General features: G+C 42.7%; 1 protein-coding gene, 3 long non-coding RNA genes and 3 pseudogenes across 7 annotated transcripts; 5 read left to right on the top strand and 2 right to left on the bottom strand.

Annotated features, from left to right (window-relative positions):
* The first annotated feature begins 10,833 nt into the window (after positions 1–10,833).
* On the top strand, positions 10,834–19,177 carry LOC309400243 (homeobox protein Hox-B8-like; annotated as a pseudogene). The gene is made up of 3 exons (XR_014176872.1): positions 10,834–11,264; positions 12,074–12,378; positions 19,065–19,177. The product of XR_014176872.1 is annotated as a homeobox protein Hox-B8-like (transcript).
* Positions 14,994–20,034, top strand: LOC309400244 (homeobox protein Hox-B7-A-like). Its single transcript, XM_081968657.1, has 2 exons — positions 14,994–15,449; positions 19,065–20,034. Exons 1-2 carry the CDS (start codon positions 15,050–15,052, stop codon positions 19,316–19,318), a joined length of 654 nt encoding a protein of 217 aa, XP_081824783.1. The 5' UTR covers positions 14,994–15,049; the 3' UTR covers positions 19,319–20,034.
* A 3,778-nt stretch (positions 20,035–23,812) lies between these two features.
* LOC309400370 lies at positions 23,813–98,460 on the top strand. Its single transcript, XR_014176647.1, has 3 exons — positions 23,813–24,009; positions 97,556–97,617; positions 98,131–98,460. It is a non-coding gene; the product is annotated as an uncharacterized lncRNA (long non-coding RNA).
* LOC309400290 (homeobox protein Hox-B6-like) lies at positions 30,277–35,181 on the top strand (annotated as a pseudogene). The gene is made up of 2 exons: positions 30,277–30,629; positions 34,926–35,181. The product of its transcript is annotated as a homeobox protein Hox-B6-like (transcript).
* Positions 44,486–68,445, top strand: LOC309400289 (homeobox protein Hox-B5-like; annotated as a pseudogene). The gene is made up of 3 exons: positions 44,486–45,036; positions 45,903–46,095; positions 68,270–68,445. The product of its transcript is annotated as a homeobox protein Hox-B5-like (transcript).
* LOC309400369 lies at positions 83,251–87,812 on the bottom strand. Its single transcript, XR_014176646.1, has 4 exons — positions 87,791–87,812; positions 85,859–86,028; positions 84,173–84,329; positions 83,251–83,321 (listed from the first exon to the last, which is right to left on the bottom strand). It is a non-coding gene; the product is annotated as an uncharacterized lncRNA (long non-coding RNA).
* On the bottom strand, positions 92,021–94,573 carry LOC309400347. Its single transcript, XR_014176642.1, has 3 exons — positions 94,478–94,573; positions 93,571–93,681; positions 92,021–92,113 (listed from the first exon to the last, which is right to left on the bottom strand). It is a non-coding gene; the product is annotated as an uncharacterized lncRNA (long non-coding RNA).
* Positions 98,461–132,374: the final 33,914 nt, after the last annotated feature.

Here is a 132,374-nt window from a genome sequence, read left to right as displayed (position 1 = left end):
GCCACTGCCCAGCTTTCTGTCATGGTGCAGTCTGCTGAGGGAGGGCAGGTGCCCACTGGCATCCCTCCCATCCATGACCTGGGGTTAAGACCCTTCCCGGGGTTGCCTGCTTCACAGGTTGCAGCTCAACCAATGATGGCTGGCTAGGGGGTTTTATGTGCCAAGGACCCTCCTGCTGGCTAGGAGGAGTTATGGGCCACGTAGGTGCCCTCTGCTGGCTTGGAGGAGTTATGGGCCAAGTAGGTGCCCTCTGCTGGCTTGGAGCATTTCCCCATGCTGATGGCAAAGGAGGTGGCCAGTAGCATCTCTTCCATCCAAATCCTGGGAAGAAAGCCCAATCTGGTTTTGCTTCATTTACTGGTTGCAGCCCCATTTGTGGTGGCTTGCAAGTGAAAGATGCTGGCAAAATCCCTTCTTCCTGCCTCCTTTGAAATTCCCATTTTGAAAGGGAATCTTTCTCCCAGCTAGTTGCAGGGTAATAAGCCATTTCATTTATCGCCGTCTGGAAGGAGCCCAAACCTTCGTTCTAGGGTTTTTGTGTTTTTTTTTCTCCAAGCTGGGGGAAGGAGGGGGAGCATGCACTCACGTTTTGCTGAAGAAGTACGTCTGAGACTTTCCTTCGTCTTGTTGTGTCTCCTCCTGCATTCCTCCAGATGCAATTAAACTGGAAGCAGCATTCCATTGCCTTTGAAGTTCCGGCACTCAGCATCTTATCACCAAAACCTTTCTCATTATTTCTTCGCTGATATTTTACGCTGCCCCGGTCAGCGTTGGGAATGTAACAACCCCCCCATCACTTCCGCCATCACCAGCCCCTCGCCCCTTGAGAGGGGGAGGGTGCTAGTGAATTATTTTAAAGAAAGAGAGTTGGAATAATGTTAGGGTTCTAATTACCATGCAGAATTAAATCATTGTCCAAGGCAAAACCATCTTTAAAAGTCCAATTTATTCTACAGGCATGTTAGCACCTCTATGGAAAATTCCAACTCTGAATTACATCCTGAAATTCCACCCAGTTAAAAGTTCATGATCTATCCCCACACCCACAAATCCATCACATGTTCCAATCATCATCTTCCACGCTGGCATGTACACCCATCTTCTTCCGGCCAGGTGTCGAGGTGCGGAGACAAAAGACGACCTTGAGCTTCTAAGAAAATCCATAACAATACATTCCACAATCCTACTCCTTTCTATTCCCCCCTCCCAACTGCTACACTATTGAAACAGCATAGAAAATTATAAGAAAGTGTAGCAGGCCAAAGATCCTAAAAAGAATATAACTACAGGCCTGACATCTTGTTTATGTTGATGATATTGTTTACATTGGTCCAAATAAGAAAATGAGTGAGATTTTTGCTAAAAGTTTGCAGAGATATTTCACACTGAAATCTTTAGGACACATTAGCACTTATTTAGGTGTTCAGGTTGAAAAAACACAGAAGGGGTTTAGCCTTTCACAAGAGGAGAAAATTGACCACATTTTGCATCATTGCAACATGAAAGATGCTAACACAACAAAGACACCCATGCAAACAGATTTTCACAACTTAACACATGAACCAAGTCCTGAGTTCGAGGACCAAACACTTTATTGTTCAGTCATTGGGTCACTGTTATATATTAGTAGTTGGACCAGACCCGACATTGCACTTAGTATTAATCTTTTATCACGACACGTAGGTAAGGCAACACAATTTCATTGGACATGCATTAAGAAGTTATTGAAATACCTGAATCACACTAAACACATGAAATTATTGCTAGAACCAACACATACTGATCATGCAAAGTTATGTTGTTATGCAGATTCTGATTGGGCAAGTGATAAGAAATCACGCAAAAGTACTTCTGGTTACATGATGTTCATGAATGGATGTCCTGTTTACTGGCAAGTGAGAAAACAGAATTTTGTTTCTTGTTCATCTACTGAAGCTGAATATGCTTGTGTTTCAGATGCTTGTAATTCTCTAACGTGGTTTGATGCTTTGATCACAGATATATGGACACGTCCGATTCGACCAATCACCGTGATGGAAGATAATGAATTGGTGGTTTATATTTCTGAGTCACATTTTACAGGTTCTAGGTCCAGACACATTGACATTTGTTATCAAAACACAAAGCAATTAGTTAAGCAAGGTTTTGTTAAATTGCAATATGTTTCTACACATGATCAGATTGCTGACATGCTCAACAAACCACTTTCAGCAGCACAACACGAGTATCTGCGAAAGAAGATGTGCCTTATTTGATGATTTGATGACATCAGCCCAACTAGCAAAACAAGGGGTGTCACTGCGTTAATTGTTTGCTAGCTGAACTGAACAGTTACTGCGCAAGTCATAGGCAGGTCATAGGCCTTATCAGCAAGTGATGTACTGCGCCTGCTCACACACATTCCAGAGACTTCTTTACTTTATCTCCTGTTCGTCTGCCAAGAAGGTGGACGATAATTGCTCTTGCCAAAATGTAACAATTAGATAGATTTGTTTATTTTCTTATTTTCATATTAAAAGTTTTGTTTTCATTAGAACATGTTCTCGGGTTTTTATTTTTGCTTTTTCTGAAGATATGCTGTTTGGAAAGCCGTCGATTCTAGACCTCGTTAGCTCAGGGTGAAATTTCCCCTGACATGGAGGTCCTGGGGAAAAAGGTGATCACATGCTTCCAGGTGTTGGGTGAAGAAGAAGAACAGGGAAGAAGTATCAAAGAAGGGCTTGCAGGCCTTTTTATAAACTGTTTGGCCCCACCTATCTGTTTCCTGTTCCTGTGTAAGAAATGTATTCTGATTGGTTTCAGACTCCCATGGGCCCATGCAAGGGCAACCCTCTAGGCTGAGTTTTGAATCCAGGTTTGGTTGAGTTCAGATGCCATGTGGTCAGTTGAGTAAAGGCTTATATTATCATGCCTTCATTCCCATCCCCCTGGAGCTGAAGGGGAGAACTCTTTTATTATGTAAAGGGACTGGCTCAGGCTTTAATGGCTCACGGGGGCAGGAAGCTGCAGGGAGAGTTACCTTGTCTTTTTGAAACATGTTTCTATTCACATCCAGAGAAATATTCTGCCTTTTCAATATTTCCTAGACCTAGGATATTTCATTTTTCTGGGAGAGGGCTGGGTGATAACTTCCTACAGATGTTTTATTTTTAAAATGTACAAAAAATGTCACAGAGTCAATATTGTACAAATTGATTAAACAACACCAGAGGTTTCCTATGTTACAAAATTGAACTTCAAGGAAAAAGAGGGAGATTGAATGTGTGTAGTCAGAAAACAAAAAAATAGAGTCCCATCATTCCCTTTTTACTGCAATTCCAGGCAATGTTCAGCAAGTCTAAAATAGATAAAAGCTGCAATCTTCTAACCTGATGTACTTTGTGCTAATTAATAGAAACCCTCTCTTTTTTTAAAAAAAATCCACTCACAGAACTATAAAACAATAAGAACTTATAATTTACCAAGTGATGTCTTTGGGGAAAAGATTTTCTAATGAAATCTTCCCTCTGCTGGGTATTTGGAAATTATATTCTCACTTTCTCTCCTGTTTTTTCCCCTCTCCCCACTCCCCTATAAAAGAAACATTTGCCTTTCATCAGAGGACCCAAGTACAGTATACCAATGATTTAATGCTGATGACTGATTCTTCATAAGATATGAAACACTAAATTGCCCTGCACTTTGGTTAAAATGTTAACTTCCAAGACAACTCAGCTATGTGTTCTGAGATGCCAGTCAGGTAGAACTTTTTTAACAAATGCCAGCAAATCCTATGTATTTGAGGCCTGGTTGTGAATACATACTAGTAGTGGTAAATCATTTTTGAGAAAGCTTATGGAGCAATTCAGAGATAAAACCTATTAAGTTCAGTGCAGTTACACTGCAGTTCACAGGTAAACCTTGGAAAGTTTGCAGCTTAGTTATTAAGGAAACAGTGAGGCTGAGTTCTCAGTAAAGATCACAAAGATTGCCCGCTATAAATCTGGGAGAAGAAAAAACATTTCTTCAGCTCAGCAGACATGAAAACATAGAAATAAAACCTCAACTTTATTTTTAAGCACTCTTTTCAAGCATTTCCAGGAAATAGTATTCCGTTAATGAGGGGAGAAGGGTTGGAGAAAAAAAATAGTCTTTAAACGAATGAAACAGACTTGTTGACAGATGACCTGAATGTGTTTTACTGCAGGTGTGAAAGGAAACTACAGCCACCTATCTCCACAACCACCATCCCAGATACAGAAACAACAGCCAAACCTCCTACAACTGACCCCATCCCATTGGGTTCACAACCCCTGGTGATCACAGAAAAGGAAGTGCAAGATCTATTTCACAGACAGAAGCCAGGAAAAGCACCAGGCCCAGACAAGATAGCTCCTTCTTGCTTAAAAGTCTGCGCCCCCATCTTCACCCAAATCTTCAACAAACCACTAGAGATGTGCCATGTTCCTTCTTGCTTCAAACACTCTACTATCATCCCAGTGCTGTAGAAGCCCTCCATCAAGGAACTGAATGACTACAGACCAGTTGCTCTAACATCTGTAGTTATGAAAACGTTTGAAAGGCTAGTGATGTCCCACTTGAATACCATCACAGATCTGCTGTTAGACCCCCTGCAATTTGCATACGGAGCAAATAGATCGGCAGATGATGCTGTTAATATGGCTCTGCACTACATCCTACAACATCTTGAATCTCCAAAGACCTACGCAAGGGTCTTCTTTGTAGACTTTAGTTCAGCATTCAATACCATCATACCGGACATTCTTCTAACTATAAATCAGCTAGCGGTACCTGAACACACTTGTGAGTGGATCACAAGCTTCCTAACAGACAGGAAGCAGCAGGTGAAGCTAGGCAAAATCACATCAGATACCTGTACTGTTGGGAATCATTACTACAATGGTCAAGTAACTTTGCTTTGTATTAGCCATATAATCTTTTGCATAAGCAACATAAGCTTGTAGATGTAGATTCTTGTCAGACAAGAAAACTAGGATGTGGGAATGAGGTCACCATGGTATATGTGCAGATCAGTTTTCCTGATTGGAACACATATACGGAATTTGGGACTGAAATAAATTGAGTAGTGAACACGGGTTGAGCTGGATGCCCACTGGGAGGGCCCCATTTAGAAAGCTGTGTTTGCAAAGTAACAGCTTGCAAAGCAATGCGGAAAATAGCAAGCGGAAAATGTAGCTGCACTGTGTGCATTTCTGTATATCCTGTTCCAACCACATAACCATGAACTGTGATGTTTCCATGCCTTGCTGCACCTGCACAGGAAAATATTATGTACGTCATATAGCATGATTCGCTGAACCCTGCCTTTTTGCTACCCTAATAAAAACAGCTCCCCGAGACTGCTCGGGGCGGCGATCTCATCACGAACGACTTTGTGTTCAGAGCCTTCTTTTCATGGGTCTCGCCCCCGGTGCGAGAGGCAGCCTCGAACCAGGCCAAAATCCCTCAGGTTGCCACGGCTAGTGGGGCCCCCTGGGATCACCGCACTGTACCATTAGCACAGGAGCCCCCCAGGGCTGTGTGCTTTCTCCACTTCTCTTCTCTCTCTATACCAATGACTGCATCTCATATGATACAACTGTTAAACTACTGAAGTTTGCAGATGATACAACAGTGATTGGTCTCATTTGAGACAACGATGAAACCACATACAGACGGGAGGTTGAACAACTAGACTCGTGGTGCGACTGGAACAATCTGGAACTGAACACACTCAAAACCATAGAAATGGTGGTAGACTTTAGGAAAAACCCTACCATACTACCACCTCTTACAGTACTAGACAACAGAATATCAACAGTAGAGACCTTCAAATTTCTAGGTTCTATCATATCTCAAGACCTAAAATGGACACCTAACATCAAAAATGTCATCAAAAAAGCACAACAAAGAATGTTCTTTCTGCGCCAACTCAGGAAGCTCAAACTGCCCAAGGAGCTGCTGATTCAGTTCTACAGAGGAATGATTGAGTCTGTCATCTGCACCTCTATAACTGTCTGGTTTGTCTCTGCAACCCAACAAGAGAGACACAGACTTCAGAGGATAATCAGAACTGCAGAAAAAACAATTACTGCCAACCTGCCTTCCATTGAGGACCTGTACACTGGACAAGTCAAAAAGAGGGCCATGAAAATATTTACAGACCCCTTGCATCCTGGACATAAATTGTTTTAACTCCTACCCTCAAAATGATGCTATAGAGCACTGTACACCAAGACAACTAGGCACAATAACAGTCCCACCCACCACCCACCACGAACGCCATCACTCTGCTAAACAAATAATTCCCTCACGACTGTCAAACCATTCACCAAGGCTGCATTACTATTACTATTAGTCTTCTCATCGTTCCTATCACCCCTCTCCTCCCACTTATGACTGCAGGACTGTAACTTTGTTGCTTGTATCCTTACGATTTATATTGATATTGTTTCCTGATTGCTTATTTGTACCCTATGGCTATCATTAAGTGCTGTACCTTATGATTCTTGATGAATGTATCAGAGGTGCGTTGCTCCCGGTTCGGTCCAGTTCAGTTGAACGGTTGGAAAATTGTGGCCTGCATCGCAGAACCAGCAGCGACCCAGGCTAGCCATACCCCCGAACCGATTCCCAGATCTCTTATGCTGTTGCCAGCATGTTTCTGCATATGCACAGAACAATTTTTAGTCAACTGCACATGCTCCAGCAAAGCACGTGCAGCAAACCGGTACCGACCGGTATAGGAACCCACCCCTGGATGTAACTTGTCTTTTTATGTACACTGAGAGCATCTGCACCAAAGACAAATTCCTTGTGTGTCCAATCACACTTGGCCAATAAAGAATTCTATTCTATTCTATTCTATTCTATTCTTGTTCTTACATTTAAAACATAATGTTAAGGCTTCTTATCCTTTTTTGTTTCTTTTGCCCTTGCTCCCAGTTAAACAGGTTCCATAGTGTGAATTATTCTTTCAAGGGATCTATCTCAGGATTTTAGTTGAAAGAAAAGATGTACAATATTTGAAAAAGGTTTTTTTTATATTTACATTTAATTTATATATTTATATTTATATATATATTGAGGATTAGGACTGGCATCCTTTGGAGCAGGGAGGATACAGAAATCTCCAACTTCCTGAAATTGGTGCTGATGGAGCTAAAGGACTCCTAGAATTTACTTTCACGTGGTCATGGGGCGGTGGGGTGTCTGAGGATGGGTGCACGTGAAAACCCACAATTGTGGTGATAGGGAGCTAAGGGGAGATAGCTTCCTCTCCACTGTGAGATAAGAGAGGGGGGAGGGGGGAGGCATAACAGGAGTGTGGGGTAGGAGGGATGATACTAGGGAGCTGAAACGTCAATGTTATATATGAAAAACTATAATCATTTTAATTCAGCATTGACACCCCAACATCTTGCAATTATGGCATTTAGGTGCCAATCAAAACCTGGGTTTTTATGGCTGTAGAGGAAAGAACTCATAAAAACCCTGTAACAATTTTTTAAATGTACCTTGATGAACATACCAGAGTGTGTGGCTTTGTTTTGCCTTCCTTTGCTTTTTAAAATGTTTGTTTGTCTCTATTTCTGTGACTATGTCTCTGTGTGTGTGTGCCTCTGTCTCTTTTTATTTTGCTTTAATTTTTTCTGCTGTACAGTTTGTTAAACAGTATACAGCCCTTTTTTAAGGGCTGTGTGTGTGTGTTACAAATGGAGCAATTCTTTCTTTTGGTGCTGATGCTTAAGCTTTTATCAATAACAAGGAAATTAATCATTAAAATGTTAAATCTGACTATCTTGTTTGTTTTAAAATATATTGAGGCTGCAGGCTACAATAGGATTTGATAACTTGGTATTTTCAGGTCTCTTTTTACAGTTTTCCAAAGCAACTCTAACATTTTCCAAAGGGCTAAAACTGCCTCTTGAATCTCCAAAGACCTACACAAGGGTCCTCTTTGTAGACTTTAGTTCAGCATTCAATGCCATCATAATGGACATTACAGCACTGGGATGATAGTAAAAATTTTAAAAAATAATTAAAAATGAAAATTAACAATGGGAGCAAAGCCTGTTCTTTAATTTTTCAAGCCTCCCCAAATATCAGCCTTTTGGGTTGGCTTAGGTAGATGATTTGTTGCTAGGCGAAAGAGAGGGAGAGCTCATTATCGTAGATGGTTTAGCACATTTAATTTCTATATTTACCCCACCCACCGCCTCCCTCTCTCACTCGCGCTCTCTCCTGCCCCGCCCCTTTTTCTTCTGTCTCCAACTGACTCTCCTCCCTGCTTGCAGGCTGTACAGAATCCGCGTGAAGCATGTGGAAAACCAATAGGATGAGGGTTCCATAATAGATGCAAAATGATCCAGAAAAGACACTGCTAAATATGAAAAACTCATTTGCTCCAAAGTAAATCACAGAAAACTATTTATGAACTGGCACCTCTCCTTAGAAATGTAAAGCGAGAACTTTTTTTTAATTTTATTTTATTTTTTATTTTCAAAACAAACACAACACATCCTTCTTTACATACTGTAGAAAGTGTATCAGTTGGTTACAAAAAGGCTTTCGTGCATCTCTTCCACAGTCAACAAACATAATTCATATTAACTCAAGTATTTTAACTCAGATATTTATACATGTTACCATCATCATACCTCCATTTTCTTTTGACTATAATTGTTTAAATGTCCTTCATCATACCAAGATTTAATACATAACCACATACTGGCATTTCATTTACTATTTCTAAAATCCTCCAATAACACTGAATCCTTACGTCCTATTCTAGCTAAACATCCATAATATTTAATAACAAAGTTTTCTAATCCTTCTTTCCAAATCACTGTGTACAATTTACATCCAATTTCCTTATGTTGTACCCATACCTGTATATACATTGTTATCATTATCAATTATTTATTTAACTATATCTATTGTCACTAAATTTCACTAAGTTTAACTAGTTTTAAATTATACTCTTCCATCTATCAACCTGTATCTTTCCAGTAGCAAAACAGTCTCATATCTTCTGATATTTGTGGTGTCAGTCCTCTAATCATCTCCTTAATCAACTTTGTATGGACTCCTCTTAGCAACTCCTTGCTTATAAAATCTCTCATGTAATTTTGATGCCCTTCTTCTGTTTCCTTAATCAGCTTATCTTTGATTGTCGGTAGTGTTATCAATGATATTGCTAATAAAATTTCTCTCTTTAAATCCATAAATTCTTTTCTTTTTTCTTCTTCTGTATCTTGCCATCTGGGGTAGAGTTCCCCTCCATTTACTTCCTCTTTCAGTATTCCACTCTTTCCATTTTCAGAGACAAACCAATCACCATAAATATCAGCAATTTTAATTTCTTTATATTCATTTTCCTCTTCAATTTTTAGGATTTTAACCGCCACCTTTTCCACTTGATAAACATCTTCAACTTCTTCATCATATTTTGCTGTTAGATGCACTAAGTCTTCCAACTTCTTCTCTATCCTCTCATGTGTGTTTGATAATTTCTGTATTTCTGAGAAAAAATTTTGCAGACTTAAAACTTCTTTCTGCTGTTGAAAATGTGCCATTATCTCCAGCTAACAAACACTGCTGCTCTAGCTTAGAAGGTTTTAACAAGATTAAGCATAGATTCACAATAACGTTTTATTTTCACCTTTCTCTGGTTGAAGATATACTTCAAAGGGACATCTGTATGCTTTTCTTCTTATCACTCTCTATAAACAAGCAGTGAGACCTTGAAGTGCCAAGCCAGGATAATCAGTGAGAAAAGTGAAAGTGTTTCGTTTCCAATACACAAAACTCCAGCCTCCGAGTAGCAGTGTTATTGTTGCAATGTTGCAATTTTCTTTGTTTCTTTTTGTATCTTTTTTGTATTTCAAGTTAAAAAAAGTCCGATTCTTGAATGAGTTAGAAGAACACCTACGGTAATGAAAGAGGAGAATTTTAGTTCATAGGTTACAAAGAATAGTAAAAGAAAAAAATAGAAGAAAACTTAATCCATTCGTTTTAAAGGGCTTGCATAAATTCCATCCATGAAGATAGCATTTAAAAAGTAAGATAACCCACTGTCCAAAACCATTCCAAATTTAATTCCGCTGCTTATTTCTTCTGTTCTCCAATTTAAATTAATTTTAAGTTTTTTATAGGCAGTCTCTTTTAAAACCGTAAAAATTCCTCACCAGCTGGAAACACTTTCTCTTTCCGTATCCTTCCGTTTTGAAGCCACCCTGACTTCATCAGCCAAATGGCTGGATTTTTTGTCACCAGCTTGAAGAACTTCTCTTGGATCAATCAGGGACTTTGCGATGTCCCTGAGATCAGCAAGATGTATTCTTCCTGTTCACTGTCTCTGCGGGAAGGTTTATGTCCATTTGGACCACCCAGCGGCAAAAGTATTGACTGCGATCTTTTGCGACAGAGCATTGAGATCGCATGTCGTCTGTCGTCTGCTCGCGACATTGCCTCCTCCTCTCCACACGAAAACTTTTTTTAAAGTGCCATATATTTGGGGAGGGGTGGTATTAAAGGAGGAGGAAAAAGAGAAAAAGTAGAGAAAAAGAGACACACATACAGAGAGGAACAGCAGCTGCAGCAATTTTAAAAAGAGGAATCTGATACCATAGTCACGGGAAAAGAGTTTTGACTCCATCCTTGAGGCTTTTTTAAAAAAGAAATATATGTATAGTTGTATAAATTTCTGGAAATCACAAAGGCTCGTGGGTTGGCGTCTCTTCGCTATCTTCTGACATCCAGTGGCTTTTGATCTCCCCTAACCCTGGTACCAAGACCTAGTTCTATTTAGAATAAGCTATTTATATAACAATGAGCTCCTATTTTGTCAACTCCCTCTTCTCCAAATACAAAACTGGGGACTCCCTGCGCCCCAACCTCTACGATTGTGGGTTCTCCCAGGAACTCGGAGGGAGACCAACGGTGCTGTACGAGCCGAGCACCGGGGGGGGGGCACTTTCCAGCACCCTACCCAGATCCAGGAGTTCTACCACGGGGCGTCCTCTCTCTCCAGCTCCCTTTACCAACAGAATCCCTGCGCGTAGTGTGCCACGGGGATCCCAGCAACTTCTACGGCTATGACCCGTTGCAAAGGCAAAGCCTCTTTAGCACTCAGGAATCCGAAGTAGCTTGCAATCCGAATCCGGGTTGCAAACTAGCCCCTACCGACCTGGGAGAGGACGCGAACAATTTGGAGCACAGCCCATCTCCCACACAACTCTTTTCCTGGATGAGACCGCGAGGTGAGGCGGCATCTTAGGAAGGGCTAGGCATCCAGCCACCGAGGAGGGATTTCCTGAACCCACAAAGCAACTTCACCTTCTTCACCTTTTCCCACCTCTTCCACTACCTTTCATCCTCTTCATCCTTCCCCCGCACCTCAACCCTCAGTTACTTTGTGCGGTTTTATTAGCGTTAACTTTTGCACCTCTGAATTGCTTTATCGCTTAATTACCCCGAAAGAAACCTTTTCTCCTGGAGAGAACTGGACTTCTCTTCCACCCCCCACCCCCCTTCTTTCAATCGGAGAAGCTTCCTCTAAAGTTTATGGTACTTTTACAACATCCGAGGCCCCCTTTTTGTGTCTCTCCTTGGCGTCCTCCACCTCCTTCCTTTCGCCACTTTGGTTATTATATTTTATATCTCTGGAGATGCGAGAGTGGCAGGCGACGGGGATTGTTTTAAGGGCCGGCGAGGGCTTTCTTGCCAGAAACCCAAGATGCCGGGGAGTGAATAATTTCCCCAATAAAATGACAAAGATGGAAGGAAAGAAGAGAGCGAGGCGAACTACCCAGGAACCTGGGTGAGATTGAAGTTCGGACGGACAGAACGCATCTGTGGACCTCTTCGTCTGCGCCTCTCTCCATCCATTGCTGTGTAATTAACCTCCCCTTTTATTTACTTCCCGTACAAGAAGGGCAGTTCCGTCGATCCCTCTGTGTGTGCGCGCGCGGGCGTATGTGCGCGCGCACGTCTTTCGAGCTTTTCGTCGGTCCCCTAACCTGGTGGCTGTCTTTTCTCAATCTCCTTTTCTCTCTCTCCTCCACCCCAGTAGGCTCTGGACGGAGAAGAGGCCGGCAGACCTACAGCCGCTACCAGACCTTGGAGCTGGAAAAGGAGTTCCTTTTTAATCCTTACCTGACCCGCAAGCAGAGAATCGAAGTCTCGCACGCCCTTGAGAGTGACCGAACGGCAAGTGAAAATCTGGTTTCAGAACAGGAAGATGAAGTGGAAAAAAGAGAACAACAAAGATAAGTTCCCCAGCAGCAAATGTGAGCAAGAAGAATTGGAGAAACAGAAAATGGAAAGCGCGCAGGAGGTGGAAGAGGACGGAGAAGCACAGACGGGGGACAAAAAGTAGGCGCTGGAAGTCTGGGACAGGCAAGCTTCAGAAAGCCGCCACCCACCCAACCCCTGTCCTTCCATTCATTCCAGTTAACGCTAGAGTTGGTTCCGACTTGGGGGGGGGGGGGGGCTAAAATACTGCTTGGGGAGGGGGACCTCGCCTTTTATTGCTGTAAAATAATGTAGCTGTGAGCGTCTTCTCCTGGTTGTCCTTTGATACGTACGATTAAGTATATATTTTAAAAGAGAAAGACACCGGGGGTCTTTTTAGCCTTGTTGTTTGTTATTTTTCATCTTTTGGCCCGTTAAAAATTAGTAATAGTGTAATGCAATAGCTTCTGTTAACCTTGGCTGTGAAAAATCTCCCCCCCCCCCTTTACTCTTTTTTCTCCAACTTCCCTCCTTTGCTTCCCCTTTTCTTATTTGAGATCAATGTTGTGCTAATGATGTACAACATGTACACAATATTGCACTTTTGAAAACTTTCCTTCATACTTTTTTTCTTCTCCATCCTCTGAAATATACATACATATATACGGTAATATGCACACATATACCTTTTTCATTCCCTGTCTCTGCGGTTTTCTCATGTTGTGGTGCCTCTTCTGCAGGTAGCTCTGAAAATATAGCCAACAACAGTAAACTGCCTATTTATGCTGTAGTTGTTTTCATTTTTGTTTGTCACAGATCCTCCTTCCTTTTGGGTTCCCATTTTGCTTTTCTTATCTATCCTTTTAAGTGTTTTACCTTTTAAAAAAAGAAAAGGGGGAAACAAAAAAAAGGTTTGCTTCTCGTTTTTTCTTGCTTTCTCTCTTGCCTTTCCCACTTAGTTGCCATGCACAGAGTGGAAGAAGTTGTAAAAAGTGTTTTTCCCTTTTCTTTTTTTGTCCCCTCTCCCCAGGTTTACTGTGAAAAAAAGAATATACTGTATACGTGAATTACTATTCACGTATGGGGAATAGTAATTTTTGTGGGGAAACTAATGCTATATTTTGTTGTTCACTCTTAACTTTGTTCTATTGTTGAAGCTGGAAGCAGCAGAAGCAAGGACTTAAAATAAAGTTTGCAAGCCACAATTTCCCCGTGACCTTATTTCTTCATTCTGCTTAACACTTCCTCCTGGATATCCAGAAGAGAAGGGTTGGGGGGGGGGGGAGGCGGACAGGTTAGGAGATTGGATAAACATTCTTAGGTTCAGACAAGTTATGCTAATGATGCCTTTGTCATTGCTTAATTCCAGCCTTGCTGCTCCTAACAGGAAACCTAACTCACACCCCCTTCGGGCTCTGGATACCTCCCGTGGTGAGCTTCGTGATATACTGTATACAGTACACGCCCTTCCATATGCCTACCCGTGTTTTTTTTTTGTTTTTTGCAACTTAACATTGAAAAGAGGACCTCAGCCAACCTCTTAACTGCAAGGCCAGCTTTATTCTTATTTGTCATACAGGACTTTGATAAGTTTCAGTGAAACTTGCTCCTTTCCATCTCTCTTTCCTCCGTCTTCCTACCCCCTCCCCTTCCTTTTCTAGAAGCTTTCCTTGCTTCCCCAGCAAAAAGAGTAACCAGCTGGTCATATTTTCCTTCTCCTTGTAATTGACTCCAGCAAAAGAACTGACGCGCTTTAATAGATGTTGTAATCTTTCCTCCCCACTTCTCTCCCCTTTCGGCCACCAGAAAAAGCAAAGCGAGTTCCGAGGCTGAACGCCTGTGGCAGTGGAATAAATTACATAGAATTGAATGGCGTTCAGAAGGGAAGCTACTGGAGCGGGCAGGGGTGGGCAGGCAGCAACTAAAATAGTATCCCAGTGCTCGGGTGGGCAATGTTGGGGTGGGTCAGAGGCTGTATCGTCGTGGGGGTGGGGGAGCAACGGCAGATGGCTGTAGAATGTCGGCTTATAAAACCCACCTCAAGGTTGCCCGCCAAAGGATAGGGCGTGCATCTCTGTCGCTGGCTCTCTCCCGCGTTTTGCTCTTCGATACTCTTAATTAGGGAGAAAGGAGACCACACACACACACGCCGTCAAGATCGACTTCATATCTCGAGAGGAGTGGAACAAAATAAAATCAATGGAAAGACAATTTCCTGTGTAATCCTAAAGTTGCTCTTTTTGCTTGGATCGACCAAGTAAGGTCCTTTTCTCTACCTCGACCCACTTCTCACTGCTGATTTCGCGTCTGTCTCTCTCTTCTTTTTCTCTTCTTGCGGTAGCTTGGTACAACCACCCACTGTAAATATGTTGTTTTCCTCGCCGCTCCCCTCCCGCATCTTTTTCCTGCCAGCTTCACTTGAGAACCGGCGGCTTACTGACTCCGCGTTCATGATTTCGCTCCTTCCCGCTTCTAGCTTGGGAGGTTCATTATCTATCCTATCAATAATGCGTCGTGTTGTATGTATAAATCGCAGCCACTACTCCATACATAGCGTTTCCCCACCCCCCTTTTCCTTATTACAAGAGGGGGGGGTGGCACCGTTTCTGTTGGGGGGAGGGAGAGTTGGAAGGTAGGGAGGAAGGTCGCAGCGGATTGGTGCTGTTCGGATCACGTGGACCAAGGTCACGTGGCGAAGGGAGAAAAGGGGGTACTTTTTGGTGTAAACCTGGAGTCTAATTCCGTAATATATCACGGCACCTCGTAAAACCGACACAAAAACGTCCCGCCCTACAAATCACCCGGCCAGATTATGAGTTCATTGTACTATGCGAATGCTTTATTTTCTAAATATCAGGCTACAAATTCGGTTTTCCATTCCGGAGTGTTTCCCGAGCAAACTTCTTGCTCATTCGCTTCCAATGCCCAGCGCACCGGCTATGGCTCCAGTTCCACGGCCTCTTTCGCTGCTTCCATGCCTGGTCTCTACCCTAGCGGGGGAGGTATGCACCCCCAGCCCCCTGGCATGTATTCCAGCGGCTACGGTCTGGATACCAGCTCCTTCAACATGCATTGTTCCCCCTTTGAGCAAAACCTCTCCATGATGTGTCCAGGAGACGTGTCCAAGCCCAATTGTAACAAAAGCGACCAGAGGGACACGGATTTGCGACACGAAAACAACTTGCGGATATATCCTTGGATGCGAAGCACAGGTGAGATCGTTAGGGACAATGGCGGTGGTGGCGGAAGAAACCAGGATTAGAGGTCTGGGTGTGTGTGTGTGTTGATATTGGGGATGGGGGAGGAAAAGATGGTGCTGATCTCTTTTTATGAAATTTGCCTCCAAAGGAATCTCTCCTTCCCCTCCCCCTTCTCTCGCTGAGATCCCCTAAGAAGGTAACCTTTAAACAAACAGTTAAATATCTATTGCTTAATAGTACAGCTATTCTGTAACAGCTGTACTATTAAGAGGAGGTGGAAGAGAAGAGTGAGAGATAGACAGTGAGAACACAGTCTTGTTTCATTACCCTTCCTTCATTTCTCAAGGATTGCTAACACATACAACTTAGAAGTTTCGCTCAGATCCTGCTCCGGAGGTTGATTCGTGGCGATTGCTTAGTCGTTCTCTTTTACAGTACAAATGTTTTTTAAATGACACGGGGGGGGGGGGGGGAGAAACAGAAAGACTCAGCGGTAGAGAACCAAACGAGTAGAGGTTGATTTGTGCACAGAAGACACGAGTCCACCGCTGGGGCTTGTTTTGTTTTTTAAAAGGCCATTGCATCGGAACAAGAATCACCCCCCCCCCTCCCTCAGGATTTGCAATTGCAGAAGCAGTTCACACCCACCAGACTCTTGAAATCGGAAAGGGAATCAGAGAATGTGGTTCTTTCCACCATCCACTCTAAAATGTGTGCGTGTATCAAGTTTTGGAGCAGGAATGTACCTGATGACTTCTTGCCGTACCAAAGAACTCTGTAAGAGTAGAAGAGATGTATTGGTTGCACTTGTTACACCTAATCTCCCGGCTTCCTAATTGTGTGTAGTCTGTATTAAGTACCAACAGCCTATTTTCTCTGTCCTCTATCTGGTGTTAGGAAAGGCAATGTAAGTTACACCCTAAGGCACAGGGAAAGAAAGGAAGCTTCCATCACTGGGCTCTCTAGACTCAACTGTCCATAACCCATTATAGCACCATTATCACATTCAGTAATAGCTCTGTGCGTCTCCTCAGAACCAGATTTCTCTTCCATGTTTGGTGATTCCCTTATTACCACAAATCAATTCCTCATACCAATTAATGTTACAGGATTCCAGTAGAACAAGCAGGCTGCATTAAAACCACAACTAACCCTACAAATGTAGACTTCTGGGGAACACAGAACACATCAGGCTTGAAGTGCAAGAAAAATATGTTTAGGCTGCAACCCTATGCACACATATCTGAAGGAAACTCACTAGTATTTACCTCTGAGTAATCATATATATGACTCCACTGTAAAATATGTTGCGTCTCTTAATATTGCCTTTTCAAGTTTATGTTAAGTTTCTTAGGAGCCAACAGGCGGAGAAAGGCAAGAGTCAAACATTGGGAGATTCCTCTTTCCCTCAGTAATTGAATGTAAGAAAATTGCTTAGACTTCTGTTGGACCAGCAAGTACTGAGGCTAGAGGTGATGAGAACATTGCAAGGGGACAAATTCCCCACATTCTTCCACAGCAAGAATGTTAGTCAAAATAGTTATTTCAGTGTGAGAGGGAACAGGGTTCTGTCTGAGGTAACTAAATAGACGTCTATAGGAATAGGAAGGGCTCCTTTGAATGGAAAGAGGTGGACAAAATTCAGGCCAGGTCTCTATCCAAATGGTGTGGAAGGAGATGGAAGCCAGGGGTGAGGGTGAAACAAAGGCTGTGTGTGTGCGCGCACATGTGTGTTTGTGTGTGCATGCAAAAAATGAAGGCTCAGTAGCTGCAGTAGCTTCAAGAGCTAACATAACATAAAGGTTAACTTTTCTTTCTTATTAGGTAATCCATAAACTGTGATTTACAGATTGCATATCAAAGCCCAGATTTGGTGGTGTTTGGAGTAGGGTGGAGGAGAGGCAATTAAGGACATCCTTTTTTTCCCTTCACTTTTTTCAAATAGCAATAGCAGCAGCCCCTGGTAGTAGAGCAAAGTGATTCTTTTTGCTTTGCTGCTGGAAGAGAAGGCAAAATGCCTTCTTTTCCAGCAGCAAAGCAAAAAGAAACAATTTGTTTCTAAACATTTACAGTTTAGCAAAAGGGGGCATAGGTCTTTGGGTCTTGAAAAAAAGAGCAGCAAAGTCAGCTGGATATAAAGAGGGTGAAAATAAGATGAATGTGGGTTGTAAACTCTGCTGAACAGAAGGCTGTCTAGTCAGTCTTGCTTCAGCAGTGGAATCTCTCATTTCCAGGCAAGTTGCAAGAAAATGCAGGGGGTGGGGGCATAGGGGGTGAGGGGGAGAAATAGATAGAGACAGAGAGGAAATAAGCCCAGTTTTCATTGCTGAGTAATTGCATTGCATTACTCAGATGTAAGGGGGTCTGCCTGGAGACCTGCTTGAAGGAAAGAATACAAGCAGGTCTCCAGGCAAGACCCCCTTACTGAAGGTCTGGCAGCTTCTTTCCCCATTCTGAGTAATGCAATGAAAACTGGGCTTATTTCCTCTCTGTCTCTTATCTATTTCTCCCCCTCATCTCCCCCCCCATGCCCCCCCTGCATTTCCTTGCAACTTGCCTGAAATTGGGAGATTCCACTGCTGAAGCAACACTGGCCTTCTGTTCAACAGTTTACAACCCACATTCCACAGACATCTTATTTTCACCCTCTTTATATCCAGCTGACTTTGTTGCTCTTTTTTTCCAAGACCCAAAGACCTATGCCCCCTCTCCCCCTTTTGCTAAACAGTAAATGTACTAAGTCAATCAACACATTTCAGAGAAGTAAAGTAGGGCTGTTTTAGCTCTTGCAAGAACCCATTTTACTCAAAAGTAGGAGTCTTGAACCTGTTAGGGAATCAGGCCAGCAAGAAATGACTGCAGAATTAATCCCTGGTTTGAATCCAGATTCTTTGGATGCCCAAGTAAATATTTGTGGTCAAAGACAGGATGCTTGGTTTTGGAGGAATACACATATCTACTAACTGAGCCCAGCAGCTTCAGAATTACCTAATGAAAATATCCAAATATTTTTTCCCTCAGGGAAAGGGGTGGAATAAAATAAAATAAAACATAAACTGAAAAAGGAAGGAAGTAACGTTACCCACACATTAACCTTCTCTGGTTTACCAGATGTGGAAATTTCTGCAGGGAAGAGGCTTCCTTGTAATTTCATCCGCCTCGAGTCTTGTTGCATGATTTAACACTTATCACATGCCTTTTGAGAAAATAAATAGCAAGCTTTTAAGAAAATTTCATTCATGCTTGCATTCTTCAACAGGAATTTTTACTGATCTTTATTGGTAGGGACAGGAAACTGGACTTTTTTTTTAAAAAATGCATTGAATCTCCTTGAACAAAATTTGCATCACCAGTAAATTGTGCTAAATTCATTCAATCAGCAATCTTTGCCTTAAATTCAGCAAATAAGTATCAGTAAGCTTAAGTTGTGCACCTTATATACTACAACATATATTTGAAACTAGAACTGAACATTAAATTCCTGCCTAAAGAAGCTGAAAAAATTCATTGATGAAATTTGGAGTATGCAATATCATATTTTCCTTTGCATGTTAAAACACACAAAGGCACACATAAGGAAGTAAAAACCAAAATAAACTTATAACATTCTACTTTATTGTTTTGCAGGGACTGACAGAAAGAGAGGCCGCCAGACCTACACCAGGTACCAGACCCTGGAATTGGAGAAGGAATTCCATTACAACCGTTACTTGACCAGACGGCGACGCATTGAGATAGCCCATGCTTTATGTCTTACAGAAAGACAGATCAAAATCTGGTTCCAGAACAGACGGATGAAGTGGAAAAAAGAAAACAAACCTGCAGGGCTAGGCTCAAATAGCCAGGAAAATCCAGAGGTTGAAGAAGATGAAGAAGAGTGAAAGAAAAAGAAGGGATGGAAGTGGAAATGGAAGAGAGAATGAGAAAGAAAGAAATTTGACCACACTGTTCCAGATATTTAGAGGGAAATGTAAAAATTATTATAATAAGACTGTACATTGAAACAAGAAACAAACTTATAAGCAAACTGAAAGGATTATTTCATCTGCTTCTTGATACTTAGAAAACTACCTATATTAACACCTCTCTTATTTTGTTTTTGTACAACAAAATGTCTCTTTAGAATCAAATCTAGATAACTGCTTTGTTTTCATGTGGGTATATAGTCCAAGTATTTGTAAATCTTCCTGTTTAAAATTTATCTCTTTTATCCTCTTGTAATTTAAAATAAATGGTTTATGAAGTAAACATGTAGAAAAACCATGAACTCCAAATGTATGAAAGGAACACAAAACTTAGCAAAAGGCAATTGTTGTACATAATTCTATAAGATTCCTGTCTTCCACTTGTTAGGTTTGTGCCTCTATGTCTGCTTACTGGTGCTGTATTTTTGTAAAAAAATTATGCTATTTTTATTGGTGTATGCTTTTACATGTTTGGCAATGGACTACTTGCTTTTTACTGTCACTAGAGAATCTGAAATTAATATTGTGCTGAGTAAAACCAATGTATAGGATAGGCAACAAATACTTTAATCGTTTATCAACCTTTTTGATTTGTATTATGTGATTATTATGAATAGAAAGGGGGAAAGGAATTAAAATAACGTTATGAATAAATGTCCAGTAATGACTTTATATGGGCGAGGAATGTCATTTATTTGGTGTGAACAGAGAAGATTTCCTGTGTCATTCCCCCCACTGGTGCCAGCCATCTTCCTTATTGTTTGAGCAGATTTCAAATATTCCTTTCCAGGTCCTACTCCTATTTTCTTCAATGTATTGTTATACATGTTTAAAAGTTCATTTCAATACTATTGCAAAAATACAGCATCACAAGCTATTTTATTCTTGCCTGCATATACTCTTAGGAACTTACGAAATCGCTTGGGAACAGAATGCTGGGTTACATTCTGTGACACTCTGCTTAAGGGTTGACTAGAAGAGCCTTGGTTAAGAAAAAAGGAGAAACCGTGTTATGTGATCCATGATAATCATTCTTTTTCTCAGTCAGCTTCTTCAAAAGACAAACGAACAGCAAATGCGGTATGCTGCTGCTGTTGCTGCTGCTGCTACTACTAAGACCAACAAAATGAAATTCCAAGCAAAAAAAAGCACATGCATGTTCAATTCCTTGAATTTTCTCTTCATTAGTGTCTTTATCCTATTTTCCACTTTTTATAGGGAAACAAGTATCCATGGCAAGTAAAAGTTAACAATGAAAGAAAGTAACACAAATGAGATTGATTTAACTCAGAACAAAGACAAGACAATGTTTTTAACTAACTTCAGACACATTCAACACATCATTTTAGTTTAGGATTTGCACTTTCACACACTAGAACGTTATTGCAGTACAAGGAGGGGAGCGGTATCTTAAATACTTAGCATTTTATTTTTTATGGTTGAAAAGTACAGCTTTGCTTTTGTTTTCATTGTACACACACGGTGGCTAAAGGTAAGAATTTAAAGACAATTAGAATGAGAAATAAATACCGTAGGAAAATCAAGGCGAAGTTTCATCAATCACATAAGTAAACTTAAAGTAAAAATAAAATGATAAAATTGAAACAAATATTTTCACTCTCTCACACTCTCTGAAACATTATTTTGATTTCTAAAAATTCTTCTTTCCAGTATTTTTCAGAGTTATACCTTTGGCTTCAAATGTACATTAACTTTATTTTTGAGAAGGAAAATATTTTCAAAAAATTACTTAGATTATGAAAAGAAATAGAATATCCATAGATAAGGTCTTGTAATATTGCATACAGTTACACTTATCCACACAAACACAACACAGAAGAGATATATATTATGGGGTGTGAGTATGGACGTGCAATAGAAAGATAGGTGCAATAGATGCTCACATATAAAATTATCAAAATAAAATATTAGAAAATAATTGCTTTGCTGTTAATTGACAGCTGCCCCAGAAAGACATATCAGTGGTACATGCCTGCATTTTCTGGGTATCTATCCAGCAACAAAAAAATTAAGGAGAGGGTCTAAATTCTTCTTTGAAATGGGTCAGATCTGAAAGACCAAATAAGCAGAAATGTATGTTTCCTTCTCAAACAAAGTAATTTCAGTGGATAGGTTCTGAGGGTGAAAACAGAATCCCTGAACTGTCTTATCACTCACCTTGTGCGATTTTGCTGCATTGGACCACTACTATTGCACTTGTGGCATGTACCACTACAGTAGTGTGTACAACTTCAAAGACCTTAGTGCGCCTGTTCGCAGACTGCCTTCCTGCCTGCCTTCCCATATGTAAATGCCCAACGAAGCCGTCGAGGTGATGTCCCGGTGTCTGGAAGCCGTGCGGGTCTGGATGGGTGACAACAGACTCAAGCTCAACCCTTCCAAGGCAGAGTGGCTGTGGCTACCGGCGCCCCGCTTTAGCCAATGTGTTCCATCTCTGGCCATGGGGGGGGTGGGAACAACTGCCCCCGGTGGAGAGGGCACGCAATTTGGGCGTCCTCCTAGATTCCCGGTTGTCGCTAGATGATCATGTGACAGCCGTGGCTAGGGGGGCGTTCCACCAGGTTCGCCTGGTGCGCCAATTGCGCCCCCTACTAGAGCGGGACGCCCTTCGCACAGTCACTCATGCCCTGGTGACTTCCCGTCTTGATTACTGCAATGCTCTCTACATGGGGCTCCCCTTGAGATGCACCCGAAGGCTCCAGCTGGTTCAGAATGCAGCCGCGCGGGTTATTATGGGGAGTACTAGGTACTCCCATGTAACACCTTTCCTGCGTGAGCTGCACTGGCTGCCTGTGGCTTTTCGGGTGCGTTTCAAGGTGTTGATTGTCATCTTTAAAGCGCTCCATGGCTCGGGACCTAGTTACTTGCGGGATCGCATTCTACCCCACACATCCCTGCGACCAATCCGCTCTCACAGAGAGGGACTCCTCCAGGTACCCTCCGCTAAGCAGTGCGGGCGGGCAGTGCCTAGGAATAGGGCCTTCTCTGTGATGGGCCCAACCCTCTGGAACGACCCCCCCCCCCCCCATATTAGAACCACCTTGGACCTCCGCTCCTTCCGCAAGAAACTCAAGACCCACCTGTTTCGATCAGCCGGCCTGGCCTAATTGTAACTGTAATTGTACTTACAGGGAACACCCACTACTGACCTTCCTGGATGGCTTTTTAAATTTTAAATTTTGGGGTTTTAAATTGGTTTTAGAATTGTTTTTAATTATTTAATTAGTTTGGGTTGTATATACAGACGGTATGTTTGAGTTGTTTTGTCTGATGTTTTATGTTATGTTTTGTTGTTTTATACACGAACGGTCTGTACACCGCCCCGAGTCCCTACGGGGAGAGGGGGCGGTCTATAAATTTAATAAAACCTAAACCTAAACAAGCCCCATATGCATAAATATACAAATGTATGAATACAATAACAGCTATATGTCTGCCTCCGTTAAATGTGCTTCTTACGACCGCCCCACCCCCACCCCCGATGCCTTGAAACGGCGGCATTTAACGTTTTAATTTCGTGGCGAATTTCCGGAAGGAAAATGTCCGCGGGAGAGGAGATTTCTCCCTCCGAACAGTCTGATTAAGCTAAGGACTACTACTTTTGCCTTAAAGGAAACAAAACACAATTTCAGAACAAGTGCCTTTATGCCTCTCTCCCTCCTCCCTGCAATTCCAGTCTACAGGTATGGAGACAGAGGTTGATCTCAATAGCGAAAGAAGTGTCGAAAGCTGGCGAGGGCTTATTGCAGAGAGGCGGCTTTGCAGAGGAGGTTCTTTTAACCATTAGTAAAAGAGAGGTCGTTTAAACCCCCCCACCCTCACCCCGCGCGCGCGAGATGTGACGAGGCCCCCAGTCTTATCTCTCCCACTCTCCCTCTTTTTTTAAAAAAAAAGAAAAGATGGCGACTGAGAAAAAGACTGCTGTTAAAGCAGCCATGAAGAAATGCAATAAATTCCTTGTTGTTTTATGAAAATTTACCACTTTGTGATAGAACTTTATGAGTGGCTGGGTTCTGCGATTGGCCAGAGCTGGTCATGTGGACTACTAACCGTGAACATGAACTTTTTATTATTTCCCATGTGGTTATTCTGCCATTCTTTTGGCTGCTGTACCTTCGGTCGGATCACTGTCCTCTGTAGGACTGTCCACTCTTTTAACATTTTTAAAAACTTTCTTATATAAGCTCAATAGGGCTAAAAATAGAGGAGCAAGGGAAGCACAGGCGGGCACAAGCACACACACACACGCACACATGGACGCACATATTTGGGACTAAGCTTAGATTACTAATATTATTGGTCCCTTCCTTTTCCAATTCTCTCTGTGCTGACTCGGGTTCTCTCTCTCTAATGATGGAGGGGGAAATGGAGAATCGGTACCTGATGGAGGCTTGGGTCATTTTTTGAAGAAGGAAGTTACCCCAGTTTCTGTACAAGAGGATGCGGCAAAGGGAAAAGCTCTCAGAAGTCGCAATGGATGGCTATCAGTTTGTGACAATATTTGTCATTTTACATATAAAAGCAAACACAACTCTATCTGCCCACTTCCTCCTCCTCCCAATCCAGAGAAGGATGGGCATCAAAAGGTAAGTTCGTAATTTTCTAAAATTCAAGCTCATATTTGAAGGGGGAAAATAACTGGACATAGATTTGCTTTCCTTTTTTATCTGAAAAAAATATAAAAATATGACCTCGTGAAAAGACACAGCAGAAAAGCTTCTGTAAACTGTATTGCTGTACAAGAAATGGGAGAAGGAAAGGAAGGAAGGAAGGAAGGAAGGAAGGAAGGAAGGAAGGAAGGAAGGCACTGCCAAGTGAGACTTAAGATCTGGATAATTCGAGCTACCTCAATAAACAAACAAACAAACAAACAAACTCATTCATTCATTCAACATACAGGGAAGTTTTCTATAGCAGCCAGTTCGATTAAGATGTGTTCTAAAGGAGTTCCCTGTCGACATAGGTGGTTTTTCTTCCAACCATCTGTACCAAACTATAGAGCTGTACCTTCTGTGCAAGGCTGGGGTGGGGGGTGTTTGATGAGAGACAGAACAGAGAGATGGTCGCAGCCCCACCGAGTTTTTAAAATAAAGACGAAAAAGACCCAAAATTATAATTAAAGGGAGGTAACAGACTATAATCCACTGCCTATATTTGACCGTTTTAATAGAAAATCCATGGGCATGTATGCATGTATGTATGTGTGCAAAAGGTACAACGGTATTGTATAGAGATAATGTTTGTACATGTAGTTCCATCAATATTTAGAAATCCTGTTTATCCTTTTGTTGCTCTATAAATACTATTATTTTTGAATGGATTCTGCAGAATATAAGAGAAAAAAATGAAAAAAATGTAAATCTGTCTTCTGCATTTTTATATATAATTATGACTGTTGGGTGTAGATTTAACGTGGTATTTTTGATTCTTTGTACCCTTCTTTTCTATCCACTAAGGACATTTCAGAGTTGAATCATGGTTGTTGTATTATTCCAATAGATTTTATTCCATTTTCAGAACAGTGCCACTTCTAAACCACTTATCTATATTCATATGTTCGTTATGACCATTTTTGGTCTCCTGCTGCTGAGCATCACTCACCAGTTCAAAGATGGCCTGTCAATAGATTATACCCATTTAAAGGCCACTCATGAAGGAATTCCTATTGCTTAAACAACACTAAGTTGTTTATATGTGTGCGTTTTCCCGCCCCACCGAAGCACCTATTCTCTTTTAGTTTAAGAGTTCGTCTTTACTTTTCCTCTGCCTTCTCATTCGGTGCTGTTTGCTGCTATCTACTGTCTGATTAAAGAACTCTTTCCGTTGCTTTCCGTGCTATATACAATGTTTAATTTCCTATTAAAACTAATTTAATTAGACCAAGTTTTTCATTTTCTACAGTTAAATTATTTTTGTCATGTAATTGATTAGGCATGCCTTACACAGAATCTGTAAACAGGGCTGAAGAGAATTTCTACCTATTTAGTTAAGGTTGTGTTACTGTGTTAAAAGTGCACTCAACTCAAGGTTACAGAGTATTCGTTTTAAATTGTGTGAAATATGTTTACGGCTTTCAGAATGTATATGAAGATTTCAGATGGGATTTGGGTGTTTTTTGTATCAATTAAAAAGAATTGAGTCCCTTTTTGGGAGAGGGGGCGGTCTAAAAATCTAAGAAATAAATAAATAAATAAATAATACCTTTTCTTAATTATGTCAAATAGTTTGCTTGATTGTTTCTGTTAAACTGATAAAAATAAGGTATTTTTGCCAATGTATCTGGAATTAAGAGATCATATTAAAGATGAACACGTTCCATTTTCCAGCTGAAATAAGCAGTCTGCTATTACTTGTGTGTTCAAAATGTTACTAGGGTTAAGGAGGGCCCTAAGGTCTTTAAGTATAAACCAAACCTGATTAATCATAGGTCATTGTGTAGTAGAAAACTCTCACACATAGACAGTTGACCTAATATTATCAGAACCAGACTATATATAAACAGTTTATTTTCATGTCTCAGTTATATGCATTCTTCCAGTTAATATTTTAATAATTATTTTAATTTTAATAATTCTTCCATTTTCCAGGGTGATGGGTCTTAATATGATAAATAAAATATAGAGTATGATTTTTGTGTGGATATTATTATAACAAGATTAGTTTTCGTGATATAGGATTTCTGAGATACTTTTGTTTTAGAATGCCTCTCACTACCCAAGATAGCCAAGTGATAAATACATTAGTTCTCCTCTCATCCTTTGTTGTTTTCAGAGAAAAATCTTTGTTAAAATATTCTTTTTCAATATTTGGCATTTCCTTTTTTTGTAATGAAACATTTCCAAAAATGTGGTGGCAGCTTGCTTATTTTGTTTTTGTTGCTTACCTTTACTCTAAACACTCCTTTCCTTTTCTAGTTAATTATTAGCCAAACCCTTTTGATAAAATAATGAAAGGTAGTTTTCCCGTACTTATTTTAAAATTCTCTGTGATCCAATTTAGAAGATTATTTTACATTACAGGGGAATTCAGGAAAATTAAACAAATAACTGAGAACTAAATTTGGTGATATGCTTGAAAAGAGGAAATTGAGAGGATAAGACAAAGTTTTTGTGTGGGTGTTTGTGTGCAACCATGTGTGTGTGTTATGTGTTGTATGCCTTTCAGTATGTTTTATAAATGCCCACAATATAACATCAGTTAGAATTGTGGTAAGACAAAAGAAGCTCATTTCCTATGAACAGCATTATGATCCTAAATAAATTTATGAGTCTATTCAATTCTCTCTGTGTGTGTGCGCGCGCATGTGTGTGTGTGTAGGGTGTGCTTAAAAGTCAATATTTAGTTTATCGTACTAATTTGATTCTCCTGTCAAAGATCATACTGTTTGCTGAATTCCAACACTCTCATTCACAAAGTTAAAAATTTCCTTCCTTGCTTGCCATTTTATCTCTTACTGAAATTTTTCTGATTACTTGGATTTGCTTCAACAGTTTTTTTTTTCTTTGCTCTTGCCACTAAACAATTCCCTGGCATAGCATCTGCCGCATAAAGACATATTTGGGTGTAGCTTTTAATCCCCTCATTTATCCCCCCCCCCTTTTCCCCCCCTAGTGCTTTCTAAAGTTGGATTTTGCTAAAGCAAAAAGACAGGAAAGAACGGAGAGGAAACTGGGGGTGGCAGAAACCTGGAGCACTTTTTCAGTAACAGAGCACCAGCTACATATTTTTGTAAATAAACCCTGTTAATCTTTATTAATTCTTCATATACGCATGCCTTAAACTGGTCAAGCTGCCCAGAGTTATATGATTACAAGATGGGTGGCAAATTATAATCAATACAATACAATACAATACAATACAATACAATACAAATTTTCTGAACTAAAAGAAAGCCTGTTAGTATCTTCCAACAATAACAGGGCATAGAAAAGAGTTTCTTTGTCCTACAGCTGGCTCATATATAGTTTTCAACTAAGAAAAACATTTATAAGTATAGACCCAATATAAACGTTTGTCAAGGGGCCTGAAAATAAGGTCCCTAATATTTTCACAGTAATCAGCGGCAGAAGGAGAAGGAAAATTAATTAGAATTAGAAGAGATGGAGAAGGTGGTAGCTGGCTAGGCATTAAAATGTTCTCAACTGCCTACAGTATTAGATAATATCCAAGGTAATATTAAATAAAATATAGCAATAACATCGGGGATTATTTTGGCCCCAAATATTGATTATTGAAAACTAACACCTCACCATTACCACCACACACAAATAACTTGAAACATAGTACAGTATACAGCACATTTTCAAGTCATCTTCAGGTAACGATTTATTATTTTTAAAGCTCTAAAATGAAAATACGCCTATTACATTGAAAAGCAGTTATTACTTCCAGGATGTGGGAAGAATTTTCCCCATATTTGGGCAATAAATAACTACTAGAGCAGCACAAGTCAATCAGTGGCTTAATTTTTGACTTTACCTACTTCCAAATTTAAACTTTCCAAACATTTTCATCTGAATTGTCAAGTTTGAGTGAACTTTTCTCCAATACACTCATGCACACCCACCCATCCACACTTTGTGCCCCAGTTCTTAAGATTTAAAAGTTCAGAAAGTAGCACATTTGCTCACTTGAGTAGCCAAATAGTCCATTCAGAGATTCTTGCTTATCTGTGAGATTTCCCTGTTTCTAAGCAAGGGTCTGAAGTGTTGTGCTGAATTTCAAATTAGTTATAGTAAGGGGAGTTGGTCAGATCTGCTTTTCTTACTCTTCTTCCTCCCAATTTTGTCCGTTTTTACAAATCAGCAAAACACATCAAGTTAAAGTTAGGATCTACTCGATACACAAAGGAAAGGGGGCGGGGGAGAATCCTCAGGTACACATATCAAAGACCAGGGCAGTGTGTGTGTGTAAGAGAGACAAAGAGAAAAGGAAAGAGGAGCCTTGAACAAGCAAACAAAATTACTCCCTTTGCCTGCAATTTCCTTCCATTCTAAAAGTTATATTATAGTAGTGTTGGGACCCTGTGTGTTTTCGTGTCTTTAAAACCAAGGCTGGTAACAAATTAGATAGCAGTCCGGCATGCTTTGTGGTTCCTTAATCCTAGACAGAGAAAATTTGCATTGGTCATTCTGCATTGGCATTGCCATGTAAAACTGTTCTGGGAGCAATTGAGCGGGTGTGGTGGTGAATTCTTATGAGCAGATTGCACATCTGTAATGGAGGGATGATAGAGAGGTAGCTTGGATTACAGTTTATTTTGTCCAAAAGTGCAGGGAAATCATGTGTGTAAAGAGAATCAGAAGTAGGGGTGAATGTGGAGTGTGTGTTTGCAGACTGGTGATGAAGATGCTTCGAAGTTTTGGAGAATAGCATACTGTAATGGCTATTCTTGAGGAAAGATGAGATGGATGGATGGATGGATGGATACGTAAGGAGGGAGGGAGGAGGGAGGGAGAGCGAGAATGATGGCAAAATGATAGTCAGGGCAACTAGCATTTTACAATGTGGTACTATTTCATTATTGTAGAAGAAACATCTTTATAAGATTCCTTGACTTCACATTTGCATACGAAAGAAATAGAAGGGGGAGGGAGAAGGGCACATATCAGTCTTAAACTATCTGCCACAACCGCACCAAAGGCAGGGCAATTTTGTAGCTGGCGGTCGAGGCTCGCCTGCCAAGTGTGAGAATTGGCGAGGTGAGGAGGAAGTCGAACGCCAAACTTCAGCCTTTGGGTCAACTTTTTCAGCCCCTTCATAGTTATATTTTAAAAAGAGTTTTAAAGCAGGCCAACGAGCGAGTTTAATTTTATTCCCGAATTTGCTGCAAACTCAAACGTGCGATAAAAATCCGGAATTTCCCGGTCGCCCCCTAAAGCGCATATCAACCACCGACACCTCTCACCCCGTGACTATCCCCTGCTTGCTTTAATAATTTCCACGTTCTGAAAAATTGTAACCCGCTCCCCCGGATCCTCGGTCGTAGCTCCCGAGCCGTTTAAAGTTCTTGTTAGGGAGCTCTGTCCGGGCGCGCCAAGGGTTGCTCGCTAGAACTTTTTCCCTTCTCCAGGTCCAGCGACTGAGTGCTTGAACTGAATGTACACTACAGGCTCCCCACTTGAGACCAAAGGTGTGTGGGGAGGAGGGAGATAACATACTTTCCCATCCTCCTCCTCCTCCAAATACTTATATGAAAGCCACCAAACTTTTCAAGTTGAAAATATTTCCCATGCTTTTCTCCTCTCTCTCCATGGTAGCAGTAAGGATAAGGTGTCGTTCTTCATATCTTTCACCTTTCTCATGTTTGTTTGTTTATTACTCCCAAGAAAAGTCCCAAATATCTCTTGGATTTATTTTTTCCTAGGTAATGAGTGTGTGATAAAGGAATGGGGGGGGGGGGGGGCGTGGGAAAGGGAAAAAAGAGTGGTGTATGTGTGTGTGTGTGTGTGTTGGGGGGGGGAGGCATTTCTTTGTTTGAAGGTGATAGTGTTGCTGGCAAAGGTGCTTTCACTGGTTTGTTCTGGGGGGGGGGGTTCCCCTGTGCAGAGCTAACCCCTCTAGGGTGCTATTTCGCAGCCTCCGACTCCTGCTATTGGTCAGCGCGTGATCAGATGGTTCTCTTATGTCCCTAGTTGGCACGCGACCACCCCCCTTCAGCTAAAACCCAATCTCTCATATACTGCTAATAGCTAAATCGCTTGGGCTACAAAACGCAACAAATCATAAAGAACAGACGCTGTTCTTCTGGTTGTTTTATATCATCATCATCATCATCATCATCATCATCATCATCATCATCATCATCATCATCATCATCACCTTTTATTTCCAATGAATTATTTTGTTAACCCTTCCTGGGACAGCTCCCCTTATATTCCACGGGCTATGCGGATCCTTTAAGGCACGTATGGAACTGGGGTCGGTGGGGTCCAGGAGAAAGGTTACCCGGGCGCGCCTTACTACCAGAAAACCAACGGAGCTTACAACCGGAGTCCAACCTGCGATTACGGGACATCTGGTTTTTACACGGAGAAAGAGACAGGCTGCTCTCTTTCCAGCCTAGAGGAGTCTGTTCAGTTCGACCAGGAACAAGCCCGGAAGTCAGACTGCTCACAGAGCAAGCACGTTTTCGGGGACAACGAGGATCAAAAGTGCTCCACGCCGCCAGTGTACCCTTGGATGTAGAGAATAAATTCCTGCAATAGTAAATTCCTTTCCCCTCCCCATTCTTCCTAATCACATTAAGTGACAGGTGGCTACCCAGATAGAACAGGAAATGTTTTCCTTCTAATCTGAGGCTGCAGGTAGTAGAAACAGAAATTTCCTTCAAACGTTTTTTGCACTGCTTGCACTGTGCTTCAAACCAAGAGTGCTGCCTAACTTTGTATGTTTGTCATATTATCTGCCGGAACTTCTCTTCCGTTAGTTCTTCTCTTTAGTCAACTTTCTGGGAACTGAAACCGCGAGATTTATGGACTGAGCGGTTCTGTCTTGTTAGCGGTCACTCACTAGGGACTATTTAGAAAGGTACACTATATTGCCAAAAGTATTCGCTCACCCATCCAAATAATCAGAATCAGTTGTGAGCGAATACTTTTGGCAATATAGTGTATTTTTGGCACTCACACTCATCCCTGCGCGTGCGCGCGCGCGCACACACACACACACACACACACACATACACACTGCAATTGGTCTCAAACTGACCCCACTCACCAATTTCAACTTCTCTCGCACACCTCTCTCCCTCCCACACAATGACACACACCTAATACCCCGTGCCAATACAACTAAAATTCTGCAAACTCAGCCAGATGAATGTCCGGAGGGCTTAAATATTTGAAGGGAGAGAACTACATTTTTAATGAAACTCAAGCATAATTGAATGCCTGCCTGAAGAGGAGTTGTAGATAGATTTTCTTTCACTCACTCTCCCACCCTCTTTGTGATCAAGTACTGCCACCAGGAGCCATAATTTCCATGAAAATTAATTTAAAAAATGATAAAGAGGTAGCCACAGCTCCTCCACTCATCTCTAGGTACAGGGGTGCTGATTCAAAAGGGAGGAGAAATTAAGAGAAATCAATAGAGATTTAGCTTAAGTTCTGGTAGGAGGAGCCAATGTCGCTATGAGACGGACATGCGATCTCAATGCTCTGAGATTGCTGCCGAAACTTTTATCGCTGGGTGGTCCAATCGGACCTAAACCGTCCCGTAGAGATGGCAAACGGGAAGAATACGTCCTGCTGATCTCAGGGACACCGCAAAGTCCCTGGTCGACCCAGGAGAAGTTCTTTTAGCTGGCGATAAAAGCACAGCCCCTAGGCTGATGAAGTTGGGACGGCTCCGAACGGAAGGAAACGGAAAGAAAGTGTTTACAGCTGGTGAATTTTTACCGTTTTAAAAGAGACTGCCTACAAAAAACTTAACATTAATTTAAATCTGAGAACAGAAGAAATAAGCAGCAGAATTAAACTTTGAATGGTTTTGGTCAGTGTGTTATCTTGCTCTTAAATGCTATTTTTATGGATGGAATGTATGCAAACCTTTTAAAACGAATGGATTAAGTTTTCTTCTTCTATCTTTTTTTTAATTATTTTTGCAACCTATGGACTAAAATTCTCCTTCCTCATTACTACGTGTGTTTTCCTCTTCTTCTCCTCTATTTTACTCAAGAATTTGATATTTATTTTTTTTAACTTGGAATATAAAAAGAAAAAAGAAAAGAAGGAAACAAAGAGAATTCTAACAACAGAGGGAAAGTCAGTGCTGCTGCTCGGAGGCTGAAGGCTTGTGGAAACAAAGCACTTTCACTTCCCTCACTTAACAGTCTGGCTTGGCAATTCAAAGTCTCACAGTTTGTTTATAGAGAGTGATAAGACCCAAAGGACGAATTGTTTACACAGGTGGCCTTTTGAACTATATCTCTAACCAGAGAAAGTGAAAAGAAGATTTTACTGTGAATTTTTGTTTAACCTTGTAAAAATCCTTCAAGCCAGAACAGCAGTATTTGTCAGCTGGAACTTATGGCACAACTTCAACAGCAGAAAGAAGCTTTAAGTTTGCAAAAGATAATGTTTGAAATTCAGAAATTATCAAACACATTTGAGAGGACGGAGAAGAAGTTGGAAAATCTAGAGCATCTAACAGTAAACTATGATGAAGAAGTTGGAGATGTTTATCAAGTGGAAAAAGTGGAGGTTAGAGTCCTAAAAACCGAAGAGAAAAAATGACCACAAAGAAATCAAATCCGCTGATATCTATGGTGATTGGTTTGTGTCTGGAAATGGAAAGAGTGGAATAAGGAAAGAGGAATTAAATGGAGGGGAACTCTACCCCAGATGGCAAGATACAGAAGAAGAAAAAATAAAAGAATTTATGGATTTAAAGAGAGAAATTTTATTAGCAACATCATTGATAACACCACTGACAATTAAAGATAAGCTGATCAAGGAAACAGAAGAAGGGCATCGAAATTACATGAGAGACTCAATAAGCAATGAGTTGCAAAGTGGAGTCCATACAAATTTGATTAAGGAGATGATTAGCGGACTGATACCACAAATGGCAGAAGACATGAGATTGTTTTGCTACTGGAAAGATACAGGTCGATAGATGAAAGTGTATAATCTAAAACTAGTTAAATTTAGTGACAATAGATATGGTTAAATAAACAACTGATAATGATAATGATGTATACATATGTATTGGTATGACAAGTAGTAATTGGATATGAATATTGAATGGTACCTATGAAAGGAAGATTAGAAATTATTTGGTTATATATAAAGGTTAATTAAAAAAGAACTAAGTTGAATTTAGCTAAGTTTTTATTATTGGGGGGGGAATGCTATGATAATGGATAGAGTTAAATGAAGGAGGGATAATGATAACAATGTATATATATGTATGGGTACAACATAAGGAAATTGGATGTAAATTGTAAACAGTGATTTGGAAAGGAGGATTAGAAATTTTTGTTACTAAATATTATTGATGTTTAGTCAGAATAGGCCATAAGGATGTACATAGTGTTATTGGAGGATATTAGAAATAACAAATGAAATGCCAGTATGTGGTCAGGTTTTAAACCTTGGTACATTTTATGATGAAGGACGCTTAAACAATTATAGTCAAATGAAAATGGAGGTATGATGATGGTAATATGTATGAAAATATCTGATTTAAAATACTTGAGTTAATACGAATTTTGTGACGACAGTGGAAGAGATGCACGAAAGCTTTTTGTAACCAACTGATACACTTTCTACAGTATGTAAAGAAGGAGGATTCTTTGTGTTGTGTTTGTTTTGAAATTTAAAATAAAAAAACCTTTTAATAAAAAAATAGAGATTTAGCTTAAGTGCTGGAATCTAAAGTAGTTAGGGATGAAGGTGGGGAAGAGAATATAGAAATAAAAGTGAGGAGACAGGAGACTAAAGCCACATAATGGAAAGAAACTTGGTCAGAGATGGCTACCCAGTAAAAGAATGAAGAGAGAATAGGGTAGAATAAATTATTGACTTTGGACCTTAATTCTTTCCTAATGGAAATGTGGGAAGGAAGTGAATGGATAACTCTCTCAAAACAAAGCTTGTCAGCCTGCCATTGTACTCATACCTAAAAAAAAATTACCCTCTGTGCCATTACATCGCAGTGGCTCTTAGATTCTCAACTGTGTGAAGAAAGTATTCCTTTGTTTAAGTACACACACACACACACACACACACACACAATATTAAGTCACTTCCCATTCAGGAGCTTTTGAGAGACCAACACTCCTTTGAACTGCAGCAGGTGAGGAATGCCTGGGATTTACTCCCAAACAAGTGTCACATGGCAGCAATTTTAGTACCTGTGAACACTGCCCAGGAGGGCACTTTTGAGTTTGCAGGGAGAGAAAGCTGGAGCAGGTATTTGGGTGAGGAAGCAGTTCACTTAACACCCCCCACCCCCCACCAAACCAGAAAAGTAAGCTTCTGAGTTACAAACAACTGTTTTTCAAAACTTTTCCCCTCCCCTTGTTGAAAAATATAAACATGCAAACAAACAAAAGAGATTGTATGGTGCAGTGGCAAGTTTTCAAGCTGAGCTATCTGTGTGCCCAGTGAGACAGCCAGAGAGCATGTGAACAATATCTAGGAAGTGTATCCCCAACTTTTCAATTCAAATCAGGGTGCAGGATTATTCTGGAAAAAGTGGTATTCCCAAATGCAAAGGGTAAAGCTACCCAGACAGGGGTGGATTTGATTTTTCTTTGTATTATGTACAACAGGGTTAGGGTTTTGATCACTGAGAGCTGGGGACAAGAGAGAGGGCCACAGGCAAAGGGACACTACTTCAGGGAATGGGGGTCGTCCTGTCCGCCCCCCCCCCCCACAAATGCACACAACGCAGCACACTCTGCACTCTGGCAAGTAGCATAGCCATTGACATGCATATGTGAAATTCTAGTAAATGTTCAGTAGCACATGCTTGTCATCTTCTCCATCCCCACCAGATTCCCCCTTTCCTCCAGTAGCCAGAGAGGGTGATGGACTTATACCCGCTACCACACTCTGGAGCTGGAGAAAGAATTCCACTTTAACCTTTACCTGACCAGGTGCCCACACATCGAGATCGCTCGTGCCCTGTGTTTGACAGAGCACCAGATAAAAATCTGGTTCCAGAACCGAAGGATGAAATGGAAAAAGGAAAACAAGCTCCTCAACTCCACTCAGCTAAGCATGGAAGAAGAGGAGAAACCAACTGAATGAAAGAAAAGTGTGGGGGGGGGGAAGGGGGGAGGGAGAGAGAATGAGAGCCCAAATGAATAAATGAATGGGGAAGAAAACAAAATGCCAACAGTTGGAGAGCTCCAGAAATGGCAAGCCCTCCTCTCCCCCCCCCCCCCCCCCGCCCAAAGGCACAACAGAGACACACATTTTTTTGTAAAATACGTATCTGAGACTGTATGGCAGTTTTGTCCTTTTTGCAACCTCACTTGCATTGGATTATTGAATTTGTCCTATCATAACCAAGTTTCTAATCCAATTTGTTTTCCCACCTCCCTTTGCCACAGATACCTTTGTGGTTGTCTTTTTTTCCATTTACCTTTGGGTGTGCTCCTCAGGATTCTTGCTAATGCTTTAAGCAGAGGTGCTGCAATATGTGTCATGTTTGGCATTATCTGATTGTCTTTATTTTGTAAAACAGAAGTGTCATGCACAATTTTACTTAAGCGTTTGCTTTTTTATATAAAATTAAGTTAATTGAGTCCTGGGTTCTTTTTAATTTAAGGGTTTTTGTTTTAAGCAAAATTATATTAAAAAGGAACAATTGCAACCTGAAAAGTATGGTGGATTTTTTGAAGTTTTTGTTTTAAAAAATCTGATTTATTACAATTTGTACAGTGTTGTGTTTGTAGTTTGTGTTAGCTATGGAGATTTTAAAAGTCCCATAAAAACAAGAAAAATACATTGAGAAAAAACCTTGCTATGTTCATAGTTTAAGACACGTCTAACCTCTCCCCACATCCTTTCTGAGGAATAGATCTATTTACATGAGGTGTGTGGTTGGTTAAAAAAAAATTAAAAGCCCTGCTTTTTAAAAAAAACCCACATTATTTTCTTTATCTGAACAGGCAAGCAATTCCTTAAACATTACAGAAGTTAGATGGTGAAATATATATTCAGACACCCACTTCCTCAGCCTAAACTTAAAGACCTTTTCACCAAGAATATATTGGAGCTCACATTTAACTTTAATATGGATTTTAAAAAAATTGTTTACAGCACAAGAGAGTTATGTGGGGAGCACATATATAATAAATCAAAGAAACAGGCACAATTCTCTTTTCCATTCTACATCTGCTAAAACATTTCATTGAGCATTATGTGTTCAGATTACCATTAACATTCTTTCATTTGTGACAGCCCTTATTTCCTTGAATCCATAATTATCTATTAAGTAACAATAAGTCTTTATAGAATTATAATATCACCTATCTCTAGAGAGTAAAAACAAAGATTAAAACAAAAGATTCCCATTAATTCATATTGCACATTTATACTTTCAATTAACCATAATGTCATCAATCCTCCACAACTCCAAATATAATTTTCCATTATTAATTATTAATCCATATAGTCTTTAGGTATTTCAATTCATATATGTATCCATTGTTCATTGCATCATCATTAGTCCATTTAGTATAGCAAAAATCTTTATAGTATAGAATGATCACTGCCTACAGTAATACCTAGAGGTTCAAATCATCCCACTCTTATACATTAAGTTCATTATTGTTCTTCATATATTGTGTAGATAAGTACTCTATTGCATAATAAAAAATAAAAAGTAAAAAAAACCTTTCATAACAGTAAATATAACTTTCTATTATTGCATAAGAAAACAATTTCATTTCCAGGTTTTTTTATCTAACCCTTGGTAAAACAAATCCCATACTCTATAAAATTGCTCATCCTCTAATTCTCTAATTTCAAATGTAAGCTTACTCATTTCAGCACATTCCATTATTTTCTGAATAATTTCCTCCTGTGTTGGTAATTTCTCATTTTTCCAATTTTTGGCAAATACAATTCTAGCAGCTGTTAAAACATTTATTTTAACTTATATGAGACTTTAATGGGATTACAAACCAGAACATGGATTATAAAACTCACAAAACAATAAAATCAAATAGAAAAACACTCCCGAAATCCTTGTTTAGGATGATGGATGAAATAAACTTAAAAGATGTCTGGAGAGAAAGAAATCCTACCAGAAAACAATATACCTTCTATTCAAACAGACACTTATCATTCTCTAGAATTGATATGATTTGGGCTTCAACGGATTGAATTGGCACTGCACAAGAGGTGGAAATTGAACCAAGCATTTGGGCGGACCACAATCCAATGACAATAAAATGGAGAGCGCAAAGAACAAGATCTAGATGGACTCTAGATGGAAGAGAATACTGGAAAAAGAACTACAGAAATTTCCACAAAAGAAAGACATTAAAATAAAAATGGATACAATTAAACACAAAATGGATTTATTGGAAAAGGAGGAACTGGCACAAAAAATTAGAGGAGCTAAACAGAATTATTTTGAAAATGCAAATAAACCAGGTAGATGGTTGGCATAGAAATTGAGAAAGGAGAGAGAGGCCAAGAAAATACAACTAAGAGATGAACATTGCCCCATTTGTGCTGGGATGAAATGCTGAGCTGAGTCCCTGCGTGGACCCGATCGATTTTAGGAATTCTCTCCAGAACTTGGCGGTGAATTGAACTCCGCGATCTGAAATGATCCTTTTTGGAACTCCATGTAGGCGATAAATGTGTTTCACAAACATTTTCGCTAATTTCTTTGCGGATGGTAGGCTTGAACAAGCGATAAAGTGTGCTTGCTTGGAAAACAAATCAATAACTGTCCAGATTACTTTATTACCACTGCTATCTGAAAGTTCGACAATGAAGTCCATTGCTATCTCTTCCCATGGTCGGCTAGGGTTGGCCACTTGTTGTAGTAGTCCAGGGGGCTTTCCCGGACGGGTTTTCATTGTTGCACAAGTAGCACAGCTTCTTACATAATCTTCCACCTCCGACCTCATCTTTGGCCACCAAAATTGACCTCTAGCGAGGTGGAGAGTTTTCAGGAATCTGAAATGACCTCCTAGTTTCGCATCATGACTCCGCTGTAGCACTTGCAATCTCATTTCTGCAGGGACGTACAGTTTGGATCCCTTCCAGGCTACGCCATCATTAATCGTTAGGATGTCTTTGTTGTTGTTGAACCATGGGTCTGTCTGGAGGGCTGCTTTCAGTTCGGTTCTCAGTTTATCTTGGCTTCGACTGGTGACTTGAGCTGCCTTTTGGTGAGAAGGAGATATGATGGGGTGGAAAATTTCTTCCTTCTTACTGTCAAACTGGGGTTTTCTCGACAGTGCATCTGCTAACAAGTTCTTCCCTGCGGGGATGTGTTTAATTTCAAATTTGAACCTTTGGAAATATTGGGCCCAACGGACCTGTTTGGGGGATAACTTTCGATGGGCAAGGAGAGTTTCGAGGTTTTTATGATCAGTCCATACCTCGAACAGTATATCCCCCCCTTCCAGGAGATGCCTCCAGGTGAGCATGCTCCACCTGATCGCGAACGCCTCCTTCTCCCAAATGGGCCACCTTCTTTCCGTAGTGGTGAGTTTCTTGGAGATGTAAGCGCATGGTAAGAGGTGGCCTTCCTTATTCTTTTGTAGTAGCACCGCGGCTATCGCGACATCACTGGCATCCGTTTGGATTATGAAAGGTCGCTCTGGATCGGGGTGTTGCAATATGGGTTCTTGGGCAAAGAGACGTTTTAATTTCTCAAAAGCCTTTTGACAGTCGATTGTCCATTTTAATGGTTGGTTTGCTTTTGGTTTAGTAGGAGAAGGCCCCGTTCTTAATAGGTCAGTCAATGGTAGGGCAATTTCAGCAAAGGTTGGAATAAACTGCCTATAAAAGTTTGCAAATCCAAGGAAGCTTTGTAATTGTTTGCGAGTGCTTGGAGGTTTCCAATCTAACACCGCTTTCACAAATCCAGCTTGGTGAAGATCTTGCCCTTAGCCAAGTGGTTCAACATATCTTTCATGAGAGGGAGGGGATAGGTATTCTTCACGCATACCGCATTCAAAGCTCGTAAGTCCACACAGAGGCGAACCCCCCCATCTTTCTTTTCCCTGAAGAGCACTGGGGCCGCTACTTTTGATTTTGCTGGTTCAATAAACCCTCTTTTCAAATTGGTGTCGATGTACTTCCTCAATTCTATCATCTCTTTAGGCGTCATAGAGTACATTTTGGGCTTTGGTAAGGTTACCCCAGGTTTGAACTCTATGGCACAATCTGTGGCGCGGTGAGGTGGAAGGTAGTTTCCGTCTTCCTCACTGAACACCTCCGCCAGATCCCAATAGATCTTTGGGACTCGTTGGATTCCCGGAAGTTTAGTGTCTGCTGCGGTTGCTGCAGGTTCTGGATGGGTTGGGCTGTTAGGTTCCAATGTTCCTGGGTGGCCTTTTGGTTCCACCGGTGGTAACGGCCCAAGTCCAATAGTCACCTTTCTAACACCATCCTCCCACTTTATGGTAGGTTCCCACTTGTCCAACCATGCAAGTCCTAGGATAACTGACTCCTGCATTCCGGGGGCCACGATGAATCTGAGGAACTCATAGTGGCGGCCTATCACCAGTTTTACTAACTCAGTGATCTTTGTAGCCGGAGCTCCCCCAATTAGGGTTCCATCCACTTGTTCAAACGGAATGGGTTGTTTCAGGGGTCTGGTGCGTATACCTAGTTGCTCCACTATTGACATGCTGATTAAGCATCGGGTGCAGCCGGTATCTATAATCACCCCAACTTCCCCTTCTACCCCCGTTTTCGGTATTTGGAGTTTGGCTTTTATTTGGAAGGGGCGGATAGGTGCACTCACCATTGGGTCGTCTTCTGGGTTTCCTTCCTCTTCCTCCTCTGAGGTGGCCAGGGCGTTTTCAGTGGCTCCGCTCTCTGCCCCTGCTGGCTGTTGTGCCAGACGACTTTTTTCTGGGGGTTTTCTGGGGGTTTTCTTGACTGTGCTGGCAGGTGGTTGGCGTGGTTGTGGAACTGGGGCTGGAGCCCAGCATGTAGATGCCCGATGGCCAAGCTGACCACAACGGTAGCACTTTATTTTGGGGCCCCAGGAACGCGGGGTTGGCGGGAGCTTTTCAGTTTGCTGCCTCTGCGTTCGGTGGGCTAACAGTTTTTTTTCAGGGGTTCTGGTACCTGGCTTTGGATAGGTGTTAATCTCGTGGTCCAGTATGATTGCAGTGGTGTACCATTCTTGGATACGATCTGGGGTCCCCCTTACGGCACAAGCTTGTTTCAGTTTGGGATCTAAGGCCTTTTTGAACGTATAGACCAATAGTCTCTCTGGCCAGTAACGTAGTCTTCCAGCTATTCTCCGGAATTCCCAAACTAATTCTTTGACCGGCCGACCCCCCTGTCGTAATTCCTGGATCTGGTCTTCAGCATCTACCTGTTGGGCCACATCGTAAAATCGGGCCCGCATCAGTTGGATGAAACCTGTTATGTCATCTAACTCAGGAGCTGCTTCTTCATGGAGTTCCGCTATCCATTGTGCTGCCTCTCCTTCATTCATCCCCTCTGCTATTTCTTGGATCAGTTCTCGATCCGTCAGGTATTGTGGGCCTACTTGGTCAACGCATGCCAACACTCGATTCATAAAGTAAGCTAGTTTGTCTCGGCTGCCATCATAGGTTGCACGGAACCTTGGGGGTGTGGGAGGAGGAGGGGGTGCTGGTGGTTGAACCGGAGCAACCTGTCGGCCTGATGCTTGGGGTGGTAAGCTTCTTTGTGGGGCCACACCCATCGGTTGGGCAAAAGCCTGCTGAGGCATTGGTGGGGGGGCTGGGCCCTGTGGTGGTCCCAGTCCCTGGCTCTGCCTCTGGGCAGCTATTTGGGGTGGCGCCATTGGTTGGGAAGGGGCAGGCGTCCACTGGCATTGAGCCCATCCATGACCCGGGAAGAAAGCCCAACCTGAATTGGCTTGATTGATGGGTCCAGAGCCATCGCTTTGCAGAGGGGGGGAGGTGAAAGTGTTCCAGGCCCCTTTCGGCTGGTTAAGTTTTACTTCCCAACTTTTTTTCACTCCAGGAGGGGGGGTTGCTGATTCGCTGATGGCTGTGTGGAAAGACCCAAGGTCTCCGCTCCACTGCGCAGCAGTTTCTCTGCTGGGGAAGGATAATGTGGGCTTTGCTAGCCTCCACTCGGGTGGTTCTGGGGGCCCCAGGGGTTTTTGTTCACTCACATTTAGGCGTCGGAATTGGTCCTGAAGGCCCATCAAAGACTGGCTGCGTGAGAGTGACTGAGATCTCCATTCATTTGCTCTTCTCCCCATGCTCCAGCCGTCTGTCAGAGTTCCCTTGGGGGGCCCCCCTCCTTCCAGCAGGCATTCCTGAGAAGCAATAAATCCCAAAACTTCCTCTCGCAGGTCTAACTTCGTCTGTGAGGAAAATCTTGGTTTCGGTTCCTTTTCCCTCGCCTTTGCCTGTTGAACTATTTCTTTAGAAGGTGCATAGATAGTCTCGACAAAAATAAGCGATCCATCATCCTTAGCTTTCTCTGCTGCATTCTTTCCCTCCTCCATCTTCACTGAAATTTCGTCCTGCCCAGGGTTGGGTCAGAACTGGGATTCAGTACCCCGATGAAAGAAAAAAAATTATGGGAGAGTTGAAATAATGTCAGCGTTCCAAATATCATGCAGAATTAAATCATTGTCCAAGGCAAAGTAGTCCTTAAAACTCCAATTTAATATGACAGGCATGTTGGCATTAAGCTGGTGAATTTCAACTCTAATGTACATCCGGTTAAATTCACCCAGTTAAAAGTTCATCATTTTTCCCCACACCCCATAATTCATCACATGGTCCAATCTTCATCTTCCACGCTGGCATGTACACCCCTCTTCTTCCGGCCAGGTGTCGAGGTGCGGAGACAAAAGACGACCTTGAGCTTCTAAGAAATTCATAACAATACATTCCACAATCCTACTCCTTTCTATTCCCCCCTCCCAACTACTATACCAATGAAACAGCATAATATATATATGTTTTAATTATGTGGCAGGCCAAAGGAACAGAATTACAGGCCTGACAGAGGGTTTTTATGATAAAATGACTGAACTAGATAAAATCTTAACAGGTAACAATGAAAAAGTAATTTAAAAACTGTATGCACCTCTATTAGAGGTGAAATTACAGGAAGAACAAGTCAAAGAAACTAGGTTAGCTTGGGGAAAAAACTTTGGGCATGGGATTGATTTAGAAAAATGGCAAAAACTGTGGACTCAAAACTATAAAATGACAATGTCAACTGCATATAAAGAGAATTTGTTTAAGATGTTTTACAGGTGGGTTATGTAAATTCTTGTAGGGTGGCAGAAAAATGGAAAAGAAAACATATTAACATGGCTGGACAAAAGAAAAGCATTCCAAGTGTTAACCAATCTGGCCCATCATTATAAGATTAACCAAGTCCAAGTAAAGTGGAATAAAATATGGATTAAAAATATAAGAATGAAGACGTGGCATAAAAGGGACAGTTGGAAACTTGCTTAAAGGGACAGGGAAATGTCATCAGCCCTCAACCACAACATGTTCCAGTAAAAGTCCCTATGTCAAAAGTCCAAAACCACAAGGTTCAATTAAAGTTCGTTAATGACACGTAGCCCTTACCTGTAACAAAAGGAGAAGTAAGACCCCCATCTCCTTATAGGGCTTTTTCCCCAAGGTAACCAATAAGAAATGAGTTAAGTGTTTCCGTGTTACACTGTCTTTGAGAATGTATAAGAATGCGTGCTTCGATAATAAAGATTGTTCAGAATTTCCAATGCTAGCTATGTGCTTGCTTTCTGAACCTGGCTGCCAAATAAACTTTTCCTGTATCCTGAGAAGTCTAAGCCTGTCATTTTCTGCAACACAAGCATATTTAGTAATTTAAATGAAAGATGAGGATCCTCTTTATTTGAAACAATTGCCTCAAGAGATTACCAGTCATACAATTTGCCATGCTAATTATTTGAAAAAAAACCAGATAAAGTCAGCATAAGATGAATCTTCCCATCTGTTATTTGCACTGGTATTGAACTGTAGGAATAATAGTAGGAATAATACTGTGATGATAATAATAGTGCAAAAATGTTCAAACAGTAGTTTTGATGCTGATAGTGACACCCAAGTAGGAGATGCAAATAAAAAATGTGGAAAGGAAAGGAGAACTGTCTGCTTGATTTTCATCCAAATAAATTTTGCTGTGCATATCCCTTTCTAATATCAAAGCAAAAACAGCACTGAAATTTCCTATTAAACAACTACTATTCATAATAGTAATAGCAATAATTCTATGGTGCATATACTATGACAAGAAAATTTCTTTGCCGCATTAGAAAAGTGTTAAGTACTTTGAGTATGTTAAGTACCTTGAATGCATGTAGTTTCCACCAAGGTCCTCTGCTACCAGCAGAAACTCATTTAAATCTGATTGGCCGAAGGCCCTGCCAGAGCCCTATAAAAGGGCTGCTGCAGGACAGAATCTTTGCTGGATTGTAGAGAGCAGTCACTGAATTAAGAGCTGTTGTTACTGAGCCTGAGTGCCTCATCCTCATCTAACCTCCCTGTCGGCTATTTTTTTTTTCATTTGCCCAGGAGGTGGCGCACAAGGTCCAAAAGGAGCAATCTGTGTTCTCTGTTTCCTCCCCCTGCCCTCCTCTGGAAGGCGCGCATTGACATGGGCTTAACGATTCCCAGATCGTCATTATTTATTTATTTATTTATTTATTATTAGCGTTTATATACCGCCCCCTCTCCCGAAAGGGACTCGGGGCGGTGTACAGTCCGTATTAAAATACAACAAATTAAAACGTAGAAATAACTATATAAATACATGTATAAGAGGAGGGTAAAATATACCAAACTGTACAGCTAATAAATAAATCAATACAAAAGTTTAAAATATCAAGTTAAATTTAAAACAATATCCCTCTAAAAACCAGTAAGAATGTGTATGCCAGGAGGTAGACGTTAAAATTATGCCAAACCAGCCAGTCGGAACAGGTGTGTCTTCAGTTTCTGTCGGAAGGAGCGGAGGTCAGTAGTGGTTCTAATATCGGGGGGGGGGGGGGGGGAGGTCATTCCAGAGGGTTGGGCCCATCACAGAGAAGGCCCTACTCCTTGGTGTCGCCCGTTGGCATTGCCTCGTGGACGGCACCAGGAGAAGGCCCTCCCTGTGAGAGCGGATTGGCCGCATTTGTAACCATATAGAGCATGAATTGCCTCTTGAGGTCATCCGTGAGAATTTACGACTGGTCAACAAAAGCACGTGATTCCCAAACGCACCCCCCCCCCCGACACCCATATTTGGCCTCATACATAGCAAAAACGAAGTACAATGCATCGCTATAACTCATTAATAGATCATAAATTCTCAAGCACCGGGGCTATAACCACCACAAACCCCACAAATCAAACCCGCCAAGATACAAACCCACATGAGTTATTACTTTGTACATTCGTTCTCAGGACGCTACCCTAATGCCCCAGACTATCAGCTGTTAAATTATGGGGCCGGCAGATCCATGGATGGATCCTATAGAGATCCAGGCAACATGCACGGCGGCTCTTACGGGGGATACAAATACAATGGAATGGATCTGAGCATCAGCCGATCAGCCACCTCCTCCTCCAGTCAATTTGGAGCGGTTGGGGAGAGCTCTCGCGTCTTTTCTGCCCAGGCAGCGCTCGAAAGCAGGTTAAGACTGCTCCTTGTCCTGTCCCGAATCCCTCCCTTGCACAAGCAGCACCAGTAGTGGCGGCGCCAACGAAAGCCGTGGAGGCAAGACAGCCGGGTCCTCCCCCGCCAACCAGTAGCTTCTGTCGGCGCAGTTAGCGTCACCGCTTTGCCGAAATAGACGAAACCAGCGCGTCCTCGTGAACCGAAGAGAGCGGTTCTCAAGCCAACAACGGCGCCCGAGCTCAGACGGAGCCGATCGCCACCTCCATGCCGGCCACAGAAGGACAAAGCCCCCAGAGAGATAGTACTGTATATACATATAGGGCGCAGAATTTTGGCATGGCATATTTGCTTTGGGCGATGAGAGAAGGAATTCAATCGCATCTTGAAACCACTTTCCTATCTCCTCTACATTCCCTTTTCTATTTGCTTTCAGTTTCTGTTTCTTTCTCTATAATATTCAACTCTTAGACAGTGTTTCTTCTGTTTAAAAAAACAAACCCCAAACCCCCCAAAAATCCAGGTTCCTTCTGTTTTTTAAAAATAGAGTTTTTATCAGTATGGCAGAGGTCATGCTGTAAAGTAAGTATATAATAAAAATATTGAAGATAGTAACAGTAAGAATAGCGCTCGCTCGTAAGGAGAGTGAAGGGTGGTACATGTTTGAAAGTAGTAGGAATTGGGAAGAGACAAGGAAAGAAATGAGAAAGATAAGGCGAGGGGTTAAAAAAAGAAATGCTGTGATGAGCTGTCTAAAAAAAGAAAGCAAGGTCATGGCACACACTTGAAAGTAAATCAGGAAGACTAATTGTGGGGTCTGTCTGGCAAGAACAAAGACTGCTTATTAACAGAAAATATGCATGTGTAAAGCTTGTAGCAATTATGGGTAGTTAGAAAGCTGATAAAAGTAACAAGAATGAGACAATTTGCAGACCTCAGCTAAAAGTTAGGAATAGAGATGACCTGCAGCAAATGAAACGTGTATTAGATAATTCCTGGGGCATTCATTAGCCAAGGTTTAGGAATAGGGACAGCTAGAGATCAATAGAACAAATTGTAGAAGTATTACTGAAATGTTTATTAGATGATATTTCTTATTATCTCACCTTGTCCCTCCTTCTTTAGTGAAAATGTATAAAGCTTACTTAATCCTTTGTTCTTGGTCTTTTGACCAGGAGCCCTTTCCCTTGGAGTACTCCAATAAAAAGCAATCAGAAAACCTGCACTGCGTGTCTGGTGTCCATCATTGGCTTCGGCACCAGGCTCTGACCCAAATTGGGGACAACAATCTGGGGGCTCATTCCAGGATTCCATGCCTGGATTCAATTGGAAGACACCAAAGACTACTAGAGGAGGGCCCCTGGACAGGTAAGACTTAGTGGCTGAAAGGTGTGTAAATGCTCTGAAATAAAACTCCTGGGTTGGTAACCAAGACTGTGTGTTTCTGCACTGCCAGCCACCCTCAGGGCTCATGAGTCTTTTGACAGTGATTGAGTACTCTGAAAAGCAAGGGGTGATGCAGAGTTCCGTGTGTCTATCTGATGAATAGAGTGGATTGATTGAATGCTATGAGCCACTGTCTAAATGAACATCCAGCCTCAGTAAGAAGAAAGCAAGGAGCAGGAACAACCACCAGTGGAGGAAAAGAAAGAGGCAAAATTTGGAGGAAAGGTAAGGACTGGACAGGAGATGTCCCAGGGGATAAGAGGAATAAAACAAGAAAAGAGTTAAGGAAACAATTGGTCCATTGCTGGGAGAAAGTGGCAAGAAGGTGACAAGCAACAGGGAGAAAGCAGAACTATTTAACTCATGTTTTGTATCTGGGATAAAACAGTCCAACCTATCAAAAACAGCATCACAAAAATCAGATTAGGAACACAAGTTGAAATAGGGAAGAAAATGGTAAGTGAGCATCTGTCTACCCTAGACAAGTTCAAATCACCAGGACCGGATGGACTACACCCCAGGGTTCTGAAGGAACTGGCAGATGAGATCTCAGAACCACTGAACTATATTTTTCAGAGATCCTGGAGCACCGGGGAACTACCAGAGGACTGGAAAAGAGCTGATGTGGTTCTCATCTTCAAAAAAGGGAAAAAAAACAGATCCAGGAGACTACAGACCTATCAGCCTGACCGCAATACCAGGAAAGATTCTGGAAAAGATAATCAAGCAACAAATTAGCGAACACCTAGAAGCAAACAAAGTAATAGCCAAAAGCCAACATGGGTTTGTCAAAAACAGATCATGCCAGACTAATCTTATTGCATTCTTCAACAAAGTGACAAAATTAGTGGACCAGAGGAATGCCGTCGATATAGTTTACTTGGACTTCAGTAAGGCATTTGATAAGGTAGACCATAACCTACTACTAGATAAAGTAGAAGAATGTGGGTTAGACAGCATCACCACCAGATGGATTCGTAACTGGCTGACCAACCGCACTCAACGTCCTCAATGGAACTGCATCTTCATGGAGGGAAGTATGCAGTGGAGTACCCCAAGGCTCTGTTTTAGGCCCAGTACTCTTCAACATCTTCATCAATGATCTGGATGAGGGAATAAATGGGGAACTCATCAAATTTGCAGATGACACCAAGATGGCAGGAATAGCCAACACTCCAGAAGATAGGCTTAAGATACAGAAGGATCTTGACAAACTTGAACATTGGGCACTATCTAACAAAATGAAATTCAATGGTGAAAAAAGTAAGGTTCTACATTTAGGAAAGAAAAGCAGAATGCACAGGTACAGTATAGGTGGTACCTTGCTCAATAGTAGTGACTGTGAGAGGGATCTTGGAATCCTAGTGGACAACCATTTAAATATGAGTCAGCAGCTGCCAAAAAAGCCAACACATTTCGAGGCTACATCAACAGAGGGATAGAATCAAGATCACGTGAAGTGTTAATACCACTTTATAATGCTTTGGTAAGGCCACACTTGGAATACTGCAAAAGTTAAGAATTTAGGGAAGGTCTATTAAATTCAACAGAAACAGGATGAAAATCCAGGGAAATTCCTAGAATGCATTTATCAAACCTTCAGGCAATATACCACATTAGATCCTGAGGTTGAAGAAAATAAGAGAATGGTCAATATGATCTCCAGAAGATAGGCTAAAGATACAGAAGGATCTTGACAAACTTGAACATTGGCCACTATCTAATAAAATGAAATTCAATGGTGAAAAGAGTAAGATTCTACATTTAGGTAACAAAAATGAAATGCACAAGTACCTTGCTCAACATTAATAACTATGAAAGGAATCTTGGAGTCCTAGTGGACAACCATTTAAATATGAGCCAGCAGTGTGCAGCAGCTGCCAAAAAAAGCCAACACATTTCTAGGCTGCATAAACAGAGGGATAGAATAAAGATCACTTGGAATACTGCATTCAGTTTTGGTCACCACGGTGTAGAAAAGATGTGGAGACTCTAGAAAGAGTGCAGAGAAGAGCAACAAAGATGATTAGGGGACTGGAGACTAAAACGTATGAAGAACGGTTGAAGGAACTGGGTATGTCTAGTCTAATGAAAAGAAGGACTAGGGGAGACATGATAGCAGTCTTCCAATATCTCAGGGGTTGCCACAAAGAAGAGGGAGTCAAACTATTCTCCAAAGCACCTGAGGGTAGAACAAGAAGCAATGGGTGGAAACTAATCAAGGAGAGAAGCAACTTAGAACTGAGGAGAAACTTCCTGACAATTAGAACAATTAATCAATGGAACAGCTTGCCTCCAGAAGTTGTGAATGCCCCAACACTGGAAGTCTTTAAGAAGATGTTGGATAGCCATTTGTCTGAAATGGTATAGGGTTTCCTGCCTAGGCAGGAGGTTGGACTAGAAGACCTCCAAGGTCCCTTCCAACTCTGCTATTGTATTGTATTGTAATGTATTGTATTGTATTGTATTGTATTGTATTGTATTGTATTGTATTGTATTGTATTGAATCAACCTGAGATCTGGCTTTGAAATGGGAAATCGGGGCAGCAAAAAGGCATCCAGCCGAGGGGTGACAGAGTTGCCAAAAGGGAAGCTGTCCAAAGATACATCGGTAGGTTGTATTTTGGCAAATTTTGAAATATTAGGGGGATTAGATATAGGGACTAAGACAACTTTTTCTCATTATTGTGTGTCAGTATGGCCATACTTAAAATTAGATAAACCAGGATCTGGCCACCTCAAGGATCAATCAATCACCAATTAATTGAAGAAGTGAGAACTGCCCTCTTGGAGCAGAAACAACATGCTGACATTCAAAATCTGGAACTTTTTGTGAAATTGGCAAACAGCCCATCTCTGCTACAAGATTGCAGTTGTGAAGGAACTTTTGTATGCGCAGCACAGGATCCTAAATTAAAGAAACCCAGTGCACGTCTGCCTGGTCTGCCACCCACTACTTACTCATGTAATGGGATGCTCCAGACAAGGAGATCCCAGAGAAGGCGGGAGGCTGAGGAACAATGTAATCAAAGAGTGAGTGACTCTTGTGTCATCCAATCTCGTTCAAAACTAAAACCAGAGATGCAGTCTCACTCCAAGAAAATATAGTGGTAGGAGAAGGAAATAGATTCTGTTGAGTGCTAGTTTACACACCATTTTCTACTTCTGACTTTTATAACTGGAAGCAACAAAATCCCAGTTATAGGGAAGACCCAGAGAAAATGCACTCCTTGTTCTTATCTATTATAAGGACACATATCCCCACTTGGGCAAGCATTCAGATATTGCTGGATGTCCTTTTAACACCAGAGGAACGGAGACTGGTGAGGGGGGCAATGGAGCGGCAGTTAAAAAAAGAGCATGAGAATGACAGCCGCTGGGAATGCCCCCTCATAGAGCCAGAATGGGATCTGGATGATGATCAAGACAATATGAGACTACGAAATTATCAATCCTTACTCTTGTATGGCATTTCAGAATTGGTTGAGATAGCTTATAAAGTTTTTACTAACAGAGGACAAGAAGAAAATAAGAAAGAAATTCAGAAGACTCACAGAAAAGCTATCTTCCTAGCAGATGCCCTTAGGAAGGAAAAGGTGGAAGAGGACGGCAAGGAGGCGGAGTTCAGGTAGCTCAAGGAAGTAGAGGATGTGGAACCCAACCAGTGTACTATATGCAGAAAGGAAGGACATTGGAAGAGTGAATGCCCAATGGCTATAGCCATGCGAGCAGAAGAAGAAGAGTGAAGAGGCCAGAGAAGAGCCAACGTCGCGACAGTATGGACGTGCGGTCTCGATGCTCTGAGACCGACGCCGATACTTTTGCCACTGGGTGGTCCAATCGGACCTAAACCATCCCGAAGAGACAGTGAACAGGAAGACTATGTCTTGCTGATCTCAGGGACCCCGCAAAGTCCCTGATTGATCCAAGAGAAGGTCTTCAAGCTGGCAACAAAAGGCAGCCTAGGCTGATGAAGTCGGGACAGCTCTGGAACGGAAGGAAAACAGAAAGAGAAAGTGTGTCCATCTGGTGAGAACTTTTTCTGTTTTGAGAAAGATTGCCCTAAATTTTTTTTAAGATAATTAAATCCTTAAGTAGAAGAAATAAGCAGTGAAATTAACCTGCAGTGGATTGCCTTGGAAAGTGTTTCTTTCTTTTTTTTGTAATTATATTTTGTGGATTGAAGTGATCACAACCTTTTTTTTCTCCTCTTTTTAAAGTGAACGGACCGATTTTCTTCTTCTATTTTTTGGTGCTTTACTTTTTAAACTAAGGACTTCTTCTTTATTTTAACAAAGTTTCAACTACTTGTTACTAACTTTTATTCAAGAACTTTGTTTCCCTTAAGCCGAAGATAATATCAGAAAGTGAAAGGAAGCGAAACTGCTGCTCGGAGGCTAGAGGGTTTTTTTTTTAAATTACGCACTCGCTCCTGTTTCCCCTTTGATCTGACTGATTCTGTACCTCAAAGCGCTGTAGCCAAGGACACAGAGTGTTTACACAGATGTCTTTTGAGAGCTTTATCGGCATGAGAGGAAAAAACAACAGAACCCTTTTCTTTTGAAGATTACAAACGTATTTGCGTGTGAGCTAACTTAAAAAAAATAGCTTGTAAAGCTAGGGCGGCAGTAAACAATAATTTAGAAATATGGATCATTTCTCAGAAGAGGAAACTTTGATGTTGCAAAATATCTTCGCTGGAATTCAAAAGTTACTGGAGGTAACTGAGAAGAAGATAGAAAAACTAGAGTTTTTACTAGTAAAAAATGTTGTAGATGGAGCCCCAAAAATTAAAGGGAAAAATGAATAAAAAGATAAGAAATCCGATGATTTTATTAGCGGAATGAATGTGGCTGAAAGCGAAAAGAAGGGGAGTAAGGAAAAGGAAATTTGATGGACTGGAGCTCTACCCCAAATTTCAAGGCACAGAAGAAGAAAAAAGGGAAAAAATGATGGATTTAAGGAGAGAAAATTTACTAGGAGCACGATCGACAACCGAAGATAAATTAATTAAAGCAGTAAATGGAGGGTGCAGAGATTACCTGAGAGATGCAACAAGCAATAAAGTGCGGAGAGAATTCCATAAAAACTTTATTAAGGAAATAAACAGAAGACTAATTCCACAAATGGCAAAAGAAACAAGACTGTATGCCTATTGGAAGGACACAGGTTGATATATGAAAGTTGACTATAGAAAATTAGCTAATCCTTGTGATTAGTAAGTAGTAATTTAGTAATTTTTAGATGGTTACGTTAAATAAATAATTGATAATGGCAACAAGGTAAATATTTGTGTGGGTTTGACGGGAGGAAGTTGGATATAAATAGTAAATGATTTCTTGCTAATAAATATTAATGATAATAATAATACTAAAATGATAAGAGATATAGTTAATGATATATAATGTACTGGTTTAACAAAAGGAATTTGGATACAAACTGCAAACAGTGTCTTGGAAAAAAGGCTTAGAAATTTTTGCTAATTAACCCTTATTTTGGATGTGTTATAAAGGGGTAATGTTACTGGAGATATGAAAGTTGAAACAAAAAATTAATTAAGTTTTATAATTTGTAAGTAATAATTTAGTAATTTTTAAATGGCTATGTTAAATAAATAATTGATAATGACAACAAGGTACATACATGTGTTGGCTTGATGAGAAGAAATTGGATATAAATAGTAAAGGATTTCCTGTTAATAAATATTAATTATAACAATAATAATGAAATGATAATGGGTAATGTTTTTTTTAATAAAAAAACAGGCTTTAGTCTCCTGTCTCCTCACTTTTATTTCTATATTCTCTTCCCCACCTTCATCCCTAACTACTTTAGATTCCAGTACTTAAGCTAAATCTCTATTTTTTTATTAAAAGGTTTTTTTATTTTTAATTTTCAAAACAAACACAACACAAAGAATCCTCCTTTACATACTGTAGAAAGTGTATCAGTTGGTTACAAAAGGCTTTCGTGCATCTCTTCCACAGTCATCAAGCATAATTCATATTAACTCAAGTATTTTAACTCAGATATTTATACATGTTACCATCAACATACCTCCATTTTCATTTGACTATCATTGTTTAAATGTCCTTCATCATAAAATATACCAAGATTTATTACATAACCACATACTGGCATTCCATTTACTATTTCTAAAATCCTCCAATAACACTGAATCCTTATGTCCTATTCTAGCTAAACATCCATAATATTCAGTAAAAAAAATTTCTAATCCTCCTTTCCAAATCACTGTTTACAATTTATATCCAGTTTCCTTATGTTGTACCCATACATATATACACATTGTTATCATTATCCCTCCTTTATTTGACTATATCCGGTATCATAACATTCCCCCCCCTAATAATCAAGACTTAACTGAATCTAACTTAGTTCTTTTTTATTAACCTTTATATATAATCCAAAAGGATTTCTAATCTTCATTTCATTTCATTTCATTTATTCGATTTATAAACCGCCCCCCTCTCCCCAAGGGGACTCGGGGCGGTGTACAGACAGGAATAAAGTGCACTATAAACAACGGAAGTACAAAATCACAGAGAAACAAATTAAACAAAGTCTGTACAATGAACATGAAATTAGCTAGTAATTAAAACCAATTAAAATACCCCAGAATTTAAAATTTAAAATATAAAATACCGGCCAGGAAAGTCGGGGATTAAATTATGATTATGATTGTGATTGTGATTGTGATTGTGATTGGGCCAGGCCAGATGATTGGAACAGGTGGGTCTTGAGTTTCTTACGGAAGGAGCGGAGATCAGCAATGATTCTAATATCGGGGGGGAGGTCGTTCCAGAGGGTTGGGCCCATCACAGAGAAGGCCCTACTCCTGGGCACCGCCCGCCGGCATTGCTTAGCGGATGGTACCCGGAGGAGTCCATCTCTGTGTGAGCGAATTGGTCGCAGGGATGTGTGGGGTAGGATGCGATCCCGCAGATAACTAGGTCCTGAGCCATGGAGCGCTTTAAAGGTGATAATCAACACCTTGAAACGCACCCGAAAAGCCACAGGTAGCCAGTGCAGCTCGCGCAGGAGCGGTGTTACATGGGAGTACCTAGAACTCCCCACAATTGCTTGCGCGGCTGCATTCTGGACCAGCTGCAGCATTCGGGTGCATCTCAAGGGGAGCCCCATGTAGAGAGCATTGCAGTAGTCCAGGCGAGACGTCACCAGGGCATGGGTGACTGTGCGCAGGGCGTCCCGCTCCAGCAGGGGGCGCAATTGGCGCACAAGGTGAACCTGGTGGAACGCCCCCCTAGCCACGGCCGTCACGTGGTCATCCAGCGACAGCCGGGTATCTAGGAGGACGTCCAAATTGTGTGCCCTGTCCACAGGGGGCAGTTGTTCGCCCCCAATGGCCAGAGATGGAACGCACTGGCTGAAGCGGGGCGCCGGTAGCCACAGCCACTCCGTCTTGGAAGGGTTAAACTTGAGTCTGTTGTCACCCATCCTTCGCCCTCCAGAGATCATCCACCAACGCGACCAAAGCCGTCTCCGTGCTGTGGCCGGGCCGGAAACCAGACTGGCGCGGGTCTAGATAATCAATTTCCTCCAGGTGGCGAGGGAACTGTTGCGCCACCACACTCTCTACAACCTTCGCTAAGAAGGGAAAGTTGGAGACAGGACGATAATTGGCTAACTCTGCTGGGTCCAGAGAAGGCTTCTTAAGTAGGGGCCTCACCACCGCCTCTTTCAAGACGGCCGGCAAGGACCCCTCGCTCAACGAAGCGTTCACTAGTCCCTGGAGCCAGCCTCGTGTAACCTCCCAGGCTGCCAGTATAAGCCAGGAGGGACACGGGTCCAATAAACATGTGGTGGCCCGCAGTCGCCCACGTAACCTGTCCATATTTTCGGCGGCAACAGAGTCAAACTCCTCCCAGAATGGACCCTCAAGGCTCGCCTCCGACGTCTCCCCTGGATCACTGAGGGAGACCCATTCACTCCGGATCTGAGCGATTTTCTCCTGCAGATATTCCCCAAATTCCTCTGCTCTACCCTGCAGGGGGGCTTCCCGCTGCCTCTGTGAAAGGAGGGAGCGGGTCACCCGGAACAGGGCGGCAGGGCGGTTTTCTTCCTTTCATGGCTACCATTCAATATTCATATCCAATTATTACTTATCATAACACTACACATTGTATACATTATTATCATTATCAATTATTTATTTAACTATATCTATTGTCACTACATTTCACAAAGTTTAACTAGTTTTAAATTATACACTTCCATCTATCAACCTGTATCTTTCCAGTAGCAAAACAGTCTCATGTCTTCTGCCATTTGTGGTGTCAGTCTCTAATCATCTCCTTAATCAAATTTATATGGACTCCTCTTAGCAACTCCTTGCTTATAAAATCTCTCATGTAATTTCAATGACCTTCTTCTGTTTCCTTAATCAGCTTATCTTTGATTGTCAGTAGTGTTATCAATGATGTTGCTAATAAAATTTCTTTCTTTAAATCCATAAATTCTTTTGTTTTTTCTTTTTCTGTGTCTTGCCATCTGGGGTAGATTTCCCCTCCATGTAATTCCTCTTTCCTTATTCCACTCTTTCCATTTCCAGAAACAAACCAATCACCATAATTATCAGCAAATTTAATTTCTTTATGGTCATTTTCCTCTTCGGTTTTCTAACCTCCACTTTTTCCACTTGATAAACATCTCCAACTTCTTCATCATATTTTACTGTTAGATGCTCTAAGTCTTCCAACTTCTTCTCTGTCCTCTTAAATGTGAGGAGGAGCCAATGTCGCGACGATACGGATGTGCGGTGTCGATGCTCCGAGACTGCAGCAGATACTTTTGCCGCTGGGTGGTCCAATCAGACCTAAACCATCCCGCAGAGACGGTGAACAGGAAGAATACGTCTTGCTGATCTCAGAGACATCGCAAAGGCCCTGATCGATGCAAGAGAAGTTCTTCAAGCTGGAGACAAAAAATCCAGCCAAGGCTGATGAAGTCTGGGCAGCTCCAAAATGGAAGGATACGGAAAGAGAAAGTGTTTCCAGCTGGTGAGGAATTTTTACTGTTTTAAAAGAGACTGCCTATAAAAAACTTAAAATTAATTTAAATTGGAGAACAGAAGAAATAAGTTTGGAATGGTTTTGGACAGTGGGTTATCTTACTTTTTAAATGCTATCTTCATGGATGGAATTTATGCAAGCCTTTTAAAACGAATGGATTAAGTTTTCTTCTTTTTTCTTTTATTACTCTTTGTAACCTATGGACTAAAATTCTCCTCTTTCATTACCGTGGGTGTTTTTCTAACTCATTCAAGAATGGGACTTTTTTTTCAACTTGAAATACAAAAAAGATACAAAAAGAAACAAAGAAAATTGCAACAATAACACTGCTACTCAGAGGCTGGAGGTTTGTGTATTGGAAACAAAACACTTTTACTTTTCTTGCTGATTGTCCTGGCTTGGCGCTCCAAGGTCTCACTGCTTGTTTTTAGAGAGTGATAAGAGGAAGGGCATGCAGATGTCCCTTTGAAGTACATCTTCAACCAGAGAAAAGTGAAAATAAAAATTTATTGTGAATCTATGCTTAATCTTGTAAAAACCTTCCAAGCTAGAGCAGCAGTGTTTGTTAGCTGGAGATAATGGGACAATTTCAACAGCAGAAAGAAACTTTAAGCCTGCAAAAGATATTCTTAGAAATTCAGAAATTAATGGATATTGTTAAGGATATGTATATGTACTGTCCTAACAAAAGGAATTTAGATACAAATTGTAAACAGTGACTTGGAAAAAAAAGGCTTAGAAATTTTGCTAATTAATTCTTATTTAGAGTATGTTATGTTATGAAGGATGATGTCAACTTCTAAAGCGTTGCCATAACTATTATCAGGCCGGCATGGAAGGGGAAATTCCATGCATGCCTTCGGCCAGAGTCGGATCTCATGTCTACAGCCTAGTTGGAGAATATGAGTTATGACACAGGACAGAAGGGAGGAGATACAGGGGTAAAGTTCAAACGCAATTAAGCGAAAGCAGTTTTGGCTCCACAGGAGTCCACGCCAGAATGTTGATCCTAATAAATGATTGGATTTCTTTTTAACTTTGTCTCGAGGCTCGTAAATTAATTAGGTCGTCTTCTGGGAACTTCACAGAGAGCCAAAACTGACTTTTTTTAAAAAAAAATCTGGGTTTCCTGAAGCCCAGATGCTCCGAGCACTCCCCCAATGTTTGGGCTGCTTGGAGGGAAAATCAGGCAACAGGAGATTGATTGCGGCTGGAGGTATGCGGCAATGCCAAGCAGCGATTTCTTTCTCAGAAGCAGAAGCAAGAGAAGATAAGTATTGGTGGAAATTCCCTTGCCCTAGTCCCCAGATACAGGGAAGGGTCTCAAGCAAGCTGGAAAGAGTGGACTGAAGGTGGGACTGGAAACAGGTCAGGCTCCCAAAGCCCCAGATGAAATCTCGAGGGAGTGCAAAAGAGCAACAGAGGGAGGATTTTTACTGAGCCACCCATCATGCCGCCCAAAAGAGAGGGGAGGGACATCTGATCCTGTTGAAGGGAGGAGACTGGAGCGCAGCCCCTCTCCCCCTCCCGATAAAAGGAGAAGGAGCCCAAAACAGCAACCAGTGCCTCTCCCACGTAGCAGGCAGGCTGCCAAGAGCAGGCAACCCCCTCCCTCTCTCCGAACTAGGGGTGAAGAAGATGACCAGCCATATAAGGTGCAAGCATACCAAGGCCGACAGGAGGCTGGGGGATTAGGGCTGAATGACCCACCCCAATTCAGGGGAAAGTTTGACGGAGACTCAGACCAGCTAGCCCTATTCCTTGATTCAGCTGATATCCACCTAGAACGCTATGGACACTTCTACCCATCCCCCAGAGCCATGGTGAATACCGTCGCACAGGGTCTAGAGGGAGAAGCAAGGGAATGGCTAGCCGCCCTCCACAAGAGGAGAGCCCCCCAACTGCAAGACATAGATGACTTCCTGCAACTGCTAGAGGCAAGATTTGAGGAGGTGGAGAAGGACCCCTATGTGGAAGAGGAACTCAGCAACCTAAAGCAGAGGGCCCGCCCCATCAAATCAATCAATCAATCAATCAATCAATCAATCAAACTTTTATTTATAAACTGCGCCCTTTCCTAAGCAGGACTCGGGGCGGTGTACAGTCATTATTAAAAACCATATACATATCAAAATAGAATACATATACATAAACATAGACATAGACGGAGGAGGTAGAAAATATACTGTACCATATTTAATTAAAATACAAATAAGATTAAAATTCCCTTAAAAATTCCACAATAAGATGTTTGCCAGGAGGTGAAAGATGGAGCTATAAATCGGCTAAGCCAGCTAATTGGAACAGGTGGATCAAAGAGCACATCCGTGAATTTAGGAGGGTCATAGGAAGGCTACCCCCTTTACCAGAGCGGCTGCTGGTGCATTTTTTCAGAACAAGCCTGGACAAGCAAATTGCCCAGGTAACTGCATACTGCGACATCCCAAATCAACTCTCTGAGTGGTTCTGAGTAGCAACAAAAGTCGACAGCGGGCTGTGCACCAACGACATGACAAAGCAACCAGACACACAAGAGAGAGGTCAACCCGACCTGAAACCACCCAGCCGGCAGGGAACCACAACACCACAGCAGGCTCTGAGACCAGCCCTCCTTCGAAGTCTGCTGAAATGCTACAGATGTGGGGGGATGGGCCACATGGCAGCTGCATGCCCAACCCCAGCCCCAGAACCAAGGCCAGACCCACCGCCCAAGGCACGACCAGAACGAGGGTCCAAACGTACCACAAACATGTCTGGGAAAGCCCTCCAGGCTGCAAAGGCCCCTTTCCCCTCAGGCAAAAGTGATGGAACCCCAGGCAACGACAACCAGTCGCCCGAATCATATGACAGCGAGGACGAGGGAGAAAATGACCCAATGGTGAGTGAATCAATTCACCCTTTTCTTTTTCCAATATGCGTCACAGCCCCAAAAACAGAAAATCAGGGGGATTTTCAAGCCATAATAGACTCAGGCTGCACAAGGTGCTTGATCAACCTAACCACAGTCCTGAAACTGGGGATGAGAGCAAAAAGACTGGCCCACCCAATCCGGTTCGAGCAGGTCGATGGGTCCCTAATGGGAGGAGCTTATGCCACCCACCTGGCTGAACCAGTGAGGCTAGAGCTAGCAGATCACTGGGAAGTAATTCGATTCATAATAGCCCCCAAAATGACAGACACAGTCATACTGGGACTTTCCTGGCTAGACAAGTGGGGACCAACCATCTGGTGGCAAGGGGGTACCTGCAGACTTAGGATAGCAAGAGGCCCCCAACCCCTCCCACACCAGCAAGCAAAAACACCACCCACGCTGGAAACCCCCCAAGAGAGCCCACGAGTACAACTGGCAACCACATCCAACAAAACCCCAGAGGCCGAACTGATTCCGATAGAATATCAGGACCTCGCAGAAGTATTCAGCGAGACAGAGTGTGATGTTCTACCTCCCCACCGGGAGACAGACTGTGCTATCGAAATCATCCCCGGGGCAAAACTACCCAAGCCCAAACTGTATGCCATGACGCCCTGGAAAATGCAAGAGATGCGCAAATACATAGACAAAAACCTAGCAAGGCGGTCCATTGAGCCAGCCAAGCCATGGGTCACGGCACCAGTCCTCTTCAAAGAAAAAAAAGATGGAACCATGAGATTGTGTGTGGACTTTCAAGGGATAAATGGGGTGTGCGTACACAACCTATACCCCCTCATGAAGGATATGCTGTCTCATCTGGCCAAGGGAAAAGTCTTCACCAAACTAGACCTCAAAGAAGCATACTACCGAGTACGTATCAGAGAGGGAGATGAGTGGAAAACAGCGTTCAACTGCCCCCTAGGGAGCTTTCAATTCAAAGTGATGCCTTTCGGGCTGCAGGGCCCCCCAGCGGTATTCATGCAGTTAATAAACGAGGTGTTGCACGAGCAGCTCTACAAGGGGGTCCTCGTCTACCTAGATGACATCCTTATCTACACGGAGACCATGGACAACCACGTAACCCTGGTCCGCCAAGTACTGGAGAAATTTCTGGCAGCCAACCTGTACGTCAAGGTATCAAAATGCGAATTCCACCGTGCACGGTTAGACTACCGGGGTTACCGAGTGTCAAATGAGGGAATAGAGATGGACCCAGCAAAATTGCAAACCTTCCTAAGCTGGCATCCCCAGCGCACCCGCAGACAGCTACAAAGCTTCCTAGGGTTCGCAAACTTCTACAGGCAATTCATCCCCTCCTTTGCGAAGACTGCCAAACCCCTGACAGACCTCCTGAAGACAGGGAGCCCAGGAACGAAACCTCGTCCATGACAACCCCTACCATGGGAGCTAACCTGCCAAGAGGCATTCGAGACACTAAAAGAAATGTTTGCAAAGGAGCCAGTGCTGAAGGATCCTGACCCCGAGCAACCTTTCGTGATCCAGGCAGACGCCAGCCATCTGGCAGTGGGAGCAGTGCTACTCCAAGGAAACAACCAAGGAAACTTACAACCTGCGCCTACACCTCCTGCAAGCTCACAGACACAGAGAGATGATGGGCCGCATGGGAAAAGGAGGCTTTCGCAGTGAGATGGGCACTGCTAACCTGGAGACACCTGTTGGAAGGGAGCCAGAAACCGTTTGAAGTCTGGACCGCTTAGGAAGTGCTTAGGACCCCATGGAAACTATCACCCAAATCATCCGATGGGCTCAATACTTCAACCGTTTTGATTTTGTCTTAAAGCACATTCTGGGCGGGACGAACTTTCTAGCTGACGCCCTCTCCCGCATGCCTGAGTACAAATGCGAACGGGAGCACGTAGTGGATGCCATCATTCCTTCTATTCAAACAGCTGCCCAAGTAACCACCAGGTGGCAACGCCGTGACCAGCAAGGCCAACCCACAAGCGATCTAACCACGAGACTCAAAACTGAACTGCTAGCAGACCCCTGGTTCCAAAACAACCAACACATCTTGACGAAAAGAGATGACCTTGCATGGAAGGGGACGAAACTCTACCAGAATCCCTACATACCCTAGTTCTCCAGAGGAGTCACAATGCCAAACCGGCAGGCCACTTTGGGTTCCTAAAGACTTTATACTTAACCCGGAGGCAATTCTGGTGGCCTGGCATAATGAAAGATGTGGATAGTTACCTGAAAAGTTGCACCATCTGCGCCACAATGAAGAGATGACCAGGAAACTCCCCCCGGACTGCTGCAAACAGTAGCAGAGCCAACGAGGCCGTGGGAGGAGATCACAATGGACTTTATAGTAGAGTTGCCAAAAAGTGGGGGAAACACGGTGATTTGGACTATAATAGATTTGTTCTCCAAACAGGGACACTTCATACCCTGTAGAGGACTACCCTCGGCTCACAAGCTGGCTAAACTGTTCGTGAAGCATATCTACCGACCGCATGGAGTACCTCGAAGAATTATCTCAGACAGAGGGGTCCAGTTCACAGCTAAGTTCTGGAGGGAGTTCCTGCGGTCCATTGGGTCATCTCAGTGTCTTAGTTCAGCTTTTCATCAGAGCACCAATGTGGCAGCAGAGAGACTGAACGCCATGATAGAGCAGTACCTGAGGTGTTACGTGAACTATCAGCAGTCCAATTGGGCAGACCTTTTATCTTTTGCTGAGGTCGTATACAATATTGCTGTCCACAGTAGCACAGGACTCACACCGTTCAAAATAGTGAGCGGTATGGACTTCGTCCCAATGCCTGAGTATTCAAGGGATCCCCCCTCCTCAGTCAGTTTGACTGATTGGATGTCGATGCTGAAATCAACCTGGGAAAATGTCAAAAAGGCACTGGCTAAAGTGGCACAAACCTATAAGAAACAGGCAGATAAACACCGGGCTCCGCAACAGCCATTCCGGGTAGGAGAGAAGGTTTACCTCTCCACAAAATATTTGAGATTAAAACTGCCTAGCAAGAAACTGGGGCCAGACTTTATGGGACCATTCACCATAGTAAAGATCATCAACCCAGTCACAGTGTAATTGAAACTACCTCGATTGTTGGGGAAGATACACCCAGCGTTTCATAGTAGCCTCTTAAAACCTGTGATCGGATTCACTCTGAGACCACTACCCCGGGAACCCCTGGGCCCTATGGTCATAGGGGGCCAAACCTATTATGAAGTTCAATGAATCCTCGATTCAAGGTGGCACAGGAGACAACTCCAATACTTAATCAAGTGGAAGGGCTACGCATTATCAGAGGCATTTTGGGTGAAAAGTAGAAATATCCAGGCTGATCGCCTCATAGCAAAATTCCATGCAGAAAATCCAAGCAAGCCTGGGGGAGGGACACATCCCTAAGTTATATATTTATTTATTTATTATTCACACTTATAGACCGCCCCCTCTCCTGGAGAGGACTCGGGGCGGTGTACAGTCACTAAAATACGTTGTAAAATACATACATAAACAGTTAAATAATTAAATACGTAGGTGAAGGAGGTTGTGAGACTGTAATAGAATAATAAATATAATACGTTAAAAGCCTATTAAAACCCCAAACCCAATTAAAATAAATGAATCCCGGGAGGTAAAACTAAGAAAGTGCCAGGCCAGCTGATTGAAATAGGTGAGTCTTTAACTTTTGCCGGAAGGAACGGAGGTCGGTGGTAGTTCGAATGTCTGGGGGGAGGTCATTCCAGAGGGTTGGGCCCATCACAGAGAAGGATCTACTCCTAGGTGTCGCCCGCTGGCATTGCCTAGCAGACGGCACCAGGAGGAGCCCCTCCCTGTGTGAGCGGATAGGTCGCAGGGACGTGTGTGGTAGGATGCGATCCTGCAGATAACTAGGTCCTCTGCCATGGAGCGCTTTAAAGATGGTGATCAATACCTTGAAACGCACCCGAAAGGCCACAGGTAGCCAGTGCAGCTCGCGCAGGAGAGGTGTTACGTGGGAGTAACGGGTACTTCCCATAATAACCCGCGCGGCTGCGTTCTGAACTAGCTGCAGTCTCCGGATGCGTCCCAAGGGAAGCCCCATGTAGAGGGCATTGCAGTAGTCCAGGCGAGACGTCACCAGCGCATGAGTGACCGTGCGCAGGGCACTCCGGTCCAGTAGGGGGCGCAATTGGCGCACCAGGCGAACCTGGTGGAATGCCCCCCTTGCCACGGCTGCCACATGGTCCTCCATTGACAGCCGGGCATCAAGGAGGACACCCAAATTGCGCGCCCGCTCCACAGGGGGCAACTGTTCGCCCCCTATGGCCAGCGATGGAGTCAGCTGGCTGAACCGAGGTGCCGGCAACCACAGCCACTCGGTCTTGGAGGGGTTGAGTCTGAGTCTGTTGTCCCCCATCCAGACCCCGACGGCTTCCAAACACCGGGACATCACTTCGACAGCCTCGTTGGGGTGGTTTGGGGTTGAAATATACAGCTGAGTATCATCAGCGTAGAGATGGTACTCAACCCCAAAACCACGGATGATCTCACCCAGCGGCTTCACATATGCGTTGAACAGGAGAGGCGAGAGGACCGACCCCTGTGGCACCCCACAAGTGAGTGGCCTCAGGGACGACCTCTGTCCCCCTGTCAACACACATTGCTTCCGGTCGGAGAGGTAGGAGCCGAACCACCGCAAAACGGTGCCTCCGACTCCCATCCCCTCCAACCGGCGCAATAGGATACCATGGTCGATGGTATCAAAAGCCGCCGAGAGGTCTAATAGGACCAGGATAGAGGAGCAACCCCTATCTCTGGCCCTCCAGAGATCATCGACCAACGCGACCAAGGCTGTCTCGGTGCTGTGCCCGGGTCGGAAGCCGGACTGGCGTGGGTCTAGATAGTCGGATTCGTCTAGGTGTCGCGGGAACTGCTGCGCCACCACATTCTCAACAACCTTCGCCACGAAGGGGAGGTTGGAGACTGGACGATAGTTAGCTAGCTCCATTGGGTCGAGCGAAGGCCTCTTGAGCAAGGGTCTCACCACCGCCTCTTTCAAGGCGGTTGGTAAGTATCCCTCACCCAATGATGCGCTCACCAGGCCCAGGAGCCAGCCTCGTGTCACCTCCCAGGCTGCCAGTACCAGCCAGGAGGGGCACGGGTCCGTTAAACAAGTGGTGGGTCGCAGCCGTCCACGCAACCTGTCCAAATCCTCGGGGGCAACAGAGTCAAACTCCTCCCAGAATGGTCTCTCAAGACTCGCTGTTGGCGGCTCGTCTGGTCCACTGACGGAGGTCCACCCGCTCCGGATCTGATCGATTTTGTCCTGAAGATATTCCCCAAACTCCTCTGCTCTACCCTGTAAGGGTGTCTCCCGCGCCCTCTGCGATAAAAGGGAGCGAGTCACCCTAAACAGGGCGGCAGGGCGGTTATCCGCGGACGCAATAAGAGCAGCACAATGCCTACGTTTGGCCGCTCTTATTGCCACAAGGTAAGTCCGCAAATAGGCTCTTACCTGTGTTCGGTCAGATTCGGAGCGTGAGGACCTCCACCTGCTCTCTAGACGTCTCCTGTGGCGCTTCATCACCCTAAGCTCCTCAGTGAACCAAGGAGCCCGGGTGGGTCGATGCCGCAGGAGAGGTCGCAAAGGCGCAACCCGGTCCAAGGCCCCAGTCGTCGCCCTATTCCAGGCAGTCACTAGGTCCTCGGAGCGGGAGCGGGACAAGGCTACAGGAATTGGCCCAAGCTCCGTCTGGAATCTATCAGATTCCATCAGGCGCCTGGGGCGGTACCAGTTTATAGAGTCTGGTTCCGCCTCCTCGCGGTGGGGGATAGCGCCAGGGAAGTCCAGCCGGAGGGATGAGTGGTCTGACCATGACAGGGGCGTGATGACTAAATCCCCTATTCCCAGATCACTCGTCCACTGTTCAGATACAAAAATGAGGTCCAGTGTGTGGCCCCCTTCGTGAGTGGGGCCCTGCACTAATTGGGTCAGGTCCATGGCCGTCATGGAAGCCATGAACTCCCGGGCCACCTCGGAAGCCGCTCCCATTGACGGCAAGTTGAAGTCCCCCATGACCAAGAGTCTGGGAGTCTCAACTGCCGTCGCTGAGATTAGCTCGAGGAGCTCGGGCAGGGCTGCTGATGCATAGCGAGGAGCCAAGTATACAATCAGCAAGCCCCACTGCCTCCCTGGGCCCCAGTTCACACCAAGGGACTCACACCCGGGTATCTGAGGGACAGTGAATTCTCAAATTGTCTTTGTGTCACACAGGTCGCTTTCGGGAAGTGAGGGGAGCCGGATGTCAACTTCTAAAGCGTTGCCATGACTATTATCAGGCCGGCATGGAAGGGGAAATTCCATGCATGCCTTCGGCCGGAGTCGGATCTCATGTCTACAGCCTAGTTGGAGAATATGAGTTATGACGCAGGACAGAAGGGAGGTGATACAGGGGTAAAGTTCAAACGCAATTAAGCGAAAGCGAAACGCAATTAAGCAAAAGCTCCACAGGAGTCCACGCCAGAATGTTGATCCTAATAAATGATCGGATTTCTTTTGAACTTTGTCTCGAGGCTAGTAAATTAATTAAGTCATCTTCTGAGAACTTCACACTGTTTTTTGTAATAATTAACAAAATGTCATTATGTGGTTGTGTTTTTAACTATGCACTATTTTAGACAAAAGGACATTAAAACAATTTTAGTCAAATGAGAATTGTGGTATGCTGAAAGTAAGATCCTTAAAAAATTTTTGACTTAAAACACATAACTGATATGAATTATAAGTAATGACTGGAAGATGCATGAAAGTTATTTGTAACCAATTGACACACTTTCTACAAGATGTAATGTAAGATGATTCTTTTTTGTGTGTGTTTGTTTAAATAAAAAAAAACTCTCTTTAAAAAAAAGAGTGAAGAGGCCAAGGGCAAGGAGCTATTGCTCCTCCAACCACCGAATCCCTGGTGCAAGTCCAAATCAGGAGGGGGGAGTGTTAAACACAAGTTGTTAATAGATACAGGAGTGAACAGATCTGTCCTTAACAGACCTATTGCTCCTCAGACTGCTGATGAGATACCAATTGTTGGAGCTTCAGGAAAAGCTAATTCAGCCCCCTTTCTACAACCTTTAGAATGTAAAATAGGGCACACTGTGTTAACTCACCAGTTCCTGTATTTACAGGAATGTCCACTCCCACTCTTAGGAATGGGACATCCTTAATAAATTACAAGTAACCATAACATGCAAAGGGGGAAGCATAAAGATGAAGATACCACAAGAGGAAATATGGAGAGCAAATGCCTTAGTAATAAAAGAAGAAATTTCCCCAATTCCACCAGAAATAGAAAATGCTGTGAAACCTTGGGTTTGGGCAGCAGGACAGCCAGGGAAGGCAGTACTTGTTAAACCAGTCACAGTGGCTTTAGCTCCAGCGGGGACAAGTGGCTAATATAAAGCAATATAATATTAAATGGGAGGCAAAGCAGGGTCTCCAGTCCATTATAGATAATTTCTTGGGATAGGGACTCATAACTCAGACATCTTCACCCTGTAATACCCCAGTGCTACCTGTTAAAAAGCCAGATGGGTCTATGCGTTTCATACAGGATTTGAGGGGTGTGAATAAAAATACTCTCACCCTCCATGCAATAGTACCCAATCCATATACCTTGTTGGCACAGGTTAGTAGAAAGAATGTATACCTTTTTAAATGAAAATTATCAGTACTTTTGGTAAGTGACATCATCAAAGTAAACAAACCCACGTGCTGATTACATCACCAGATCATGCCCCTAAGCGGAAGTGACGTGCACAGCCCCCACCCTCCGGATATGACGTGTATAGCCCTCCTCCCCGGATGTGATGTGCATAATTAACCCCACATGGTGCAGGACTCACAAGGTCATAACCCTAACCGGATATGTTGTATTGGCCTAAGCCCATCATGATAAGTATGAGTAGCCCTAACAGATGGTGGTGCAAGAGCCTAGCCCAGCCCTATTATTTTCAGATAAGATGTGTTGAATCCATCAAGAAAGATGCCAAGCCTCTGGATACATGATTAGTTTAACCCTAGACTAATTCTATGGATATTCAAGGGGGGGGGGGTTGTGAAATTAAAAAAAATGTTTTTTTATTTCTAATCATTCTAGCCTAATGATGGTTTTAATTTTTGTGGAGTTTTAAAAATCAATGCCTCAAAAGCTGGGGGGGGGGGGGAGGAGCACCTAGGGCCTGCATTTAACCCCACTTTTTTTTCAAAAAGGTATTTATTTCTAGGCAATGATGGTGTAGGAAGTTATCACCCAGCCCTCTCCCAGAAAAATGAAATATCCTAGGAAATATTGAAAAGGCAGAATATTATATTTCCCTGGATGTGAAAAGGAAGAAACATGTTTTAAATTGAGAATAGCTCCCTGTAGCTTCCTGCCTCCACCCACTTTGTCAATGGGCCATTAAGGTGACCAAACCAGCCCATTTACATGATAAAGAGTTCTCCCCTTCAGCTCTAGGGGGATGGGAATGGAGGCAGGATAATATAAGCCTTTACTCAACTGACCACATGGCATCTGAGAACTCTGAGAATTCAACCAAACCTGGACTCAGCCTAGAGAGTTGCCTCTGCATGGGCCCATGTGAGTCTGACAACCAATCAGAATACATTTCTTACACAGGAACAGGAAACAGAGAGGTGGGACTGAACAGGTTATAAAAAGCCTAGCAAGCCTCTTCTCTTCTCTTCTCTTCTCTTCTCTTCTCTTCTCTTCTCCACCAACATTGAAGCATATGATCACCTTTACTGTTCAGGACTCAAGCCATGTGGTCCTGTCCACCATTAAAACCATCTTTCCAAGCAGCCTTCATGTCTCCAGTGTCTTTTTCCCCACTTGGAGCCGAACCCAGAAGGACATTTCTTCCAACGATGGTTTTAACTTTTGTGAAGACAGGCCCTGCATTTAACCCACCTTTTTTTCTAAAAGGTATTTATTTCTAGGTCGATTTAAAAACATTTCCTCGAAGGCTGGGGAAAAAAACACAGCCCTTTTAAACCCCGCAGCTGGTTTTTACCTTTGTAAAATCTAAAGACACATATTTTGCCAATTGCACCCTCAAATCCTCATGTAACTGTTTGAAGCCCACCTACAGGAAAAGACAAGGAATATTAACAGGAATTAAAATGTTCACAAGAGGCAAGCCGCCAGGAAGCATGTTGGTGTTAAGCCTTGTTCAGGCATGCCTGGGCATGTCATACCCACCCACCCGCTGTGATTCTGGGCATGCGCAAGAGGCATGCCGGGGACATGCCTGGGCATGTCATACCCCCCGTGATTCTGGGCATGCGCAAGGCTTAAGGACTTGTCATTACAAGAGCTGGGTAGTTTGTGTAGGTAGTCCTTAATTCCAGCAGTCTCTTGAAGATAGCAACCTCTGATTCCAAAGATGTTTGATGTAAATTTGACCCCCAAACCTCCCAAGCGTGGGTGTAGAATAAGAAAAAGACCTGAGCTACATGGCTTCATTGAAGAGAATGAACTTATAAAGCCTTCTTATTGCAGGTTCTGCAAAATATCAAACGGTAAGTGTAGTAAGGTAACAGAAATAACCCAGACGGCATGCACAGGAAAAATTAATAAACACGTAGCCAGGAGCCATAGCCAGAGAAAACCACACACATAGCCAGGAAGAGGTTACACTTGGTCACAAAAGAAATATAAGATAATAGGATTAGGAAAAGGGTAACAGAGTTAGGAAATCCCTGAATCTAGCAATGACCGGCCAGAATAACAAAAGCACAAAATCCAATTCCAACATAACACAAACATCATGACCATTTACATAGAGCAGACACCTTTGTATAAGCACCCCAAACAGGAAAACACCCTCCTCGTGTTTTATGATAGGATTAGCCCAAGGACGAGATACCAGACAAACGAAATCCGAAGACAAGGGAATCAAGATCAGAGCAATCATCCAGAATAAAAGAACTTTTTTAAAAACTGAATTTTACACAATAGCCTGAGGCAAGAAAAACTGTATAAAAGTGAAAACCAAACTGTATATGGGGTGCTGCAGACCCGGGAACGATAGAGCTGTGTCTCATCCTTCCCGTTCATTTTTCTTCAATAAAACTCATAACTTCCAGGCAGCTGTCTTCACGAAACTTTCTTTTAGCGTCGGTGGTGACTCCCGGCTGGGAACGGACCGGAAACCTTTGCCTTCCAACAATTGGCGACCACAAAGGGACTCTCAGCTCACCCAACCACCAAGCCGGGCCCAAGGAATTGCTCTCTTGCCGGCCGCGGATGTTTTCATCTGCAGAAGGACTTCCACGGACCCGGCACGGCTAAAAGGGTAGTAAAGGGAGATCCGGAGTTTGAACTGTACAGCTGCCTGAAAGGAAGTGAGTACCGCTCAAAGAAATTTTTTCTTTACTAAGGGTAACACGGGGAGTGAAAGAGTGTGTGCATGCGTGTGCGTTAGAGAGCTCAGATCCACAAGTAGCAATCAGAATCCTCCTCCTCTGCCTAACCCTCAGCTGCACCTCAGCCTGCTGCTAGTCCGAAAGGGCAGTGACCGACAGGATTGAGAAAGCAAGGGAGGGTTCTTGTCGGAGTGTGGAAACCGATTCGCGAAAAGTATACTGAAGCAGCCAAGCGGGCAACGAGTGAAAAAATAGTGCTGAAAGGTAACGATCCGGGTGGGAGAAAGGAAAACAAATCCCAGGAAAATCGTAAATTGTAGATAAAGCCCAGAAAAAGGTAGAGAAAGGAAAAGAGGAGGTGCGCATACCCGCTGACGACAGGACCCCTCCTGGGTAGCTGTGCAGCTGGTCCTCCCAAGTCTCCCCAAGACTTGAAAACTGTTGGAAAGTCCCTGCGTGTAAGGGCGCGAAAGAAGGTTCCTGTTGTGAGGAACGCGAAAAGACCCTCCAAAGGGCACGAGTGGTCCCTCTGAAGGGCGAGAAAAAAGTTGCTTTAAAAAGGGCGCGAAAGTCCTCTAAGGATGCGAATTTGAAGCGGGGAATACGAAGCGGCAAGCCCGGCTAGGACGAAGTGAGCCCCACATCTGAGCGGGATCATGGGAAGCGGTAGCTCACGGGCGGCCATGGAAGCCCCCCTAGGGGAGCTGTTGGGGGCCTGGGACAAAAAGCAAATGCCCGTCCTGGCCGGAATGAAAAAAAGGAAAGCAAAACAGATATGTAGAGAATGGGCTTTACTCAAGGACGAAACTGGGAGACCAATTTGGCCAAGGAGCGGTTCATTCAACTTTAAAATCCTGAAAGCACTTAGACCTAGAATCAAATCCAGCCACTTACCCTATTGGTACTGCTGGACCGAGCTAGCTATACTCAAAGACCCCCCAGGAGAGAAACCTGTAGAGAAGACAGATAACCCCCCTGGAGAAGGACGAGACAGGAATACATTTCATGGCTCCCCTGTTAAGTAAACCAGTACCAGGGAGAAATAGGGGGCAGTTAGAGTATGTACTGACACATACCCCGTTTTCGGCTTTAGACTTAGTAATCTGGAAGAGAGACACCCCCACATTCAGGGCCAATCCCCAGACAGTGAGACAGACCCTAAAATCCATAGTGGAAAGCCACAACCACTTATGTGGAGACATGACCCAGTTGTTGCACGTTTTCTTAATGAAAGATGAGCTCCTCAAATTATTCGAAACAACTGAGCTAATTGCCAAACAACCCATCATAGCTGCGCCAGGGCAAGTAGCCCGGCCAAGGGTGGCATGGCCCCTACACCGTCCAAGTTGGAATTATAATGATACAAACCACTGGGATGAATACAGTAGGGCGAAGGAAAATTTAATAGAGGCCCTAGAGGAAATAGGAAGGAAGCCCCTTAACTGGGCCGAATTCCAAAGGGTAACACAGAGAGAAGTGGAAAATCCGGATGCCTTCTGGGTACGCTTAACATATGCCCACCTAGACCTCCACTGCCAGAAAGATCAAACAATATTGGCCTCAGCGTTTGTCAAGCAATCAGCCGATGACATCCGTGAGCATTTCCAGCGGGTCATCTCGAACTGGTCCGCATTAGAAATCTCAGAGTTGTGCAGGATCATGAACTTCGTGTATGACCAAAGGGATAGGCTGAAGGTAGAGGAGAAAGAACGGAAGGAAGAAAGGAAAGAGAGGGAAAGGGAAAGAAAGAGGAGAGAGGAAAGAAGGGAGGACCTACAAATTTTTGCCGCTTTAAATCCCAACCCCAGCGCATACGCACCCCCACCTCCCCCACCACACTAGCATAAATGCCGGCGATGTGAGTGGGAGGGAAGACCCCAAGAACGGTGCACCCACTGTCTGCAGTGCGGGGCAGAAGGACACATGAAACAAGATTGTAGGCAAAACCCGGCAAACCACCCACGCCGAACCCAACCTAGAGCGCCTCTGCCAAGGGCCCGCTCAGGTAACCGGGGCGAATGGAGGCAGAACTACACACACACGTGGGACTCAGGGAGGGACAGGGATCAGTCACCCTTATGACTAAGGGAGGAAACCACGGACTTTTCGGCTACCTTTTGTGGATTGGCCATTCCCTTAAGGAACGGCCCCGAAGGGGAGCCCATGATATCCCTCTGGATAGGGGGGAAGCAGTATGAGTGCCTAGTGGACACAGGAGCAACCTCCTCACTAATAACAACACCCCCAACTAGAAACTCAATCGCACAAGGGGTCCACAACAAAATAATGGGGGTAGGAGGAAGGACCATCCCAGTAGAGTTCACAAAAGAAATACCAGTTGATGTAGGTCCACTGGCCCTAAAGCATTCCTTTACAATCTGTACTCAGTCCCCTATCTCCCTACTGGGTAGAGACCTCCTGTGTAAAATGGGGGTCACTATTAAATGTGGAAAGGATGGTTTGCTACTAGATATCCCGACAAAGAACATCCATATGGTAGTTACCGATGCCACCTCCCTGCATGAAGACCTCAATAGTCTACCCTCTTCTCTATGGGGCTGGGACGCCATGGAAGTAGGATTGTTAAAAGGAGCCTCCCCGGTAAAAATAGCGGTAAAACCCGAGGCCCCGCCTTACGCCCCACAGTATAAAATTCAGGCTGAGGCCATCGAGCCCATAAGAAAGCTAATAAAGGCTTATCTAGAACAAGGGGTCCTCCGCATGTGCACCTCCCCATGTAATACTCCAATCTTCCCTGTAAAGAAACAGAAAGTAGACCAAGAGGGGAACCCTATTTTTAGATTCATACATGACTTGCAGCTGATCAATAAGGACGTGATACCCCGGGCTCCAGTAGTGCCCAATCCTGCAACCATAGTCATGGAGGTCCCGGCTTCGACACAATATTTTACAGTCATAGACCTGTGCTCTGCCTTCTTTAGTATCCCAGTAGACTGGACTTCCCAATACCTTTTTGCCTTCACTTGGGAAGACCAACAGTATACATGGACTCGCTTGCCACAAGGCTACACGGAGTCACCCACTTTATTCTCCCAGATCTTAAAAACAAACCTTTATTCCATATCACTCCCACACAATTCGACCCTAATACAATATGTGGACGATTTTTTGCTGGCATCTGAAACAAAGGAGGCCTGTAAAATGGACACAATACACCTCCTGCAAGCTTTAGCAGAAAGAGGGCACAAAGCGTCACCCACTAAATTACAATATCTAAAACAAGAGGTGACCTATTTGGGGTACATTATAGCACCCGGAATAAGGAAACTGGCCCCCAGTAGAATACAGACTATTTTAAACATGAAACCTCCACAAACGAAGAGGCAAGTCAGAGCCCTACTGGGCATACTGGGCTTCTGCCACCCATGGATTCCATCATTTGGGGAACTAGTTAAACCCTTAATACAATTAACAGAAAAGGCTATGCCCAACCCCATTGAATTGACCAACTCCTTAGACCAAACTCTAAAATAAATCAAACAGACATTAGCCTCAGCCCCAGCACTGGGACTTCCAGACTACAAAAAACCTTTTACATTATTCATTCATGAAAACACAGGAGTAGCGTCAGGGGTTTTAACACAAACATTTGGCCCCGTGCAACGTCCAGTCGCTTATTACTCAGTAACCCTAGACCTGGTAGCTCAAGGAGCCGTACCATGCCTCAGAGCAGTGGCAGCAACAGTAGAAATTGTAAGAAAGTCAAAAGACATAGTCCTGGGACACCCGCTGCTTTTAAAGGTACCTCACGAGTTTTTTGCGATTCTGTTAAAATCACAAATGCAAGCCTTCACACAGCAGCGCCTAGCACGATATGAGGCTGAATTATTTACAACAGACCACATAACATTGCTTATCCCTGAGAACTGGTCCTTCAAAGAGATAGTGGGAACTGGTGTTTCCAGAGGGAAAATGAACACAAAATCCCATGGTGGATTGTGTTGAAAGCCAAATGGGAAGTAGGGGTGGCTGGAATGGCCTTGGGCACCTTCCAGTAGTCAGATTCCCCTCCCATCGGTAAAAGAACGAGTGGAGGTGGGAGCGAGAAAGTGACTTTCTGTTGGAAGAGCTTGTGAGCAGAGGGAGACATGCTGCGAGTTAATTTCACATCTACAAGGGTTTTCCTGGGGGCAAGGTACATTTCAGATGGGCATTGTTCCTCTGATAGTGACCCCATTCTCCAACCCAGAATGCCGGGTTCCTCATCATCATCATCATCAATTTAAATTTATTAGCCGCTCCCTTTCCGAATAGGACTCGGGGCGGCGTACAATGGAGTAAAAAACATATAACATTTACATGTTATATCGTTTGATGCACAAGGACTATCGTAGCTTTGTTGTTGTTGTTGTTTTCAAAGATCTTGCTCAACTGAAACAGCATGAAAAGGTAAAGATCCAGCAGACAGACACAACCAGTATTTTTGACCCAGGGCAGGATCAGACTGATTGATTAAGCTTTGACCTAACTCCAGCACTCTTTATAGTCTCCTTTTCTCAATTGTTGCAGGGGCCTGTTTTCCCTATGCTGTGCCCCTTTTCTTACAGTGTTTGTCAGATAATTGATGTTAGGTGTTGGAATTGGTTTACGGTTCTGTCCCCAAGCATAAATGATGCATCATTGGTGGAAGCAGACCTGTACCACATCCTGTAACTTGATTCCACCCTGTTCTTCGGGATTTTTAGCATCCACGGATCTTTCTTCAAGAGCAAGGGGGGTTGCTCGGGTATTTTCGCAACATTCAAGACATTATCACTTAACAAGCTCATTGCCAATAACAGCCAGAGCCACAAAAGGCTCATAATTGTCCCTCACACAAAACTTCTCCTAACACAATTCTTTTATCCTACTGAATCACTGCATCAGGGAGGGGTTATATATAGTTTAAGGAATGGCAATATCAGATTTGGGCAATCCACAAAACCAAATCTTATTTGCTAAACATATCACCCACAATCCAAAAACTCCTATTATACTGCAAAGAACTCATTCCCACGGTTCCTCAAACATAAGTGTCATCAGATGATTCATTTTCCTCTTGATTACAATTAATGATCTTAGCCTCAGCACCTGTCTTCCTCTGGAGGGGACAATTCCTGAGGGATGAATATGCAATACAACAAATAAGTACATTCACTAAAGCGATAGTACAGTTATAACTATGAATACTTGGCTTGCCATTTCCTGACAGGTGCTCACACTTTCTAATACATCTTATATCTAATAAATGAAACGTTGTCTTCCTCCTCCAAATCTTCAGCAATACGTCGAGAAGTCAGCTTCCAGGGGGGTGACTTCAGTAGGTCCTCTTCTGCCCCGTAATTCTGCCCATTGCTGGTAGGGCAGTTTTTAGGGGGTGTTTCTTTAAGCATATCACTACAGGACAGGCTTCTTCCTGGTCTGCCTCCCAATACTCATCAGCAGCTGGCTCAACTCGAGTCTAGTGAATCCAAAACTTGGATTCCAACACTTTTACTGCAAGTGGAGAACACATGACCACAGTATATGGGCCCTTCCATCTAGGTTTCAAATTCTTCCCTTTCCAGTGTTTTACCACACTCTGTCCCCCATCTGAATATTATGACTGGAAGTTGTTAAAAATGGTGGTGTAAGGGAGACACAATACTGTTGGATTTCTTGTATTTATTTATTCAATTATCCCAGCATTTGATTCACCCCAGCTGTCCTAGGTCCCCTATATGATTTTTCAAATTATGGCTTATAACCGGTGGCTGTCCAAACATCATTTCAAAAGGAGATAATTTAAGTTCTTTATATGGAGTACATCTCACAGACCAGAGAGCTAAGGGTAAGGCTACCCATTTAAGGTGGGTTTCAAAACACACCTTATTTTTTCCTTAACAGTGCAATTCACACATTTGCTTAATTTCTTTCCTGAGGCAGTTAAAAGACCTCTTTCCCTATAATCAGCAGTATTGATATGCAAAGTAAGGACGGCATACAGAGTCAGTTCAGATGTTCACCCTTTCATTCTTTGTCCTCTCTAATGCACAGATTAAAGCCCATAATTCTGCTACTTGGGCAAGAGAGACTACTGCATAGCCTGCATAATGTTCTCCCATAGTAATGAAGCTTGATCCATCAGTGAACAAGTTATAGTCTGCATATTTCAACGGCAGGTCAGTTAAGTCTGGTCTGCATGAAAACTGATTCTCAATGGTTTTCATACAATTATGCTCAATTTCGGGTCCTGGTATTGGCAAAAAGGTGGCAGGGTTTAGGGCATTTGTTTGCTTCAAGGTCACTTGTGGATTTTGAGTCAGGAGTGCCTGATATTTGTAAATGTCCCTTCATTTCTAAAATTCCTTGAATTGCATGGCTAGCGTAGATATTGGTAGGCTGTCTGAAAGTTAATTTATAAGCTTCCTCCATTAGGAGAGCCGTGGCGGCTAGAATTTTAGGCAATGTGGCCAGCCTTTTGCAACAGTCCAGTTGCTTAGATAGATAAGCCACAGGTTGTTGCCAACTTCCTTTTTCTTATCAGAGCCCGAGATAATTCTGACTTTAGGGCTTTGTACGCCTGTTTCTGCTTTAAACCCCAAGCAAGGGTTCTTCTTTTTTTTCCCACCCCCCTTCGTAGATGCGTAAGGAGGTTTGGCTAGAAGCGTGAAATTTGAAATCCTCATTCTGCAATATCCTGCTGCACCTAGGAATTCTCGCAACTCTTTCCTGTTCATGGGTTCACAATTTGACATACAGCTTCTTTTCGCTCATTTCCTATTACTATTTGTTCCTGACTTATGGTGTACCTTAAGTATTTAACTTGGGGTTTTTCCAGCTTTTTGCCTTGGGGCACAATGTCCCTTGTCCATTAACAGATGAAGCAATTGATTGATTGGTATTTTTTTTTCAACAAATCTCCTTCGTCTGTTTGGTTACTGAGATATTATCTACATATTGGAGTAGCACATTTCCATCTTCGCAAGGCTGGAAATTTTCTAGGTCTGAGGCAAAGGCTTCACCAAAAAGGTAGGTGAATTTTTAAATCCTTGGAGAAACCTAGTCCAAGCAAACAGCCTCTTTTGACCTGTTACTGGGTTTTTCCTACTCAAAAGCAAACAGTTTTTAGTTGTCTCTATGTATTTGAGATGGTGAAGAAGGCATAGGCAAACAGGCATGGCTAGAGGCTTTACTTGTATAATTATTGGTGCATGATGATGCGCATGGCCTGGTGGATTCTTTAACCACCATTGCCATATCTCATCTGGGGGAGTGCCTCATCATTAGAGCCATTATATCTTCCTCAAAGGACAGTGTAGCTCCCATTTTGCATAGGATATCATGACCCAAAAGAGGAACTGGGCATTCAAGCATGTCTTGGGACATTCTTATAGCCAGCTATATGCACAAATACCCTGAAACAACACTTTCAGGCCTGTGGAAGAGTCTGTCCCTTTAAATCTTCAATTTTCTTTCCTTGGGAAACATGTGGCTCATTCTCCAAGCAGTGGGAAAACTCAGAGAGCAGTTTATATCCTAACTATCATTCCCCACAGCTTCAAGCCCCAGCTGAAAAGCTTACTTATTTTGCCAGCTGGTTAAACATATCAAAATCAATTGAACACCATTCAATTCTACATGTTATTAGTATAGATACACACCTAAGAATTACATCAAATTAATCAAGTCCAATTACCTAGATCTTCCTATTCAATAGGCTTTACCTTTTCATGACCTGCTAAATTTCTTACTTTTGCTCGAAGTTATGCCCGTTGTTCTATCTCCTTAAGCACTAGATTGTTAATACCTGTCTCTGCCCTGGGTGTTCCGTTTCTAATTTAGATCTCTAATTTTTAAAGATCCAAACCTTTCTATCGACCTCCCAGCCGCACTGGCATATTTTTAAAGATCAAGATGTATAGAGACGGCTTCCGGTTCTGGCTGCGGTTCGCGACGGGCAAGTTTTGCTCACCCTGCGCACTCCTGGTGGGCTCCCCTTTGATCGGGGGGGCACAGGATGCCCTGGAGGGGCTCCTGCTGAGGGGGCGGCGTAGCGGGGGATCTCCTGTGTTGGCGGCGGCCGGGGGGGGGGCCCGCATTGCCCTAGGCACCGGGAGGCAAGAGGGGAGGCGCCGTGGCGTCTTCACGTTGAGGCAGCCGGATGAAACTCGAGATTCGAAGGACGCAGTTGCTGTGCTGTGAGATGGAGATTCCCCCCGTTCCCTTTGATGATTGAATGAAAATAAACAGACTGTCAGCTATTTGGAAAGATCTTCAATTTGTGGCTGGGAAGTGTGATTGGAGGGAGGGGGATTTCCCCCCCCCCTTGGACAAGCGGCTTGAAACTGTTTTGCTCCCTGCCCCCAGAAGAGGAGGGGGGGGAGCCTTGGTGTTAGGGTTCTAAATACCATGCAGAAATAAATCATTGTCCAAGGCAAAACATCCTTAAAAGTGCAATTTATTCCGCAGGCATGTTAGCACGGCTATGGAAAATTTCAACTCTGAATTACATCCTGTAAGTTCACCTAGTTGAAAGTTCATGATCTCTCCCCACACCCACAAATCCATCACATGTTCCAATCATCATCTTGCACGCTGGCATGTACACCCATCTTCTTCCGGCCAGGTGTCGAGGTGCTGAAACAAAAGATGACCTTGGCTTCTACAAAAGAATGTCAACAATCCATTCTACAATCCTACTCCTTTCTATTCCCCCCTCCCAACTACTACACTATTGAAACAGCATAGAGAATTATTAAAAAGTGTGGCAGGCCAAAGATCCTAAAAAGAATATAATTACAGGCCTGACACTTGGAATGGAATCACCCTCGTAGCAAAAAGCAGATTTCCTTTACTGCAATTGTGAAATGAGGTGATGATCTGTTGTATTTTGAAAACTTTGAAAACTTTTGCCTTGGGATCCCGGAGCTGGCAGGGCAAGATGGCACACTTCCGTTGTCTTTATGTACTTTGAAGTTTGACTCCACCTACAGAAGTTGCTGGCATTTTGTCTTTGTCTCCGTGGCACTCAGAGAAGTCTCGTGTTACATCTTAACCTGGACTTGGAACAAAGGACTTTATTGCTTTATTACCTAGGTCCCTATTTGTCTGGGCTCCTCTGCCTCGCAATCTCTCTCGGCTACCCACCTCCCCAGTTGCTTTTTTTTTGTATTGACATTTTCATCTCTGAGCTCTGATTACCACAATGCCACCCAAAAGACCACCACCAGGGAAGCCGGGATTTGCGGCCTCCACCCCAACATCCTCAACGTCCAGCCCCAGCGGACAACAGACACTAACTTCCTTGTTCCAGCCCAAGCCCTCTGAGGTGGACTTTCAACAGATGTTTGAACAACTCTTAAAGGGGCAGGAGGAATTTAAAAATCAACTGAAAGAAATGAATGAGCAGATCAGAGAGAATAAAGACCATGTGACCCAAAACTCACAGAGACTGGAACTTTTGGAGGAGGGAACGGCTGAGATGAGAAGAGAGGTGAAGGGAGTGCAGAAAGGAAATCAAGAACTGGAGAACCACCAGATAAAAATGGAATTTGAACGAATGTCCTTCTTTCTTAGGTTCCAAAATGTAATTGAAGCTGATGATGAAAACTTGAGGGATATTATGGCAAATTTATTGGCTGAATTTATTGGAAAAGACAGACAACAGATGGGGTGGGACATGGACCTGGTTTATAGAGTAAACTCAACATATGCTAGAACTCACAATGTTCCAAGGGAGGTACACATCAAATTTCTTAGAAAGACCACAAGAGACGAGATTCTGAGTGCACAAAGGGGGCAAACATTAAAATATAAGGATAGAGAAATAGCCCTTCTGAAACAGATCCTAAAGAAAGTTAGAGATAAAAGAAAAAAATATTCGCTCTTAGCGAATAAATTATACCAGAAAGGGGTGTGGTTTCGATGGCTGTTGCCAGAAGGTATGCTAATATTCTGGCAGAACACGAGAGTTAGAATCAACACGACCACTGAGGCCGAGGCCTTTATGGAAAAAAATTAAGTCCTCCTAGATCAGCGATGGCGAACCTTTTTTGGCTCGCGTGCCACAAGTGGGGGGAGCATGGGGGGGTCGTGTGCAGGCGTGCCGCACTCATAATGCAATGCGCCCCCCCAGTGCGCATGCACGCACAACACCACGCCCCCTCCATTTTTACATGCTTTTTTCGCCCTCCCCAGGCTCCAGAGGCTTTATAGGAGCCTGTGGAGGGCGAAAAGAGCCTCCCCCGCCCCCCCGGAGGCTTCAGGGAACATCCGGAGGCTTCCCTGAAGCCTTCGGAATGTTTAAAACCACCCTCCGAGCAACCCGGAAGTGACTTCCGGGTTGCTCGGAGAGTCGTTTTAAGCGCTCCGACGGCTTCAGGGAAGCCTCGGGACGGTCCCTGAACAGGCACGAGACGTGCCTCTCCATCGCCCGGGTCCGGAGCGCCTCCGCCGCGCGGTGCCTCGGGCCCGGCGTCCTTGCGCCGCTTCGCCCAGCCTCGGCGCGCTCGCCAGGGCCCGGCCTTCACATCGCCGCCGCCGCCGCCAGGACGGGCTCGATGAAGCGAAGTCCATTGGGCCTCGGCCGCGCCGCCCTCGCCGCCACCTCCTCCTCCTCCTCTAGCCGTACCACGCCAGGCAGGCCACGCCGCATCGTGCTCAGCCCCGCGGGCGGCTCCGTCCTCGGAGCTTGGCTGCCTGCCGCCTTTCCCCTCCTTCAGAGTTCGAGCCGGAGGGGGAAAGGAGGAGAAGGAGAAGGAGGAGGAGGCTGGGCTGGGCCGTCGCCTTGACAACAAAGTCCCCTTCGCTTTCCCCCTCCCCCTTCCCCTCCCTTTCGGCTTAACCCTTGCGACGCCCGCGCAAAGCCCCGAGGGGATGGATTCCTGTGCGGGACGCATGGCAGGAAGGCTATAGAGTCCCCCCTCCCTCTGCCGTCCGGATGGTCCCTGAAGCCTTCGGAACGCTTAAAACGACCCTCTGAGCAACCCGGAAGTCACAGGCTCAGAGGGTGGTTTTAAGCGCTCCGAAGGCTTCAGGGAAGCCTCCGGACGGTCCCTGAAGCCTCGGGGGGGGGGCGGGGGAGGCTCTTTTCACCCTCCCCAGGCTCCTATAAAGCCTCTGGAGCCTGGGGAAGGCGAAAAATAGCTTTTAAAAAGGTGAACTCAGCTGGCCAGCGCACGCATGCGCACTGGCCAGCTGACAGGGCAGCGCCTTGCAAGTGGCACGCGTGCCATAGGTTCGCCATCACGGTCCTAGATAAACCTAATGACACTACACCGGACACACAGGACACGGGAGGTGCCGGAGCCCTGCCGGGGGGGGGGGGAGAAGAGGCAACATTGAGAAAACTCAGATCACAAAAATGAACTTGAAAATCTGTGTGATATAAAATGATTGAAATTATCTTAAGATAAAAGTTTATTGCTGACAAAATAGTACTTAGTAATAACAAACTAATGTATTAGTAAATGAAAGTTATGAGAATGGGGGGGAGGGACATTTCCTGCATAATGTAACTGTCAAAATTTGTACTTCATCCATTACCCCTTTCCTTGAATATTTTGTTTTAAAAACCAATAAAATTTTTGTTTATAACAAGATGTATAGAGACAATGTATAGAGATGTTTGTCCACACATTGTTTGCATTCGGCCAGGGTTCTATCTCCCAGCAGCGCTGGCATATTTTTAAAGATCCAGATGTATGGAGACTTTCATTAACACATCGTTTGCATCTGGGTAGGGCTCTTGATTCATCTGATGGTGGCCAGAATCTGAGGCCCTAGTCAAAGGCACCCCAAACCTTGGCACAATGTCTTTTAGTACACACAAAACCAAGAGATCTCTAAATCTCACTTTCTGGGAAAATTGTGGGGACATCTATTTGCCACACTGCACCTGGGAGCCCTGTAGAAGGACTTCCAAAGGAAGTTTCCATCCTGTCTTTGGGTTGTTTTGTCACAACAGAAACAGGCTGCAGCAACCTGATTAACAACAGCATGTGTGCCTCTAACTACCGAGCCCCGTAAACAACCTCCTCAACAATTCTTCTGGCAGGCCCCCTTGCCTCCCCTCTATCTAAGAGCCTTGGGGAGAAAAAAATGTGTTTCCTCTTGCCTTTTGAAGTTCCTTCTTCTCTGAGGTTTTGAGCCCTAATTAATCTACGCTTTGTATGCTCATTCCACAAGTTCAGAGATGCCTTTCCTGGCCCCCCCTTTTCCCCTAATGTCATCTGCAGAGTGACCAATGAAGATACATTACAATACAATAGCAGAGTTGGAAGGGACCTTGGAGGTCTTCTAGTCCAACCCCCTGCCCAGGCAGGAAACCCTATACCGTTTCAGACAAATGGCTATCCAACATCTTTTTAAAGACTTCCAGTGTTGGGGCATTCACAACTTCTGGAGGCAAGCTGTTCCACTGATTAATTGTTCTAACTGTCAGGAAGTTTCTCCTCAGTTCTAAGTTGCTTCTCTCTTTGATTAGTTTACACCCATTGCTTCTTGTTCTATCCTCAGGTGCCTTGGAGAATAGTTTTTTGACTCCCTCTTCTTTGTTGCTCTTTTCTGCACTCTTTCTAGAGTCTCCACATCTTTTCTACATCGTGGTGACCAAAACTGAATGCAGTATTCCAAGTGTGGCCTTACCAAGGCCTTATAAAGTGGTATTAACACTTCACGTGATCTTGATTCTATCCCTCTGTTGTGCAGCCTAGAAATGTGTTGGCTTTTTTGGCAGCTGCTGCACCCTGCTGGCTCATATTTAAATGGTTGTCCACTAGGACTCCAAGATTCCTTTCACAGTTACTACTGTTGAGCAAGGTACCACCTATTCTGTACCTGTGCATTTCATTTTTGTTGGCTAAATGTAGAACCTTATTCTTTTCACCATTGAATTTCATTTTATTAGATAGTGCCCAATGTTCAAGTTTGTCAACATCCTTCTGTATCTTTAGCCTATCTTCTGGAGATCATATTGACCATTCTCTTATTTTCTTCAACCTCAGGATCTAATGTGGTATATTGCCTAAAGGTTTGGTAAATGCATTCTAGGAATTCCCCTGGGTTTTCATTCTGTTTCTGTTGAATTTAATAGAACTTCCATAAATTCTTAACTTTTGTTTGAATCCTAACAAAACTAAGGTCCAATAGTTTTGCAGCTGAATGTACTATGGTTCCCAATCTGGTTCCTTCAGTAACCAAGTCCAGTCTGGATTATTATTATTATTATTATTATTATTATTATTATTATTATTATTATTATTATTATTATTATTATTATTATTATTCATCTGCAAAGGCTTATTCATGGTTACCTTTACCAGCCTTTTCTCTGTGGTTAATAAAATTTCCATCAGACTTTTTATGTCAGCCCAAGCAGACTGGTGAGTTCAGAAAAATGGATGCAAAATGGACATGCATCTCATCTGGATTTTCTCTATAAGCAGGAATTTGATTTTTCCAATTATATAAATCAGCCATTGAGAATGGAGCATATATCCACACCTTACGTAGCTCCCCCTCAGCTTCTGCCAATAAAATTCCCTTAGGGGCAATTTGAGGCTTTTATCTCAATTGCTCCCTTGGACCAGGTTTGTGGTCCACTTGATCTGTCCCTTAGATAACCTTTTTTGGTTTTCTTTCTCCTGGCCCCACCTAATGGGACCGTTTGTTCTTTCTTTTTAACAAAACCAAAAAACACTTAAATACATCATCAAGGACAACCATGCAAGTTAAAACAGACAGGAACTAAATGTTTCCTTGAGACTCTCTTTTTCTCTGCCAGATACTTTACTAAAACTCTCTCAAAGCTTTTTTTCTCCTCAACATGCATTGGAGAGGTGTTCGAGGAATGTTCCCCACCTTCCCATGTTCTATTTCTAAGACACTGTCACCGACCTGGGGTGCCGGAATACCACGGTCACTTCCAGGAACTGCGATGACTTAACCACCCACACAAACCCAGAGCCTCATTAGGATACGACGGTTCCATTTGGAAGGGACGCTATCCCGGGCTCAGGGGGGTGATCGGGCCCCCTCTTCCACTCCTAACCGAGTGGGTCTACAATTCTTTTGATACTTGCCTGCAGGCGTCTTCTTTCTCAGCTGGCGTAATTTTTTAACTTTTCCTGATCCTGGTCATATTCTTGGATCGGTGGTGTCCTCCAGATGCCCAAGAGAGGTTGTCGGCCCCCTTCCAGAGAAAGATCTCTGTGGCGCCTGAAGAAGGGCGAGATGGCCTCGATGGGGCACCGGTCGGTCCGTTCCGTCCTCAGCGAAATTTCGCTCTAAGTCCTGCCACGGTCGCCAGAATTGTTGCAGAAAATGACAGGCATTAGACTTCTCAGGATACAGGAAAAGTTCATTTGGCAGCCAGGTTCAGAAACGTTGGCCCATGGCTAACGTTGTGAATTTCTGAACGACATTCATTATCGAAGCACGCATTCTGATACATTCTCAAAGACAGTGTAACACGGAAACACTTTACTCATTTCTTATTGGTTACCTTGAGGAAAAAGCCTTATAAGGAGATGGGGGTCTTACTTCTTCTTTTGTTACAGGTATGGACTACGTGCCATTAACAAACTTTAATTGAACCTTGTGGTTTTGGACTTTTGACATAGGGACATTTGCTGGAACATGTTGTGGTTGAAGGCTGATGACATTTCCCTGTCCCTTTAAGCAAGCTTCTAACTGTTCCTTTTATGCCATGTCTTCATTCTTATATTTTAATCCATATTTTATTCTACTTTAGAATGATATCACAGAATTCTAGACCAGCACCTTCCAAATAGGCTTTCATATCCTGAATCAACGAGGTTCCTGCACACACAGGAACATAAAGGTTTGCCTGAGATGTTGAAAACCATTGACTTAGTTATAACAGAACAGCTAGAAGTGACTTGCAATTATGTATCTACCTTTTCAGTGCAATGCAATGCCATCAAAAGGAATTTCGTAATATTTGATAATCTAAGGTACCAAATTACCTAAGTCAAGTTACTGACTATAGACGTGTCCATATAGTTTTCTTGGCAACAATGTAGAACTGATTTGCAATTGCTTCTACTGCGAAGATTTTTTTCAGTTTCTCTGTCTCTCACACAACCTGATTTGTTTTTTTAAAGCCGAAGTAAGCTACGAGGTATTATTGTATTATTTCTAAATTTTGAAATGACAAATTGATTAGCTAAGCAAAATAGTTAACAGATACGAGTTACTGCACAGTCGAATTACAAAGCTGAACATCAGAAATCTAATACCTGGGGGAAGTTTGAAGAATTTTAATTGCCAAAATATTAATTATTTCTCATAGGGGTAAGCTTTTCTTCATCTCAAGCAAACTGATCATAATCAGCAGTGTCAGAGATTAGCACATAAATTGGAAAATATACCGGTAATTGGAGATATGAAAAATACATTTTCATTTTTTCCTCCTATAGAACGATCAAAGGATTATTCTTTCAAAATACCGCGGCTTTAAATTTAAAGAGAATACAGTATCAGTTTTAGCAATAAGAGGCAGTTAGATAAGTTATGTCCATGTAGGTACTACTCCAGGTATTCTCAACCTATTACCATTTTAATGACAGTTTGAAGTTTCAATAGCACTGAAAAAAGCCAGTTACTGTAGCGTGAAAACAATAGTTCATCTTGGATGGAAGATACATTACCGATATCAAGAGGCTGATCAGAATGCGTTCGAAGTGGAGGTTGCTGCTTCCTTCGTACTATCTCTACTATCAAAGATGAAGAAAGATGTTCAAATTCTTTCATCATTATTACCTGATTAAAGTGTGATTCTTTTACCACAAAATTTAGACAGTGTTCCTAAAAAAAAGAGAGAAGGATATGTGTGCAAATGGGTACATATACATGAGCTGCCATGTTGTAAGAAAATCATGTTTGGAACATTTTTTCTACAATTTCAAAAAATTGTAGAAAACTTCTACAATATAATAAAATAAAAATTCTACAACAAGAGTTTAAATGACTAGTTTTGCAATGGGGAGAGGGGGCGGTCTATAAATTTAATAAACCTTAAACCTTAACTCTATGAATATGCAATATTTATAGAAGCTAATTCTGAAAGATTCAAATTCAGAAATTTACAGAGCCAGCCAGTTTATTTCTCTTCCTTTGATTCTTGCCAAAGTTCTTTAACAGAGTCTCTCTAAATGAGGAAAATATTGGCTTGCATACCTTCTCCTTTAGTTGCAACATCTACTTTTCTATTTTATTTAACCTATGGGATCAGGTCCATTTACTTTTTATTTCCCAATGGAGCTGGAATCTCCCTTAAACAATTCAAGTTTGTAGTTTACTGTTGTGGTCCACCGGCGGCCTGCAGAGCTGGCAGCATAGTCAGACATTGAAGAGGTTGGGGAGGAACATGGACCAGTCCTGGAGTCTGGGGAAGGCTTGGATGAGGGTTCTGCGTCGGAGGCAGAGAGGGGGCCAGGGCCATCTGAGAGTTATATACTTCCTCCGGAGCCTCCAGAGTTGAACATCAGTGAGGCAGAGGAACAGGCTCCCCCTGTTCCCAGTGTGCACATGCGCAGAGCTGCCAGAAGGCAAGAACAGTTAAGACAAAAGGATGACTCAGGAGTAAGGCTTGGAGGTGATTGGCCCCTCCCATGGGACATAAAGGAGAAGCAAAGGCACATGAGCCTTTGCAGGAAGCACCTTTGTTCCTGCTAGTCGGTTTATATTCTGAAGCTCCGTTTTGACTCTTTGCTCCATGTGGCCTTGCCAAGTTAATTGCCAATTAGGTCTTTGGCAGCGTTTCAAGAATGATAGAGGCGGGTACTTATCAGCCTTATTCCGAAGGACTTTGGCAGCCTACTGTCGGACTCTTTACAAACTATTTGGAACTCATTATGGGCTGTGAATGAGCATAATTCACAGCCTTTGAAATAAAAAGAGGATTTTTGGGACTAAGCGTCTGCTTTTTACTGTATCAGGAAGCCTAGGTCAGAACATCTACTGATACATGAACAATGGAAAAAAGCTGAAGCACATGTAAGAATGGGTGGCTTCATTCAAGAAAAGTACTTGAAAATTGATTGCCTGGTACCAGAATTTTCAAGTTAGTTTAAAATGAAACAGTTTTATATATGAAAATTCATTAATTCTACACACACACACTAAAGATTTAGTATTGACTAGCTGGACAAATCCCTGCAGTTTTCTTAGGAAGAGTTTGGAAGTGGTTTGGTCACTTGCTAACGTTAACAGACAGTGAGTGATCCATGGTTATGCTGCTGGCTTTGTGCCCAAGGCAGGACTAGAATTCACAATTTCCTGATTTCTAGCCTGTGCTTCAACCACTAAGACTATAATTTTCAAAAATACCCTACCTTCAGCTGATCCAGCTGAAGTTTGTTTGCATTTTCACATACAACAAGTACATTCTGCAGATCTACTGAGGCCTCAATGTATTGGACACAGAGTTGTTCCAATCGGGATAGTTTGAAGTTAAGAGCCAACTTGTACACATCCATGATTAGCAGAACATCTTGCACATGCCCTATGTCACAATAAAAAATAATAATTGTGCATACTGAAAACAATATGACAGGTGAGAAAGCAGGCAGGAAAGATAATAATTTGATTCCCAATATTAATATTGCAATAATGAATCTCTAAAGGCCTATATTAAAATGCTGTTAAAGCATGTACATGTTAAGAATGTTTGTTAAGAAATGCAATACAGAGCAATAAAATACAAAAAGATAAAAACAGTATGATGGAAGTTGAGAGATATCTGCATTACCCTGAGTACAGACCTATGACTGCGATGGAGCCTGCCCATTACAATCATAAGTTGTGGCAGTCATTAATACCCACATAATTGCCTCACTTAATTACCACAATCCCTGCATTCCCTGTTGTGGTCATTAAATGACATTGCAGGCATTAGTGTAGCACAGGGTACCTCATGGGGTGGTGGAGGCCCTGAGAGGCCAGGTACAAGCCAGGTCAGTACTGCAGCATTTTACTGTGGTCTCTCTAAACTCTTTTTATATTTTTGGCTCCCTCTTCTCTGGGAGTTGAAAGAGCTGCCTGCCAAAGAATTTCAGCTCTTCCCTGACATTGGAAAGGGACTCCTTCAGCTCTTTTCCTGCACCCCACCGAAGGACTTCAGCTTTTCTCAATAGGCAGCTCTTTCAGCTAACCCCCAGCAGAGAAGACTGCAGGTGACAATTACATGATCACATGGAGTTTGGCAACTAATTGTAAGTTTGAACAGGTTGCCAAGGACCCTGATTGTGATCATATGACTGGGGGGATAAGGGTACAATGTTTTTCAACATCTGGAAGTGCTTTGTGGGTCATAACAAAGCATCCTTTCTGAGGCTGTTATAATTCTGGACTGCCATTAAACAAATGGTTGTAAGTCAAACACTATCTTTAAAGTAGTGGTTCTCGAGATTACTGGTCACAAAAAAGGCGTTGCAAGATGAATCTTTAAGCCAGACAGCTACTAGCTTAATCTAGAAACACTGGCCTATAAAGCACATGTTCTGGCATTGCATATAGGGTTTTTAAAACTATTTATATAGGCTATTTAAAAATCTGATCACAAAAATTCTGCTCAGTAAGTAGGCTATTTGCTTGGGGACACAAACAGGGTGGGATAATAAAGTGATAAAATAACCACTTTATTCAAGCCTGTCTCAAATGGCTTCTCCTGTTCAAGAGTGTAATATAGGAAAGCACTTGGCTTATTATCTCCTCGAAAGACATTCCCCCCCCCCCCCTCTTTCCTTTTCCTTCTTATTGGTATTCATTTAAGCTCAAATTCTCAACACATCTCAGCTGAGAATTCATAGCCTCATTATTCAGCCTGCTGCTGGACGTTCTTAATTTTTTTTAAAAAAAATAGTTTTTGAAATAATTAAATTCTTAATTAAATTTAAGAATTCAAGGTTCTTAAATATTTCCTACAAATATTTCTTATAATGTTAGGCAAAGGCATCTTTCAATGGGCAGCTATTACCCGATTGCTAAGGATTTCTAATGCCCATTTTGCTCAGAGTTTCACACATCCTGTTGGGAACACGTCGACAGAACCACAGCCGTATTCTGGTCTGGTCTGTGACACACAGGCATAAGCATATTAAAATTTGCTGTGGATGGTGATTACATGAAATTTGCTTTTGGTTTTAGTATCATAAGCCTCTGGCACTAGTCACGTTTATTTTCTTTCTTTCTTAGAAAGACGAATTCCAAAAACAGACAGAGAAAACATGCACTACTTTTCCTAGGAATCAATTCTACTATTCTACCTTTGCGTGGGTATTTGTTTTTTTTTTAAACAAAGTTTTTTATTGGTTTTTTAATGTTTTACATAGGGAAAAGGTAGGGGAAAGGTTACAAATTTTGGCAGCTGCGAAATGCGGTAGGTGCACCCCCCCTACAAACTCATAGTATACATTTGCATAAAATTCAAATATTACATAATATCATATAGTCAGTGTGGTAAATTCAATTGGTAATTTCGGTCAGTTTATATCACGTGGATTTTCTTACTTATTTGTGTGATCTGAGCTTTCTTGATGTCGCCCCATCTCCCCCAGCTGGCAGTGCTCCGGCCCCTCCCGTGTCTTGTACATCTACTGGAGTGTCTTCTGGTTTTTCTAGAAGTAGTTTATTTTTTTCCATAAAGGCCTGCGCCTCTATGGGTGTATTAATTCTAACTCTTGTCTCCTCCCAGAATATTAGCATACCTTCAGGCAGTAACCATCGAAACCACACCCCCTTCTGGTATAGTTTATTCGCCAATTGCGAATAAAATTTTCTTTTCTCCCTCACTTTCTTGGGGATCTGTTTCAGAATGGTTATCTCCTTATCTTTGTATATCAAGGCTTGCCCCCTTTGTGCATTCAGGATTTCATCTCTTGTGCTTTTCCTAAGAAATTTAATGTGTACCTCCCTGGGGACATTGTGTGTTCTAGCATACGCTGAGTTCACTCTATAAGCCAGGTCTATTTCCCACCCCATCTGTTGTTTTTCCTTCTGAATATACTCAGCCAAAATGTTTGTCATGATGTCCCTTATATTTTCATCATCTGTCTCCATCACGTTCTGGAATCTAAGATAAAAAGACATTCTCTCAAACTCTATTTTCATTTGTTGGGTGTCAAGTTCTTTGTTTCCCCTCTGCACGCCCTCTATCCCTCCCTTCATCTCAGCCGCCCCATCTTCCAAAAGATCCAGTCTCTGTGAGTTCTTATTAATTTTATCCTGGTTGTCTTTAATTTCTTCTTTCATCTCCTTCAATTGTCTCTTTATTTCCTCTTGTCCCTGTAAAAGTTGTTGTAACATTTGATGAAGCTCCAGGTCCGTAGATTTAGGTTGCTTGAAGGCTATTAACATTGATTGTGTACTAGGACTGGAGGTTGCAGATGTTGGGGCTGAGGCAGCAAAGCCTGACTTTCCAGGAGGTGGTCTTTTAGATGCCATTGTTTATAAAATAAAGAGTCCAGTCAGTATAAAGAAGGATCAGTCAGATAGATAGAACAGCCAAGAGAGTCCAGGAGGCAGAGAGTCCAGGCACAGGGGAATTTTCTGATCACCCTGGCAAAAGAGCAGTCGTTTTTCACTCCAGGGGGTTCAGAAGCAAACAATCCACAAGAGAATTATCCAGGTAGCACGGAGACAAAGACCGGAAGCCTGAAGTTAAAAGGTGGAGTCAAGTCTCACATCTCATGAAGACAACGGAAGTGTGCCATCTTGCCCTGCCAGCTTCGGGTATTGAGGCAACAAATAAAGTTTTCAAAGTTCAAAGTTCCCAAGGCTTCCAGATCTCATTGTCTTAAACCTTAAAAGTTTAAATCTGAAAATCCATTTAATAGGGGTGTGACATCTTTAGTTTGGCTCTCCCCCTCCTCCTTCCCTTGGGGCTGAGAGCTCTCTTGTTTCCAGCCGCTTGTCCAAGGGGGGGGGAAATCCCCCTCCCCTCCAGCTGCACCTCTCCAAATCAAGCCAAAAGTTCAAGTTTGCACAGCAGACAAATTTTTTAGTTGGTAATAGGAATGAAGGGAGTCTGCACCTCACCGCTCCGCTGCTGCATCCTTCAGCTTTCTTTTTTCACTCCGAACAGCCTGTCAGCGAAGACGCGCCCACACGCCCTCCAATCTGCTCCCCGGTGCCTTGAGCGTGCAGGGGACTTCCCGCCGGCCGCTGCCGATGCAGGGATCCCCCGCGATGCCGCCCCTCCGGCAGGACGCCTCTACGGGGCATCCTGTGCCCCCCAAGGAGTGGGGAAGCCCACTGGGGAGCCGGAGCGAGCAATGAGTTGCCCGTCGCCGTCAGCCGCCGGAACCGGAAGTCTCCTTTGCGTGGGTATTTGATTTTGTCTGTGTAGAGGAACTGCATGAGGACTTCAAAGGGCTGAGCTTCAGCTTCCCGGATTGTCACTTCCAGCAGCGGCTGCAGGCGAGCCATCTTTACGTTGTTGCCTGCCATTTCCTTTTGGGGCGCCTCTTGTCCTTCCTCATTAATCTCTTGCTTAGATTTCTAATAAAGAGAGGGAAAAGTTAGGGTTAACATTATCTAAAAGTTAGGCTTATCTAAATTTGAAAAAAATGAATACATAAAAGTCAACTTTATTGTAAGCCAAATATTGCCACAAAATGAAACAATTACATGGTTATTAATATAGCCTTGCATATACAATCACATTAGACAAATTTGCCATCATTTTGGCTTTACCTGGTTATTAAAATTAAGATAGACTCTAATACAAATAGCAAACTAAATCTGATGATGGTATATATGTTAACATTTTCCCAAATATTATATCCTGTTGTAGGTACTGAAAAAAGAAATCACCCATCACTTCTAGACTACTTTTTAACTGAAAGCATCCGTGCCTTTGGATTATTTATATGACAGGTTCAATAGGCTAACATGAAAGCACCGATTTGCAGCTCTTTTCTTAATAAGTAATATTAGTGGCTTGTGACCCTCCTATCCATTTGTTTCAATTAGGTATGTATCAAAAGATACTGTGAATGGAGTTAATTAGAGAACATAATCATTAAACTTTAGCTAAGCAATGATAATGGTATCTAGTTAGTTCTAGTAGTAATATCCTTTATTGCATGCTTTTTACAGTAATATATTGCTGTAAACAGACCACAAATAAATGGCCTGATAGAGTTATTCTTGGAGAGAAGAGCTGATTGCTACAAACAAACATATTCTAACTTATGTTTATGGTTAAATATTAGTAATTTACACAATGTCCTCATTTACTGCAGAAGATAAATTGGAAAAGTGGGATCCAATAAATATTTGTAATAAATCATACCTGTTTCAGCCTTTCTTTTGCCTGTGTAATTTTCTTCCTCAGCCATTTACAGCGAGCTGTGACAATAGCTGCATACCCTCGGACCCACTCTTCTTTCTGTCAGAAATAGGGAGATAGCATGGAAAAGGAATTGCAGGATTTGCTGATCACTGAACATTAAAAATGCTATATATTGGAACATATATATGCAATATATATATGTTGCATTTGTGCTGATAAATAAATAAAGGGAGACTAGTATAGATCTATTTCAAGCTATTTAGCTCTCATCAGCTAGCCATACCCTTACATAAATAGCTTGAAATAGATCTATACTAGTCTCCCTTTATTTATTTATCAGCACAAATACAACACAAATATAAAAAAGGCAACATTAAAAATAAAAATATGGTTTTCTGCCTGCATGGTCTTCTGTATTTATATATATATTCTGTATATATATATATATATATATATATATATATATATATATATATATATATATATATATATATATATATATATATATATATATATATATTCTGTATATATATATATATATATATATATATATATATATATATATATATATATATATATATATATATATATATATATATATATATATATATATATATATATATATATATATATATATATATATATATATATATTCTGTATTTATATTTATATGCATATATATATATATATATATATATATATATACAGAATATATATATAAATACAGAAGACCATGCAGATGAACAGATATTACTAAGCCAAAGAAATGAGTTTTATATAGGCTGAGAATATATAGCAAACCAGTAACATAGTTCATCTATGGTCTTTATATAAGCAGTAACTATCTAATTGACATTCTTCTGGAATCAAGTAATTATATTGGGACTGGAGAAGTATCTGTTTTTGAAGTTATGAAAACTGCTTTCTTTAGCTGTTTTCTTTACTCATATCTCAAAAGCAGAAAACAACAGAACACATTTTTCACTTTCTCATCTTTCTTCTAAGCTTTTCTTTATTTTTTCTTTATCAATATAACAGGGAACTCATACACAGCCTGGCCACTGGAAATATTTCCAAGCCCCTTATCACCAGTTAATACAACTATATTAATAAATAACAGACAAAGTACAAAGTATATAATATATATACATATATTTCCTGCAGAGAAAACTTTTCAGCCATGTCATTAGAATTCACTTACCTCCCCAAGCACAAATTCTAGATCACTGAATTGCCTGTTTTCCCATAGTCTTCCATAGTCATCATGTAAAGTACATTTTGGATAACATGAAAACTGAAATCAAAAGTTATTGCTATGTTGCAGTCTGAAATGGAAAGTTTTACTGCTATGACCGACAGTTTGGCATGAACAGATTACATAAGTGTTATTAACTCTTTATGTCATTGAACCAATATAATGGTACACTATTTGGAAGATTTAACTCTCTTTGCTCTACACCAGTGGTTCTCAACCTTCCCAATGCTGCTACCCTTTAATACAGTTCCTCATGTTGTGGTGAACCCCAACCATAGAGGAGCTGTGTCTCGGTTCCTAAGACCATCGAAACTATGTGTTTTCCAATGGTCTTAGGCGACCCCTGTGAAAGGGTCGTTCGACCCCCAAAGGGGTCACGACCCACAGGTTGAGAACCGCTGCTCTACACCATTTTAATAAGAAATAGTATCAAGAAAAACTTTGACCTATAATTTATGCACACATACATACATATTCATTGTATTATTTCCTCTTAGGACAGAAAATGGCATGCAGAATGCAGAAACTGGGCAATAAATAGCAGACGAAAGAACTAATGATATAAGATAAGATAAAGATAAGGAAACAGAAGTGTAGATCAGAGGTCCCCAACCACTGGGCTGAGGTCTACTACCGGGCCATGGCCTATAAGGAATTGGGCTGTGAGAGTGGCTGGCTGGAATGCACACCTGCGTGTGTAGCTCAACTTGAGCAAGTGGCAGGTTGATGGGCACTTATCAATGTGTGCGCCAGTCTGCTATTTCTGCAAGTTGAGCTGCGTGCGTGCCGGCCCACTGCTCGTGCAAGGGCTGTCTGAATGCCAGCCACCGCTTGCATGGCCCAGTTCCCCTTGACTCCCCCCCAGCTAGGCTGCCGAGCCAAAAAGGTTGAGGACTGCTAGTGTGGGTTGTTTCTTGAAACACAACCATACAGAAGTAACTCTACATGGAAAAGTTATGTATATGAATAATAACTATTTACAACACAAACTGTTCAGAAGATCCAGGAATAAAATTAGACAACTTGCAATGTTGGAAACTACTCAATGTTATACAAAAAGAAAAATGGTGGGAAAAGTGGTGGGAGAACACAAGTTCAAATATGAAATCACATCAGCTGGATTCTAAATTTCTGTGAATGAAAATAACTCTGCTAGATCTTGATGCTTCTTAGTGTGAGATAACTCTGCACTTTAACTTGCTTCTGTGACAAGTTAACATTGCTCTCAACTTGTACATCAGATCTCAATTAGCTAAACAAGGAAACTTTTCCATTATATTCCGTAAAAATCATTTTTAATGTTAGATATCTCCCTGCAACTCTTGATATAAGATGTAGCAGTCTCTTCCTGATCAAAAAATCATGCTCCAAAATAGAATTCTATGCTATATAAATACTAAATAGTAAACTTACTGTAAATAGTAAGTTGTTCATTGTCAAAACTTAAACTAGTATCTTCTTATATTAATCAATGACCAACACTTTCAATATATTACCTGAAATCTATACATTTCTCCACTTCTGATGTTATTATCCACTGTCCCTCCAAAGATATACATGGCATCACAGATAACAGCTGCAGCATGGAAGAGTCTTCCAGTTGGCAACTAGAAACAAAGAATGCAAAACACCCTTTACAAATATTATGGTGCATAACCACAAATTCAGTTTTCCTCGCTGGTGCTCTGTAACCAATATTTTCTAGTCTAAAATCAGTTTTCAAGGCCTGAGATTCAACACAACTGTGTGGGAAATATAGCACATATGTTGATCCACCACCATATACAGATATACTATTGTATACAGGTCAGTTCATATTTAAAAAGAATAGAGTCTTTTTAATACAGACAAAGAAATAGAGAGAAAAACCTCTCAATCCAACATCAAACCAAGGAAAATGTATCTTAGTATTCATAAGAAAGAGTGGGTATATCCCTGAAGGGCAAAGCCTTCACTTTGTTTACCACTTCACAATGCTCCACCTCTCATCAGTAGACTAGCTGTGATTAAATGCCCCTTTTACCCAGGAACCGCCCCAATTATTCACATATATACCCCACACATTGTATAACATCCATTTCCTTAATGGATCTGACAAGCTTACAAATGTGCAATAAAACAACAAATGTTAAAACAAAACATAATAAAACTAAACTAAACATTTAACATATTCAACATCAAGACACCAAAACACTAAAAGGCCTGAGTGAATAAGTATTTTTATATTATTTAATAACCTGTTAAAATTCCAGTGGTAATTTGTTCCATGTTTAATAACAGCATTTATACCATTTACACTCTTTCTTCCTTCCTTCCTTATAATTCTATCTCTCATATATGAAATCAATTTGTTAAATCAGAGATTTTGCAAAGCTAATTAAAGGCAATTAATTATATTTTTACCTCACTATCTGGACTTGGCTGGATAACTTCCCATGTCTGAGAGTCAACATCATAGCAATGAAGTTCATTAGGCAACGTATTGTCTGCAGCACCACCAAATACATAGAGACACTTCTTTTCCTGTTCGTCTATTGCTTTCGTTTTCTCTGCTTTTGCAAGCTTTTACTGTTTTTTCAGATGGAGGGCGAATGAGAGGAGCGATTGCTTACAAGGACTCTCATGATAATGCCTGGAAGTTATCCTACACAGCAATGCAGTCATCTCCACAATGTTCAGAATTAGCTGCTGCTATTTTAGCTTTTCACACCTTTTCTCAACTGCCATTTAATCTAATTTCTGACTTTCATTATGTGTGTCAACTTATTTTTAATTTTCCAGGTGCTTACATCACACCCAGGATTGATTCTAATCTTATGGCTTTGTTCTTAACTTTGCAGCAATTATTACAAGACCGAAAGCATTTATATTTTGTTTCTCACATATGTAGTAATTTGTTTCTTCCTGGACCTCTCTCTGAAGGTACCATTCAAGCAGATGCTGCTGTCTATGTTTTACCTACTCTCCTTTCAGATCCATTCTTCAGTCACTTTTTTTTCATCATAGTGCCAGGGGGCTGGCACAAGCTTGCCATATTCCACTCGACCAGGCCAAGCAGAGTTAATCCCTGTGGTTTGGCCACTAATCAACTATGGCAAATGGATGTCACCTATGTTCCCTCTCTAGCTCCCTGGAAGTATATTCATTTATCTATTGTTACCTATTCAGGAGTGTTTTGGGCCATATCTCAACGAGGAGAAACAGTTAATCATGTTATTTCTCATTTTTTTCAGCTATTACTGCTTTGGGTAAAACCTTCTTTTTAAAAACTGATAATGGCCTATTCTTCATTGGCCTTTTTGTAATTTTGTGACTCATGGGCTACCCTATAATTCCACAGGTCAAGCCATTGTGAAACGTGCTAATTGGTCCTTTAAGGGCTGTCTTCACAAATAATAAAAAAGGAGGGCTCTCAGGTACCCAATTTAGCATACCCCAATTTGGTGTGGGTAACACAACAGGTTAAAAGAGTTTTGCCTCCCCCTCTAGGGGGACGAGGATATGTTGTGCTTGCTTCTACAGGGCCTTGTGGATTCCAGCACATTGTGTTCGTCCAGCTAAGGATGCCGTGGTACCATTCCCCGAATCCAATTCCAGAGATTACCAAGATGACTCTACAGACAGCACAGCAGCCAATATGATCTCATCTGACCAGCTGTCCAGTGACGTGGGGAGACGTGAAAAAAACCTGACCACCAAAGCGCAACACGTGGAACAAATCCCTGAGAATTTATGCGCTGCCATCTTTGCGGTTTTAACTGCCGATTCCTTAGTCATCATTTGTTTATGTTTGATTGTTAATTGCTGCCCTTTAGCAGCAACAGCTGTCATCTCACCCAAACACTTGCTTGAACAGAGACTGAAGCAAAACCTATGGGTGCAGCTAGCTAATATCACACACACTAATGCTTTTGCTTATCTGAATCATATGACATGGAAAATTTGCTTTCTACATGCTTGGTTCCTGTTTGTACCCCATCTGTAGTAATTCAAAACTTCACTGGTTTGAGTAGATTGCTATTGAATGAAAACTTTAACTATAAGACTATATCTAGTTGGGGGTTGGCTACCTATGATCCATCCCCTGATGTAATTTCTTTGCACACTCCGATAGTAGTAGTTTCTGAGAATATAACGTGCGCAAAAGTAGTTAATTGTATATCTTCAAGTAAAAAACCTCACTGTCTTCATATTAGTTCACCTGCTTTAAATTGTACATCTTTTGAGGAGATTTCCTTTCACTTTGCTTATGTTTGGTTGCCGCAAGGTTGGTTTTTTACATGTGGCCAAGAAACTTTTAATTATATTCTTGCTAATATTAGTGAAGCACAGTGTTGTTTCAGCCAGTTAATTCCTGTTTTGCTTTCCAAGCAATAACTTCACTCAAGCCGTTTTTGACGCGGAGTCATGCTTAGACAGCACGTGTGACTCTGAGACAGCTTTGCTTAATAAAGTAGAATATGTAGCATTGGCTATATTTATAGGGCTTGCTGCTTGCACTTATCTTAATATTAATGCTATTGTGTGTAAATTGGCAAAAACAATTAATGCTACTTCTTTAGCTATTTTAGTAATTAATGTGTTGTTTCAATTTTTCAGATGAATCATGAACCATCCAGCACCAGCTCAATATTTTACACAATTTGGCCTCTGATTTCAAAATTGATACTTTAGAATCTTGGTGGGAAAGCTTTTGGGCTTGGTTGCCCACAGGCTTATTGGGAAATGTCCTACGTTATTTAGTCATTATTTGTGCTATTTTGATTGGTGGGTGCTGTTTTGTTCAGTGTTTTCCCTCCCTTTGCAATATATGCAGTATGTATCACAGCTTTTTGCCCTAAAACCCTCTTCCATACTGCCTCAGGGTCAAGTATATGCCCTGTATAAGCAATTGTAAGGATGTTCTTCTTTTGATTATGATTCTTTTATTAACCCCTCTTACTATACCTTGTCTAACAAAATAAAAAAGAGTGAGATGTAGAGGTTATACAAAGGTTATGTACAGACATGTGCAGCAAACTGCCATGATCTCAGTAACCGGTTACCTCAACATCTATGACCTCACCTAATTAGTAGAACCAGTCAGTACCAGGAACTATTGTGTTATGTAAAGCCTCTACCCTGGCTGGGTTGGTCTTAGAGATTGACTAGGAGAATAAGCCAATAAGATGTTGTTGCTACCTATGCTCTTGCTTTGCTTGTTGAAACTGTATAAAAAGCCAAATAAACTCTGCATAAGGCAGACAGACATTTTGGACACCACCTGCTGTGATGGATTTCTGAGACCAACACTGTGGAATACTATCATCGATATAGATTTGTTAATCTTGACCAAATCCAGTCTTTTGTAGTTGCTATAGAGGCTATTCATAATGTGTTACAGATTCTTTTGAATAATGTTGTTATGAACATAGGCCCAAATGATTTTGTTCAACTCCAGTTGGATGCAGAAGGGTTAAATCATCCTCTCTTTTCTCTTAGGAGGCGTGTGAATGATTTAAATGCTGATGATTTTCTGACAAGTGTTGAAAATCTACTTCAAAGTAAGGCAAAGATATTGGGGCGGGGTGGTGGTGTAATTTACAATTAGTGGTTAGCATCGTGAAGAACAAAGAGGGGGGATGGTTTAGGAAGTTAAACACTGTGCTGCTCACCAGAGTACTGGAGAAAAAAAGACAACACTTAGTAGATTTCAATGTGGAAGGTGAATTACTTTGTTTTGCTAGCTGTTTGCTCTGTCTGATTGATGCAGATGTTAGAAATCAATAAATTATTACCAGGGCCAGGGAACTTCACAGCAGACTGGGTATTTCCACAGAAAAAAGGATTGACTTTTCTCAGATACACATCTTTGAAGAATATTTACTTGTCACTATAAAGATATTGTTTTATATGCAGGACGGGTGGTGGTTTTTTGGCCTGCCACACTCTCTTTTATTTTCCTATGCTGTTTCATTAGTGTAGTAATTGGGAGGGGGAATAGTAAGGAGTAGAATTGTAGAATGCGTTGTTGTCATTCCATTCTAGAAGCTCAAGGTCATCTTTTGTCTCTGCAGCTCTGCATCTGACCGGAACTAGATGGGTGGAAATGCCAGTGTGGGCAAAGAAGATTGGACCATGTGATGGATTTATGGGTGTGGGGATAAGATCATGAACTTTCAACTGGGTGGAATCCCAGGAAGCTTTAGATTTGGGATTTCCACAGTTTGTTGCCAACATGTCTGTCTTATTAAATTGGAACTTTAAGGATAGCTCTGCCTTGGACTCTGATTTAATTCTGCATGATATTTGGAATGCTGACAGCAGGTTGAGGTGGAGAAGACACGCTGCTGTAGGTGCAAAGTGTCTTGTCGGTCTAAGGAATGTGTTGAAAGACACACACAACTCACAGCTTCCATATTCACCAGCTGGTTATTATTATTATTATTAACCCATCATTTTCATCTACGATGTGGACTATGTGGACTATTTCCATCTGCCTATCTCTACCAGGACTATTTCATCCGTTTCATCTGGATGTATGTGGTTTTGGCTAACTTACATTAACATCGACAGCACCCACTTGATGAGCGCTGGCCCTTTATTATGCTTTACTCGAGAGTAGACCTGCTGCTACTGCGAGAGTCCCCCCTCTCGCAGCTATGGCCTCCAGCCCTTTCAAGGGCCCACCTCGAGGACGGGTTTGTTAACCCAGAGAGGTGGAGGAAGCGTGCTTTAAGGGGTTTTTTAGTTAATTGTTTTTTAAAATTTATAAAGGGTTTTAAGGGTGGGGGGGGGAAGGACCAGATCAGGAGTGATAGTAGAGCCAGGCAATTAGGTGTGGTCGAAAGAGGAAGGAATGGAGCGGGTGAGGAAAGGGAGGATAACATTCCATTACAGGGCTCTTTGATACCAACGGTCGTGGGGAGGGGCAGGTGCGAGGACACATTAAGAACGCGCAGTCGGTTGGGAGACCGGGGTTTTTGGTCATTCCCGGTCGTTTGTACCAACCCCTGCATACTAGGTGGTCAGGTTCCACAGGCCCAAGGCCTGAGACTGCTGTTATGCAACGCGAGGTCCGTTGTTAATAAGGCCCCCCTCATTCATGATCTTATCTTGGAGGGGGAGCCGGACCTCGCAGGAATAACCGAGACCTGGTTGGGCTCCGAGGGAGGTTTACCCCTCGTTGAATTGTGCCCACCAGGTTATCGAGCATTTCATCAGCCTCGGGCCCAGGGGAGGGGCGGCGGGGTAGCAGTGATTATTCGGGAAGACCTTGAGCCGAGAGAGTTCACCGTGCCACAGACATCCGGGTGTGAGTCCCTTGTTGTGAGATGGGGCCCAGGGAGGCAGTTGGGCCTGCTGATAGTATACCTGGCTCCTCGCTATACATCAGCGGCCCTGCCTGAACTCCTTGAGCTGATCTCATCGGTGGCGATTGAGACCCCCAACCTTATAGTGATGGGGGATTTCAATCTGCCGTCGATGGGAGAAGCGTCTGAGGGGGTTCGGGAGTTCATGGCCTCCATGACAGCCATGGACCTGACCCAGTTAATTCAGGGCCCTACTCACGAGGGAGGCCACACGCTGGACCTTGTTTTTGTCTCAGGCCGGTGGATGAGTGATCAGGGAATAGGGGACTTAGCCATTACTCCCCTGTCATGGTCGGATCACTATCTTCTCCGGCTGGACTTCCCTGGTGCTACCCCACACCGCGAGGAGGCGGAACCGGAAGGTATTAGATGGTTCCGCCCCAAGCGCCTGTTGGAACCAGATAGGTTCCAGACGGAGCTTGGGCCACCTCCTGTGGATTTGACCCGCCCCCGAGTGGAGGACCTGGTAGACGCATGGAATAGTGCGACTACCGGGGCCCTGGACCGGGTGGCGCCTTTGCGGCCTCTCCTGCGGCGACGAACCACCCTGGCTCCCTGGTTTACCGAGGAGCTAAGGGTGATGAAACGCCAAAGGAGACGCCTAGAGAGTCGTTGGAGATCCTCTCGTTCCGAATTTGACCGAGCACAGGCACGAGCCTACTTGAGGACGTACCTTGTGGCATTAAGAGCGGCCAAACGTCAACATTGCGCCGCCCTTATTGCGTCTGCAGATAACCGCCCTGCCGCCTTGTTTCGGGTGACTCGTTCCCTCTTGTTTGAGAGGCCGCGGGAAGCCCCTTTACAGGGTAGAGCAGAGGAGTTTGGGAAATATCTACATGACAAAGTCGCTCAAATCCGGATGGGATGGACCCCCTTCAGTGGTTCAGTAGAGACGCCCGTGGCGAGTCTTGAGGGTCCGCTTTGGGAGGAGTTTGATTCGGTTGCCATCGAGGATTTGGACAGGTTGCGTGGACGTCTGCGACCCACCACATGTTTATTGGACCCGTGTCCCTCCTGGCTTGTACTGGCATCCTGGGAGGTTACACGTGACTGGCTCCTGGTCCTAGTGAACACTTCGTTGGGTGAGGGGTCTCTACCAGCCGCCTTGAAAGAGGCGATGGTGAGACCCCTGCTCAAGAAGTCTTCCCTGGACCCGACGGACCTAGTCAATTACCGTCCAGTCTCCAACCTTCCTTTTTTAGCGAAGGTTGTAGAGAGTGTGGTGGCACAGCAGTTCCCACGCCACCTGGAGGAAAATGATTATCTAGACCCGCGCCAGTCCGGCTTCCGACCCGGGCACAGCACGGAGACGGCCTTGGTCGCATTGGTGGATGATCTCTGGCGGGCCAGAGATAGGGGTTGTTCCTCTATCCTGGTCCTATTAGACCTCTCGGCGGCTTTCGATACCATCGACCATGGTATCCTGTTGCACCGGCTGGAGGGGTTGGGAGTCAGGGGCACCGTGTTACGGTGGTTTGGCTCCTACCTCACTGACCGGACGCAACGTGTGTTGGCAGGGGAGCAGAGATCGACCCGGAGGCCTCTCACATGTGGAGTGCCACAGGGTTCGGTACTCTCGCCTCTCCTGTTCAACACATACATGAAACCGCTGGGCGAGATCATCCGTGGTTTTGGGGTGGGATATCATCTGTATGCTGATGACACTCAGCTATACATCTCCACCCCAAACCACCCCAATGAGGCCATCGAAGTGATGTCCCGGTGTTTGGAGGCCGTACGGATCTGGATGGATGGCAACCGACTGAAACTCAACCCTTCCAAGACGGAGTGGCTGTGGCTTCCGGCGCCCCGGTTCAACCAGGTGTTTCCATCTCTGGCCATTGGGGGCGTGCAACTAGCCCCTATGGAACAGGTGCGCAATTTGGGCGTCCTCCTGGATGCCCGGCTGTCCATGGATGACCATGTAACAGCCGTGGCAAGGGGGGCGTTCCATCAGGTTCGCCTAATGCGCCAATTGCGCCCCTTATTGGACCGGGATGCCCTACGCACAGTCACCCATGCGCTGGTGACGTCTCGCCTGGACTACTGCAATGCTCTCTACATGGGGCTTCCTTTGAGATGCACTCGGAGACTACAGTTGGTCCAGAACGCGGCCGCGCGGGTGATCATGGGGAGGACTAGATTCTCCCCTGTAACACCTCTCCTGCGCGAGCTGCACTGGCTTCCTGTGGTCTTCCGAGTGCGTTTCAAGGTCTTGATTATGATCTTTAAAGCGCTCCATGGCACAGGGCCTAGTTACATGCAGGATCGCATCCTGCCCCACACATCCCTACGACCAATCCGCTCTCACAGAGAGGGACTTCTCCGGGTGCCGACCGCCAAACAGTGTCGGGGGGCGACACCCAGGAGCAGAGCCTTCTCTGTGATGGGCCCAGCCCTGTGGAATGACCTCCCCCGGGACATCAGGATTACTTCCGATCTCCGCTCCTTCCGTGTACAACTGAAAACCCACCTCTTCCAACTATCTGGCCTGGCTCAACCGTAATTTTCTCGTACTCCTCCTGACTGTCTGTTTTTTAACATTTTGAATTTGGATTGTACATGGGGTTTTGTAATTAGGGTATTTTAATGGTTTTTAATTGTCTATGTATTGTATCTGTTAACCTCCTCCGAACATGTGTGTCTTTGTACTTATGTATGTCATGGATTTATGTAAATGTTATATGTTTTTTACTCCATTGTACGCCGCCCCGAGTCCTTTTCGGAAAGGGAGCGGCTAATAAATTTAAATTATTATTATTATTATTATTATTATTATTATTATTATTATTATTATTATTATTATGGAGGGAAAAGTTGACTGTAAGAATAAAGAATATTGTGCAACGTGTGGAGTTTACGTCTTTACCCCCCCACAAAAAGTGCAAGGAAGTCAAGTGTGGGGAGTGCTCTGAGAAGGTTGAAAGCTTGGAAGTGCATTTATGCTTTCTAAAATCATTGGACTGACTGTGAATTGGAGAAAGATACATCATTTATGATTTTGAATGCTGCCAAGAGACAGGCACCCATATACCTAACTATTCGTGCGCCAGGGATATGTTGAAGGATGGGGATGATAAAGATGTTGTGAGTTGGGATTGTTATGGTGTTAGATGCCCAGAGCAGTTTGTAAAGAAATTTATAAATCATAAGTTTAAAGGATGTACTTTTATCGCTCACAACGCCAAAGGTTATGACGGGTACCTAGTACTGAGACAGCTGATCCGTGAAAAGGTTAGGGTTCAACTTATAAGTCGGGGGGGGGGGGGGAACGGGACTTCTGTGTATTACCCTTCCAGGTTGTAAGATTCGGTTTATTGATAGCCTCTCACTTTTACCGCTTAAATTAAGCAAATTACCCAAGGCTATGGGGTTTCAAGGCAGTAAAGGATATTTCCCCCACTTGTTCAATACAATGGCCAATCAAGACTATGTGGGACCACTCCCTGAAACCAAGCATTACAGCCCGGAAACCATGATGCCCGCGGAGAGAGAAGAATTCCTGAAATGGCACGTTGCTAATAGAGGTAATGTGTTTAAACTAAAGAAGGCTCTGGCTTACTATTGCAGACAGGGTGTAGATATATTAAGAGAGGCCTGTATTCGATTTAGGGATCAGGTGATGAAAATGGCTGAGCATGAGTGCCACAGTGGGGTCGGAGGGGGGGATATTGTTGAGGAGATTCGATGCATTGACCCCTTCCAATATATCACATTGGCATCTGTCTGCATGGCACAGTACCTGTTCGTGTATTTGAAAAGCAATATCATTGCTTTAGATCCATTGGACAGTTATCACAAGACACAGAAAAGGTATTCAGCTCCAGCAATTCAATGGTTGTTGCATATAGAGCACACTGAGATTCTCAATATTCAGCATGCTCTGAAGGGTGGTGAAAAGCAAGTAGGCAAATATTTTTTGGATGGTTTTGCTGTCATAAATGAAACCCCCACGGCTTTTGAATTTCACGGTTGTTTTTTTCATGGGTGCGCTGTCTGCTACTCTGAAAAAGACTTCAACAAATTACTTGATTCAACATATGGTAGCCTGCACAACCGTACTAGGATTAAGGAAGAGTACCTCAGGGACCATGGTTATGCTGTGCGCTGCATCTGGGAACACGAATGGCGGGCCATGGTGGAGGATGACACCTCTTTGAAGCAGTTTCTAGTTGAGAATAAGCTTCCAACTCCTTTGAATCCTCGAGATGCTTTTTTTGGTGGTAGAACAAATGCTACATGCCTGTACTACAAACCAAAACCTGGTGAACAAATCTTATACTATGATTTCACCAGTTTGTACCCTTTTGTGAATAAGACCAAGGAGTACCCAATTGGGCACCCACAAATCATCTATCAAAACTTTGGGGACATAAAGCAATATTTTGGGTTAGCCAAAGTCAAAGTGTACCCACCAAGGAATCTCTATTTCCCAGTCCTACCTCACAAATCAGGGGGCAAATTAATGTTTAGTTTGTGTGCAACCTGCACAGAAAAACTGCAAACCTCCCCCTGTAAACACAATGATGAGGAAAGAGCCCTGACTGGGACTTGGTGTACTGTTGAATTGAATGTAGCCTTAGAAAAAGGTTACAGAATTGTTGAAATCTACAAGATCTGGCATTTTGAAAGAACACCAAATGACTTATTTTCAGGTTATATGAACACGCATCTCAGACAGAAACAGGAGGCCAGTGGTTACCCTGACTGGTGCAAAACAGATCATGATAAAGAGCAATATATTTAGGATTATGAAAAGATGGAAGGTGTCCGCTTATGATGTGACCACATTGAAGTAAATCCTGCTAAAAGACAGATTGCCAAACTCTTTTTAAATTTGTTGTGGGGCAAGTTTGGCCAGAGCACCAATCACCTGACCATATCTGTGGTGTTAAACCCTGAAGATTTATTCAAATATCTTTTTGTGCCCTATTATGATGTTTCCTCATTTGTGGATACAGAGACAGCTGTTGTGATGTGGAAAACAGCCAAGAACCACCCTACCAAATCCACATGCACTAATGTATTCATTGCTAGCTTTACAACAGCTTATGCATGGCTGGAATTACACAGGCTACTGAATGGGCTGGGCGATAGATGCCTGTAACATGACACCGATTCAGTCATCTTTGTAAGTAGAGAGGGGGTCTGGACACCCCCTTTGGGTGATTATTTAGGACAACTGGCAAGCGAAATTCCACCAAACACTACAATAACAGAGTTTGTTGCGGCTGGCCCCAAAACGTATGCTTATGCTTTGTCCAACGGTGAAGCAGTGGTAAAGGTGAAGGGAATCGTGCTAAATTGTGGTAATAGCAGTAAAGTTAATTTTGACAGCTTGAAAGATTTGGTAGATGATTATTGTTTGTCTGATGCAGAGCGAAAAAAAGAGATCAGGGTAGAACAGTTGGGGATTGTCAGGGTTAAGAAACAGTGGACCCTAGAAACGCGGGTCCTCTGAAAAACTCTAAAAGTAGTGCATAATAAAAGGTTATTAAAGAGTGAGGATCACTGTATGCTGCCTTACGGTTATTAAGGATTATGGAAAATATTGCACAATTTGTACAGCCTTTCTCCTGTATTATAAGTGGACCATCCAATTCTGGCAAATCTTTTTTTATCAAACAAATGTTAGAACATGGTGATGTGGCATTGTCTCAAAGGCCTCAAAATATTGTATGGTTTTATAGCAACCTCTGTACAAAAAACTGCTTAATAAATTTCCTTATATTAAGTTTATGGAAGGTCTTCCGTCTTCTTTTGAAGATGATGATTTGTTTCCGCCAAATTAAATCTCTCTAGCCATGATAGATGATCTCATGGCATCGGCCGGTGACAGCGACCAAATAGAGAAGGCTTTTACACAGTACGTTCATCACAGAAACCTGAGCATTATTCTCATACTACAAAACCTGTTTTTTCAAGGTAAGAAAATGAGAACAATAGCTCTGAATTCCAAATATTTGGTTTTATTCAGAAGCCCCCATGATCAGATGCAAATTGTCACACTGGCCAGGCAGATGTATCCCACTAACACAGAGTATTTTTTAGAAGTATTCCAAGATGCCACTCACAAACCACATGGGTACCTATTCATAGATTTGGCAGCCACCATTCCAGAATCCTATAGGTTGAGAACAGGCCTCTTCCCCCCTGATTGGCCTACTGTTTACACAATGAAAAAGAAGTGTAAAAAGTTGTAGCCCAGTTACCTTAGCACTAGTTCATTTAAGATGTCAGAGAGGGTACATAGAAATTGGGGGCTTTTAAAAATCTTAGTAAAGGTCAGACCAAGACAGAGAAAAGCCATCTTATGCAATGCTAATAATGACCTGGTGGGGGCAATAGCAGAAATAGTACTGAACACCCTAAAAGGAAATCTTCCTCTGAAACCTTCACAATTCCGGTCTCTAAAGAGAAAGAAAGGTGTCATTAAAAAGTTGAGTGATAGAAAGTTTTCACTCAAAAAGAAGTAGCAGATCATACTTCAGTCGGGTGGTTTTATAGGTTCCTTACTAGGGACAGCTATTCTGCTGTTGACTAGCCTGTTAGCTGGATAAACCATGGACCATGCTGATAAAATGTATCTGGTGTCGCGTCATCAGATGGATCAGCTACAGGGCAGGACACCTACTATGGGGGCTACAGCCACTAACCGGTTGGACGATGCAATGCGCACCATTCTCCAGAGACATGATTTGTGTGAGGATGACAAGATTAAGTTCTACAATTCTGCACTGCAGCAGTATCTAAGACTGACCAGGCAAAATGAGTCTGAAAAGGACAAACTGAATCTCATTTATCCACCGGGAGAACCTCGGCCACTTCCAACATTAGCAGAACAGCCGCCACAGCCATCTCCACAGGACACAGTGATGGATGAGATCCTAAGCGGTGTGAGAGCCCGTTATAGGAAAAATGCAGAACTTTTGCTGAACAAAATGAAACAGCACCAGGACATCTCTACCTTTTTATACAAAGGTGTCCCTATTCCTGGTACTAATATTTTAGACTTGGTGAAAGGCGCCTCGCAACATCGAGCCCCTACTGAGAAGCAGAAACCTAAAGGAAGGGATGATTTTATAAATGCTATGGCTGAGGTGAATGTTCCAACTTCTGTGTTGGGGTCTACTGCCATTAAAGAGCAAATAGAAAAGTTGAAAGATACTCTGGTTGTTAAGGATGAAACTGCTGCTTGCCCCGTCTCTGTTATGACAGCACCTTTTGGGGCTCAGAAGCCTCTGTTTACAGGCACCCCCTCTAGCCCTTGGACATTAAATTCTAGAAGTAGGCTCAGGTTTGGTGACTGGCTCAATTTGTAAAATGAATAAAAACACAGTGATACAAATGAAAATGTTTAAGTCTTTTTCTTTATTTTACAGTAAGGCAGACATGCCTGCATGCACTGGTGATGGTTACAGGTTCCAAGCCCCCTCCCCACCTTGATCATTTTTAATATCGGCATTGGAGTACATCTTTAAAATATTTTCATAGGTCATTCCTTTAGTACGGTTCAGTAGAAAAAACACACAGTGTTGTCCGCAGGTCACAGCACTGGGGTGTTGCAGTTGCCGTTGGTGAAATGTGTACTTCTCAGTTTGCTGCTCTAAAAACATCACTATGGAGCCAGGAAAGTCAGGGCTATCCGGAGGTCTTCCATAAGAATAAAAGAAATTGCCATATCCAGGAGATGGGAAGTAGAAGGCCAGCCAGTGTTCACCAGGAAGAGTATGAGGATGGGTATTTATGATTAATCCAAAAGGTCTTTTGGAGATTTGTCTCTGGGATAGCAGGTCACAAGGGTAAACCCCTAGAAAGGCAGAATTTCCAGAGAACAAGTGGAGGAGCTGCTGTGTGTCCATACATATAATCAAAAAGCACATTACTTGTGTGACTTATTTCAATAAGGTTTTCAAAGATTGCATAGAGAATCATGTTGACTGTGTTGGGGAGGGGCTGTGCAAATCTAATTTCGACTCTGAGTTTACCGTTCCTGATCAAAGAATAGTGCTCAGAGCACCCCTGATCAGGACTCAAGTCAAAACAATACAAAGTATACCCTCAGTTAAACTCTTCCCGGCTGATTAACATCAGCCTCTCTTTCATGCCTTGCCTGTTGCTTGCACCATCTACATGTACTCTCTCACAAAAAGACCATGCTCATAATCAAGCTGAAGAGGCTTTGTGGGGATCTGCTCGCCATCACAATGCAGGGCACAAAATTGACATTGCCGTGTTGAAAATTGAACAGGTTTCTTTCATAATCCCCACTAAAAGATGCATTGTCCACAAACCCAATCACTAATTGTTTAGGCAACTGCCCCAGAAATAGATTTTCCTGCTTACACACAAGACTACCTGTGGGGATGCTGTAAACCTTCATCCCCACTTGATCAATGGAGTATTTGGCATTGGAGGTGAGCAAAGCTTCTGGATGGCCAAGGCGCACTCCAGGGGCTACTTTTACATGTTTTACAAAGAGAGAAGCCACGAGGAGTTGCACTTTGTAATTCTAATTGCAATCCTTCATCACGCAAAATTCATTTCTGCTTCTTGTGAGTTTGACTTTCACATCAACACCATTAATTAGCAGTCTGTCTTGAAAAAACAGATTGCTATGCAGAGGCCCAAGCAGGTCCCATTTACAACTACCGGCCGTGTGTCTTGCTCTCGCTTTGAAACCAGAGTTCCCAGAGGCTGTCAGTAGGGTACTCTCCATGAGGTCTGATTCATCTTTGTAAAAAACCCCAGAAGTAAATTGGGTACCCAGCACATCACCACCAAAGAGAATCAGTTCAATTAGGGCCTGATAAGAATAGCAATGATGGCTCTGTGTAATGAGCCAATCTTCCAAGGTAACATCCAGCTGGTTAAACAGTGATGCTATGGGGTAGTTGGTCAGGGCCACCCTTGCCCCATCATCAATATCCGACCCGTCAGCCTTTACAATCTTGCAACCCACATACAGCAGGGTGTTGTTTAAATCCGTGTAATGCTCACCATGCCCTGTGATGAAAAATTCCAGGGGGGCATTGGCCGTTAGCGCTGATAAAGGAGGGATCTCGACATAGGTACTGTTTTCAATACTGGTCTGCATAGGCGCCAGTTGAAAAAGATCCAGGTCAGATTTAACACATTCCTCTGAAGCAGAATGAATAAATGACATAATGTATTAGAATATGTCTTCCTTGTCACAGGGTTTCCTCTTCTGCACACGTCTCCTCTTGGTATGACAGGGCTTTTTCAAAAGTCTTCTCTTTTTAAATGGAATAGGTGGACCCAATTCGTAATTCTTCCTGGCTATGACCAGCCCTGATCCATCCTGCCCACTCTCAACAACACGGAATACAAGATGCCCCGCAACATCTCTGGCAATGATTTTGGCAGCAGATTTCACATGCGGTGTCAGCCTCTGTTTCGCATTTGCTTTCGGCTGCCATTGAAATGGGGAGGGGGGCTGGTATTTGGGAGAGATTGTAAAGTGGGAGTATTGGTCAAACCGTCTACAGTGCATGCTGAAGATTAGCGGTTGATGTCGGTCAAGGCCGACAAACCTAGACCGGGTAAGCCTTTGAATTGGACTATGGAGTGTCAAGCCACTTTCGAGAAATTAAAGCGACTCTTCGCAGCTGAACCCATTTTGAAACACCCAGATATGGAGGCACCATTTATCATTCAAGCTGATGCCAGTGATATGGCAGTGGGGGCAGTATTACTTCAAACGAACGCTGATGGAAAATTGTAGCCATGTGCTTACACCTCTTGCAAACTCACAGAGACAGAGAGGCGATGGGCTATATGGGAAAAGGAAGCTTTTGCAGTCCGACGGGCTTTAATGACCTAGTGACATTTCCTAGAGGGGGCAAAACACCCTTTTGAAGTATGGACTGATCATAAAAATTTGGAAGCTTTGAAGACCCCCCGTAAACTATCTCCTAAACAGGTGTGTTGGGCGCAACATTTCAACCATTTCAACTTTACCCTCAAGTACATTCCGGGGGGGGGGGGGAGAACTTCATGGCTGATGCTTTGTCTCGGCTTCCCCAATACAACAGCTCTAAGCTGAGCATAGTTCACCCAGTCATCCCAGTAAAAGCCTAGCTGCTCCGGTGATTACTAGAAGCCAAGGCATTTCCAATTTAGAGGTCACGATGGACCTCATGTGCAAACTCAAGGAGGGCTTTGAGTCCGATAACTGGTTCAAACAACATTCAAATGAATGCATTATGAAGGATGGACTGGCTTGGGTAGGAGCTAACTTATATGTTCCTGCGGACCTGAAAACTATTGTTCTTCAACGGGCCCATGATTCGAGAATGGCAGGCCATTTTGGATTTGTAAAGACTTTACATCTGGTTAAGAGACAATTTTGGTGGCCTTCACTGAAAAAAGACATTGAGTTCTACATAGCGACCTGTCCCGTTTGTGCTGCTGCAAAACACCCACCGGGAAAACCCCAGGGCCTTCTCCAAAGTGTGGCCCGCCCTGAGGCCCCATGGAAGGAGATATCGATGGACTTCATTGTTGAGTTGCCAGAGAGTTTAGGAAACACCGTGATTTGGGTAATTACTGACCTGTTTTCCAAACAAGTTCATTTTGTACCCTGTTCCAAAATCCCATCAGCTAAATCGTTAGCTGTTGTTTATTTCACATGTATATCACTTACATGGAGTACCTGAACGCATAATTTCGGATAGGGGGTCCAGTTCACCTCCCTTTTCTGGAAGGAGTTTCTGAAGCTAATTGGCTCCGCCCAGGGCCTAAGCTCCGCCCACCATCCTCAGACTAACGGGGTTTGTGAATGGACTAATTCTGTTTTGGAACAGTACCTCTGGTGTTTCATCAATTATCAACAAGATAACTGGGCTGAACTGTTACCACATGCTGAGGTGGCATACAACAACTCGGTGCACAGCAGTACCAGCTTGACACCTTTTAGAGTTGTGTTTGGACAGGACTTTGTACCGATTCCTGAATTGCCTCGAGAGAAACCGCAAATTTTGTCCCTCTCCGAGTGGAGTGACCAGCTTCGCCAAATTTGGCCCATGACCCGCCAGGCATTGGAGGCTGCTCACCGGGCACACAAGAAACAGGTTGACAAAAAGAGGGTGAAACAAAGGGAGTACAAAGTCGGAGATCCAGTATTTTTGTCCACCAAGTTTCTACAAACCACCCAGCAATCAAAGAAACTGGGGCCGAAGTATGTTGGTCCTTTCCCTATTGTAAAAATCATTAATCGTGTCTCTGTACGATTGGAGTTACGAAAGCATCTAAAGTGGATTTATCCTGTATTTCATGTCAACCTGTTGAAACCTGAGCACATTTCTTCTTTTTGTGTGCCCCTACCTCCGCCCCCTGCCCCTCTTCTTATTGAGGGGGAGCAACATTTTGAGGTTAAGGAAATCTTGGATTCCAGGAAACATAGGAATCAAATTCAATATCTGGTGTCCTGGAAACATTTCCCCCCCTCCCAGGCTGAGTGGGTGGATAAATCTCATGTTAGGGCTCCTAGACTCTTACAGAAGTTTTACGCTAAGTACCCTGATAAGCCTTGACCATATTTACATCACACATGTCTTATGTTGTTTTTTCTATTGTTTTATTTTTCTTGCAGGGGTGACTTCTTTTCCTGAAGGAGGGCCAGATGTCAGCCTCTGTTTCGCTATTTGCTTTCGGCTGCCATTGAAATGGGGAGGGGGGGGCTGGTATTTGGGAGGGGAAGCTTTTTTACAGGAGAGATTGTAAAGTGGGAGTATTGGTCAAACCGTCTACTGCGCATGCTGAAGATTAGTGGTTGGTGTCGGTCAAGGCCAACCGTCCGCATACCTTCCTGATGATGCTCCTTGAAGATGGGACTCACATGACACCTAAGGGATTTGCAGATTGGACACTGGGATGAGGGTTGCCAGGGGGAGGGGGTTGGTCACATATTGATATGTATGATTTCGCGTGCTTATGCCTCAGATCTTGCTTTGCTTTTCATAACCTATAACTATAACCTATAACTATCTTTTCATAACCAGTAAAAGTACTCTTAATTCTGAAAAATGGAGTTGCGGCTTAATGATTTCTAATCCTCACCTCAAAAAAGGCATTGCTTTTCAAAAAGGTCCATGGAACAACCCACCTAAACTGGTCCCGTACATAATTGGGGCTCCTCAGAAGTCTGGAAGGCCTCCCCTGGCTTGTGCCCTGTAGTAAGCCACGTAGTCTTGAGGTCTCCCGTGCTCCTTGATTACAACCATCCTTCACTTTTCCAAGGCCTAAAATGAAGCTTGACAATCACCTTCCCATGATAAAAATGCACGTTTTTTTCCTGGTCGGTTTTGATTTCTATAGTAACGGTATCGATGTGATGTTTGCTGACTGGCACATAATGTGGACAGTCATAGGTCATTGTGATGAAATCATTGTCTTGCACTCGCACAGGCACACAGCTTAGTAATGGCACATAGAAGTCACCTACTATCTGGAGCTCTACAATGTCTGTGTAAACATATAAGGTGCTGAATCCAGGGAACATACCTAACAGATGTCCATGTTCTCCACTAACTAGAATGGTATGAGGTTCATCTCCTTTAAGATTAATTTTTCAACCCTCTGAATCATAATGTAGGGTTGTCTTAGGTCAGGGGTGTCCAAACTTGGGAACTTTAAGACTTGTGGACTTCAACTTCCAGAATTCCCCAGCCAGCATGGCTGGCTGGGGAATTCTGGGAGTTGAAGTCCACAAGTCTTAAAGTTCCCAAGTTTGGACACCCCTGTCTTAGGTCCATCCTTGACATTTGATATAAGCTTGTTCATATTTTCTAACAGTTGTCGGATGCTATTATAGTAACCGCTTCTCAAAGAAAAATGTCATTTCTGTCTCTCGTTAGTAATTTAATACAATACAATACAATAGCAGAGTTGGAAGGCAACTTGGAGGTCTTCTAGTCCAACCCCCTACCTAAGCAGGAAACCCTATACCATTTCAGAGAAATGGCTATCCAGCATCTTCTTAAAGACTTCCAGTGTTGGGGCATTCACAACTTCTGGAGGCAAGCCGTTCCGCTGATTAATTGTTCTAACTGTCAGGAAATTTCTCCTCAGTTCTAAGTTGCTTCTCTCCTTAATTCGTTTCCACCCATTGCTTCTTGTTCTGCCCTCAGGTGCTTTGGAGAATAGTTTGACTCCCTCTTCTTTGTGGCAACCCCTGAGATATTGGAAGACTGCTATCATGTCTTCCCTAGTCCTTCTTTTCATTAAACTAGACATACCAAGTTCCTGCAACTGTTCCTCATATGTTTTAGCCTCCAGTCCCCTAATCATCTTTGTTGCTCTTCTCTGCACTCTTTCTAGAGTCTCCACATCTTTTTACATCGTGGCGACCAAAACTGAATGCAGTATTCCAAGTGTGGCCTTACCAAGGCATTATAAAGTGGTATTAACACTTCACGTGATCTTGATTCTATCCCTCTGTTGATGCAGCCTCGAAATGTGTTGGCTTTTTTGGCAGCTGCTGACTCATATTTAAATGGTTGTCCACTAGGATTCCAAGATCCCTCTCACAGTTACTACTATTGAGCAAGGTACCACCTATACTGTACCTGTGCATTCTGTTTTTCTTTCCTAAATGTAGAACCTTACTTTTTTCACCATTGAATTTCATTTTGTTAGATAGTGCCCAATGTTCAAGTTTGTCAAGATCCTTCTGTATCTTAAGCCTATCTTCTGGAGTGTTGGCTATTCCTGCCATCTTGGTGTCATCTGCAAATTTGATGAGTTCCCCATTTATTCCCTCATCCAGATCATTGATGAAGATGTTGAAGAGTACTGGGCCTAAAACAGAGCCTTGGGGTACTCCACTGCATACTTCCCTCCATGAAGATGCAGTTCCATTGAGGACGTTGAGTGCGGTTGGTCAGCCAGTTACGAATCCATCTGGTGGTGATGCTGTCTAACCCACATTCTTCTACTTTATCTAGTAGTAGGTTATGGTCTACCTTATCAAATGCCTTACTGAAGTCCAAGTAAACTATATCGACGGCATTCCTCTGGTCCACTAATTTTGTCACTTTGTTGAAGAATGCAATAAGATTAGTCTGGCATGATCTGTTTTTGGCAAACCCATGTTGGCTTTTCGCTATTACTTTGTTTACTTCTAGGTGTTCCCTAATTCGTTGCTTGATTATCTGTTCCAGAATTTTCCCTGGTATTGAGGTCAGGCTTATAGGTCTGTAGTTTCCTGGATCTGTTTTTTTCCCTTTTTTGAAGATGAGAATCACATCAGCTCTTTTCCAGTCCTCTGGCAGTTCCCCGGTGCTGCAGGATCTCTGAAAGATATAGTTCAGTGGTTCTGAGATCTTGTCTGCCAGTTCCTTCAGAACCCTGGGGTGTAATCCATCCGTTCCTGGTGATTTGAACTCGTCTAGGGTAGACAGGTGCTCACTCACTTTCTTCCCTATTTCAATTGTGTTCCTAATCTGATTTATATATATATATATATATATATATATATATATATATATATATATATATGTATGTATGTATGTATGTATGTATGTATGTATGTATGTATGTATGTATGTATGTATGTATGCATGCATGCCTGCGTATATGTATATGTATATGTATATGTATATGTATATGTATATGTATATGTATATGTATATGTATATGTATATGTATGTATATATGTATGTATTTGTGTTACAACCCCTGGTATGCCCAAATATGGGAGGGAGCTCACTACTCCCTCTTTCTGTCATTCGGCTCATCACAGAAAACCATCCAGACAGAAGCCCATATTTTTATTTTTAATGTTGCCTTTTTATATTTGTGTTGTATTTGTACTGATAAATAAATAAAGGGAGACTAGTATAGATCTATTTCGAGCTAATTAGCTCTCATCAGCTAGCCATACCCTTACTGGGATTTGAACCTGGGCTGTATTATATCTTAGGCAGGAGTCTTAGCCACTTACAACACTCACTTTACAACACAAATATAAAAAGGCAACATTAAAAATAAAAATATGGTTTTCTGCCTGCATGGTCTTCTGTGATGAGCCGAAGGACAGAAAGAGGGAGTAGTGACCTTCCTCCCATATTTAGGCATACCAGGGGTTGTAACACAAATACATACCTATTTCCCTGGCTCAACTAATAAGGAGGCGAGCCTGTGGCTTAGTGGCTAAGACTCCTGCCTAAGATATAATACAGCCCAGGTTCAAATCCCAGTAAGGGTATGGCTAGCTGATGAGAGCTAATTAGCTCGAAATAGATCTATACTAGTCTCCCTTTATTTATTTATCAGTACAAATACAACAAACACACACACACACACACACACACACACACACACACACACACACACACACACACACACATATATATATATATATATATATATATATATATATATATATATATATATATATTTAAAACAGACAAGAACAAACAATACATAAAACATAAAATCATCATCAATTACATATACATGTAGCATGTCGTTTGATTAAAAATCATTTGTCCATCACTGCTTTCAATTATATATAAAGTCACAGATCATCCATCAGGTATTCATAGGTACATTATTGTCATTGTAAATCATATATTCAATTACAATTGTTATTCCTTCATTTTAAACCAATGTTCTAAAGTTTAGATTCATGTATATACCAACATTCCATTGCATCATTATTAGTCTATTTAGTAATAATATGTCTTTATAGTATCACCTATCTCATTCTATTGTTCTTACAATATTAAAGAATACCTATGCATCACCATTTTCAATTGTATATAAAATCGCAGATTATCCATCCATTATACATAGATACGTTGTTATCATTGTACATATGTTCAACTACAGCTGTTATTCCTTTATTTTAAATAAAGTATTCTAAATATTCAATTCATATATATACCAATATTTCATTACATCATTATAAATCTATTTAATAATAATATGTCTTTATGATATCACCTATCTCATTCTATTATTCTTACAATATAAAAAACTTCTCCAAAATTTTTCATTTCCATGTTTTTTTTATCTAACCACTGATAGAACAAGTCCCATACCTTATAAAATTGTTCATCTTCTTGCTCTCTAATTTCAAATGTCAATTTACTCATTTCTGCACATTCCATTATTTTTCGAATAACTTCCTCCTGCGTTGGTATTTTCTTGTTCTTCCAATTTTTTTCAAATACAATTCTAGCTGCCGTTAAAACATTTACAGTCCAAATTTAATCAATATGGAAAATATAGTCACATATAAAGAGTTATTGAACAGGCAGGTGGAGATCAAAACTAGATCAGAATTGACATCACTAGGAGTACAAGTAGAATGGTGGTCTTATTTACAGATACAATCAAGGTATGCACAGGATAGGAAGAACGAAGGTATTGCCAAAGACTACACAATATTAGATAAACTTTTGATACAGACAGAAAACAGACTGATCAAAGTGCTGTATAGATTTTTGTTGGAATATAAGCTAGAGGAGGAACATGTCAAAGAAACCATGGTCGCCTGGGCGAAAAATTTCGGTTACAATGTGGAATTGGCTAAGTGGGAAAAACTTTGGATACTTAATCAGAAACTAACATTGGCTACAGCGTATAAAGAAAATCTTCATAAGATGTTCTACACATGGCATCTCCCCCCCAGCACGGCTTTCCAAAATGTTTAAAAATCTGGCCCCAAATTGTTGGAAGTGTAAAAAAACACCAGGCACTTTCTATCATATGTGGTGGACGTGCAATGAGGCAAAAAATATTGGAAAATGATTCAATCATGGTTAGAACAAATGGTGGGAGAACAAATTATGTTTAAACCAGAAACTTTTCTCCTAGGCATAATACCGGAGGGGTTTAAGAAAGATACACTTTATCTAATTATACATATACTAACTGCAGCGCGCATAACCTATGCACAGTATTGGAAAAAAGAAAATACACCATCAGAGCTAGATATAATCAGAAAAGTGTTGGCCTGTGCAGAAGCAGATAGGCTCACTCTTGAAATTAAAAATAAAGGGGAATCAGAATATTTTGAAGTATGGAATAGATTTTATGATTGGTATAAGACAAGATGACAAGACTGGAACAAATGTATATATTGTGATTGGACAGAAGGATAGACAATGTATTAAGTAGATTAATTGTTAATGGTTGAAACTAGCTGTATATAATATGAATGTACGGTCACTCCGACTCCGTGGTATTGCACTGTTTTAAATGTAAAAATAATAAAAATATATTTAAAAAAACAAAACAAAAAACATTTACAATCAAATATTTCAAATCTTTATTGTATGTTTCTGGTATAATTCCCAATAAAAAAATCTCTGGTTTAAAGTCTATGTGTTTTTTTATCATTTTCTCCAACCACATGTGGATTTCAGTCCAGTATCTTTTAGCTTCTATGCAAGTCCACCACATATGGTAATGTGAACCCGGTGTCTGATGACATTTCCAACACTTTTCTGACTTGTTCTTGGACATTCTTGCAATTCTCGTTGGGGGGAAATGCCACCTGTAAAACATCTTATACAAATTTTTCTTATATGCTGTTGACATTGTCATTTTATAATTTTGAGACCACAATTTCTGCCATTTCTCTAGTTCAATCCCATGACCAAAATTTTCCCCCCAAGCTATCATAGTTTCTTTAACTTGTTCTTCCTTCAACCTAACCTCTAATAAGTGTCCATATAATTTTTTAATTACTTTTTCATCAGTACCTGTCAAAATTTTGTCTAATTCAGTCATTTTATCATAAAAACCTTTACGGTCTTTGTCATATCTAGATTGTATTTGCACATATGAAAACCAATTCATTCATATTCCTTCCTGTTTCAGCTCTTGTATAGATTTAAGGTCACCCTCTGCATTCAGTATTTCACCATATCTAACTGTTTGTTCCTTTTTGTATATTATTGGATATGAAAAAGCTTCAATAGTTGATAGCCAGATTGGAATTTTCAAATAATACTGCCTTTTGATCTTCTCCCAGTTTAAAAACAAAGCCTCCCGTAAATAGTGTCTTCTAAAATAACCCTGTGTTTTAGTTCCCTTATACCGTAAAAAAGCATGCCATCCCAACAGTAAGTCATGTCCTTCTACAGTCAATAATCTGAAGTACCTTAATGTTATCCACTCCTTGACCCACATCAAACTTGCTGCCTGATAATATAGTTCCCAGTTAGGCAAGCCCAATCCTCCTCTTATTCTAGCATCTTGTAACAATTTTAGTTTTATTCTTGCTTTTTTCCCTTGCCAAATAAACTTAGCACTATTTTATTTAATTCATCAAAAAAGTCTTTTCCTAATCTAATTGGGATTGTCTGGAACAAATATAAAATTCTGGGTAAGATGTTCATTTTAATTGTAGATATTCTCCCTCTCATTGATAGTTGTAAATTTTCCCATTTCATCAAGTCGGTCGCAATCTGCTGCTTGAGTTTATAATAGTTATTCTCTTTAAGTGTGCTTCATCTTGCAGTTAAGTATATCCCCAAGTATTTGACCTTATTTGTGACTTGAATCTCCAAGGTGTCCGCCAATTCTTCCTTTTGTCTTGATGGTATATTCTTTGTCAGAATCTTCATTTTATCTTTATTGATTTTTAACCCTGCTACTTTTCCATATTCCTCTATTCTGTCTATCAATTTATTTGCCGATTCTAATGGGTCCTCAAGGATAAAAACCAGGTCATCTGCAAATGCTTGTAGTTTATATTCTTCTTTTTTGATTTTCATTCCTTTTATTTCTTTTTCTTCTCTAATCTTTCTATTTAAAACTTCTAGCGTTAAAACAAAGAGTAGAGGTGATAGAGGGCAGCCTTGTCTCGTACCTTTCTTTATTTCAATAGAATCTGTCAATTCTCCATTTATCATTATCTTTGCTGTTTGTTTATAGTATATAGTTTCTATGGCTTGTGTAAATTTCTTACCAAATTTCATCTGTTCCAGTTGAAAAAACATAAATTGCCAATTCACGTTATCAAATGCTTTCTGTGAATCTAAGAACATCAAAGCCATTTGTTTTTCAGGGTGGGCCTCATAGTACTCCAAGGTATCCAGTATTATTCTCACAATATCTTTAATTTGTCTCTTTGGTAGAAACCCATTTTGATCAGGGTGGATAAAACTATTTGGATATTTTTTGAGTCTTTCTGCTAATATTGAAGCAAATAACTTATAGTCCAAGTTTAACAAGGAGATAGGTCTATAGTTCTTAATTTGTGATAAATCACCCTCCTCTTTTGGCAAAAGTGTAATATATGCTTCTGACCATGATTTAGGCATCCTGCTCTTTGACATCACCTCATTCATAACTTCTAATAGTGTAAGAGACAACAATTCCTGCAGTGTCTTGTAGAATTCCACTGGCAACCAGTCCGTGCCTGTGGCCTTTTCATTATTTTGCTTTTTAAGTGCTTCAGTTAACTCCATCATGGTTATTTTGCCTTCTAGCATTTTCTCAGTTTCTTCAGGTATCTGAGGAAGATTAGCTTCTTGTAGGTATTGTTTAATTCCTCCCTCATCTATGTTCTCTTGTTCATACAGCTTGCCGTAGTAATCTTGTATAATTTTCTTCTTCTCTTCATTTCCATAACAAGTTTGCCCTTGGTCATCTCTTAATTGCAATATTTTATTTGAGTCTCTCTCTTTTTTCAATTTATACGCCAACCATCTACCTAGTTTATTTGCATTTTTAAAGTAGTTCTGTTTAGCACCCCTAATCTGATTTTTTATGGTGCTGTTTTTGGTAGGTTGGACTGTTTTTTCCCTTTGTGTAAAGACAGATGCAAAAAATGAGTTAATAGTTCTGCTTTCTCCCTGTTGCTTGTCACCTTCTTGCCATTTTCTCCCAGCAATGGACCAATTGTTTTCTTAACTTTTTTCTTGTTTTTAACATGTTGGAAGAAGCTTTTTTTTGTTATTTTTTACTTTTGTGGCAAGCCTTTCTTCATTGTGAGCCTGAGCTTTCCTCACTTCATTTTTACAGGCTCAGGCTATTTGCTGATATTCTGCCTTAGTTATGTCCCCCTCTTTCCACTTTTTATATTTATCCTTTTTGTCTTTCAATTTGTCAGAGAGTTCTTCATGCAGCCATGCTGGTTTCTTTTGGGAGCTGTTATTTTTCTTCTTCATTGGTATTGTGCTAGACTGGGCTTTTGTAATCTCATTTTTCAAAATTTCCCAAGCTTCTTGAGTTGTTTTCCCCTTGAGGATTCTCATCCATGGAATCCTTCCCAAACTCTCTCTAAGTTTATTGAAATTAGCTCTCTTAAAGTCCAAGACTCTAGTTTGACTTTGTTCTACTACTTGTGTTTGCATAATGTTGAATTCCAGTATTGCATGATCGCTTGCCCCCAAGGTTCCTGTAGCTTCAACACCTTCTATCATTTCCTCTCTGTTAGTGAGAATTAAGTCCAATATGGCTGATCCCCTTGTTCCCTTCTCTACTTTTTGGGAAACAAAGTTGTCTGCTAGGTTTGTTAGGAACCTGTTGGATCTTCCACTTGGTGCAGAGTTTGTTTCCCAGTTGATGTCAGAGTAGTTAAAATCCCCCACTACTATTGTGGTGTACTTGCTACATACCTTAGTTAGCTGACTAGCAAAAAGTTCATCTACTTCCTCTGCTTGGTTGGGTGGCCTGTAGTATAGACCTATAGCAATGTCATTTCCCCCCAACCTTTAATATTGACCCAAATGCATTCAAGATAGTTCTCATCATTGTTGTGCTCTATTTCTGTAGAGATGTAGTTATTTCTTATATATAATGCAACTCCACCTCCTCTTTTATTTGGTCTATTTCTTTTAAATAATTTAAATCCTTCTAGCTGTATGTTCCAATTGTGGGTTTCATCCCACCAGGTTTCTGTAATGGCAACAATATCATATCTGCCCTCATTTACTTGAATTTCTAATTCACCCTGTTTATTCCTCATACTCTGTGCATTGGTGTATAGACATTTGAGACCATTTTGATTGACCCTGTGTTTACTGTCTACATAACCTGTGCTATGCCTGACTGCCCCTATTTTCTTGCCACTTGTATGATTCATGTACATGGTATGGCACTCACTATTAAATGCTTGGTTTTGCTTGACAGCAGGACTGATAATCTTACCCCCACAAACATCTATGTTACATGCACTGATAACCCTATGAATTTTAGATTGCTGGGGACAGAAATGTTCTGTATCAATTAATTCTCTGTCCCCGCTGTTCAGTTTAAATGTTTATCCAGAAAATCTGTGAATTTAATGCCAAGTAACTCAGTCCCTTTCTTGGATGGGTTTCAAAATATCCAGGAGAAGTTAATGTGTGGCAACTATGCGGATACTGTATCTCTGCTAAACTTACTTCCCATGACCCTGGAAGATCCAACGATCTCACTAATTGAATAGTAAAATTAGAATTTTTGTTTTGGGGGAAAATTGTTGCTGATGCATTGCTGGGAAGGGTGATGTAAAACTGCCATATCAAAGATTTTGTACTTCAGTAGCCTTAACCCAACTGTTGAACTTCTCTGGCCATCCAGTCCATTTGACTAGAAACTCTCTGTGTCTTCCCCACACTCTTTTTTGGATAATTTTCTCTATTCTGTATATGCGCTGTTGGTTACCCCTGAAGAGTATCTGCCAAAATGTCCACATACCGATGGGTATTTCTAGCTGTGAAATATCTCCAGAGTTTGTTTTTTAGGGTTCTATTAAACCTCTCTATAACTGCTGCTTTAGTTTCACTATGAGTGACAAAATGATGAATTCCATAACGTGCTAAAAGTTTCTTCAGCGGGGTATTCAAGAACTCTTTACCAGTATCTGTCTGTATTTTTGGGGGTGTGCATCCTCTTTCAAAGATATTCTGGAAGGCTGGTGTAACTTCCCTCCCTCATTTATCAGATAAAGGGAAGGCCCAGGCATATTTAGATAACACATCGATAACTGCTAAGATGTATCTTTTTCCATGGTTCTCCTTAGAAATTTTGGAGACATCTATGAGGTCGGCCTACCATTGATGATCTAAGCCAGACACTACTGTTTTATTTCTAGGAAAATTAATTCTTGAAGGCTTATGAAGCATATAAGCATCTTGCCCTGACAGCCACGTCTTGACTTGCTTCATGGTCAGGTTTTTATCATGTTTTCTAGCTTCCTGAAAAAGGGTATTTACACCTCCATAACTCCCTACACATCCTGGTGTATAATAAATATGGCTTAGAAGCTTTTCATGCATCATTATACTGAAGAACACTGACAAATGGGTCAAGTGTTGACATTAACACAATCTTTTATTGGTTATACAGAGTTCAGAGGGACATGGCACCTCCATCAGAAAAATATCCCTCATAACCACTATCAGAAGCAGAATATAGAGGGGCATAACACACTATTTTACAATTCGTTGACTCGTCTGTATTCCACAAATCATGTCCACAGCTGCAAGCGAACCAGTCTTTACACAAATTGCAGCTCTTTAGCTCACTGGGTAGATAGCATGGTCTCTGGGATAGCCCAGAATCCCAGTTATAGTCTAGATCAGAAAAATCTGCAGAAGCTTTGTGACCACGGCAATTACCACTGGAATATAAAATTGGGGTGTCTTGAAGTGTTTGCTTTCTAGGTGTTATTATTTTGGAGTCTGCAAAAAATAAAGCGCATCTTGTTAGTGAGCTATCCACTCCAGTGTCATTTACAATATCATAAATAAAAAACATATTTAATTACCATTGCTGGGAGATAATGAAGCATCATTCGCTATTTCACATACTGTCCGGTAAGTACTCTGCACCTCATCACTAAAATTACAACACACCATGCTGCAACCATGAAAAACAGGTCTGAATAAAAATGTTTCTTTATCATAACCCTTGCTACAGGTTTTTTTGCATTCTGATGGCTGGGGTCTTGTGTCAGAGCATGCAATGCTGGCTTTTGCTGTTGTTTAAAAAACATCTTTGGAATCAGAGGTTGCGATCTTCAAGAGGCTGCTGGAATTAAGGACTACCTGCACTGTCAGGGGAAATTTCACCCTGAGCTAATGAGGTCTAGAAATCGATGGCTTTCCAAACAGCATATCTTCAAAAAGCAAAAGTAAGATCCAATAACAAGTTCTAATTAAAACAAACTTTTAATATGAAAATAAGAAAATAAACAAATCTATCTAATTGTTACATTTTGGCAAAAGCAATTATCATCCACCTTCTTGGCAGATGAACAGAAGAACAAAAGTAAAGAAGTCTCTGGAATGTGTGATGTATATGAAACATGTTAAGAAGCATGCACAGTAAATCATTGCTGATAAGGCCTATGACCTGCCTATGACCTGCGCAGTTACTCTTCAGTTCAGCTAGCAAACAATTAACGCAGTGACATGCACAAACTACCCAGCTCTTGTAATGACAAGTCCTTGAGCCTTGCGCATGCCCAGAATCACGGGGGGGGGGGGGGTATGACATGCCCAGGCATGTCCCTGGCATGCCTCTTGTGCATGCCCAGAATCCCAGGGGGTGGGTGGGTGGGTAAGGCATGCCCGGGCATGTCCCTGACATGCCTCTTGTGCATGCCCAGAATCACAGCGGGTGGGTGGGTATGACATGTCCAGGCATGTCCCAGGCATGCCTGAACAAGGCTTAACCCCTACATGACACCTGGCTGCTTGCCTCTTGTGAACATTTTAATTCCTGTTAATATTCCTTGTCTTTTCCTGTAGGTGGGCTTCAAACGGTTACATGAGGATTTGAGGGTGCAATTGGCAAAATATGTGTCTTTAGATTTTACAAAGGTAAAAACCAGCTGTGGGGTTTAAAAGGGCTGTGTTTTCTTTCCCAGCCTTCAAGGAAATGTTTTAAAATCTGCCTAGAAATAAATACCTTTTAGAAAAAAAGGTGGGTTAAATGCAGGCCCTGTCTCCACAAAAATTAAAACCATCATTGCCTAGAAATAAATACTTTTTAGAAAAAAATGGGGTTACATGCAGGGCCTAGGTACTCCTCCCCCCCCCCCCAGCTTTTGAGGTATTGATTTTAAAACTCCACAAAAATTAAAACCATCATTAGGCTAGAATGATTAGAAATATTTTTTTTTATTTCACAAGCCCCCTCCCCCTTGAATGTTCATAGAATTAGTCTAGGGTTAAGCTAATCATGTACCCAGAGGCTTGGCATCTTTCTTGATGGGGTTAGGTTCAACACGTCTTATCTGAAAAAACAGGGCTATGCTCTTGCACCACCCCTTATCTGTTAGGGCTACTCATGCTTATCATGATGGGCTCAGGCCAATACAACATATCTGGTTAGGGTTATGACCTTGTCGGGTCAATTATGCACATCCCATCCGGGGAGGAGGGCTATGCACAATGTTCCCTCTAATTTTTTTTCAGTGTGAGCAGAAAAGTATAGTGTTTGAGTGGCACATTTTCATGCCTGAGCACCTGAATTTTTTTCACAAATGTCACCTAAGACAACAACGAAATCAGTATTATTTGAAACTCAAAGTTATGTTTCTTCAAGGTACCCACTTAATTAAAAGTGTTATATAATATCAGTATCACTTAACAACGCTCCTGCTTAGCAACCAAAATGTTGGCTCAGGAACTCTGGCATTTGAAGCACGCAAGTCTTAAAGCTGTCAAGTTACAAGACCCTTGCACCCCTAACCCTTTAGAAAAAAAACCCAGGGGTCTTCAAACCTGACAGCTTTAAGACTTGTGGACTTCAACTCCCAGAATTCCTCCTCCAGTCATGTTGGCTCAGGAACTCTGGCATTGAAGTGTGCAAGTCTTAAAGCTGTCAAGTTACAAGATCCTTGCACCCCTAACCCTTTAGGAAAAAAAAACGCAGGGGTTTTCAAACCTGACAGCTTTAAGACTTGTGGACTTCAACTCCCAGAATTCCTCCTCCAGTCATGTTGCAGCGACGTCATCTGCATGGATCTGCTCCATCTTTGGTTTGTTCATCGTGGGCAGGGCTGCCGCTGAAGATGCCGTCGAGCCACGGACGCCACCAGAATAACTGCTGCCTCCTCCTCCTCCTCCTCCTCCTCCTCCTCCAACAGCACCACCACATTTGCTGCCCGGCGCTGCGGCTGAGGTGAAGCCGGCAAAGCTCCCGCTGGCGCCTCCACCCATGGCAGCGGCGCCTCCCCCTCCGCTCGGAGCACCTGAGCTGGGCCCCGTGTTACCCCTGCCCCCCCTCCTCCTCCGCCGTGCTTTTGAGGAGCCATGAGGCCTTTTTTTCCCCTGCTCCCCCCCCCCCGCCTTCCTACTGGCTCCCACAGCCTCATGGCTCCTCAAAAGCACGGCGGAGGAGGAGGGGGCAGGGATGATGCCGGGCTCAGGTCAGGTGCTCCGAGCCAAGGGGGAGGTGCCGCTGCCATGCGCAGGGATGCCGGCTGGAGCTTTGGCGGCTTCACCTCAGCCGCAGCGCCGGGCGGCAAATCCGGCAGTGCTGTTAGAGGAGGAGGAGGTGGCAGCAGTTATTCCGGTGGCAGCGGGGGCTTTGGGGCTTCACAACTTTGAGTCTCCCGTGCTCATCAAGACAGGTCTGGGGAGGTCCTTTGCGGGCGGCCAGTTCTAGCTGCCTGCGAAGGACCTCCCCAGCTTCTGGAGCCTGTGGCAATAGAAATCACTGCGCGGCAGTTGAAAACTGCTGCGCAGTGTTTTCTTGCCACGTGAGCGGCCGCGCAGCTGCGCACCTTAGAGGGAACATTGGCTATGCACGTCATGTCTGGAGGGTGGGGGCTGTGCACGTCACTTCCACTTAGGGGCATGATCTGGTGGTGTAATCAGCATGTGGGTTTGTTTACTTTGATGATGTCACTGATCAAAAGTACTGATAATTTTCATTTAAAAAAGGTATACACTGTTTCTACTCAGGTTAATCCAAACGATAAGTGGTTTACAGTGTTGGACTTAAAGGATGCTTTCTTTTGTATTCCATTAGCAGAAGAGAGCCAACCAATCTTTGTCTTTGACTCCCTCTTCTTTGTGGCAACCCCTGAGATATTGGAACACTGCTATCATGTCTCCCCTAGTCCTTCTTTTCATTAAACTAGACATACCCAGTTCCTGCAGCCGTTCCTCATATGTTTTATTCTCCAGTCCCCTAATCATCTTTGTTGCTCTTCTCTGCACTCTTTCTAGAGTCTCCGCATCTTTTTTACATCGTGGCGACCAAAACTGAATGCAGTACTCCAAGTGTGGCCTTATCAAGGCATTATAAAGTGGTATTAACACTTCACGTGATCTTGATTCTATCCCTCTGTTTATGAAGCCTAGAACTGTGTTGGCTTTTTTGGCAGCTGCTGTACACTGCTGACTCATATTTAAATGGTTGTCCACTAGGACTCCAAGATCCCTCAATCCCTCTACTATTGAGCAAGGTACCACCTATACTGTACCTGTGCATTTCGTTTTTCTTGCCTAAATGTAGAACCTTACTCTTTTCACCATTGAATTTCATTCTTTTTTCATTTGAATGGCAAGACCCCACATCAGGCATTCCTGTTCAATACACATGCACTAGATTACCACAAGGATTTAAAAATAGTCCCACTATATTTGGCCAATGCTTGGCCAAGGACCTGTATAAACCGTCTTGGGTCAAGGAGTATTCAGTTGTACAGTATGTGGATGATTCACTTTTAGGTACTGATACAAGGGAGAAATGTATAGAGGGAACGATACGGCTCTTAAATTGGCTGGCAACTTGTGGCTATAAAGTATCTAAAGCAAAAGCTCAAATTGCACAGCAGGAGGTTAAATACTTAGGGTATGGCATCTCAGCAGGACAGCGGAGACTTGTTAGCCCTAAGGAGGGAAGCAATGTGTAAATTAAAGCCCCCTGTTAACAAAAAGCAACTAAGAGGATTCTTGGGAATGTCTGGGTTTTGTAGAATTTGGATTCCTAACTTTGGATTAATTGTCAAGCCCCTCTATGAAGTAGTCAAAGGAGGGGACAGGAAAATATTTGAATGGACTGGAGAATGCCAACAAGCATTCACACAAATAAAGAGTGATCTTATGAGAGCACTGGCACTGGGGCTTCTGGATCCCACTAGACCTTTTACCCTCTTTGTACATGAGTGGAAAGGCATTGCAGCAGAAGTTCTCACCCAGAAACTAGACTCGTGGCAAAGGCCTGTGGCATATTTTAGTAAGTAAATTGATGGGGTGGCATTGGGATGGTCTGGATGTCTGCGAGCTGTGGAAGCAACTGCCCTGCTAGTTGAGGAAGCTCAAAAGTTAACACTGGGACAACATCTAATAGTCAAAGTCCCACATGGGGTCAAGAGCTTATGGAAGTGACCATTTTGGATGACTGGGGGCTGCCAAGCCAAGTATCAGACTATTCTGCTTGACTCCCCAGCCATACAATTAGAGGTATACAATACCCTCAATACAGCTACACTCTTCCCCCAGGTGGATACTGAATTGCATCATGATTGTGTACAGGTGGTGGATTCTGTATATGCCAGTAGACCCGATCTTAGTGATCAACCTATCCCAAATGCTGACTGTGAATGGTTTACAGATGGTACCGTAGTAGCTTTATGATAGAAGGTCTGAGAAAGGCAGGATACGCAGTGTTCACACCATGGGAAGTTATGGAAGCCAAACCACTACCAGTAAACACTTCTGCCCAACTGGCTGAGCTGGTAGCTTTAACTAGAGCCTTACAGCTCTAGTAAATATTTACACATATAGCAAATATGCCTTTGGAATCTTGCATGTCCATGGAGCTTTATTGAAGGAAAGAGGACTATTAAATGCAAAGGGGTCAACTATTAAGTATTGCCCACAAAGTTTAGAATTATTGGAAGCAGCCTGGCAGCCAAAAGAAGTAGCAATCATACATGTCAAGGGGTATTCTAAGGAAGACACCCTTTACGCGAAAGGGAACCGGGCTGCAGATAGGACTGCTAAGGAAGCTGCCCTACGACACTCAGAATTAACAGCTTCCCTAATTCCAATGTCTCCATCCATACCCACTTCCCCGCCCTCTTATACACCCAAGGACAGGGCATGGGCCAAGTCGATCGGAGGCAAGGAGGGTGATGATGGGTGGGGGAGGGTAGAGAGCAAATTTATTCTACCAAATACACCTCTAAGGATTCTTTTATCACAAATACATGCTAGCACACATTGGGGGCCAAAAGCCCTGGTAGACTTTGTGACACACTATGCAGTAGGCAAGGGTCTCTATTCTGCTGCTTCCCAAGCTGTAGCAGCCTGCCTGACCTGTGCCAGAAATAATCCAAAAGTGGCCAGGTGCCCACCCCTAGGAGTCCAACTTAAAGGCAAACATCCAGGGGCAGTTTGGGAAATAGACTTCACTGAATTACGTAGAAAGCAAGGTTTTAAGTATGTTTTGGTACTCATATGTACCTTCACAGGATGGCCTGAGGCTTTTGCTTGCAGGACTAATAAAGCCCATGAAGTAGTAAAAGTTCTACTGAAAGAAATTATTCCTAGGTTTGGGCTGCCAAATAATATATCATCTGATTCTGGCCTGCATTTCACAGCTAAGGTTGTACAACAATTGTGTGAACAGTTAAATATCAAATTGAAGCTTCACATGGCCTACCACCCAGAAATTAGTCCTATGGTAGAAAAATATAATGATTTATCAAAACGACACCTAGCTAATTTGTGCCAGGAAGCTCACCTGACTTGGCGCAAGCCTTGCCACTTGCATTGCTAAGGCTTCGCATTGCACCTCAAAGGCGAACAAGTTTGAGCCCCTTGGCCATATCCCTTCTTAAAGGCAGAGGAGAGGTCCATCCTACAGGTGGGCGAACTGACCTTGTACCAATATGTAAGACAACTCGCTGGGGTTATGAATTCTCTTTCCCGTTATCTGCAGGAAAATCTATACCCTGGACTAGATCATCCAGTGCATCCATTTCAGCCTGGAGACTGGGTGTTTGTAAAGACATGAGGACCAACTACCTCCTTGGATGAGAAGTGGAAGGGACCGTTTCAAGTGCTTCTGACCACCCATATAGCACTAAAAGTGGAAGGCCTGGCATCTTGGATATATCACTCCAGAGTGAAGAAATGCCCACAATCTTCCAACCCTGATTCTTGGACTGTGCAGCCTGTGAGTTCCTCTGAAGAAGATTTGGGACTTAAGTTATTGTTCCAGAAACAAAAGCCTCTGAAACCATAGCTGCATGTGGGGAGAAATACTACCCCTCATAGTTGTTCTCTCAATTAGAAATTTTCCTCAAAAGGTATTAGTAGCTACCCACACTAGAACAAAGGGACTTACCATATTTTTCCTCTGCACTCTATCTGTTTAGCTGAGCAAACATTTCTTTGGCCTCCCCCAGCTAATCAAAATTATGAGGCCAGGAAGGGCAAACTGGTGCAGCCTCATTAGTCTCTGGGTCACTATGTCCATGGTCAGGGGAGATGGGATAAATGTATGGACTACTTCTGGAGATAACCTCAGTGGATGGCACCTTAAAACATTCATAGCAATGTCAGAAATGGTTGCCACAGCTGTGGGTCAGTCCAAATGTTGGGTCTGCACCTTGATGCCTGTAAGCTCAGAACATGGACTGATTCCTCTACCATTAAACTCTAGTCAGATGGCAGAACGGGGAGAAAGCTTAGCAGATCCCAGGTGGCTTAAGGATAGAACATTTGACATGCAGCCATTTGACATTATGATCGTCATCATTAAAAAACCAATTTCTGTGAGTACTATTATTCCATCATTGTGTCATTCGCTGCAATCACAACCTTTAAATTAAAATATAAAATCCAGAGGCTTCTTTAATGCTTTAGATCCATGATGGCAAACCTATGGCACGCATGCCACAGGTGTCACGCGGAACCTTCTCTGTGGGTATGCCAGCCGTCGCCCAGCTCAGCATGCGCCTCCCACCAGCCTGTTGTTCCCAATTCGGGTCCGAGTCTGGTGCCGAAGCCAATGATGGACACCAGACACAAGGTGCATGTTTTCTGATTGCTTTTTATTGGAGTACTCCAAGCAAAAGGGTTCTTGGTCAAAAGGCCAAGAACCAAGAACAAAGGATTAAGTAAGCTTTATACATTTTCACTAAAGGAGAAGGCGGGACAAGGTGAGATAACAAGAAATATCATCTAATAAACATTTTAGCAATAATTCTACAGTTTGTTCTATTTGGTCTATAGCTGTCCCATTCCTAAGCCTTGGCTAATGAATGCCCCAGGAGTTATCTAATACACATTTCCTTTGCTGCAGGCCATCTCCATTGCTAAGTTTTGGCTGACGTCTGCAAGTTGTCTAATTCTTGTTACTTTTTATCAGCTTTCTAGCTACCCATAATTGCTACAAGCTTTACACATGCATATTTCCTGTTGATAAGCATTTTCATGTTCTTGCAAGACAGACACCCCCACAATTACAGTTTTCCTGATTTACTTTCAAGTGTGTGCCATGACCTTGCTTTAGTAGCCAGCCCATCATTCCCCACCTTTGAATCTGAAAATAATCTACTTTTCCAAGATTCACCCTGTCACTGCGTTTATTGGTTTGCCAGCTTGTGCTTATATTCTGAGTTATACAGCAGACTGAACTATTTCTTATCTGCAAATGATTTACTGCACATGTCAGATATTACGTCACACATTCCTTCCTTAACTTTCTCTTCTGATCTTCCGTTCGCCTGCCGAAGGTGGCAGGCACATAGCTCTTGCCAAAATGTAGTTAATTGAGTTAGCACTTTTGTATTTTTATTTTATTTTATATTAAAAATGGTTTTTATTAGATCTTGCTTCGGGTTTATTTTTGCTTGCCTTCAAAAGTATGCTACCAGGAAAAGCCACGGTCCACGCTTCATTAATTCAGGGTGGAACTCCCCCCTAACAAATGCTAGCAAGAGGTTGGTTGTATAATTTATGGCTTTCTCCTTATTAGCTACTTTCCAAGAGATAAACGTATAGGCTAATTAGACAGGATGATTTATCGACTGAGGAACAATTAAATCATTTCCTAAGATGCCTAAGAAAAAGAAAAAGAAACAGAGAGATTTCTCTTCAAGACATTCCAAAGGCTAACCTCCCCTCTGATGGAGAAGCGAAAAGCATTTTACGCTGGCTTCCAAGTTTTCAAATGCCGATAGCTTCAGCAACCAGGCTGGATGAAAAATCAGCTATGGGAGAAAGATCTCAACAAGATGGGACTGCTCCAGAAGATGAGGCATCCAGACCGAGGTCAGTGATACTCCCTTCTGATTATGCATGCTCCCAAAATCTTATTGATTTTGAAACCCTCGGCGCGAAGCCAAAGCTCTCACGGTTGCAGGAGTTTCACTCCCACACACAAGGAGATATGTATGACTCTTCCCAGACTTCTGAGCAAGCTATGGAAAGCTATTGTAATCATATAGAATTTTTTGAACAACAGCTTTTACAGGCCAAAATAGATTACGCAGCATTAGAGGCAAATAAGAAGGGGTTTCCTCTCTTTCAAACTTCTGAGGACGCCATCTTGCCTTCTTGTAGCCCTGACCCGCGCTCGGTCGGAGGACCTAGTCGACGCCTGGAATAGGGCGACGGCGGGGGCCTTGGACCGGGTTGCGCCTTTGCGACCTCTCCTACGGCAGCGACTCACCCGGGCTCCCTGGTACACTGAGGAGCTAAGGGTGATGAAGCGCCATAGGAGACGTCTAGAGAGCAGGTGGAGGTCCTCACGCTCCGAGTCTGACCGAACACAGGTAAGAGCCTATTTACAGACCTACCTTGTGGCATTGAGAGCGGCCAAACGTAGACATTGTGCCGCTCTCATTGCGTCTGCGGATAACCGCCCTGCCGCCCTGTTTAGGGTGACCCGCTCTCTCTTGTCGCAGGAGACGCGGGGGGCACCCTTGCAGGGAAGAGCAGAGGAGTTTGGGGAATATCTGCAAGACAAAGTCGCTCAGATCCGGAGTGGATGGGCCCCCCTCAGTGGCCCGGACGAGCCGTCAACAGTGAGTCTTGTGAGTCCAATCTGGGAGGAATTTGACTCTGTTGCCCCCGAGGATTTAGACGGGTTGCGTGGACGGCTGCGACCCACCACATGTTCAATGGACCCGTGTCCCTCCTGGTTGGTACTGGCATCCTGGGAGGTGACACGAGGCTGGCTCCTGGGCCTGGTGAACGCCTCATTGAGTGAGGGTTCCTTACCGACTGCCTTGAAAGAGGCGGTGGTGAGGCCCCTGCTCAAGAGGCCTTCACTTGACCCAACGGAGCTAGCTAATTATCGTCCAGTCTCCAACCTCCCCTTTTTAGCGAAGGTTGTTGAGAATGTGGTAGCGCAGCAATTTCCACGTCGCCTTGATGAATCCGTATATCTAGACCCACGCCAGTCCGGCTTCCGACCCGGGCACAGCACAGAGACAGCCTTGGTCGCGTTGGTTGATGATCTCTGGAGGGCCAGAGATAGGGGTTGTTCCTCTATCCTGGTCCTATTAGACCTCTCAGCGGCTTTTGATACCATTGACCATGGTATCCTATTGCGCCGGCTGGAGGGGATGGGAGTCGGGGGCACCGTTTTACGGTGGTTCGGCTCCTACCTCTCTGGCCGGATGCAATGTGTGTTGACTGGGGGGCAGAGGTCGACCCTGAGGCCACTCTCTTGTGGGGTGCCGCAAGGGTCGGTCCTCTCGCCCCTTTTGTTCAACGCATATGTGAAGCCGCTGGGTGAGATCATCCGTGGCTTTGGGGTTGAGTACCATCTGTACGCTGACGATACTCAGTTGTACATCTCAACCCCAGGCCACCCCAACGAGGCTGTCGATGTGATGTCCCGGTGTTTGGAAGCCGTCGGGGTCTGGATGGGGGACAACAGACTCAAACTCAACCCCTCCAAGACCGAGTGGCTGTGGCTACCGGCACCTCGGTTCAGCCAGTTAACTCCATCACTGGCCATAGGGGGTGAACAATTGCCCCCTGTGGAACGGGCGCGCAATT

The sequence above is a fragment of the Natrix helvetica genome (genome assembly GCF_964273705.1).
Source record: "Natrix helvetica genome assembly, chromosome: W".
Taxonomy (NCBI): domain Eukaryota; kingdom Metazoa; phylum Chordata; class Lepidosauria; order Squamata; family Natricidae; genus Natrix; species Natrix helvetica.
This window is presented reverse-complemented; position numbering and strand designations above follow the sequence as displayed.

Bases quoted from the DNA above. Each gene is read 5' to 3' on its own strand.
- LOC309400244 (XM_081968657.1), top strand. From the start codon at position 15,050: ATGAGTTCATTGTACTATGCGAATGCTTTATTTTCTAAATATCAGGCT. The intron at 15,450-19,064 runs GTGAGATCGTTA...ATTGTTTTGCAG, and splicing joins TCCTTGGATGCGAAGCACAG to GGACTGACAGAAAGAGAGGC.